The sequence below is a fragment of the Orbicella faveolata genome, unplaced genomic scaffold (assembly GCF_042242905.1).
Source record: "Orbicella faveolata isolate gen_17 unplaced genomic scaffold, um_ofav_v1 contig_24, whole genome shotgun sequence".
In the NCBI taxonomy this organism is placed as follows: Eukaryota; Metazoa; Cnidaria; class Anthozoa; order Scleractinia; family Merulinidae; genus Orbicella; species Orbicella faveolata.
In genome coordinates this window covers 5,857,868-6,000,282 of record NW_028301552.1, presented here as the reverse complement: position 1 = coordinate 6,000,282, position 142,415 = coordinate 5,857,868, and the positions used below count along the sequence as shown (strand labels likewise).

At 38.2% G+C, this 142,415-nt stretch overlaps 10 protein-coding genes across 17 annotated transcripts; 5 read left to right on the top strand and 5 right to left on the bottom strand.

Moving 5' to 3' along the window:
* The first annotated feature begins 3,718 nt into the window (after positions 1-3,718).
* On the top strand, positions 3,719-32,912 carry LOC110044678 (doublesex and mab-3 related transcription factor 3, truncated-like). Of its 6 annotated transcripts, none has more exons than XM_089291347.1 (3): positions 3,719-4,149; positions 24,263-24,698; positions 29,958-32,912. In XM_089291347.1, the coding sequence occupies exons 1-3, from the start codon at positions 4,081-4,083 to the stop codon at positions 30,761-30,763; spliced, it is 1,311 nt and encodes a 436-aa protein (XP_089147473.1). In that variant the 5' UTR covers positions 3,719-4,080; the 3' UTR covers positions 30,764-32,912. The 6 variants fall into 6 exon arrangements, with proteins under 6 accessions (XP_089147473.1, XP_089147476.1, XP_020605899.2 ...); XM_089291350.1 differs by lacking the exon at positions 3,719-4,149 and adding an exon at positions 4,168-4,271; XM_020750240.2 differs by lacking the exon at positions 3,719-4,149 and adding an exon at positions 13,095-13,586.
* A 743-nt stretch (positions 32,913-33,655) lies between these two features.
* On the top strand, positions 33,656-37,678 carry LOC149110101 (doublesex and mab-3 related transcription factor 3, truncated-like). Its single transcript, XM_089291351.1, has 2 exons — positions 33,656-34,400; positions 36,727-37,678. The coding sequence occupies exons 1-2, from the start codon at positions 33,992-33,994 to the stop codon at positions 37,452-37,454; spliced, it is 1,137 nt and encodes a 378-aa protein (XP_089147477.1). The 5' UTR covers positions 33,656-33,991; the 3' UTR covers positions 37,455-37,678.
* Positions 37,679-40,126: 2,448 nt separating this feature from the next.
* Positions 40,127-43,261, top strand: LOC149110100 (uncharacterized). Its single transcript, XM_089291973.1, has 3 exons — positions 40,127-40,412; positions 41,723-41,843; positions 42,566-43,261. Exons 1-3 carry the CDS (start codon positions 40,319-40,321, stop codon positions 42,822-42,824), a joined length of 474 nt encoding a protein of 157 aa, XP_089148099.1. The 5' UTR covers positions 40,127-40,318; the 3' UTR covers positions 42,825-43,261.
* A 2,086-nt stretch (positions 43,262-45,347) lies between these two features.
* LOC110044704 (uncharacterized) lies at positions 45,348-54,511 on the top strand. Of its 2 annotated transcripts, none has more exons than XM_089291972.1 (3): positions 45,348-45,890; positions 52,237-52,419; positions 53,522-54,511. In XM_089291972.1, the coding sequence occupies exons 1-3, from the start codon at positions 45,473-45,475 to the stop codon at positions 53,572-53,574; spliced, it is 654 nt and encodes a 217-aa protein (XP_089148098.1). In that variant the 5' UTR covers positions 45,348-45,472; the 3' UTR covers positions 53,575-54,511. The 2 variants fall into 2 exon arrangements, with proteins under 2 accessions (XP_089148098.1, XP_020605937.2); XM_020750278.2 differs by lacking the exon at positions 45,348-45,890 and adding an exon at positions 48,185-49,229.
* A 1,265-nt stretch (positions 54,512-55,776) lies between these two features.
* On the bottom strand, positions 55,777-66,140 carry LOC110044692 (adenylosuccinate synthetase isozyme 2-like). The gene is made up of 16 exons (XM_020750267.2): positions 65,907-66,140; positions 64,202-64,269; positions 63,403-63,437; positions 63,204-63,266; positions 62,472-62,522; positions 62,332-62,383; positions 61,451-61,496; positions 60,968-61,029; positions 60,826-60,858; positions 60,415-60,463; positions 60,096-60,222; positions 59,833-59,987; positions 58,692-58,816; positions 58,374-58,471; positions 57,920-58,069; positions 55,777-57,191 (listed from the first exon to the last, which is right to left on the bottom strand). The coding sequence occupies exons 1-16, from the start codon at positions 66,063-66,065 to the stop codon at positions 57,139-57,141; spliced, it is 1,326 nt and encodes a 441-aa protein (XP_020605926.2). The 5' UTR covers positions 66,066-66,140; the 3' UTR covers positions 55,777-57,138.
* Positions 66,141-70,197: 4,057 nt separating this feature from the next.
* On the bottom strand, positions 70,198-77,713 carry LOC110059765 (N-alpha-acetyltransferase 40-like). The gene is made up of 11 exons (XM_089291313.1): positions 77,554-77,713; positions 77,375-77,419; positions 76,754-76,804; positions 76,196-76,248; positions 75,674-75,769; positions 74,875-74,943; positions 74,381-74,470; positions 73,857-73,940; positions 73,549-73,586; positions 72,437-72,476; positions 70,198-72,176 (listed from the first exon to the last, which is right to left on the bottom strand). The coding sequence occupies exons 1-11, from the start codon at positions 77,557-77,559 to the stop codon at positions 72,047-72,049; spliced, it is 702 nt and encodes a 233-aa protein (XP_089147439.1). The 5' UTR covers positions 77,560-77,713; the 3' UTR covers positions 70,198-72,046.
* A 60-nt stretch (positions 77,714-77,773) lies between these two features.
* LOC110044690 (alpha-soluble NSF attachment protein-like) lies at positions 77,774-86,596 on the top strand. Its single transcript, XM_020750262.2, has 10 exons — positions 77,774-77,969; positions 78,090-78,169; positions 80,079-80,195; positions 80,769-80,815; positions 81,805-81,882; positions 82,247-82,302; positions 82,767-82,851; positions 83,776-83,949; positions 84,979-85,029; positions 85,484-86,596. The coding sequence occupies exons 1-10, from the start codon at positions 77,881-77,883 to the stop codon at positions 85,580-85,582; spliced, it is 876 nt and encodes a 291-aa protein (XP_020605921.1). The 5' UTR covers positions 77,774-77,880; the 3' UTR covers positions 85,583-86,596.
* A 4,023-nt stretch (positions 86,597-90,619) lies between these two features.
* LOC110044665 (sodium/calcium exchanger 1-like) lies at positions 90,620-103,514 on the bottom strand. Its single transcript, XM_020750226.2, has 4 exons — positions 101,231-103,514; positions 96,123-96,301; positions 95,246-95,665; positions 90,620-94,872 (listed from the first exon to the last, which is right to left on the bottom strand). Exons 1-4 carry the CDS (start codon positions 103,009-103,011, stop codon positions 94,493-94,495), a joined length of 2,760 nt encoding a protein of 919 aa, XP_020605885.2. The 5' UTR covers positions 103,012-103,514; the 3' UTR covers positions 90,620-94,492.
* A 2,491-nt stretch (positions 103,515-106,005) lies between these two features.
* LOC110044666 (golgin subfamily A member 5-like) lies at positions 106,006-119,398 on the bottom strand. Of its 2 annotated transcripts, none has more exons than XM_020750227.2 (17): positions 119,162-119,398; positions 117,957-118,197; positions 116,674-116,925; positions 115,589-115,840; positions 115,023-115,242; positions 114,338-114,461; positions 113,688-113,784; positions 113,262-113,368; positions 112,431-112,595; positions 111,994-112,122; positions 111,024-111,086; positions 110,898-110,933; positions 110,453-110,602; positions 109,887-109,980; positions 108,780-108,873; positions 107,645-107,708; positions 106,006-106,533 (listed from the first exon to the last, which is right to left on the bottom strand). In XM_020750227.2, the coding sequence occupies exons 2-17, from the start codon at positions 118,183-118,185 to the stop codon at positions 106,438-106,440; spliced, it is 2,172 nt and encodes a 723-aa protein (XP_020605886.2). In that variant the 5' UTR covers positions 118,186-118,197; positions 119,162-119,398; the 3' UTR covers positions 106,006-106,437. The 2 variants fall into 2 exon arrangements, with proteins under 2 accessions (XP_020605886.2, XP_089148361.1); XM_089292235.1 differs by having other exon boundaries at positions 119,183-119,398.
* Positions 119,399-122,776: 3,378 nt separating this feature from the next.
* On the bottom strand, positions 122,777-141,253 carry LOC110044701 (polyribonucleotide nucleotidyltransferase 1, mitochondrial-like). Its single transcript, XM_089292236.1, has 28 exons — positions 141,078-141,253; positions 140,889-140,949; positions 139,881-139,961; positions 139,004-139,109; positions 138,089-138,138; positions 137,697-137,760; positions 137,430-137,477; positions 136,681-136,791; positions 136,284-136,357; positions 135,922-136,031; positions 134,322-134,373; positions 133,742-133,799; positions 132,997-133,093; positions 132,400-132,502; positions 132,017-132,087; positions 131,156-131,192; positions 130,482-130,548; positions 129,519-129,608; positions 128,785-128,838; positions 128,481-128,596; positions 128,071-128,142; positions 127,896-127,959; positions 127,437-127,520; positions 126,940-127,023; positions 126,231-126,337; positions 124,764-124,822; positions 123,688-123,766; positions 122,777-123,448 (listed from the first exon to the last, which is right to left on the bottom strand). Exons 1-28 carry the CDS (start codon positions 141,236-141,238, stop codon positions 123,308-123,310), a joined length of 2,301 nt encoding a protein of 766 aa, XP_089148362.1. The 5' UTR covers positions 141,239-141,253; the 3' UTR covers positions 122,777-123,307.
* Between the last annotated feature and the right edge of the window lie 1,162 nt (positions 141,254-142,415).

Genomic DNA, 142,415 nt, shown 5'->3' with positions numbered 1-142,415 from the left:
CATACCAGAGAAACACCTCCCCCTTAAAACGCTTAAAAGCAAAGTCAAGCTAAACATCTTACAGTCTTACTGTTCATGAGTTTTCAACTGGTATTTGTTTATCTATTTATTTATTTATTTATTTATTTATTTTATCTCTCCATTTATTTATTTATTTATTTCTTCTTTTCGTCTCTTTTTATTGACTAATTAGTTGCTTTCATCAAGCTTTAGTGCCAACCTACCTCCTGTACTTGAACATTACTTAGTTTTACTCAGCTCGATTAGCTTTTTAGTTATTCTGAGTAAACATTACCTCTTTTTTGTATTAATATATTATATTGTAAAGTTTAACTTTTTTTTATTTGGTAATAAAGCTTGTTGTTGTTTGTTGTTGTTGTTACCACATAATGAATCTTATGTTCACTAACGAGAATGATCTGAGGACTTCAGTCAGAACCAGCAATCAGCTCCTGTCGTCTTAGAAGATCTCAGTCATTACTTAAGTTATTTTGCTTTGCGCAAAGTTTAGTTAGTTGTTTCATAGATAGCTATTGGCTGAAAACAGACAATTATCACAAACAGCCGTCAAGGTGACTGGTTTAACATCTTAAAAACACGATTAGGAGGCAATATTCATACGGTTTATCTGTTTAGATGAGAAGCGGTTGGTTCCATCACATGATCTGGCTCAAACATAAATAGAAAAATAAATAAGCTCACCATATTTAATGAGTGTTTTTAACTTGTATTTACATGGAAGCGGGAACATAAGCTTAAATTCAAAGCCTAACAGTTAAGACTGATGGAAATACCGTGTATAAATAAAAGATGTCGTATCATATTGTATCGTAATTGTCATTAGGGGACAATGGCAGGGGACTTCCGTATAAAAAGTACAGGGGTGCTCGTTGGAAGTTTTGTAAAAAGCCCCTTAGATGTACTAAGATGCTGTTTTGTCGGCGTGGTCTGAAATTGTTTTCACCCCTAAGAGCTTCCACTTCTAAAACAACAAATTGTCTCTTGTCATATTTTTCCGGCTCAATACCTGGAACCTAAAAAGTACCGCAAAAGCTCTCGCTGTGGACTTTTTGAGGTTGAACATCCTAAAACGTACCAAAAGCGCTTTTTTACCCCAACCCCCCCCCCCTTAAAAGGTCCTACGAGCACCCCATCCTCTTAATGTGGGAGTCCGCGGCCCCCGGGCATCCCACAGGGTGGCAGCGATCGAACAGTTTAGTGCGGTAATAATATTATCATCACTAAAGTAATGAAGTACCTTCAATCCACGTCATTTGTTACGGACGAACACGTAGTCGCACGTGTACTTTGTAACTTTGTAGAATATTTTGAATGAAGTTATAATTTAAGTTCAAAGATTGAACCTTCTACGCTTCCATACTGTGCCTCTTATCACACAAAGCCTTTAGAATTTACTCTTCTCTGTTTGATCTCGGATTAAGAAGAAGGACTGAAGATTTTAACGAAGGTTTGAGATCATCAAATCAGCCTTCCACGGAAACATCGCCCTCTACATCCTACATAAACGGACATTGAACAACTGAAAAAGAATTTCTTTCTCAGTTTGCACATTGTGGTCGTGACTAGTGGAGGATCACAGCTGCTTCTGAGACCTTCCTCAAACTAACTACAAAAACCTACAAATTAAACTAGTAATATACATATAACGGTATACGGGCGACCACTAGCCCTGTTCAGAAAATCGTCTGGGTAAAGGGCCCTCTTACAAGAATTATTTTGAGTAGGAATTAATTCGATAGGCTATACAGGTATAGAGACTGCCAGGTCACTTTAAGATCCTTTACCAGTTGGCTTTTTCAACCTTTGGTTTAACTTTCGCGTATTTCATAAAATTTACTGAGAGAGCCACCTTAAAACACGTACCCCTTATCAGAAAAGAACCGATGCATAATTAATCGACAATAGTGCATAAACGGGATCTTGCTTAATTTCTCAATATCCCTAAACCGTCAGTGTTAATAGAAATTTGACATTTACTACTGACCCATCAACGGTTGAATGAAATATTCACGGCATTCCTTTAATATCTCACAAAAAAAGAAAGATCTCTTAGAGATATACTTGTGACTGAGCAAACATCGCAAAACCCGCGTGGAAGAAACCGTGGGAGTCGCGGATAGCAGTGTGTCCACGCTTTTCAGTTTCACCAAAAGCTAATTTTGTGTGAACCTTACTGATTGCCCCGTTTTCCGTTACAGCCAGATACTTTGACGTACGATCAACCTTAAATAGTGTCGTTGTGTTTTGAAGATCGTACAGTTAGAGTCCATTTGTTTCTCCCAGTACTACTTGACACTGCTTCATGACACTATACTAATATGCAGTAGCGGCAAATTGGTGGGTTTTTTTATCCTTCAGTTTTCATGGACGATATTCAATGAGGGTGAGGGGCTGAGAATCAAGTGCGGTCATTTCGCTTGACGAGCAGTCGGTTTCACACCAACGAAATCACCAGAGGACCCCAGAGTTTCCTTCCTTCCGATAACACTTGTTACGAGTTTTGCAATACATAAAAGTGGGTCCTAAACTGTGTCTTGCACCAAGCGCGGTTTCGGCGCCGATTACGAAACGCGACCGAATGCCGCCAGTGATGACCATCTTGTATTAGTCTCGCTGACTTACTCGCCCACTCTGTTAAACAGTGCACAGTTTCCATGGAAACGAGAAAATCAATTTGACTTATCTGCGCCGGAAATCGGTTTTAAAAGCATTGCGTCCTATGGACCTCCGGTCCTCATTCTTCCACGGAAGTGATTTCATTCCTTAACTAAACGCCGATATGCGAAACAATTTGCAGTGATTAGCGACCGCTCTCGGACCTCAGGAAGTTGCCCTGTTGTGTAACATTTCTCGGATTTTACCCCATGGTAATTTTCCATTGTTGTTCGCGGTCAAGGTGACGGCGGCGACAAAACGACTTGAAAATGCCTTGTGTAATATATCAATGTCCTATCTTATCAACGTAGTGAAGTGAGGACAGAGTGAACTGATTTATATTAGACTTCCAAACCGGAAAATACTTAGCGCTGCCCTACATCTCTTTGTGATGAAAATGTTACTTTCTGCTAATGGCGAAGCCGATATATCCACGCCGCGTCGACCGATTGAGTTGAAGGCCAAATAGACCCCAAAGCGAACGTCTAAAATGCTAAATTTACTAGCAGTTAATTGATCTTCCACTCTTCTGAAGGACCCTGAAAAGACAAAAAGATAGGAGGGACTCTTTGCACTGATAAGGCGTTAAATTATACCACCCGGAAAATTCGCCATGAATTCGTCAATATGCACTTACAAGATAGATTATTCTAGACGTCGCTAAGTAGAACACAGAATATTCCAGTAGTGACGAGTCACGCTAACATAAAGCGAACAGGTTCTCTGCTAAAAACTAACAAAACTAAGCTATTATTGCGAGGGAGGTTTTGTTGAATTCAAAACGTGCGATCGCATTCTCAGGTTTTCGCTTAACCATTTGATCTTCAGCAATTAGAGAATACTTGGCAAAAATATTCGCTAGCGTGACTCGAATGACCCGACTGTTCCAGAACAATTTAGATATCTTGTATCGAAAACTAAGTAACTTTGTAACAAGTAAACAAATTAGTAACTTCTGGAATAGTGTTTATAAGCTGCCTAAGATTAAAATCGCTCTGGAGGGAATTAAAAGAGGCTTTCAAGGATAACTCTTATGTTAAGAAAACCTGCAAAATTTCTAGAAACAGCGCTCCACTATAAATTTAAAAAGTTTCACACGCGAAACAGTCATTAATAGAATCTTTGCAGTTCCGTGTGGGCGTTAGCAAGAACCGCCATCGTTCACTCAGTTTGGCGCACATTCAGTCACGGCTCCCAGCAGTTCGGAGAACACGTGCAAGAGTCAAAAAAACGTAGCGGCGTGGCGGTGCAGTTGGCGTATAATCAGGCCGATTTTTCAGAGCAAATTCATTGAACAAGAAGACAATATTCCATCATACAGCACTTATACTGGAGACGGGGCATTCGAGCCCAGCTTCGCTCGTCGCTGCTGTTCAGTCTACAGATGGGAGAGAAAGCGAAGCGATGGAGGTCACCGACGAACAGTCGACACACAAAGAAACCAAAGAGGGATCCGCAGATCAGTTTACTGTGGTAAGAATAAACAAACCCTTGTTTCGATTTTGAATTTATTGAGGTCACTGAACCGAGCTGCTCAGTCTCCACTTAGCGTGCGCGCGGATACCCGATAACAGTTCTTAGGCAAGGAACAGCAGGTAACAAAACTAATTTGTGCAGTTACCTAATCTAATACTACCGTAAATATTTTGGTTGCAAATTTATTCAGTTGTGCATCTGCAGCTTTGAGAGCAAAAAGCTTTAAGTTGCTATAAAATTTGTAAATACGATTATGTTGGGACTGCACGCCCGGTGATGTTCAAAATATTGAATTCAACCTTTGTGTCTCTCCGTGCCAAAATCATTCGCAGAATTTGTCTTGATATAGTGTGATATTTCAAGTATTTATCTAATTTAAATCAGAATTCTTCTTGTCTTAAATGCAAAACAATAACGGTACGAATGCTCAAAAATTAGAAAAAAGTTATCAAGTATATTTTAATAATCTCTCGCTAAATCTATAAAATGACTCAGTTAAGATTCAATGGAATTGGGCAGCAAGTCTGCTCCTTCAAAGGCAAATAAAAACAGGTTGCAATAGTATAATAAACAAGAGTTATTTTCCAAAAAAAGAGTGAATCGGCGCAAATCACGCCAGTGGAAATCACATTGAATGATAAAGCTATTCTTTATATTTCGTAAGCCGAATGCTAACTGCAACGGAGTCTGCAGCTATTTATGTCTAATGGCATTCGTTTAGAAATGGATACACCTTTGTTCCCGGCGACCAGCCGACAGTGAAAAGATTTCTTTTATTAGCACTATTAAAAGATCTGATTCAAAACATATGCTCGCGGAAACAGGACCTCACTGATTAGATAGCAGTTCGAGTGTATACTAATCTGTTACGATATTTCATTCACGAAAACCACAATGCATGTCTGACAGACTGTCAAATGACAGCTTTGTCGTATATTTTTCATGAGGCCTTTGAAAGGTTTTGTTCCCTCGAGCAGCGCAAACTGTAACATAATGGATGTCTTCGTAAAAATGTCAGTCATCGTTTCTACTCAAAGAGAAATTTGCTTTTACTATGGCCAGTTCTAAAGCCAGCAAGATCAGCAGACTTTACCAATCATGCGTACCGCGTATACGCGTATAGACACTCATTGCCTTTGACAACGGTCTTTCAGTTTTCGTTCCTTTTAATCTGAATGTGTGAAGAGATCTTTAGAGAGGCAATTATCAATTAAAGTGAAACCGTATTATCGATTTATTACTTCGCCGAGGATTTGTTGAACGAGGTAGATTGTGACCGAGGGGACCTGAATCCATCGAGTGCTATTGAATGCATGTTGGGTAGATTAAGTCCATGTTCATCCAATTTTGGTGTCAAGCTGTCCATAAAAGCAATCAGTTGCGGAATTGTGGTCCAATAGTAGCCTTATTATGTATACTTCACTTAAGTATAATTCTGTTATCGAACAGGTTTTGTGTTAACAGTTAATTATTGTTCCCTGATGAAGTAAAGTGTGGCCCTGAATCCTGAAAACACTGATCTTGGTGACATTTACAGGAGAAAGGAAACTACACTGATTTGTGCCAGTGTGTCAGTTGTGATTATGTTACTGAACTGAATACTGAGTCGTCACCATTTGCATTAGTTAGACGAGGTCCTTTTAATCGTTCTGCAAGTTAAGTTCCTGATCGATGTACTGAATTCAGCTCAGCTTATAGGCAGACACTGAAGACACTAGGTGATAAGTTCACAACGAGTGGACAACTCAACCCATCTTATTTGTTGAATGGCACATGCAGCTCCTTTTAATAGGAAGAGCGATGACTGTTTGCAATTTTGCACACAAGATTTCTGAAACAATATTTGCCATTAGTAGGTTCAAAAATCAATTTCTTCATAGGAGAAGTGCAAAACCAGATTGAACACATCGTTCGTCTGTGTATCATTGTCGTTTCGATTGGTGTATCTGCCAATTACGACTGTGTACAGTTCAGTTAGTGTAGCACATTACCCATCACATGGCATATAAGAACATGGTTCAATGGATTAAATAAACTAAAAATAACTGAAGTCTTATTCAATTGGCTTTTACAGTCGACATCTGACTAGTAAATCTTAAACTGAGCAGTCCTTGGACGAAAGACTTGGGAAAAAATGTAGCAGATTACACTTGGTCAGACCATTTGATAATCAAGCGAGAACTTCAAACAAATAGTGTACAGCCAGATAAATCTCCTCAAATTTATCTCCTCCACCGCTTGTTTATTTCTTCACAAGTTTATGATCTCAAGTTATAGTCAGTGCAATGAGAGCCGCAGGGTATGAAATATACAAAGAACTTAGTTGCGGGGTGTCCTCGTTCCGTTCTTTCCCAGCAGGCAGTGTCTTAATGGATACACTGAGAAATACATTTATCACAAGAGTCGAGTATCATCAAATTCAGCCATATAAGGTAATCAGAACGGTGTGCAGCTTTAGGTCTAAATTTTTCCACCCTGGCAATTGTAATAACGAAACAATTCAATGAGTTTAAGGCTCACCTGCATTAAATTAAGTTTAAAAATATCTCAGCCCTGAAAGGAGCGGTTTCTATAGCTTGCATATGTCCAAGTAGCAAGAGGCAGCATATGACAGACAACTGACCGACTGCTGATTAAAACATGGCCAAGTTAAGTCTCAAATCTTTGCGAAGCCGTGTCAGGTAACATCAAACCTTTCTGTTCTCGTGATAAAATGTAGCATTGACCGAGGAATGTTGTGAACTAAACCTCCTAAAATGTGACCTTGACGGATATCAATTTTACTGAGAGGTGGGCGCTGAGGAAATGAATACGCGGTATATATATTTATCAACATATCACTGATATCATATTTAGAGAAATCAGGAAGGAATTTTAGATGTATTTATTCTCTAATCGACTTTGCGACGGTTCTGTGTAAACTTATGGCATTGCTGATACACGGGCTTTCACCTGAGGCAACAACCTTTTAAGTCAGACCCCGTCGCGCTGTCTGTCAGGCCATACTTTATGAAAACCCTCTTAGACTTCAACAGCTAGACTGTACCTCAGTTGGGAATTAGAAGTATTTAAAAGACTTGGAAGCTGCGGGGATATTTTCGTGTATTACATCCAGTGATCGCACTTAAACTAAGTTGTGGTGAAAAAGCTTTGCGTCAACACTTAAATTAAATAACTGACGTCGCGTGGGCAGCTAACCAGCCGTACATGTATTGCCTGTCTACATTTAACCACAACCAGCAAAGCATACCATAAGTTTTTTTTTTTTTTTTTTTTTTTTTACCAAGAAATCGGTTCGGCCTTCTGCAATACCTAGTTGATATCGACCACACCTTCGAATACTATCTTTTCAAACACACGTTGTTAAAAATCCTTCAAGGTTTTAAATTCCCGTATCACCTCCTCTCAAGTTAGAACAGAAAGCGAAGGCGTTAAGTAATGCAGAAAGGAAAAGATTTTTTATGTGAGGTCAGAAGCTATATTTCCCGTTGGAAGAGTCTAAGCACGGAACGCAAAGTTTTGTACGCTACGCGGACCTGTATTTAACATCCGGATTTCTAAAGTTGAAGGTAAACAGATGTAGCAAGGCTACAACAAAGACAATCACGGTGATCTGTTAGATTTAACTTGCGTGTCATCACAGAAATTATTTCCCGTATCCTCAAAGTAAGAAACCCAAGGCTTTCAACAAGGTCATATGAACAGTTTCGTCACCCTATATCTAACGTTTCCATTGAATAACTCAATGCTGATATATCCTTTCACCACCCTAGCGAGTGTTAGTAACCTGAAGCCTTCATTATAGAGTCGAATTGTTCCTTTTACCGCTGTAAACACTGCTAAGCTACGAACATTGGGTGCGATTTCCTTCTTTCACACTATTAATTGCCGATTTTGAACGAAACAATTGGCCACAAGAGGGCGTGTCGAGTTTACCGTACCTTGATAATCTCTTGCCGATACTAAGCGTGGAAGCTAGAGACCAGAAATGAAGCGTTATTTCTATGTCAGTTTGAACCGTGTCTATATCAATCTATAGCTCGACACTTCTCGGTTCACAAATCGCAAATCGTAAATCGTGGGATCTTTTGACGACAAAATCATTTTGAATCATTGTTTCAAGAATAAGCTGGCGGAATATATCCGGCCGTGACTGTGGGAAGCGATAGGAACTGAACTGAACCCTTCTACGTTTATAATTGCACTTGTGAACCAATCAAGTTCCACCAACTCGAGAACTGAAAAATAACTCAACAATCTTGAAACAGATAAATCAAGTACTGCCAATTAAAACTGATTAGTCGTGTATAGTAAGTGCACTAAAGAAGAACTTCCGATTCGAATTCTCCCAGGACCGAGGAAACGAAACGAGTGTGGGGTTACATTTGTTTCTAAGCAACATTTTGTCTATGGACAATTGAAGATTTTGTTACCTTGCATGAATGTTCCGATGAGCCGCAGACCAATGGATCGTCAATATTGATCTGTGTGCGCACGAGGGCAAATAATTTGGACGTTGATCAGACACCTACTTGACTGAGGTGTCACATTTTACACGAAACTGCCTTCTTTTTCTTTGGTTTGATCTTTTCGGTCAGAAGTGAGCCAGTATGATTTATTTTCCATTTACAAAGACTGGAAATCATTTTCGTGGCTTTGGGTCATGCAATGACACACCACAGACGGACTAAGTTTGCACCTCGTGCACGCTCTCGTTTATCATATTAATTTTTAGGAGGTGAAGACTACTGACCTTGACTTTAATCACAGTACTTAAACTCACGTGTTTTGCTTTTTTTTTAAAAAAAAAAACCTCACGTGTTATTACTTCCTGAACTCACGTGTTACACGAGCATTTTAAACTCTTCCCCCGTTTTTTTTTTTTTTCCGCGAACCATGAAAATGGTGTCGGCGTCGTAGAGGCAAGGGTGATTTTGACATCATTAGCTAGATTTCTTGCGACAAACAGAGTGAGAGGAGAGAATCTGGTGTGAGCTTTACTCAAAATGACCTTCCCAAATTCCTTCCTTTCAATGAACACTTCCATTCACACGTATTAAACATGTGAACACGTATTAAACATGTGAATGAACGTTATGTAATCGCAGCTAGAGCGGTATATTCAGTAGCACCTTATGGAACCGTTTTATGGGTGAAATATGTAATTTAACTTCTTTACTTTGTTAAACAGTTAGTTTCCGATCACTTAAAAAGCAAACTTAACTGGAAAGTTCAAGCCCGTTCATCTTCATTATTATTTAACAGGATTTGTACTCAGCGTTACGAGCTCGGCACTCGGATTTTTACTTCTTCAACTATTTACGTTATACAGTAGCAATGAATCTAATAGTGTGACTTCTGGTTTGAAAGTATGCGCAGTTTGCCTGTTGTTAACTTAAGTTCACCCTGCGATGCTTACATTACGATAGCGAAGCGCTGTCCCGCAAAATACTGATCGGTCGGACAACGCAGTGATGACTACTCTGCAATAGGAGGTTCCCTTTTCTTTCTGCTCGGTGAGAGATGAATGGGAATCTCCTCGCAACCGCTCGATCGTTTGATCAGCCCCCGTCCACAACTAGTCGAACATCTGATTGGCTGTAAAATTACAACTGGAAACACTGCACTGACATGGGTTCGTCACTTACGCATCAAATTCAAAACTTTTGTCCGATAAATCTTTGATCTTTTGCTGTTTGCACAGTTCCAGAAACTATTGCTGTACAGTAGTTCACGTTAACAAGTTCTTCATTGTCAAAGCACTATTTCAGGGTCGATAGGCGGGCTATTGAGCTTATTCCAAAACAGTGTGTTGATCTCAGGCAGCAAGCTTGAAGTTTGCTGAAGCACGCGCTGGACAGTGTTGTCTTGAAGCTTGACGCTTGAAGTCTTAAAATAATATTCGCCGAAAAAAACAAAAAATTTATTTGCGTGCAAACCTTTCGCATGACGAAGCACGGCACATGCGAGAAAAGGAAATCACAAAGAGAAGGGAATCTGCCCAGCAGTGTAACTGATGACAAAGGAGTACAAAGGAAGAAACGAGGCGAGCCATAGTTTGTCATCTAAGTAACTTACTATCAAAACGCCGCAGAAAAAAGAAACGGTAGGTAAGGTAACTCTTGTTAACACAGCTGTTACTGCAAGTGTAACCAGCATGACTGAGACTGTTAGTAATGCAGCATTAGTTTGCTTAGGAATTAGTTTTGCAACGCTGAGTTTAATTTGAGCTTAACAGTTTTCCGTTTGCGAAGTTATTAAAATAGCTTTCCTTTTTGATGAAGTCCATCTTGATTTAACCATAACTGGATCTTGGGTGATGTTGCGAGTTCACATCTAGACATGTTTAGGTCCACTTGGCAATGGAGAAAGAGAGAGAGCGCGCGCCTTATATTTCTCCCCGGTGATTATAAACGGGACCCGTAGCGAGTTGCAAGGGTATAACCTTGATAAATTACCCAGTAATCCTTTCTCTTTTAATAATCGGACAAATGAACAGAAATTACACTATATCTTACTGGAGTAAGACGCACTGAATTGTGGGTATACCTTTGGGGGAGACATAATAACCAAGCTGCATGGCTGGCAACTTTTGAAACAATTTTTCTTTACTATGTAGTTACAGAAACTTATTCTCCAGCCTTCCTTTGCTCTCACGTGTTTTCACCTCATAAAATCTATCATGGAGGCTATATAATCTCTTCATTTAATTTATGCCTACTGGCCGACCAGTAACATGGTAAAAAGTTATACAATCCCAACAGTTATGTAAAACTGTGACATTAAATTTGATAGCAGTTTGTCAGCTGCTGAATATAGTTCACCTTGGGCTGTTAACAATCCGTAAAAAAGTGCCCCTACAAAACGATCGGTCAGCTAAATCAACGATGACAAAGGGAAGAACAACGCGAACCTTCTAGCCTCCTTATCTACGTAGTTGATCTTCAAAACGTAGCAGAAAAAAAGAAACAGTGAAACGCAGTAAGTAAGGTAACACTTCTTACACAGTTGCTAGAGCAAGTGCAACCAGCATGACTGAGACAGAATGTCTGCCAGATGGATAAAGACTTCCTCTGTTAGTATTGCATAAGTTTGATTAGCAAGTATTTTTGCAAGGTTGAACCGTTTAATTTCAGCTAACTGTTCCCCTTGTTTCCGGAGTTGTTTAAAATCGCTTCCTCTTTTTAATGAAGTCGATCATTAATCCGGGTTTTTGGGATTCGAGTTCGCGCCACAGCGTTCTTGTTCAGTTGGTGACAATGGAAATGGTGCTTATCTCTATCGAGGATCGTAAATGGTACCTGTGGCGGATTGGCAGAGTAAACTGACGAGGAAAAAAAAAACATTTTTTTTTTCTTTTTCAATAAACACGTGTTATCGATTTCAGGCGAATAGAAATGACGTAATCGGAGTGAGACGCATTTTAATTTTGGTATACCTCTACTGCATTGACGTACGTCGTGTGAGCCAAGTTAAAAAATATACATGTATCTCACTGTATTATAGAATTTACATAATCTCTCTTCTAGAGTTCATCATTAGCCCAGAAACAAATTAATGGATCGTAAAATTTATGTCAGTCTGACGGCACTGTTTCAGCGAAGGTGTTGTATTCGACTCGGGTCGTCACAATCCATAGGTTTTTTGAAAATAGTAAACAATGTTTGTTATTTTTCCATGGCGATGAAAATACAGTTAAAATCAAACAATTACTATAACGTAATTGCAATAAATGCACGTTTTGCAGATAAAGAAATTCTTAAGACTCATAATCGATGATAACGTCAAAGTTAAGTACTTTTAGCTAGAGGAATGTTAACGTCAGAAAATGTGCCCTTGGGCTGAACTGAAATGTGACGCCCAACTGATCTGAAACGACTCTCTCTGCCAATATTAACTTGATTAATTAGTTGGAAGAATTTTGAAGAAAAGAGGACATTAACTGAACGCACGCGATCTAGAAAAACCGGAAGTAGAGAATGTACCGGAGTGAATAACCATGGTTATTTAATAGACCCTTCCTCACCTTAAACAATTGCTGCATATGCTATAAACACCTGTGAGCGTTATGTCCAGGGTCCATCCACTATTATTCAAAATCATGATATAAAATAATATCAGTGTTAAGCTTTGAATGGTTCTATATCATTAGCAGCGGTGTCGATATGTGATTTACTTTTCGTGTGCCAGACATGCTTGAGGCTAAAACATGTCAACAATACTTTGTATAGATCATTATTACGTTTCCTAGACTTCAAACTTCCGAAAAACAAACCCTACCTAAACGTTAAATGGTTCTCGTTTCTATGGCAATCAGCTAAGCACGCTAAGAGTTTATAAATGTTGAAGACAAAGCTAAAAATGGCAAGATTTGAACACAACAAATGCAGACTTCGTGGGTCATGAAATTGTAAAATTGTGGCTTTAATATTAGCATCGCGTGCTTTCGCCCCATCACGTTATTTTGACTAAATCACGCGAGCGCCGGCGAGACAGAACATTCCACATGTTTCTAGCCGTCACGCTAACCCAAAGACGTAAATTTTTCTCCATGAAAAATAATAACAAAAGCCGCCCACACTGACGGCTCGAAAGATGCCTCTTGAAATCAAGCACTGTTCTAGCTGCCTCAAATATATTTAAGATCTGATGAAATATTTCAGCAGTAAAAAAGAGACTCAATTGTCGTGACTTCTATGTAGTGCAACGTTCAGAGGCTTAACCCGGGAGCCGGGCAGCCTTGCGACATGTCGCTAATATCATGTAGATTTCCTGTATCGAAAAAAAGTAACTCTGTAACAAGTAAAGAATGAAGTAACTGCTGGAACAGAACTTAGCTGCCAAGCAACTTATCAGTTTGAATTGTTTATCATTGCAAATATCTGAGCGTGTTAAATAATATTTTCTGGAAAGACTTCTGGCTTGTTTTAATACTTGGCCCGTTGAATGACTCATTCATCGAGCTCGCGTCATACCGTGGGTGGAGAGCGTTTTTTATTCACGCCCGGCCGGCTGTTAGGTCTTATGTCTCAGTCAGGTGCCATAAACAGTTCATGTACTGCGGTATTTAGCTCGCACCCGCACGCCACGACAAATACAGAAATGTTAGTCGTGAAACGGTTGACAAAAAGAAGGGCATGATTTAGGACCGCCTTTCTATTCCCAATATAGCAGCGACTTTATTTTTGTAAGGCTGTACGTGAAACAATAGAACAACGAAAAAACTACCACAGGAGTTCAGAAAACAATTTGATTTGAGCTTAAAATAGCTGTAAGTGACCTCAATGTAGCTAGGAGCTGACAGCGCGGTCGGGCGTGCAGTCAGCGTGTCCAAGGAGACGTCAGCAAGTTACAAACCGACTATGGCTGCTGAAGAGGGAACATCACAATCTGCTAATGAAGCCTCGGCTGACACAGCGACCAGTTCCGCAATGGTAAGGTTAATCTGATCTTATTTTTTATTCAGCTATTAAGATTACTCACTGCTCGCGCCAGAAGGCTCCCGAAGAAGAACTGATAGTCCTCCAATGAACTACTACAGTTCAATATTGCGGCTAATTAAACTTTAGAGCGTATTCATTCTTATTTCTTGGAGATGTAGTTTTGTTTCGTGGTCTGTGTTTTGCGCTGAGGTAGACAACACTTATTGGCAAGGCATGACGGCTTGCTATTGCTCACTTTGATCTCCTCGTGCCGCATGTTGTAGTGTCATCGACCTGATTATGACGGCAATTCTAGGACTGATTGAACTGTTTGATACCACATTTGTCTGAGATTTATCATTGTAATTAAAAAAAACAAGACAGAGTTTGTTTTAATTATTATGCAAAACCACACAAAACTAACGACCGACTGAAAACCGTGCATCATGTCGAAAAGAAATGTTTTCTTGTCGAGCACGCGTTATCGGCGGAAATCAAACAAAGTTCTGCCATCAACTTTCGGTTTCGAAAGGCTTTAGAATAGCAGATATTTTATGGAGGAAATATTTCATTGAATATTCGAACTTTGGCTTTAAGTTACCCCTCTTTCACGCCCAGAAACTTAAGAACCTTCTCCAGTCTCACCGCCTCCGCCGGTTTACAAAGAGCCGGCGAAAAGGAGATGTCATCTTCGAAACAACCTCACGAAAAGTCAAATTCCTAAAGGGACGTTTTGGGCATAATTCGCGAGTTACATGACATAACTTAAAGTATATGTTCCGCGGATTTAAGGTCAAACATTAAAGAAACAAATACAGGAAACCTCTTCATTTGTACTGGATAATAAACCAAAGAATTGAGTTTATTTATCAGGCGAAGAGAAGTATAGTCTTAATTCTGCCGACAAAATGACTTCTGAGATTGGAATTGCTAGAAAAATATCGCACCTTCGAATTATTTGATTTTACGTTGGGAATATTTCATTTGTTACGATCGAAACTGTACTCCCAGAGCTCAACCCTCAACTGACCTGGCTAATCCTGACTCCTCTGGTAACTCACTTGGTTGAAGACCACATCACAGATTTCAAAACTGATTGCACTTTCCTGGTCTTTTTTTTATATAAAACGAGAGACTCTATTTGGTGTAAGGTCGGCAGAGATTCAGTATGAAAAATATTCAAGCCTAATATCTCCGACACTAATGTGTTTTCCTTTTTTCGGAAACCCCAGGCAATTCATGTGGTTTAAACAGATGATCCGTAAAGATTGCGTGAAGATAAAGTAACATACACAAAACAAACTTATAAAAAAATAACTTCAGACGATTAATGGCCACAGACTTCAATGGAGCTCCCATGTGCTTTTTTTTATCAATAAGAATCAGCCACAGACAAATGTAGCGATATTATCATGTCAGTCTTTTAACATGTAACATTGTCTTTGATGTGATAAATTTGGTGCTATACTTGCGTTTGATCTTGAGCAACAACTCGAGGTCAAACCGAAAAAAAAAAATCTGCATTTTATGTCAATTGAGATTTGAACGTATTTGTTTGCCTGACATGTCAGTTTTGAGAACACTAGTTTTACAGAGAAGCATCCTGGAAGGAACATTAAGCGCCATTTCTTTGGCTTATTAAAGACTCGCAACTTACTGTTGTGGGCTACTTTGCTGAATAGAACATAAATTCAGTTGTGAGTAGGTCGAAAACAGCTTAGTTCAATCAATGTCACTTCAGTTCTGTGTCGATCTTTCTTTAAAACATTTTCCTTGAAAATAGACTGAACCTATCGTAAACAGGCTAAGATATTATATCTGATGAAGCGGTTACATGCAGACTAGATTAAGACACGCTAAGACGAGTAGATTCAAAACTGCGCCAGTTTCGTTGGTTGGATTTTGGTTTGAGCTGATTAATAAACCACCATGTTTACTCCGCAAATAACGCAACTGTTTTTATAACTTCCTGTTTGACTGCGATCCCTGCCAGTTCAAAGGAATGCGGTAAGAATTCACACCGAAAGTTCTGAGCGGTGTTTCAGTGCGTCGCCCACAAACATGAACAAACAATTATACAGCTAACTCTGAAGTACAGAAAGTTCCAGCTCTGGTTAGCCAGGAACGCAATTAACTGAGTTTTACTTCCCATATAGCCTTGTTACAGCATTTTGTTTTTCTTCAGAGATATTCATTAAAAGTTAAATCTGTTTTCATCTTCTTTCTTTCCGAGATGATTGTCTAATATTCCCATGCACAAGATCTCATAGACCCTGCGTTTCTCATTCTCATAAAACCTATCGAAAGCCTCTCTACACAGGAATGTGCATCTATATTTTTCTTTTGGGTTTTTGTTAAACTTATTTAGCTGTTGAATTTATTCTATCTTATCAGGGAAGTTTTACGTAGCCGGAGAGTGACCTTAGATTTTAATGTGATGAGGCTTGTACTGAAGTAATAATAGATTTAGGACTAAACCTTCAAAACACTGACTGATTATAACTTGCTGTTTGACTGCGATCCCTGCTAGTTAAAAGAAACGCGGTAATGATTTACACCGAAGGTTCTGAGCGGTGTTTCAGCGCGACGCCCACAAACAATTATACAGCTAGCTCTGAAGTACAGAAAGTTCAAGCAATAGTTTGCCAGGAACCCAATTAAGAGAGTTAAATTTCCCATATAACCTTGTTACAGCATTTTGTTTTCTTCAGTGATATTCATTAACAGTTAAATCTGATGTCACCTTCCTTCTTTCGAGAGGTGATTGTCCAATATTGCCATTCACAGCAACTGGATTACTGCATGTTAGCCCATAAACCATGTGATTCTCAATCTCATAAAACCTATCGAAAGCGTCTCTACACAGGAATGTGCATTTACATTTTTCTTTTGGGTTTTTGGTAAACTTATTTAGCTGTTGAATTCGTTCTATCTTATTTGGAAAGTTTTACGTAGGCGGAGAGTGACGTTAGATCTTAATGCGATGAGGCTCATATACACTGAAGTAATAGACTTAGGACTCAACCTTCAAAACACTGACTGATTACAGTCACATTCTCTCCCTCGTTTGTAAGAAGTCTATTGAAATACTGCTTAGACCAAGAAAACACGAAAGATGAGTTTACAGTTACTAAGTTCATTGAGTAAAAGAGCGTTGGAGAGATAAAAGAAACCTGTACTCACGCCATTCATGTAATGACTTAATGATAAGGTCCTGAAAAAACTTATCAGTTTTTTTTTTTCTTTTCCTGCTTTCACAATTTGAACTCTTTTTTTTTAATCTGTTCTGAGCTGTGTTGGTGCCATATTAGTTCACATCAGTATTCTTGGACTTGAAGCACTTGAGCTTCAAACATGCAAAGAGAAATAAATTGGTCATATTGGGTGTTTAATGATTTTTTTCTTCGTTACAGGTTGTTTCACTGATTCCTAAAGTTTTCTTAAAACACGACAAAGTGTTGTAAACCACACTACTGTTCGAACAATCGAGTGCAAGAGATGTGAGCATAGCTTATAGCTGACAAATTCGCTAAGAGAAGAGAAACAAACCTAGCGTGATAATATTTTATGCAGAAAATATGAGTCAAGCTTGGTAACAATGAATTTCCGGCGAGTGGGCCAGATTTGACAAGCTTGCTCGTGGGCGGTTTTTGTCCATTTCATGGATATGCGGACATAGTTCTGTTTGTCGCGCATTGCAAATTTAAAACTTCAACGAGTGACAGCTGTCCTAAGGTGGGTCTGTGATTAATTGTTGCAGGTCTTCAATGTTCCATACATGCTTATGTCCACACATCATCAGACAGGGTGTTACTGAACTGAGTCGTTCCGTATGGCTACATTCACTAAGCCGTACAATAATGTTGACCCGGGAAAGTTGCATTCCTTAGTAAGTAAATCGACTCGAGAATCTCAAATTTCCGTTTCCCCAGTTTTCAGTCCAATCTTCAATAAAATGTAAAGACGACTGGAAGATCCGATATTCAAGGCTTAGACATTATTTAAAAAACTTATATTTCTTTTAATTTTGGGGGTAAAGGAAGATAACTCTTTCAGATTCGTTTTATAGAGGGACGGATGACAAAAGCAAATATCAGACCGCTGTTTCCTTTCATTTAACCTGTTTGTCATCGTACCACGCCTTTTAGCGAAAAAAAATTGAATTATATTTCGTGTATTAAGTTTTCATGTTTTACTATAGATATTACTTACGCTAATTTGTATCTTGTTGAAGGGTTTAGCTGAAAGAAAGCAATACATGATTACGTAATTATAGTGAAACAAAATAAAAAATAAATAATGAGTGTGTGATGCGCAGTTAAAGCCGAAGGTAGAAAGAACTGGTGTTTTAATGCAATACATATAGCTTTTCATTTTAAACGCCCTACATCATCAACAAATTTCCGTTGCTGTTAACTCTGTCTCAGTAAGAATCATTTAACGTTCGTGTTTTAATCATTCATGACGATGAATTTATTTATAACAACGCGACTGAATTTGTTTTAAACTGTTTACCGATACAATGGAGTAAATTCTCGTTTATTTAGAAGTAAATTTTTATACGGATTATGCCTTTACAACCACGTTTTTAAAGTGCTATTTTCAGGCTCTTTCATGTTAAACACCTTAAATCATTTGCGAATACAATACAGCAAATTCTCGTTTATTTACGCTTTGTATCTTAAATGAGGATTATGCTCAGTAATTTATAGCTTCACGACTATATGTTTAAGGTAATATTTTGTTTTTTCACTTTAAACTGCCCAGATCACAATAGAGTAAATTCTGGTTTATTTGGACGTTGTTTTTAATAAGGATTACGTGGAGTGATTTGCCCGTCCGCAAATATTTGGAGCCCGCGTGTTGACTGGAGCGACACATTCAAGAACATTCCACTGTGGGAACTGACGTAACTTTCCATCGTTGCTATTATAGTATAAGTTTGCAGTTATATGTTATAAATGTAGCCAATATTCAGTTACGCCGTTAATTTAGCGGAAGATGTTTGTCGGCGAGGAAGCGTTTCCGCGGGTAGTGATACATTTAAAAATCATCTCAGCAAAGCTTGCCGTTCGACTTCAGCAAGGCTGAATCCGCACAGCATCGTAAGATATTCCGACGCTTATTGTCTGTTTACCGTACCTCATGGCTGATTCGGACGATTTTCCCATAGTAAGTAAATTAATTTACTTGCTAAATTACTCTATAGCTGAGTTTGGTGTCCTGTCTCGCGGCAAAACACGAGTGATAAACTATGGGCGAATTATCGCCGGCGTGGCAGACGAACTTAGAAGAGACAATTTACAATACGATAGCAACAGGTCAATAACAGTTATTGTTCTTGGAATTCCGGTCTGCGTCTTCAACTTATCGCCTAATCTGTCTGCTTTATCCAATTAGTATCTTTAAACTCATTTTCAGTTGTTTTAAGATCAAAAGGTCAACTTTTCGTGCTAGTGTCACATAACGTCAGTGATTGATTTGGGTGAGGGCGCGCACAGTTTCTAGAATTGCCTATATAATGGCGGGCTTATATTGCAAAGAGCTGGATGGTGAACAAAAATTTTACGACAGCGAAACTGAGAGGTTAAGATGCACCACCAGTCACCTAAACTTATTTAAGACCGATTGTCCTGCAGTTGAAGTAATAGTGTAATTACTCTGTTTTCATTATCTTGGATAAACTGTCGGCAAATCATTTTGAATAACTCTTGACATTCACGCGAGCAAGCATGTACCACATCTCTGGTGGCAAAGTAAGTACCCTTCTTTGAGCATGATTTTCACTCTCTTGTAGATTAATGAGGAAGGTAATTTTTAGTGTTGATTAAGCTTGTTGTTGTCTCTTCAATTCTGTAATGTTTCAGTATTTTAAACTTATAACTGGGAGAGCTCCTTTATGGTGAGCATTTAATTTCTCCGTCAGTGCATAGTACTGGACTGCATTAACTGTTTTAGTCGCCAGCTAGAAATATAAATTGCTTTTCTTGACTGCCGTACACAATGCACACTTATTCGCGATGCACATCTTCCAGCAATTCTGCTGGGTAACATGTCTGCTTGACAGCAAATGCATTTATATTGCAACAAATAAGCGCCTGATCAAAGCATGGGAGTTCAAGGTTTGTTCCTCAGGATTCAAGTACCGAAATATTTTAAGGTACAGACTTCATCAGCCTGGCTGTACACAAAAACTGGTAATCAACACCAGCGTCTGCATAATAAAGTGACTAGGAGTATGAGAGAACTGAACTAAGATAAAGAGGAATTTAATCTCTAGAGTAACATTCAGGGAAAAGTCGAGCTTACCATTCAAAAGCTGGACGTTTGTTGCAGTCAAGGAATTTTGAGCTACGACACCAAATTTAAAGTGACAGTGTGCGAGATTGAAACTCGTAGAAATACTAGTAGTATTTTATTTGCTCTAGATGCGATGCATGCTGGTCGATTGCAGGATATCTCTAGTTATTTCAGTAGTTAAGTTTCCTCCCTAACATAATTTATTCGTATATATCCTGGGCAAGCCTGAGAAACACTGTGGATGGTGTAAAATGAATTGATTTAGTAAAAAAGACGCACACGAGTGCGTAACATAACTAAGTCAGTCGCAACATAACTAAGATAATATAAAAGTACCGAACGGAGTTTGAGAATCTTTTTCCTATCCATGATGTTTCCTGGAATATTACATTTACTCCTGGCTGTTAAACTTAGAGAATGGACTTTAAACTGACCTGAGAGGACCAAGGTATCTTCTTATTAACAAGGAGTTGTGATTGCTAACTTCAACTACTTTCGTGTGGAGGTAAAAAAAAAAAAGCAGAAAAATAACTAGGAAGACTTAATAGCAAAAAATCGTGAGACCGGGTTGTTATAGATTGCTTTAAACCATAGAAATGTAACTGCAATATTTATAGATTGAAAACAAACTAAATAAACTGCAAAGCCGTGAACAAAACTGTTTGATTGAACATTGGATCTCACAGGAGATTTAATCAGCCAAACTTGGAAAGTAAAACGATGAGAAGTCAAAGACTACTGCATGGCTGACACAACGTAGTATATTTAAAACAAGATTTCGATTGTCCAGACCATCCTTATTCAGGTTTAGATGCCACTTCTTGATTTTTAGATGTTCAGATGTTATAGATCGATCATTTTTGTAGCTTTGTTGAGCAATGATTCTCACTACGACAGTCTGTCTATAACATGGTGACAGCCAATGTCTTCACATTTGGGCTTGACCTGAGCGAGTTTATTGCAATCCTAAAATAGATCACGATAATCTCTGAAATTAAACGCCTAAAGTCTATTTGTCAATTGATCAAATTTAGTCGAGGAGTAAGGGCCAAAGGCGGGTTAGAAAAATGTTTGTGCAGTGGTAGTTAAGCAGTTATATTTTAAGCAAGAAAAAAAAAAAAGAAGCGGAAACGGAAAGAGCTTGATAATTTGTTTTTCAGACACTTAATCCGAATCTCATCCGATTTTCCGAACAAATTACCCCGTCATTCCTTCAAGTTTCTGGAGTTTTCAATTCGGCAACAACTGTAGCTATAAATAGCAATGAATTCATACAATACGGCTGAATAGTTGAGATGACAATGCGAAGAAATGCTGTTGTAGCCTCCCTTTGTAACACTGCGGTGGTGGTCGTACAAGTGGATTCTTTGACTGAGTTGTGCCTTATCAACACAACTGGTCAATAATCTTAACTTATCAGACACCCGGTCCTAGAACAGAGTAAATACACTCAAGCAAGGATAAGCCTTAAATTAACAAACGAAACTAGCTATTGAATTCACGGCAACGCCGTGTCTTACGTCTCAATATAAATATTTTAACTAAGACTAGAAGCCTTGCTGTTGTTAGGCGGCCTCCATTGAAGATGGAGTTTAAACAATCTCAAGCCGTGCAGTGACGTAGGAAGAGCAATGTTCAGCTACCGCACACAGCTCCCACGAGAAACGAACTATAACTAAACGGTTAAATTTAGATTCTGTATAGTGTGTGATACCACAATACTGAGTAGAGGATACAAGTTTAGACTGAGATGCTAAAATTATACACGCTAGATAATCACCCGTCATGTGGTCGCACCAAAGAAAGGTCATCACTTAGTTACAGAGCGATAGGAGGTTTTTGTGGCGTTGGATAACTTCAAGAAGGACAAAGAATCTCTTGAACTTGAATAATGATGGCGATGTGATCCCAATCAAGTTAATCAGTTCGCATTTAGTTCACGCTGTGTTGATCCATTTGTTCAGGGTCCAAATGACGCACGGACTCACAGAGAACAACTGTGTTGAGGCCCGTAAAGGTGCGATTGCGAAATACCTATCATTGAGGAAACTCTGCCGGCCTCATTGCCAAGGCATTTGGAGTTTGGAGTTTTGACTTTAGCTAAATAGCTATGACAGACATGTCATGACATTAGTGACAGCTTTTAAAAAGACATGAAAGACATAAAAGATTGTTTTCTGAAACATAGAGCTCAATTGGAAATACACCACGTACAGACAGACTGTTTTCTTGTGTTAATTTCTGTTTCAAGTTAAAAACGTTTTCTATTTAAAACGTTCTTCGATACTAGTAATGCAGCTGGCTTTTTTCTTGATACAATGGATCCAACAAAAATACGACGGGGTAATCATAGCGTTTTCCTGAATATCATTGACGAAGTTAATAACGTTTTTCGGTCTGTAAAACAACAAACCGTTCATTGTTATTCGAACTCTTCAGGGGGGCCACGTGGAAATGTTTCAAAACTTTATGAAGGTAAACTAAGTTATCAATACCTTTCTATGTCCCGCAGAGCTACAAGAGGTTTATATAAGATATTCATTTATAACGTTCCTTTGTCGTTTACCTGTTGACCTTTGTTGAAGTATTATTTACACTTCACGGGCTTATAAATTTTGTATTATTTCGCCGCGGTAAAAAAATTGTTTCGAATAACTTGAGCAAACCCAGGTAAACCATGTTGTGAAAGGAAACTGAATTCTCGAGATTAACCAGTTTGTAATTTTTTTTTTTCTTAGTGTTTTTTTTCGCTCGGCATTCAGGCTAATGATCAATTAAACCTAGGTTCTCTACAACAGAATGAAATATTTCTTATGCCACCTTTTTTGCTGGTTTCGCTGAAGCGTTAAAACGTATTACAAAACACAATACGTAACTTTTAAATTGTTTCCTTCTGGAGAAAACGCACCGCCCCTTGTTTTGATTTACATGACCATGAGTTTAACATAGCTTTGGAGTTAGATAATATAACAGATTGTGCTAATCCGCCTATAAAAAATCGCGACTTTCTTTTGGCGAATTGTTTCACTTGTACCTTGACAGGTTATTTGTATTGCCATGACAACACCGAGCAGTAAACCTGTTTGTTTAGGCTGAGGAATGTGCTAGAAAAGATACCTACAACCTTGACCTCTGACGTCGGTATAGAATAGTGATTAGTAACAGTTAGTAGATTAATCTTTTGGTAAAACATAACGACGAAAGCTGTAAACCTCAGTGACGCTAAAGTAAGTAGATTTCTACCCGGTGGATTTGGTTAAGTGTATTTTGTTTCTGTAGATTTGATTTATTGTGTAAAATTCTGCTATTTTGTTGTTCTGCTCGAGTGCTCCTCTGTGTATCACAGTCTTTGGTGTTGTTTTAAAGAGGCAAGTTTCTTCTAAACGTTTGTCTTTCCTTATCAAACGAAGCTAAAACAAAGATTGCCAACGGAAGTAGGAAATCTAAACAGGATTTTTCTATTTTGTGTTCTGACTTTGTACATATAGTTTCCTTTCTGATAAAGTAATTCTTATCTGTCATTTTCTTTATTAATAAGTAATTGTAAATCACTAAGAGTTGTAACATTTAATATAGAGCCCAGGCTTTGTAAAACTTAACTGGGAAAGATCGTTCTTACTTTTTTTTTTTGCTCGTTGAATAATTTCATTTTCTTTTGTTTTCAAAAAATATCTCAGCTTAAAGAAATGATATGCTGATTTGAAAAGAAAGCCTAGACTGTCACGTTCATTGTATTACCAGAAATTTCCGTCAAGAGTCAAGATTAAATTACGTTTTCACGTTAGCGACGTAATCACCCTTGATAAGTTACTCCAGAAGTTTCTATTTTAATACTTCAACTATTAAATTAAGCCCAGACATTTTTGTCACAAATATGTTACGGACGGTGCCCGTGAACAATAATAGGCAAATTTCTCGCCAATTCAGCTTAATATATTCTATTGAGATTGCTAAATTTAGTCAGCCACTCGAACCGAAATAGCTCAGTTTGTTGTCTCACTTAAAAAGTGTCTTTGATGTATAGCAATTGACACCTCTGCTGTAGTTCTGCCTCTAGCTAGTTTTCCTTGGTTTGAAAAGCTTTCTCTAACGCTTAACAGTAATTTTGGCTCACGGACTTCACAGCAACGGGCCAAGGTAGATGGAAATTGTCTGACAAGTTTCGCAATCAATCACAATGCACATTTTGCGTTAAATTATCCGAACTCCTCTGAAGCTTTTGTGTTTGATTCTAGACATGCAAACTAAAGAGGCTCTTTAAAACTTTACTTGTGGTAAAATAAATGTCCGCTGAAGTCCTCGAGGTCGCTTCAACTCGACCCACTAGTACGGTGAGATTGACTCGGAATTTAACTGGGTAAGCTAACGTAATGTTATTTTTATTGCAGCCCTCTTCAACTGAAATCAAGTCATCGCCGATGCCTCCAATGGGGTCCATAACACAACGTTCACCAAAGTGCGCTCGTTGCAGAAACCACGGCGTCATCTCTATTCTCAAAGGACACAAACGATTTTGCAAATGGCGAGATTGTGCATGCTCTGATTGCAATCTTATAGCCGAGAGACAAAGAGTAATGGCCGCGCAAGTGGCGCTTAGAAGACAGCAAGAAAGCGACGAGGCGGCGAGCCATCTTTCTTATGGTTCGATGCAGTTGTGTTTTAATCCAAATATGCACAAGGCATCAAGAATAATCCCTCCTTCGCCAACATCTCCGCGAGAAGGTCAAATCACTCAGAGAAGCGCAAGTTTATCTTCGCGATCAAGTTCGCCAAACGACGAAGTCAGCAATGAGTTTGAATCTCCTACAAGTAGTGCAAACGAAGGTAAGCTTGATAAACTGCTTATTATTTTAGCCGCCTTTTCCTTCACGTCCCAAATAGGAAAAATCGTTCTTTTCGAATGGAATTTAAGTCAGGCCCAAGTTTCCAACTGGGTGGAAAACATTTGGAATGCTTAATGCTCTTGCAATCTTTTGATTGGCTCCGGGGTTCGTACGCGCGCACATTCGGCACGAAAACGGCACTAGTGAAGTCTTGGCTTGCCCTGGCTTTGTTTAAAGCGTTAATGGGAGGTTAGCTTCAATATGCCTGCGGCTAAGTTATAATAACATGTTGAACTGTTCTAGGCTGATTTGAGCCATGAGTCTCATGCGGAAGTCTATAATCTATACAATGTACATTGGTTTATTTCCGTGCTTCTATCGATCAGTGCTGCGTTTATGAATGGCTGAAAAACTACAGTTCACATTCACAAAAAATAGTACACTTTGGATGGTCAGTTGAGTTAATTTCTAAGAAAGCTTATCGCCGTCTTAGTAACGCAAGAATAGTACGAACATTCGTCAGCCTTCGGGCTGTAATTGATTTTAAGATAGTTAAACTGTCACCATACTTAGTCGTCTAAAGCAGTTGCTCTCTATTTGTTTATTTGTAAATAGAAAGCATGTGTAAACAAAACATTTCCAATCAAGTATCCTCATATGAGCAAAAGTGTTGGAGTTTGAAAAAATTGCCTGTCTGAGCATAGCCGAAATTTAGTATTCAAACTCAGTCAGCACAAAAACTAGGCACACAGTTAGAAATCGAGAAAATTTTAACAAAATGCACTGGTGTTACTTTTGATTGATTTTGTTGGAGAAGGAAAGCAATCATCTTTTTATATGAACATATTTGTTCAAATCTAACTGTAGCTTGTTAAAAATTGGAAAGTTCCAACTTAATTTTTGCTTTTTGTCGAAGCGCTCACATCAATATTCCTCAGTTAACTTATGTGAACAGATAGAGTACAACTAGTAAAGATGAAAAAATCACGGACAGAAATTTTAGTCCTAATAAAGCGTTTATTAATAACCGATGTATTTTGAAAAGAGCGAGTGATGTATACACAAACATAGTAGTCAAAGTACTGCGGTAAATGATTATCTGGACTAATATCTTAAAAATAATACGAAAACACTGATTTTTTTTTTCCCAAGACGTTCGAGTGAGACACTGAGCGAGGTAATCACAAATTTGAGAACTGTTTGTCTATAAAATAAAACACTGTATCGACATAGACATTTGCATTTATGGTTCTTGCGGCTATATAATATGTAAATTTATCTCCTTTCTTGGATAAGTAGTTCTGATTTCAGAAGGACATCGATAAGAAAGATTCGTTTGTCTGCATCTATGGAAGTACTTAGTTTAAAATACCTGTGCGTATTTCTGGTAAAACGTTTCAAAAACTGCAAACCAAAAACACGTGCCACATTTTGAAGACTAACAGAAACAACTGGTAACGTTCAGTGAAGTGCATTATGGGTTAAGAAGTGTTGCATGTTTATACTCTGATCCCCTGAAAATAGAAACCTGTGTTTATGTCTCAACCGCGATGTTTTTATTTCACAGTCTTTTATGGTTTTATTTATAAACCGTGGGAAGTTTTGTGTTTATTTTCTAAGCAGCTTCAGGTACTTAATCTATTTTTGGCTGTTGCTCTGTGAATACGTTCAGTTAGAAACCTGCTTTATGCTATTCAATCAGCCATTGATCATTTTCTCTAAAAGATACATCTTCAGTTGCACTCTCCATTTTTATCAATCTCTTAAAGATTTTAACGTGAATTAAAGTTCACATCACATTTTTTACCGGTAGGAATTTAGAGGTATTTTGTTTGTAAGATTTATATCATATCAAAAACAGGATTCCAAGATACATTTTGACATAGACTGTCTTTTAAATGTAACTGGGGGAAAGCTGCAAAAAGGAAAACATCTTTAATCTTCGATCTATATTTAAGAGTCAAACTGAAAAATTGTTAAACTTTTAACAATACACTGTGCAAACGGCCTTGTTTCCAACACGTGTTGCAAGTGTCTTATTTAAAACACGTTCCTAAAGTTTCTTTATAGCTGGTTAACGAACCTCTCGGAAAGTTTCAATTTATGACAGGCACATGTGATCTAAACCTCACTTTGACCTTTAATCGCGAGACAGCTGAAGCCCACAAAAAAGTTTAACCGCGACTGAGACTCAGTGAAGCCGACAGTGAAGCGGACAGTGAAGCCACGTTGTTCTTTATTTACAATTATAAGAAATTAATGCCGTTACATGCAGATGCTTCTGCGGAGCCAATCACGGGGCCGAAAATTTCAAGGGCATCATGTTTACTTGAAAACAATTGCCGGTGGTGAGAATGGTCCTACTGAGTTATTGTATTAAAGTGTAAAAAAAAAAAAAAAGAAAAAAACACTCGCAGAGATCGTGGTATTTCATGATTGTTATCAAGTTTATCTGGTACCGAGTTGAACTTGCTCTGCCAGACTGGAGCAGTCACCGCTCTGCTCGATCAGCCTCATTAAGCTGGATCGAGACATCATTTTAAGACCAGGAGTCGTCGTGTAACAGCCACAAAACCGTTTATTTGACCGCTGGTGAGTGTGAATTGTTAAATAGTTTTGATTTTAATACACCTCGTCGCCGTTTTCCATAGAGAGTTAACAATAAAATGTCAAAATAACTGACATAAGGCGAAATGGAAAATCAACAGCTTAATCTGGTTATTTCGAAGGGTTTCCTCGGTTTGAGCCATATACTTGGCGGGAGTACAACTAATATTTTAAAGGTCTATATCCATTTATAAGTTCTTATTGTCGAGAAGTTAAACTGAAGTAATTATAGCAAGATGTTGCCTGTAGTGAAGATTTGAACCCAGGGTGAAAAACAAAATGGTCGACTAATATATTGTTATTAAAGATTGTGCGATGTTTTCTCAATAAGGACACATGATATTGATTTTATGAGACTATATGAAGTTTGTCTGGAAGCCAACAGAATAATGTTCAGTAACTGTGCCAAAGTTGTTCGAAGCTGACTGTTAAAAATTAGAAAGCGAATTACTTTACAGAAAATTGTTGTTGTAGTTATTATTATCATCATTATAGTTTTTAAATATGTTAACCAGAGAACGCTTTAATGTATTTTTATTATTATTGTTATTATGTAGAACGGAATGTTGTTGACGTTTAGCACGGTACATCTGCACTCGTACTGACCACAAGGCAAAAGACAAAGCGACATTGAGCAAAATTTTAGATAATCTCGACTACAAAAGGATAAAGGTCAAACTATATGCGGTAGAAATTTGAGGGAAGAAATTCTTTGGTTTACGTTTTAATTTCTATTGCTATCACTTCCAATTTCCTCAAAACAGTGGGTCAGCATATTGAGCTTGGTTACCTGTAAGCGGTCGTCAGGGAATACGGTATGTTCCATTCGAGTATTTGCTCTGTCGTGCGGAAAATGAACCTTATTTTTGCATACGATATTCCTTCAAAAGAAAAACAACTTAGTCTGCATCAGGCTTTGCGGTGAACTCAGTCGTTGATTTAGTGAAAGCATTCATTCATGCGGAGGCTGAACCACAGAGCTTATAGTTGCTTCTTAGCCTTAAGGCCAGCTGCGATTTCTTTATCAATTTTATCGCTAATTACCTCATTACCTCAATAAGGCTACTAGTTTAAAGCTGGTTGATGTTTAAGCCATAGAAAGCCATTTGAGTGTTAAGCTATGGACGAATGACTGCCAGTTATAAGTTTGGACTTTGGAACAAGTTCCAATTTTATAATTCATATGAAAATTATCCTTTTTCAACCATTAAGTTAATAACCGATTTCCCCTCTTTCCACCATTTTTGTTGGTTATTACATTAACTCGACTGTTTAAATCTCATTTTTTTTTCCGCTGGGTTTTATCGAACTTGCACTGATTTCTTTTCGTCTCTAAACCAAAGGGAAGTGTTTTAAATTGACAGGCTTTTTGAATCAATGGCAGAAAAACACCGCTTGCAGTGTGTCAATCCTAATGAAAAAAATGTTCAGTTTTTGCATTGTTTATTGTAGACCGCCTTTTTGTAAACGCTGCCAGTGGTCTCCAAAATACTGCCTACTTTCACCGTGCATTCTGACAAAATGTCTTTAGAATCAGGAAGTTCTAGCTGAGCATTTACCCCAACAGTGCTTACAAAAGACTTAAACAGAATCTTGCCACACGTCAAGGCAGGTAATTTAAAGCTACCTTTTGTTTAGTTGGTTGGTTGCATGGGTGAAGCAAGTAAGGAGAAAAACCAGGTTCTATCTAACTTCTTGAAATTAAATGCTAGCATCTAGAATAGGCCAAAATTGTAATCTGTAAGAGTTTGAGTTATTTCCCAAAGGATTTAGACAAATTATTTTTTTGGAAATTGTATTCTGTGTCAAGCTGGCTCAAAATGGAGATGGACCGCAAGAGAGTTTAAACTTGAGAGAAAATTAATAGATCTCAAACTGTTCCATCTTAGTTCTCAAAGACATTTAAAACATAAATAATGGGACCGTGGATTTAGCCTTTTCTTGTAAGCCTATACTGGTCATTTGCATATATTAAAAAGGAAACTTAATCGTCATTTAACATCGGATCGCGTTCAGTCACGAAAGCAAAAGCGCCCTCCGCAAACTTGCACGAAACCAAAAAGAGCCAATCTTAGTGCACTGAAGGTAATCTTTCTGTAGTCCGATATTGCTCTGTATGTGAATGAGTTATTGGTCATTGTAGTCTAGTTTTGGATATTTTTTTATCCGGTATTATGAAGATCTTATCAGACGGTAAAAGATTAGAATTCAAATGGATGGCTTAATTCAAGCTTTTGCTTGCTTTAATTTAACACGTAGATTGGAAATCTTGTAAGCTGTATTTTTTTATTACCGTCATTTATCACAATCGTTTGAAGGAAGAACGTTCGACGCTTTTCTGCTCAATTTAGCTTTATTTTGCCAACCCATGCCATGTTCAGAGACAAACTGCGTTCAATCTCCGAGCAACCTGACAACTTCAAGGGTGGTCAGTTTTAAGCAACAGATACAACGTCTTGTTTTAAGTTAAACCTTGGCGTGTAACGTTTCAGAAATGTTGGATATTTTGAGAGGATGATATAAACTATATTTCGCAAATATGGCCATTTGTTAAAATTGATTCGATTATTGGTAATAGCCGAGAATATTTCGTTGTGTCTTCGCCAGTAGTTTCTGATAATAGCTCTCAAATAATCATCATTTTTCTTTTCAGAATTTCAAATGGAAAACAGCGGTGAAGCTTTGCCCAATAGGTGGAAACGTGAACGAGACGAAGAAGAGGACGAGCGACGGCCTAGAATGTCACCAGACACAAAACGGCAAAGAAATGAGAAGGTTTCTCTGAACAATGGCGAACACGGCAAAGTGATGTCAACTTCGGACCATTCAAGGTACATGAACATCTTAACACGGCTCTTCCCGGAGCAGAAACGAAACGTTCTGGAGCTGATATTAAAGGGGTGCGGAGGTGATGTGATTCAAACAATAGAGACCGTTCTTCCAAGTCATGAGGAAGCCCTCGCCCGAGGGCAAATACTTGCCAGTGTACCACGCGGCCTCTTCCCAGGCCCTCCGCCACCTTCTAGCTATTCGGCTTTCTCACCTCTCTCTCCCACAATTCCTCACAGCATACCATTAAGCGCTGTCGAGTACCATGCGGCATCTAAGTGTGCCAGTGGCCAATGCCCCGGATGTGTTTATTTTCCGGGAACTGGTCCCATGCCTGTACTGAAAGATCCCTCAAAGCGGCAAAACCCGGACCTGCCAACTCCGCTGATACCGTCCATCTCAGAGCACAACTCGCTACCGATGTCGACGATTCCAGCTTTGGCAAAAATACCCCACCTTGAAGACATGCGGTACAGTCAAAGTATGCGGTCGGCAACTGCCGCCTTAATGACCATGAGCACGCCTGGACGAGTCCTTTCCGGGGACCGGGTCCTACCAAGAAATGACCGCAGCCCACCGGCCCTCTCTCCCCGCGGTTCTCCAAAAAGTGAGGCTGACGAAAAAGCTTGAAGTTAGTTCTATCCAGACGATATGAAATTGAGATACGAAGATGCATTAGTTGAGGTACCCAGTAAGACTGGATAAAAATTAATAGAATAGATGCTATTAGAAACACGAATGTTATTTTTGATGTTACCCTCTAATGACGTAAGTATCATGAATAGCTAACGCTGAAACAGCATGGCATTGTAGACTGAAGACGTGTCAGTGCTGTAAGTTAGGAGTCTCATACGCTAAAATATGACTAAAACAATATACACTCGAGTGTATCAGAGCGACTTAAATTTGCCTTTCACTCGCGCTCCGATCCAGTTCCATCAGCCAAGCTGCCTAAAGATAGTACGAATTGTAGAACATGTAAATATCATTCTTCCCCATATGAAGTTCTCAAGTACCTTCTTCATAATGCTTCTTAGAGATATATTTCTACAACATTGTATTATAATTTTTAAGCTTTTTTTACTTCAGTCTTATGTGGCAAAGAAATGAAATCATAGCAATAGAGATGATATGATTAGCTATACCCTGTTCAGTGATGGTCTTCAGAATGCACGGTAGACTGCGTTAAATATTCAAGGCTTTCAAGACGTTGTAGTAAGAATAACGACCCTCCTACCCGTAATATGTCAGCTGAAGTACCTGACTGATGGGAGTAGAAAATGCTATGGAAAGAGAGCATTAGTGGTAGTCTTTTTTGAGATGTACATATAAATTGCAGTGGCTGATTTCATTTTTTGCCATTTAATTATATAAAATTAAATCTTTTCTTATGTTTTACGAAGCCAACATGTAAAAAAGCCTTTATGGAACGAACAGTAAAGTGCATGTAAATAACCCGAAACGTTAATTGGACAAAAATGCGAGCTTGTACCATAAAACTATTTTCTTACTCAACTAGAATAGTAAATAGCACCGTGGTAGTTAGCGTGCCTGTCTTAGAAATAGTTGATTAGGCCGAGCTATAGACAGGCCGGTCCAAGACATTGTAAGCTGCCTGTCTTAGAGAGCTATGGACAGGCCGACCAGAGACCTGCTTCTGTAAGATCTTGTAGCTTGATAGGTAATTAGCGTAGATGTAGTTTTTTTCTTTTGCCGTTGGGTAAAATTAACAGTAGTGAAAATAATTCGTGACACCATAAATGACTTTAAAAAGGCTTTGTAATATATTTAGTTTTGTGAAATATTTTTTTGGCGACATTCTGTCGTTTCTTTATTTTAATAAATATAAACCGTGAAATGAACCCGGGCATTCGCCTTGGAGTAAATTCATGATGTAATCTACTGATGAAGGTAATTCAGTATACAGTGTAGTGTAAAATCCCTGGGAAATGTTCTATTTCAAGGTAAATGTTCGAGTCTCTTAGGTTCACGTGTTAACTCTTGTAGTCATGAGATCAGAACTTCATTTCTCCCTCTGATTGCCAATTATTTCTTTCAATGACCGTGTTGGGAGAATTTGGTGACTACACCAAGACATCAGTTAATGAATTTATCTCATCACCTGCCTACCTGATAACATCTTGAAACAGTAAGGAGGAATTAAACATTGACTACTTGAGTCGGCACGTTAAAGGGTTAACATAAATATTGGTAAATAGATGAATATATAATAAAATAGCATAAAGTAATAATCATAAATTCGCATTAACTAATACAGATGAATCAGCTCAGGATCTCGAAAATGTAGTCCAGCCGATTTAATGCAGTTATTTGGTATAAAAAGGTATTGTTGTCAATGCTTTTCTTATCTCCTAAAACTGAATGGCTTGTTTAAAAGAGCTTTGTAAAACACGGTTGAGCAACGGTAAAATCAACAAAATAATGCAAGAGATAATTGAAAACTCTCTAATCTATACTGTAATATTGGACAATACCGGCGGCTATAACATAGACAAGCTGTTATGAGTTATGGACGTTTTCTAGCAATGGCATTCAGCGGAGCGCGCGTTTTACGATAAAAGCAACTTTCTCTTTCAGTTAATCTTGTAGACAGAAGTACATTAGTATTGTAGTCACGTCCTATCTTCAAGCAAACTAGTATTAGTATAGAAAGTATTCTAAAAAGAGTATTTATAGATTTTATTCGTCTAGATGAAAACTTGTATCGTCGTAGGTCTTCACTCTTCAAAAATAATGCAATAAAGATTGTAACTTCGAACCGCTGCACTATTTTTAACGCGTGTAAGACACGTTGTTCACGGCACAAGGGAGGGACTTTTACTGCAAACATCGTGGAAAAAAACAAACAAACAAACAACATTGCATGAGGTGTGCATAGTGTTTTTACCCGAACGAATTGAGTTGCTATCCTCAATTTTTGGTGTCAGCGCCAAAGAATACATCGAGGGATAAAAACTATCCGAAAACATAACGCCATGGACAAGATTTCAATATGGCTGTAAGTCCTTTGTTTTCCTTCAATGTTGCTCTTGTGACATGGCGCGTGATCTCCGAGTGAAGTTGAAGCTGAAGTAGGTCGTGTTCACTATTGAACGGAAATTAAACAAAGCCTAAGTGACAGCAACTAAGTGAAGTTCATTTACTATATATTGAAACACAAGTGGAAGGGAGTAAAGGTCTGCTGTCAGCAGCGAAATAATGCGAGTGGAAGAGACAAAAGGCAGACGGTCATTACTCTTTGCACAAAGACACCGTCTAAAAGCTGTCGCATTTTTTGAATAAAAATATCTTTCTGATATTTAAAAGCAATACCCAGAGGAAGCGCTATTTACATTCAAATTGAAAGAAAGCTTAAGGTAAACACAGAATGACAAGAAAATTAGGAGCAGTCGGTTTTAGATCTTCGTTTTATTCTGACCGACTGATCGTTACTCTGCTTGTGAAAGTTTTATCATCTATAGGTTAAACCTCGCCTCAAGACAACTATAAGTCGCAACATCCAGTTGGTCTAAAGAGAAAATAAAATGAAAGAATAACTTTATCGGGTTGTTCGCAAATTACCATAAAAATAGATTTGTTCTTACTAATACAAGCACCTAGCTAATGAAAAGCACCAAGCTATTGCTGAAAGAAAATGGCGCTAATCCGACTTCCTCCAATCACGAAGCGAATCAATTGCAACGCAAACAATAGAACTCATTTACAGTAGAAATACCAGAGGTGATATATCAACTGTTTGACGGTAATTAATTGGAAAAGCACAAATTGAAAAACTAACAGTTTTAGTCCAAGCTGTCGCAAGTGCCAAGAGAGGAAACCGAACTGTTTCGAACAACCATGTCCGATGAAAATACCGGTCGCTCTCAACCGAGACCGCGCTGTGCGAGATGCCGGAATCACGGTATAACGCAGAAATTGAAAGGACACAAGAACGAGTGTCCGTGGAAAGACTGTTCATGTTCAAAATGCAGCTTGATCATCGAACGGCAGCGGCTTATGGCGGCGCAAATAGCGCTCAAGCGAGAAGATGACGACGAACCGCCGAGAAGCCAGTTTGTAGATGATGTTAGCGTTGAACCCGCTTGTGTTGTTTACAGGTCACCGCATCCTTCGAGTGAGTCACTTTCAAACAGTATTTGTCCGGCAACGGTACAAGTTGATACAAATAATAACAACACGACTCCAGATAAACTGGATATCATGGTTGAAGCAAGGGCCAAACAAGCTTCACTTTCATCAGGCCAAGGTGAGAAAATTAAATAGTTCCTTAAAAAAATTCAGCTAACATGGCGACTTTTCGCTTGCTTTTATAAATGGGGTATAGGGTAGCTCGGCTATTCTCGGATCAGTTTGGGATGGGAACAATTTGTAAAGAAATTGGAAAGCAATATTTACTAAATGATTGCAGAGTTCTTTTTCTTTGATTCGCATCTTCACAATCTACCAAGTGTATATTCAAAGCGTATCTTTTTTAGTTCTCATAACAGCGTTGTTTTAGCTCTCAAGAAGAAAAGTGTGGAAGTCTAAGAAGTCTTAAGCTAGACTCAAACGGACACTGACTGAAAGCGCTGGGAAAACAAGCTATTGAACTTGCGTTTGAAAGGTGTTCTCGATTAGCAAACAAAAAATCTGCGGCATTCTAAAAAGTGTTTACTTTCCTAAATGTAAATCTATACAGTTACTAACAACATTTGTATCCATTGTGGTTAGCTGTCAGTTTTCTTGGAGTGTTTGGTTGGAAATTCTTGTTACATCAGGCTGCGCTATTGCAGACCGATTTAGAGTCGCTTATCCTTTTGCTTCGGCTCAGCAAACGTTTTTACCTCTTCGTACATTTCCTTAAGAGCTTTTTGATAGCTGTAATCATGCCAGCCGAACAGGGAATAGGGTCCAACAGTCGCGGCTTATCTAAACAGAACTTTATGTTACCCTCTTCATGATCATTATACAGCGGACTATTTAGGCCAGCCCGCAAGCCATTTAGGCTAACCGAAGTGCTTTTCAGGCTGATCGGGAACTATTTGCCACTTCTCGCAATGTTTGCGATCGCGTTTATTCGCTTTCGGGACAAACCTCGACCGGACCGGAGAAACTCGCTGATTTGCATCCTATTGGATAAGAACAGCAACCATTGTTTATCTTAGCCAATGGGATGCGAGCAAATACACGATCGAGTTGATCCATACTGAGTTTTGCCTCTTCCTATAATCGTAGTACACTACTCGCTATGCTGGTTTTCTAGACATGCCCAACCAAGAAAGTCTCTTATCCGAATACAATACAATATTCAACAATCTTCGGTTTTTGTTGGAATGAAAAAGTTATTTCATTTTATGACTCACAACCCCAGTTAAGGAAATTTTCTTAATTTTCTTTGATAGATTAAACATTTAGTAATTTCTGTTTCAACAGAAGACAAGGCAAGACAGCTCGAGTTTAGTTAGCAGCACCACAGTTCCTTTAGAAACTTACTCCCTCTATTCGATTTTAATTAGATTGACAGTTTTCACAAGTTCGTTTGAAAGCCATCAATCACCACAACTCTTTCAAAAAGAAATCAACAGCCCTGTAAAGACTTAACAGTATTAACAGTGTTAATACTATTTATACAATAAGTCAAATTAGTTCTCGCATTTTGATTGGTTCATCGTCTCTTGCTCTTACTCATGATCAACTGGAGGACAGACGCATACATGACGTCATTAAGTGTTTGTTTTGTTTCTTTCTTATATAAAACAAATAGATTCCACGTTGTTGTGGCACACGAGGTGATAGCCAAGTGTGTCACTCATGTTCATACCACATTTTGACGTCTTCTGTGATCAATTACTGAACAGACGCCCGGCAACATGGAATCTATTTGTTTTTCAGTGTTCTTTTCCAGCAAAGAAACGTTGATAGGCGATTTGCTTGATGGCGTCATTTGGCTATAATACCGGAATCCTTTCAGTTTTTCTGTTTCTCGTGCTAATTAGGGCAATTGTTATTTAAACCCATCTGGGAATTCAAATTTTAAATAATAAAGAAAAAACGAAAGGAATTCTGGTAGTTGTAGTCAAATGACGGTATCGTCAGGGGCGGGCCCCTGCGCTATCGTGCAAATCTGCTATTCAAGGTTTTTGAACCACCTCCCATGATTTTTTTTCTAAACTTGATAAAAGGTTGTTTTTTAAATTGCGTGCTACAATTCCATGATAAAAACAGGGATCAAAGGTTTTGTTTTTGAGTTATAAGCACTTAATGCAAAGTCAAATGGTGTTAAACGGGCTCTGCTGTTGTTATGGTTACTTTTTTGGGTCACGAGATTGACCATATTTAGTTTGTCAATGATCGGAAGATATTCACACTATACTAGAAAAGAGGGGGAACTGAAAAATGTTGGAAACCGTTGAGATCCACCCCAAACTGTTTCTAATTTTTCAGTCCTGCGTCAATCAGCTCGACATTCTCCAATTGATAATTTTCCTTATTCTCGTCACCTTACTGATGACTTGATTTTGTGAAAAGAAACTAATTTCGATTGCAATGATTTAGTAAACAATTGCATTATAACTTTGTATTTATCATTGTAGGATCAAAGCGCAAATTCTCAGAAGTGGGATCATCTTATCCTTCCCCTCCCGAGGCCGTAGATGATAGTGTGTTTTATGACAGTGACGAGACAAATGGCGAAACAAATGGTAGCATCTGCCAGATATATCAACAGCCGGTCGATCAAGATAAGCAAAGAGAAGATTCCCGCGCTTCTGCTGATGAAACCGCCGACGAGCAACTCAAGAGTCCTGGAAATCACATTCCCAGCTATCGTGCAAGACTGCATCCTCTAGACCTCCTCACCAGACTCTTTCCAACTCAGAAGCGAAGTGTACTGGAACTGATTTTAAAAGGTTGTCATGGGGACGTGTTAAGAGTTATAGAGTGCGTTCTACCTAGTCACGAAAAGGCCATGGCTTCTCTGAAATCTCCTGAAAGTCCTGTAGTGCACTATAACCCAGGCGTGCATCCAGGCTTTATTGCTCGCCAAACCCGACCGCCTTATCAGGGCCCCATGAGGTCTGGGCACTACCCTATCTACGGCTCGCCACCAGGCTTCTCTTACCCCATGGTCGAGTACATGCACCAACAAAACTGTAGCCTAAGACCAAACTGTACAGCAAGTGAAAAGGAGCATGTTTACAATGTTGCTCCAGGCACTGAACAAACAAATATTGTTGGGAAGGTTTGCTCGGAATGTTCAACGAAATGTTCGCCAACCAGCAACTTTTGTAGCTCGTGTGGAAAATTTTTCAAAGAGACATAATCAATAATAACTTTTAGACTGAAAGGTATTTTTAGCGTTACATGTATATCATATTTTAAATCCATTTCTTTTTTGCCTTTTGCTTTGTGCCAGTAGGAGTCCTGGTGGAAAAGTTTCCCAGTAGTGTTACGGCTGCATTCGCATCTATCATCATTTCCCGGGATATAAGTTTGATTATTTGGCAGAAAATAAACTATTTTCCAATAAATGGCTTAGTATCAGGACTCGTTTGACGTTTGAAAATGACGTGAAAGACAGAAAATTTGTGTTTTTACTGACCGTTTTAACTTTTGCGCCTGCTTGTCGGTTAACTAAACAACAGAAAAATCTGATGTAGTTTTCTCCGGAAAGCTTCATGAAAATGAAGTTAACAAAATCAAAGCTCGGCCTCAAAAAGATGATTGCTTTATCGAACTTTTTGTCCGGTCGCCCTAGCTTATCCCCTTCAAGTATTTGTGCGGTGTTTTGTACAAGGTAAAGTCTGCATACGAACAAGTGGCCCATCAGGCCGGAGCTCATCCCGGTTTTTGTAGCATGGAGCGACTTAGAGTATTCTACTCCCACCCTAAATGGGTTGCTAGTCCATCGCAGGGTTATCCCCGGCATTAAATTCGCCGGTACCCATTGAAGTCGCCGGTCTTGCCCAAGAACACAAAATTTTCTAACGCGGGCCGCGCAGCTTTGTATTTATTGTCGAGCTTCCATAAAATGGCCGTAATAATGTTTATTAAATGTCCTAAAGTCTCAGGTTAACATATAACACTAGGGCGCGAAGTTAATATTCTGCTACACAGATAACAACAGTTCAATAAAGAACTGACTACCCAAGTAAAAGCACAACACGTTCAGCTGTACTTAGCGCAAAGCGAATGATAATTCGCTTGATTGCGACACATGACAACAGTTCTCTACCGTACAGAACTCTCTCTTCTAGATCTGGTTTAGGGTTGATAATTACACAAATACGAAAGATGTTTGATTACAGTATATAAGACTTACCATTACAGTCTCCTCCTTGTTCCATGGCATCGTGTATCGGAGGATTGATGGTTATGTCTGCGGTTTTCGCAACCTCGTATTTCCCGCCAAAAATAATTTATTCCGACAGGAACATTGATCGCCGAGACACAAAAACAACCTCGCTTATTCCAAGACGTGGCTTTTACGATTCACGATCGTCTACACTTTCTATATAGCTAGGAAAACGTTGCAAGGTAAACTGCTCGCTAGACATCATTGCAAGATAACAATGTGCCTCAACTAAAAACATAGATTATACTCAAAGTCGTGTTCATTGGGGTTCATCGATCGAAAGCGCCATGCTCCATGACTGTATATCCTGATTTTGTTAGGTGAAAATTAACTCTAATGATCTAGTTATTACCGATTTCAATCTTGCTCGGCTGTCATCCTAGTATTTCTTACCACAGTAGATTTCTACACGCGGGTTCCGCCATAATTGTCATAATTCTTACAGCACAATACATACCGGCTTCCCCGGACGCGACGGTGTTGGTAGTGGTTCCATGCAGAAAACTCTCATGGAATCATAACCATCTCTTTTAGCCTCGCAGTGAGCTATTCTGGCGGTTTTGCACGGACAATATCGAAATAAAGATGCGACGAACGCATCACAGGCCTCAAGCATGATTACCAAGGCAAAACTGGTGAAAACTGCGTGACAAAGCACGAATTGGGTCCCGTTTCATGTTACGTTTCCTGGTATGCGATGACAAGTCGTGTACAAGATTAAAAGACTTCCTGGACAGAATTATTTCAGAGGGTAAAGCTCGTCATCAATGTCTATTTATCGTTCAGGAAACAGTTAAACTAATTTTGTACTGGTACCAGTTTTTGAAATGGATTCAACAATTGGTCTGTTTCAAATTCATCCTTGAGCGTTGATTGAGGGCTACACGGAGTTCAGATCAGACTCACACGCAGGAATCTATAGCATGTTAGCCTGCGAACAGGCTCCCGGTGAGCCCCGATAGCTTTGCTCTCCGAATTCTTCTGTTTCGCGCTCGCCAAAATTTTTTTCCTTCCTCGCCGGGAGCCTGTTCGCAGGCTAATAGCGTGTTGAAATCAGAGTGGTTTTTTTTTTTTTTTAATCCCATGTAAAAACGGCCAGTTGCCACTTGAAGAAACCTTTTTGAATTTTGACATGTACCCGACCGTCTTGTTAATATAGAGGATTTTTCACCCAATCACAGGCCAGGAAACCACGCGTGCTATCACTTGATATTTGACATCTTTCACTGGTCTGGTCTAAACTCGTACGTCAACAACCCTAGAAAATAGACGTTGCTATTCAGTCATGTTCGGTTGCACCCGGTGAAACTAAACAAGTAAACAGGAGAAGATCGAGGGAACTTGGCTAAGATCAGCATCTCACCCAATAAAAGAACCCACATTTAGTGATAATAAAACTGATCGATCCTTCAATTCTTCCTACTGATTTAGACAAATTTCTTTTAACATAAGTTGTGGGAATTTGATTTTGCATCAAGCGATTACCTAAACTGATGATTTTGAATATTCTCGTTGCCTTACTTGTGAATCATGTGTTGATTGTGTTAGGAGAAATACCACTTTGATCAGTTGACTTGTTCAGTCAGCACGTTGAAGTGTCAATCCACCTGCTGCCCGGGGTCAGCAGATCACGACAGAAAATTCCCGGAAATAATGTGACCGCTATTTTCGACAGCAAAATGGCGGCTGATTTAGCAGTAGCTGACAACTCCGGGGTGACAACAGACGGTGAAATCATCGTCGTACCCTTCAAAATCTACAATTTCCCCATACGATTGAGAAAGATTCATAGGAAGAAACGTTTAAAAGCCGGATTACTTCAATTGTGAGCCATGGTTGTTGTCAAAATAATTTTTATGCTCGTCGGCTTTGCTGGTGACATCAGTTTTCTCAGGGCAGGCTCCCTGAGTAGAAATAATCATAAAGGTAAGAAAAATCTACGCCTGTGATTTCTAGCGATTGTTTTCACAACCTGAACGTGGAAATTTGCACGAGATTTGTTACTAAGTCATGTCATAAAAAGTGTTGATCTCAAAGTTTTTGCCAAAGCTGTAAATAATGTTTTATCAAAGCGTCCTCGTTTATATTTGTTACAAGAAGTGAAATTTCTCCTCACAAATATAAAGAGACTTTGAAATGTAGGGTGGATCACAAAATGTGTTAAATATTAAAAAAAAAATGATTGTTACGTTGACGGGCATGTCAAACAGTGTCTATTGTCCCCTTTAATTTCTATGCGAAGGCACATGTTCAAAATGAAAACAACACCGGTTGCATTGACCTGTTTCCCCGCGTCCAAGTTTTGTCAGAACCGTTTATGGATATCGGTTATAGTCGAATTTTCAGAGACATTATCATTTGCTTGTTTCATGCTGTATTTCTTTCCAAATTATGAAAAAAGAGGAGCTGTTTTTCTTCCTTTATTTTAAACTTCTGTGGAGAATGCACGAAGAAATTAGAGCGTACGGCTCAAATTTTGAAGTCCCTCTGTCTCATTTTCCTTGCTCCAATCTCCAAAGATTTGTCAAGCCGCAAAGAACGATATGTACATTATCACAGTATTTTTCCGTAGTTCATTTCTCTTTTATTTCTGAAAATATGTCGATCATGCAAGGAATAATGAGATGTTGTCGGATCACATAGGAATGTCAAATGGGAAATTTAATCCCAGCGGAGAAAAGGGTGGATAATTTGGACGGGACAAGTTTACACCCGCTTTCAGTGTTATGTGCATAGGCGACATCTTTCGACATGCCATCTTTCGACCTGCTATGTAACCTGGCCTAGTTAAAAATGTAAGCACAACGGACTTCTCTACGAAATGAATGATGAAAGACTGAAAGGTTAGGAGTATCAAGAAGTCATTCTGGCAGAAATAAGTCGACTGTTTTGAATGTTCACACGTTGCGAATATTAAAAGCGGCAGCGGCCCAATTCTACCGGAAGTCACTCTTGAGAACCGATCGACTACACTAAATCGCTTGAATTATCCCGTAAATAGGGAAGCATGCAAAGTCCAAAATCTTCTTCAGCCATTTGAGGTAGGTAATTAGCATTTACTTGTCATTTCCTCCGCTAATAACCGGAAAAACTGCCAGTTTCACAGTTTAACGGTCTTTCATAGCATGTCGAAAGATAGCATGACGAAAGATGGTCGAAAGATGTCGCCTGTGCACGAACACTGAAAGCGGGTGTAAATACCAACTCCGAGAAGTTCTGACATTTTCTCTCCCCAGATCACGTCCGTGTGCGAAGAGGATTCCGCTCATACTTTTACAATTACTTGGATGAAATTGCCATGGCAACGTGTGCAGCCATTCCCAGCAACGGACCAGGCCTTATATACGCAGTCAGAAGGTAACTAATGTTCTAATAAGTTATAAAACAGGACTGACGACGACACGACTGGTAGGGAAATTTGATGCATAGTTATTCCTAAATAAAAAGTAAGGTCAAGAAATTTGATGGGGCTATTTATGGGCAAGTGACTGGGTAAAGTTTCCTGTCCGTTGCATTTGTTTTCGACGGAACAACCGCGTTCTAAGATATATTAGGGAGTTTAAGAAAACCACGACGGCAACGGCAACGGGAACGTCGCTGAACAAAAGATTTAATGAACAGGACATTGGCTGTGCAAGAGCGTGATAATAGGCCAATTACGATATATTAAAATTCAGCCTAACACAGACCTCAGCACGAGGCTCTGGGGAATAAACCCCACAAACTCTGCAGTTATTCCCCAGAGCCTTGTACTGAGCTTTATTGTTTTAGGCTGAATTTTAATATATCGAAATTGGTCTATTCTCAGTGCATTTTTTTTGCCGTCCTCTGCAAAACAACAACGTGAAATGATCAAATTCTATGTTGTCTGGAGAACGTGAAACACGACGGCTAATTTTGTAAATTTCTATTTCAAATTTATCGCTGTGTTCCAGATTTAGTTTATAATAGTTTTGACAGTGATAAGTCGACGTTGTCCTCGGCGTTGCCGTCGTGGCTACGTAAACTCCCTCCCATACACGCCCTTTCTTATGACCAGACTGTTTTATAATCGTTACCTGAGTCTTGTCTTCTTTTAGGACCTGTGGCGAGAAACCTGACTGCAAGCACATCTGTACAGAGAAAAGATTACGGCAGCAAGGACCAAAGGAAATACGAAACCTAACATGGGATTGTACTGAGTCTTTACATGTGTATAAAAGGCAACCTGCCCTGGCAGATAATTATGATGAATATACAGATTCTCACAAACTAGGCTTGGCTGTGTTTCGTCACCACTCGTGCACTGTGTCCAAATGTGGTCCAAACTACTGCTGTTGTAGAGCAGTTGCGTTGTAAGCTTACACTGACTACAAGCGAAATCTCTCCGCCAAAGGGCGCCACATTGCACAAAAGAAAGAACCCGTTTTGCAAATTATCGGACGAATAACGTGACTGCTTGATAGCTCTAACATAAATGGTCTTCTTACGGGTTAAAACTTGCTAGTTCGCTCGCATAAAAACAGTATCACTAAAAAGTAACATTTTCCATTTGAAAGGTCACTAACAAGTTTCCCGCCCATGGTCAAAAATAAGAACTGCCGCCTTGTACAATCACATAATAAACCAGAAGTACCATATTAAAGAACTTCAGACTAGCTTTCATTTGAATCTTCACAAACTAAGGTTTAAGTTCAAAACAGTATCGCATAAAAGTGCTGATTACAAATTTACTCGGTTTAGTTAGAGATAGGATGTTAAAATTAAAATAAATTGAATATATCATACAAAAAAAACTTTGGTTCTTTCATCTCAATCGTCTTCATTTTAAAGGGGCTCTGTCACGGTATTTTGAGTTATTTTGGTCACGTACAAAACTGATTACCTTTAAACGGTAGGAAACCTGAAAATAACAGTTTAATAAGATAGACAAACACCAACGACATAATGATAAACCATAAAGGAACAAGGATGGCTAAGGATGGAGAAGATTAACACGGATTGCAAACGACGAATTTGAAAAATTGAGGCTAAACTTTTCAATATGCGCAAACCGTGACTGGGCTCCTTTAATATAAACAGGATTTCTTACCAAATAACTAACAATTATTGGACGAGGATGAGCGAAATATCATGATTTGAATTGCCATTGGCGAGCAGCCGAAGGCTGAGACAAATAATTGATCAGCGAGACACTGGCAAATCACGATATTTTGCGATAACTGAGTTCAATGATTGTTTTATCATTCGAAAATCAAGTTTGTCTTCATATTTAAATCACTCTCTCACAGCTCAGGGAACCGATCTCCCATTTTTCACACATGAACGTGGTTACAATTACGTATGAGCAGAATATTATTCGTAGCAAAACACATTTGGACTGTAGCACGCGTGAGCAGACCATTAATAATAATGATAATAATATCATTTTATTTTATTTTATTTTATTTATTTATTTATTTTTTTTTTCATTTTAAACTATCTGGCCATGTCAGTGCTTCACGGTATTTGCATATCTGTATTATTACCGCAGACCGGTCACTTAGCTGCCTAATTGAAAACCGAGTAGACGGCAATTGTAAAATTGTACGTATAATACAATAACAAAGCTTAAGTTCTTAGTAAAAATGTCTCAAGTATTAACAAGAAATTAGAAGTCTTCCACGAATATAAACAGTACCGAGCACTAAAAAGCTGCGCGCTTAAGGTGGGACTAAAAACACACCATGTTTCAAACATTTTCTCGTGGCTATGAGTTAACTCCAAAAAAATATTTATGCACCCTATAACTGTATTGTAACCTGACACCGCCTGATTAAATCTGCCACCTGCTGGGGAATGCCAGGGCTTACTTGAGAAAAGATAACTCCTACAAGAACTGATCAAAAGGAATAATTTTTACATTTTACAAAAGAAGACAAACAGCTTGCTGGGATAAGCACAGTGATTTTTGGAAAGTTAAAAACACATGAAATGATGACCAGTTAAATCTGATACAGAAAATCTAGCGTACGTTTCAATACATAACTTTGACAGAATGCACTGGATGGAAAATTTCTATGCTTATCCCACAGAACGTACTCAGAACAACAAATCCTGAAAATTTTAGCTCAATTGAATAAATCCTTCTCAAGATATCTTTTCTAGAAGGCGAAAATAACTCGTTTTGAGAAAACGAGCTTTAAGCTTACAGTAACAGTACTTGTCAAAATATAACTTCAATACCTCAAGATTCGAGTTCCGTAAAAAACAAAACTTCGAATTTCTTTCAGAATTTTAGGTTAAGTCCCCCTTAACGGCGGTGAAAGGTTCGGTCTGGTCCTACCCAGGCCCCCGTTTCCATGGTTTCCTCTCGTTAGTCCAAACAAGATTTCTTTTATTTCCTTTAATTTATGCACTGTGCCTAATAAAGAAAATTTTCAGCGCGCAGAGCAAAGACCAAATCAAGACTTTCCTTCGATTACTTCGTTTTTTACGACGAATTATACCTTTACCAAGAAATTGATTCAAAGTAATGCCAAACGGAAAATTTAAGACCAAGCAGTGACACAAATTTCATGATATGCAAATATACTGACAAACGGGAAACAATTCTGACAATTATCCGTTTCATATTATGAAATACTATAGTTTTCACATGAATTTAACACTGAAAGAATTAAATTCAACATTTAAGAAAATATAATTTTTTAATCGTTGATATTTCGTTCTTAGATCAGTGGAAGAACCAAAACGTCAGCACTGCCGGAGCTATTGCGCGGCTTTTCTTTATAGCAAGTGTTATCAGATATGATGAAAAGCTAAAGCTCTCGACGACAAACAGCTTAAACAAACAGACTGCTGTCGCAGTGAAAAGAGTAATTACTTGTAAATGAAAATTTTTTTAAGAAGACATGGGACGAATGCAAATGTGACAAGGCTTTTTCTTACAGTCAGAATTGTGTTGCGCGTTCTTGAACCGGTTAAAACCAATGTTTCAACTTAGCTGAAGACGGTTACAGCGGAAAATGAAAAGCCAGAGTGATGAAGAGAATCGAAGTGAGCCAGCGAAGAAACACTTTGTGAAGCCACTGCTTCTTGCTCAAAACAGCTTTCATGTACCTAGTCATGTTCTATTACCAAGAGGGTCGCTTTTTGCTCATCCATACCCGGAGTCCGTACATCCATTTGAAACTCACGAGCAGTTAAGCCTCTCTGCACTAAGAGGTCAAACAATTGCTGAGAGAAATCATTTAAAATCTGATGCAAACAGCTCTCAACGCACAGGAGAATGCGGTAAACAAGGCGAAAACAATAATGTATACAAATCTCGTGGTCCTCGAGAAGAGAAGAACACAGCTGGTGATTTTGTTAAGAATATCCCTGTTTTACCTTTCAACGCTGCTGTGGTTTGTCTGATCCTTAACATCATTATACCTGGTAGTGGTAAGTGGATTCTTTGTGTTTTCATGGGATGTAGTATTTTGTCCTCATATGTACTCATATGGCAGCTTGAAATACCTCGCTTTCAGTTTAGTTCACCCTGGAAAACCGATCTCATTTAGAGGAACGGGTCCGGAAAGTACGGCAATACATGAAAGATATATAACGGATAGGACTTAAATCGTTCAGTTTGTTGGTATTATTTATACAATAGTTGGGGTATTTTAATATTTCTTTTTCGAAAAAAGTACACTGGAAATACATTTGTGGGTACAACAAAAAAAAACATGGCTGATCGTCCATGCAGACAGAGCTAAAGATCAGATCTGTTTTTCTTTGTACTCAATCGAAGATTTTAAAACATCAATCGGTTAATCACCGTTACAAAAACATTAGAAATACCATCGGTTAATCAACCTGAAGGCAAGTTAAACAATAAGTCGTCCATCCATACATCTGCTACATAGACTAACATCTGACTAGTAAACATAGCCCTTCCTGGCATTATTGAATTTGTTGAATCCAAACTTGACAAATTTTGGGACTACACGTGGCAAGTTAAACTTCAGTTGAGTTCAAGACTCTGGGGATGAGGCAAGCAAGACGATTATTAAAGAGAAAGAATGAATATTAAATAATGGCTTAACGAATTGATATCGGAACATCCATCAGAAAACAAAGACTCGATGCTCGGGAATAATAAATATTCAACTTCATCTTGTAAATAAGCTTGTGTCTTCGCTATCATGGTCAGCAGTCACCAAAACCACGTTGTCGTTAGAAAGATGGACCTCTTGCTGCAGCCAATCGGTTCTCAGTTTTCTCTTTCAAGTAGCAACGGGTTTAGAATTATCACACCGTCAAACCCGCTCTCGCCATAGGGGCAGGGCGAAGTGTCCATATATATTATTGAGACGCCTTTGGAGTTGTGTGTATTGTAGTTTTTCTTTCTGCATTATTATATAACTGTGTTTCACGAAGACTGGGTACTACCGAATTCACGAATTTGATTGGCTGAAATCGATATTGAACGCGGTCTAGATTACAACACCTAGACCGCTATTGTTTTGCGGCGAAAAAGTTGCAAACTAAGGGAGTCAAGTCACTATGTCACGAAATAGAATCTAAATATGGTCGTGTTCCACGTTTATAAAGCGTGTTCCAATCCAGGGGCAGAACGAGAGGTGCTCAAAAGGGGCGGCCGAAGAAAGAATGTGCCTTTCTCACTAGAAGAAAGGGACGACCCTTCAGATTACTCCATGTAGATTGGAGGGGGAAATTTTGTCACGTCATCGAGGGTTATATTTTCCTGCCGAAGGGAAGAGGATGGTGTTCTAACCCTAACCCGCAGGAATAGTACACCTCTGTAAGCAAGCTGATTCAGTAGAACTGAAACCAGTTATGACAAATCATCCAAGAACTGAATATGGTGCTCATAAATAAACGCAATAAACGACTACAACTGGGTGCTGAAGCTTGTTCAACGAGCTAAATATAAAATTGGGGTTTTTTTCCGTCGAAATATAATGTGCGTGTTCAGGGATTTACGAAAAATGAGTAAAACATATAGTGACTTTCAACGTGATTCTAAAACCTGACATGCAGAGTTTTTTGCCAGTCAGTGTGTCGTCACATACATCACGCTTGTTCACACTCCAGTTTTACAGCGAAATCAGTAAAACCTATCAGGTCGAATGTCACTTGCCACACAGAATGTATTCGAAAAACATGTCAGCTTCTCTTTGTTGAAATTTCCGTTTTCTATTTTAATTACAGAGTAAAAGTTCTGTCAAAACACGGCACCTTTTGAAGTAAGGACTGGCAGGATTTATTGTCTGAAACTTAAATTTCTCAGATTTAAAATCAATTTAACATATTTAAAAGCAAGTTTATCTTTCAGTTTTCCGCTTTTAAGTTTATTCTTGTATTGATTGGCAATTTTGACTGAGTGGCTATTGACAAAAATATCGCATAATATAAAGAAACTTTTTATACTTCACAGTTGTTTTGCACTTGACACAACAATTCATCAGGTCTCTCAATTTGTCACAATCAAAATCTTAGCTGTAGCGCCAGTCTACTGATGTCGATAGAAACATATCGTGTAAAAATACAAAAAGAACTCATCTAAAACGGATGACGAGTATAATTTATTGTGGCTCGCTTGTTAGCTTTTTTCTTTGCAATGCAAATATATTTAAGCCGTTTTAAACCACTAATCCTTGTCTACGAAATTGAACAGAGAACCTGTTAATTTTCCTTCTCAAAATGTACAATGAATGCATAAATTAGAATGTTCTTTTTTGTTGTTGTTATAACATGCAATCTCATCAATTGAGTTCAACTGAAACCAAGAGTACATCTCGATCGTACTATTGCTGTAACTGACAACCTTGTTGGTTTCGGAGACAGATCCAGCAAAACCAGAGTTTCTCTTCGGATCCACTTTATACCAGTGAAATAATTAGTGATTGCAATATTGTTTTGAGCCGCGTTTAATCCTACTAATAAGAGGAAAAGTTATTACGGTTTCAGCTTCCGAAAATTGAGATACACTTGAAAACTTGAATACTACCCGTCTAAGCCTATGGCTGGTTTAAAACAATTGGGTGTCGATGGATTTTGATGTAAATTGATCTGAGAATGGAGTTTCCATTGTCATGTCAAAGTGCCTAAACACCTCTGACTTGAGACATATTTACACTTCGATCTGTGTTTCACTTCTGACGTTCTGCTTCCTTCGTTAATGAATCATACAAGACAAGAAGCTTGCTGCGGAAAAGATAAGTGAAATTATTCTTCTGTTATTGCCAAACCAAATCGAAAACTTGACTTCCTCGCCGAGAAATTGGATCCAAATGAGTGGCTAAATGACGTCCCTTTATACTCTAAAGCAAAACGGGAGCGCTTCAACGCAATTCTTGATCACCGACGGAGAAAACGCAAATCAGGGCAAAAATACCAAAGAACATTTACCACCCTTGAGTTTAAATGCGCCAGTTTTCAATGGAGAATTCAATTCCCAAGCAGGAGAACTTACCCCTGGAATATCTCAAGCGAAATCCGTGGAAAATGGTAACTATCTTCAACGAAGCTTCAGTCTTGAGAGTTCAAGAGTTACTCCTCGTTCGGAGAGAATTTCATCTTCGTCAATAGCTACAGCCGGCCCATACACGCCATTTCCTGGATTCCAAATTCCAACTGAAACAATTATTCCAATAGAAGATTCTGCGACTACGGCCAAGCGAAAAAAAGGAATATCGGCACAAGAAGCGATTCCAGTATTACCGCGCGCGGCCGCCATAGTTTGTCTAATTTTGAACATTGTCATTCCAGGTTCAGGTAAGATTCTCTTTCTCGATCATTTCTTTCTTTGCCGATGTCAAACATGCGGTGTCACTAGTCACCTTAATTAGTATTTATTTATGATGAGCGCCCTCTCATAAACAGAAAACGTTCAGATGAATATTCACTTATAAAATTGCATTGCGACCAGTACCGGCCGGTAGAATTGTGATGGTAGAATTAGCTCGTTTAGACAAGATGAGTTTCAGTACAGACAATGCTTAACATCGCTCGAGACATGCCAGACGTATGAAAATTGTTTATTTACGCTTATAGACCTAGCTATTGCATACGAAATTAAACATTCTTGCCGAGCGACAAAAAGCGTTTATACATGGAATTCAGTTCGCCAGCTTTGTTGTTTAGAAGGAAGAAACGCCTCAAAAACCAAACTGAGTTTTGTTGTAAATATTATCGATGCACTAGAGTTTTTTCGTTTACTTGTTGGTCACAACATGCAGACGTGAGAGAAAAACGTAATGATATTTGGCTTTTTCCCGTTTTATGGTTTGTTTGTTTGAGAAGTACGTGGGCGATGCTTGAAGATTTCCTCAAGAGTGTTTCTTAATTCAGGCTAAACAGAGATAACAACGTCGTTATTGCCGACAAATAATTATTTGTAGCCCAGTTTTTGAAGAAACAATATTATCAATGTGCTATTTATTTGGCATATCCCTGGTAATTGTCTGAATTGTCGATAACAGGCTGTTCCAAAGTCTTAAAACAGTTCAGTAGCTGCTTATCGCCGAAGCGAAAGCCATTGAACACAAAAGACCGGAATTGTGTCACATTGTGACCCCTATCTACTGTTGTAATTGGAGATGACAGGCAATGAATCAAACATGACCTCTTTTAAAGTCTTAAAACACCACTGTATTCAACACTTTATTTTAATATATTATTTTGTGCTCTTTTGTAACTGGCACGATTTAGTGTTTCCTAATCATTTTCGTTTTCCTTGGTTCGGCCATTCTGTACATCTATACTCTCCTGTATCAAGTACAATTGTTCCTCAAAATATATACCTCCATTTCACAACGCCAGATCCGTCCGTGTTTTATTTTAACTTATTTTTTGTTCATCTAATTTCTAATTTCTAGCTGAGTACAAATAAAGTTGTTGTTGTTGTTTGAACGCCACATGACCTCCATGATCTATATTTTAACCAAAATGCAACCCTTAGGTTTTTTGTGTGATAATTATTACCGTGTCCGCGAGCGCTGTCTAACATAATCTAAAGAATTAATTACTCAAGGTCTTTGGAAAAGATACGATTGTAGTTATTTTTCAACTTGCTTTCACCTTCATGATCTCAAAATAATAATTACAAAGGTTTATCAGACGAGAATAGCTACCGGACAGTGAATAGCTTATAGTAACCATCCTTTTAGCACCGTGCCAAATCAGATTCTCATAAAACAAAAATAGTGTATAGCAAAAAGAATACGTTAAGAAAATACCCTAGGCTGAGATTTTGTAAAGAAAACTTTTTGTGTGTTGATGGAAATAAAATTAAGATCACATGATTTTAAATGAACTTTATTTTACCGTTGAAAGGTATGTTAAATTTTCTCCTTTTCGAACAAGACTAGCTAGCAAAGCAATAAAATCCAATACACGTAGTTTTTGGTAAAGCGATAAAGCACGTGCGTATTGTTACACGATTAACACACCATAGGGTTCTTTATGACTGAGTTCAGTTCCTGGTCACATCAAACCATATTCTGAAATCTAACAATGTGCAGAAGATTCAGCCGTAAGTCGGCTGGGCAGGAAAATGAGAATATCCAGTCTGGGCATTAAAAAGCTAAGATACTTGTACTTAGGTATAAAAAAGAGTGTAGCTTGTAGAGAGTTCCTGTTGAGTTACATACCCTTGGAGATTTCATGGTCTCAAAATGCTACATAGAAGCCCTCGAACCTCATTCTCGAGCTAATACTTGTTTAATTAATACTTTGTATTTTTAAAACTTAAAATTTCCGCGGCCTTCTTCAGAAACACGCTTGTTATTTAATGTTCAGAGCAGTGGCTGGAGGTCCTATCTAAAGTGGCGACGTTTTCTCGTTTTTTCGAAGTTTCGGAGAAATATGTCGAGACATTGCTGGATAATTAATTCTTGAGAAAACTAAACTTGAAGATGGAAATTCACTGTTACTTGACCTAATAAAAAACTCGACATTGTAGGGAAAAAACTGATGAGTTCCTGTAAACAACCGAAAGTTTTAAATGACAATTTTAAGTATGAAACTAAATACTACGTGTACAGAGATATAATTGAAAGACATTATTTGGAAGAAATTAGGTTGTATTATTCTAAAACAATTAGACTATTCGCTCTAGATTTCTATGAGTTGATAGTGGATTTGACTTTTCGGCCTCATCAACTATTACCTCATGGAAATCTCGAACCCATAATCGAATTATTTAAACTTGGTTTTCCGCTATTTTTGACGAAAACAATTATAGAAACAACGGAAAAGAAAAGTACTCTGTCGTCATCTGACTGAACTTAATGGACATTCGGAAGCTTTCATTCTTTTAGATTTGGTTTGGTTTAACTAAAGCAAGTTATAGGTGAAAATTTGCAGAGGGAGCTGGGCACAAAGCAGGACAAGAGACAAAAGATTGATACATTTAGTTTTCATTTATTCTTTAGTGTAAGTTGCCAAATCCTACTTAGCTAGGAAAAAAGATGATGACATTTACCCATAATTTTTAGCGCACGAAAATTGAACAACGTTCATAAAAACGTACAGAAAAGTTCTATCATCTGCAATCCTAGCATACACAACGTCGCTAGTACAGGGACAAATATTGCAAAAATATGGCTCAGTCATTGTGCTTTACGGGCTGTGTAAAGCTCTCAAGGTATTGTGGTAAAATGTACAGCCGCCATCTTTTTTCCTACGGAGGATTAACTCACGAATTCCCAGACCGTGATCGTCATGGAGAGAACACGAGTTAGGAAAGGTCTCATTTTACTGTTTGCATGTGTCTTTACAGGGACAGTTATATCTGGTCTGATAGCTTTCTTCCTCACTCGACGAGATATGTCACTTATGGACCGCACCTCCATTCTGTGCGTCAATTGTTTTGTGGGAATCATGCAGCTGTCAACCATTGTCTTTCTTATGATTGGTTGGATATGGAGTATAGCCTGGGGCTGTGCATTTGTAGGGCTTTCTGGTAAGTATCCAATTAATTAATCGGTTAATCAATCAATCAATCAATCAATCAATCAATCAATCAGCCAGTCAGTCAATCAGTCAATCAAGTGTAAAGAAAGTATTAAGTGGATTCAAACAATATAACCGCTGTCCACATACACTTGATATATTTTAAACTATTGCTTGGGTTTCAGTAGTCTTCAGTGGCGTTGTTTACTTATGCATTACCCTGCGAGCAGGCTTATCGCGTGGCAAGAATGAAGGAGAGGAAAGGGGAACCTTTTTCCTTTCCTGACTTTCTTTCTCTCCAAAAAGCCTGCTCGCAGGCTACTTAGGCATATGAGGGGAAGGCCTAAGTAGCATTTCACCTGTTAAAGCTCTCAATTAGCACTACCTTTCTTAATCCTATGGAGGAGTGATGACCAGTTGTTCCTGTTCTCTAGAGTTTGCATTCTAATGAAATAAGTTGGGTTAATGCTCTTTCTTTTCAAAAGATCAGGTCTTATTAGGAGGCAGCGTGGCCGAGTAGTTTGGACGCCGACTTGAAATCCAGCGGGGGTGGTGGGTTCAGCCGGGCACTTTAACTTAAGGGCCACTTCTTGGGGTTGTTTCATGGATGAACCGAGTTCAAATCCACGGCTGCTCTTGTAAATAGCCAACTAGTTCGCCTACTGTCACTTAGGTTTTTAACTGTTAGAGCGGTTTTCATTTGTGTGTCGAAAAGTAATTGGTTTTGCACTTTCTACGCCACACGATTGGCTTAAAAAACTCGCGCCACTTTTTTTTTTTTATCCAATCAGAAGTAAAACCAAAACCAATCGTGACTCGTTTGCACTCGTTTTCCCGCGCTTCGCGTCAGCTACATATAATTACTTTGAGTTTTGATTGGTTCACTTTATTGTCCGTCTGTTTTGGGATTGGCTAGAGTGATATCTTTGGTTTTGGTTTTACGACACTCAATTGAACCTCTATGATCAAATTCTAATCGTTTTTTTCTAACGCTCTTCCCCTTTAGCTGTTGTGTTAAATTTCTTAATGTGTTATTTTTTGCCCTTCGACGCAAATTTTATGAGTTGTTTCAGTGTAGTCATTTAGCAGCAACTATCTTATTCATTTTTCAGAGCGCTACGGAAAAGAAATTGAAAAGGTGGATGGAAGTGAATTTGTTGCGTGACCTGTGCGCGATTTTTATGGAGCTGAAACTGCTACGTTACCGCATGGTAGTGAATTTGTTGTATGGTTAGTCTCGAGTTAGACTTGCTGCTTTTTAAAACGGATGAAGGATTGGATAGTCTATCCTTGATGGTTTTGGTTTTTAATTATTTGCGCGACTGTCTTGTCACGCAATCAACTCACTATTCGCTGGTGACGCACAGTCGTCGCCGAGTTGAATCTGACGTCATAGTCCAGGGTTGGATCCTGATGTCAATTTCGTGTAGCGTGTTATGAAAGTCAGGCTATGTAGTGGACTGGTAACCAGTGAACAGACTGGACACACTTTCCTCACTCTAAGCCGTAGTAAAATGTCGTGCGCGTGCTCAGTAGGACACTGCTCAGTAGGACCCAGAGTCTTCGTTCCCCTTGACCAGCGGTCGAGAAACGAGCAAAGCCGGAAAGATTCGATTTGAAGTCCGAAAATATCGGACTTCCGGTTGAATCGCGGATACCTAGCTGACAAACACGAGGCTTAATCAAGCTACTAGTGTTTTACTTCCGCTTATTTCCATTGTTTTTGAAACCAATCAAAAGCGATCGTTTCTTCAAGCTTGCGAGGAACGAAGACTCGAGAAGATAACTTTCTCAGTGATGTCGCGTACTATAGAGTCTCCGATTGGTTATTAGTATATAAATATTTGTCTGACATGGAGATGTTGTTTTAGCCTACCAAACATAAGCATGTCTACCTACTACACTGAGGCAAAACCTTCACAATTTTTAACAAAACTGTACATATACACCCGAGTACTTTGTTGATGCCTTCTTATCATCAATGAAGACTCATTTCGTAAAACATTTTATTGCTAATAAGGTTGAAGCATTCCTTTGAAGATAGGAAGTTTGCTATGCCTCAAAACGGAAATAAAATTTGATGTTTTGTAGTGACAAGTAAACTTCTGTTTGTCTACCGAGCACTTTCCTCCAGACCCTAGCTGTTTAAAGGCTGGATAACGCTATCCACTGATAAATCACTAACCACTGAATAGGTGTTAACAAAACAAACCGCGCTATCCACTGGATAGTGATTTATCCGGTGGATAGCGTTATCCACCTTAAGAACAACCAGGGCTAGATGTTGATTTCAACATACACTTTATTTAAACACGGTAAAAAAGATGACTTACAAGATTGCGACTAAAAAATGAAAAATTGATTTACATGTCTGCCGTGCGGGGGACGAGGAGGATATCAGGTGATTGATCCCATTTTTAGATTGAAGGCTGTTTCACAAGTGCGCACCCCCCCCCCCCCCCCCCAGTCTAGCGGAAACTACGTCTTAAAAGAGCTAATTTGTTTAATATATTTCAAGTCTATAGTCCGTGCTGAAGGGTTTAAAAAGGCATTTCAAGTACTCGGGAGTCTGATCATTCATTTAATCAGCAACTTACGATCTTGGACAATTGAAATTAAAAATTAGGACCACCCCTATCCCCTAGTCAATGATGAAAAAAATGGCGCGTTCTGGGTTTAGCGCCAGTTCATCGTTATGTTGATTTGGGGAGAGGGGTGGTTATATTTCTTACTTCATTCTGTCCAAAATTGTAACTGCAAACTGCCCCAAGCTCAGAGAAGTCAACGGAACTATACACTGAACTATCAATCTGATCCTGGATAAATTTGTTGTCATGCAAATCAGTGATAACCGAGATAAGATTCTATTGTTTCAACTGAACCAGTCGATCCTCTACTAAAAGACACCTATATGACAGCCACCTCCCACTAGCCGGCCAGGAAATCCCTTCCCGTACATACGCCACTCTTACCGAATAAAGACTTGGATATTCAGTGATGTCATTTTTTCTCATCCTGGAGAGTTGAAACGAGATTTCAGCGAATTTTGATATATTTATTCTCCCGTAGGATAATTATATCAAAATTCGCTCAAATCTCGTTTTAACTCTCCAGGATCAGAAAAAGTGACATCATTGAACGTCCAACAGTCTTTATTCGGTAAATTAACCATACATTGAACGACTCCTGATCTCCATAAAAACTCTTACATTACGCTTGGGTGACCTCTGCTGGCAGCAGTAAATAGTGCCCCGGCAGCTCTGCCCTGGTAAAAATGACCGGTCAGTTAATTCTGCCCTGGCAATGCGGCCGTAGTACAGAAGTTCAGCTGCACTTTCATGCTAAGAAGAAGTACATTGCACTAAACGAGTGTTGAAATAAGTTTAATCAAAAATTCACATCTTAAGCAAGAAAAAAAGACCTTATTTACTTAGCCTGTTCACACAGAATTAAAATTCTAGAACCATATGTCTTGTGGCTTACTGACTTAAAAGATCCCACCAGCCGACCATAAGTTGACAAGTATTTTCCAAAAAATTACACTCTTAAATAATTCATATTTCATGTCACTTTTTGCACACTTTAAGCTCAATATGAAAATGTATGAATAAGTTAGAATTACACAGAGAGGACTTAAAAAGAAACTCGGTTGGCTTGAAAATGATAAGGCCTCCTAAAAACGAAAGGTTACTTTAATAATAATATACTAATACTACTCTTAGTATCTGTACCTTGGTTTGACTAAACGTGATAACTTAGTGTAACCAGGAGACATTTAACTGACTGGATACAACAGCAACGCTCAGCTTTACCACTGAAATGCTAAACTTGAGACATGTGTCAGGTAGAAGTAGCTATTTATTTTTTGTCTGCCAACAGAAAACCAAGCTGCTTTTGTAAGGGTAAATGACATAAGACAATATCATGGAAAATGATAAATGTAAATTAACCACTGGGCTTAATTTAAAGGGACAAGCCCTTAACCAGAAAGGTCTGTTGATTTACCTTTAAAAGATCATCTTCAGTCAATAAATAAGCCTCTACTTGCCTATTGGTGCAATAAACCTCTTCTTTAGAATACCTATTGTTTACTCAATTACACGCATTTTTTGTTGTCGTTAAAATACTACATTACCAACAACATTGAACAACCCAGCCATGTGTATTTCTCACAAGATCATTATTAGCCATTTTCCAAGCTCTGAAAAATATTACCACCTTTACTAAAAAATTTCTACAAATGGGATCAGAATACTCTTAGAGAGATGAGAATCTTCTTTGGCAAATCTTCGTCAAGGTACCTAGATTTCTTATTCTTGCCTAGAAAACATGTTGCGAAAATAGACTGTTTGCGATATATTGGTATATACAGCTAGGCAGCAAGACCTAAAGGATACAAACGATAGAAATTGAATGAGCAATTTTATTTATTTCTCTTGTTTGTGTCTCTAGGCTTTAAATATATCGATAGTAGTCTATTGTGACATCAGCTAAATCTACTTAAGAAATATCGTGTTACTCAGCAGCAGGGACGTGATGAAAACTACAAGATTTAGTTTTACTGGCAATGTTTTTAAACAGCACCCTATTGAAATAAGTTATTTGTCTTGTTCTCAAAAAACAAAGTTCATTCTTGATTACTTTCAGAGAATATAGTGATATGAAAACAATGATGCACAACAATGTCTATATTGTGGTGCTGACTGTCTTTCAATGAGGGCAAATTTTACTAAAACAAAGTGATCATGGCATCCCTGGATTGCCCAACTCCGACCCATTGCACTGCAAAGAAAAACAAAGAAATACCAAAATCAGAATTAGTCTACACTGTGAGAGGGCTCAATTTTTACAATACAGTCAACTCTCGCCTTGAGAACACTCCACTAAATATTACAGACACCCACTATTACAAGCAGGAGCTACATCCCCAGCCGCAAACTATAAAGAAATGCATGAAAACAACTCCTACTATTTCAGACTCTCACTATGACAGAATTGCAGATGCTTCAGGTGGTCCCAAATAAACATTTAAATTGTTCTTCCTTCGTCACAAAGGACAACTTACATGTATTGAATGACATCATTATTCTGCAGCCTTTGAATGTCTACTAGATTGTACACTATTTTGACCTACATTATATAATTATGAATCGAAGTAAATGTGTACTACAAATTAAAAGAAACTAAAAATCTTAATAGTATAAAGCCGTACACACTTTACAGACAAAAATTTGGTCATTTTCATCACACCCCAGTATTGCACACTCTTGCTATTACAGACACCAAATGCAGTTCTGAGGGTGTCCACTATAATGAGAGTTGACTGTACATCGTACCTTCGTGAGAAAATTTAAAATTTGATGTTTCAATGCTGTTCAACCTAATCTCACTGGTTTACTTGTGATGTGAGCTGGCATGTATTATCTATGCTACATGTTCAATGCGTTCAGGCACGCTACACTCCGTACACAGTATCAACTTGTACATCTAATCAGCAGTGGTAACTTCACCTGGTATTTGTGTTATTTCTTCAATCTTTCTAATGTACGCCTGAGCATTGGCTGGCAGTTCATGGAATGTTTTACAATGCTCAATACTGGTCATCCAGCCAGGGAGGGTGATGTAATCAACTTCAACTTCATCCAAAACTTCCACAGAAGCTGCAATCAAGAACAATATGAAATCATGAACTTGCTCTTTCATTTCCGTGCTCAGTCAAAAGGGATTTCATTAATTAATTGGCACTTGGCAAATTGACCAGCTGTGAAGATAATTTTACCTGGCTGGTTTAACCATCTAAAGCAAAGTTTTTCTTAGAAAGAAGTTCTGTTCAAATAGTTCTGCCTAACTGTGAAAACCAGTTGCCCTTCTGCTGAAAAGGTTAATAAAACCCCTTAGTCACACATACATGTCTCATTCTGTTGAGCTTGAATCTCATTAATGACTGGAAGTTAATGTTCTTACCAGGAAATGATTCCAAAACTGTTCCTTTATGCCTGTATGCGACTCCAATTTTCACTTCTTCAAATGTGTCCAAAATATCAAGCTTGGCAATCACAAGACTGCCAAAAAATCAAAATTATACATTAAATTTTCAGTGTCAACATTACCCAATAATAGTGATCACTCATCATTATTGTCAAGTGAACAATACAGTTCAGCTGCATCTCACTTAACCACCTTACAAGATCTTTTTTCAAGCTGGAAACGGGAGTGCCAGAAGACAGAGACTAGGTTTGCAGCTGTTAAAAATCTACTATTTTACAAGGTAAATCTATTTACCTTGTAAAATTATTAATCATGTGAGAGTACTTGATCATCACAAGATCAAGCCAGCCACACCGTCGCTTTCTGCCTGTTGTCACTCCAAACTCCTTTCCAATCTGCTGCATCTTTTCTCCAAGCTCCTAAATAAATAAATAAATAAATAAATAAATAAATAAATGTTTAAAAATCAATTTCCTATTTTGACGCTCAACAAATGAAAAGCTGATTATGAAGAGAAACTTTATACAGCATTTAAAGGGATGGTTTCACAGCTTGATTCATGTACTTCCCTTTGTATTAGCCCACTTTATTCAAGCACATTACTCCAGCACAATAGGTGTTCTTTTGTTACAATTTCATTTGTCTGTTACTCAGGCTAAATAATAAATTTGAAGTAATCCATCCTCTGCTAATCTGTTTACATCTTCCTTTAAATTCTGGCATTATATTCATTCTACAATGTACCTGTATGCGATTCAGTAAGAAAGCAAGAGAGGTAATTTATGGCTACGCTGTGGCTTGCACATGTGCTGAACCATGAACTGACTGAATTGTTTAAGAAAACTATGAAATGGACTAAACTGGGTTAATTGGACAGGGATATTCACCCTTGTTACAACACACCTACGGCACATTAATACAGAAGGAATATCAATTCATGTGTGACCATCCTAGTGAAGCCACTTTTTGCTGAGCTCCGGCAGCCCAAAGGGCCACCAGGTGGAACACCATACTTGTAGGAACCCATGAATAGCTTTTCTCATGATCATCATGGCTAGTGGTATTGCTCATCGGTGCATATGCACGACAGCCACGATGATGTCACGCAAATGGCAGCCATAGTTAACAAGACATGCAGACTTGGTTTATCTTGGTACATCTTTGATATTGGACATCCACATTATGGTCAATCGACACCTTTCAAAAAGAGGTATCTACTGACCAGCATTACATGACCACATAGCTGGCTCAAGTTTAGAGCTCATCGAGGTCTTATGTCTTTTTGAAGTCGACCACTGCCCAGGTACTGGTTTTTTATTGGATTGCAGGCTCAAGCACAGTTAACTTACTGTAATCAGGAACTCCGCTTTTAGGCCTGGCTAAATCTATATATTAGAAATTCTAAGCTATCTTGAATAAGAAACAAGTAACTTACATTTGTAAGTTCTGTTGGAAATCCTCCAAGACCAACCCTTGTTGTGTAGGCCTTAGTCACCCCATGCACATTACCAATTGCTGTTGGTGGAATGCCAAGCCCAGTGCACACTGCGCCAACGGCACAGTTAGAGGATGTTACATAAGGATATGTACCTGCAAATAAAAACAATTTTCAGTCTAAATGACAGGTTTCTTTGAATGGATTGCAATATTACTTGCAATAACAATGTCTTTATTAGAATTATTGTCATTGCAACTCACCAAAGTCAATATCTAGCATCAATGCATTTGCTCCCTCCACTACAATGTTTGCCGACTCATTCTGGAGTGCTTTGTTCATGTAGCTTACTGTGTCGCAAACCATTGGACGAATCTTCTCTGCATAGTGCTACAAACAAACAAACAAATGACAAAACTTAGACTTGAACAGAGGGATGACTGTTCACACCCTCGTCACGCAAGAAGGAGATCAAGGGAACCTGAACTGAAATTAGGGGAAGACTCATAAAAGCCCAATTTTGTCTTTATTTAGTGGTGCCAGTGGTGGTAGTCCAAAACAAATCATCCCTAGGCCTCATACCTTGTACTTTACAAGTTCCTCTTCAATGTTTGTACTGAGACCTGGATACCTATGTAAATTGAAAAGTTACATCATAATCCACCACGTACTTCTCTAGATAGTTCCTTCAGACCCCTTCCCCCCACCTCCCTTGAGCTATATTTATTACGCAGCTCTGCCTCAAACAGTGAAACATCAACAAACACATGCTTAAGTGTTTTAAATGAATAATTCTTCTCAAATCTAGTTTAACATACTTAGGTTTACATACATGGTGTATATACACAGCTCAAACAAATATTTAGCATATTGCTTTCTGGATGCAAATCTTAATGAAAATGGCCGCTGCTAAGAAAGTTGTCCTTTATAAACACAATAACTCAGATCTATTTAAAAATGAGAATTTCTGTCCTTATTATCTACAGTACTTACAGCCTCTGAAAGTGTGAAACCAGTCCTCGGAATCTAACAAAAGGAGTAACACATTTAATTACTTTTTTACAAAACATAACTAGGCTTAAAAAGTCTCATAGCTGCATCATAACATCAAGTTGTCTTCAACACTTCTACTAACCTTTTCTCAAACACTTCAAAGTCTCCTACCAAGTCACATATTCTAAGGCCTATCCTTTGTGCCTGCAAGACAGCAGTACAGCAAAATTGACTCTCAAAAAATTAAAAGAAGCATGCAAAGAAAGTTCAATGTCCAATAGTCCAGGGGTGAGTGGATTTTACAGACGCACGATTCCGTCCTTTTGCATTTAAATTAAATCAATAAACATAAATAATCATGCTAGTGGGGGCTAGTGGGGGGGGGGGGGGGGAGAGGAGGAGGGGGATCTAGTGAGAATGATTGACTAGTACATCACTGTTACAGCTTGCCCAAGGGGTAGGCTTGAAAATAACATTTGCACCCTACTCGATAGTTGTTTAATATTTCTAATATCAATGCATTATACATGTATATTAAACCAACGGGTTAGGGTTAGGGTTAGAAATAAGCAATTAAAAGAAAACAGACCATTTCCCAGAATAAATTAACTAATATAAACAATACCTTGGAAGCATAGGTAGGTCCAATTCCCTTCTTTGTGGTCCCCAACCTTAAAAACGTGCAAAGAAAAAAAAAAAAAAAATAACTTTTGACTTACCTACTGACTGTCTGACCAACTATCTGAATGTCTGTCTGTCTGTCTGTCTGCCTGACTCTGACTGACCAACTGTCTGTCTGTCTGTCTGTCTGACTGACTGACTGTCTAACTGACTGACTGTCTGTCCAACTGACTGGCTAATATGTACAGTGGATCCAGTTGTAGCATTCAATGCTTCAAGTTGTTGTATTTGTTGTTAGTAATAGTTCACTGATTGCATTGACAGGAAAAATGTCAGACATTCTTAGACAGACAGGAAGTGTTGGGTAAATGCATGTCACATCACATTATGAAATTGTAGGTTGTAGTTAAAACAAGACTGATCACTCTTGACTAATAATCTTCCAGGAAATCATTGATAAAAATATTGCAAGCAGTCACCAGGAAACAGTGATTTTTCCAGTTGATTTGTGGATTTCCTCCATGAGGGAAAACCTGCCTTTTTCCACACAAAATGAAGCCATTCCCACCTAGCAGTGTTTGTAACGTTTACCTTGCAGTTTAATCAATCAACTGTTACCACAAATTAAACCACTGAACTATCAACTTGAGTCCACTGTGAAAAAAAAAAAAAATTTTACAGTAAAGGGCTGTCATTAAGTTTTGAGTCACCGGTAGCCTTGTTCTCCATACCTGTAGCAAACTTGTTACTTTACGGGTGAATTCTGACTACCAATTAACAACAGGCAATTTTTCGCTTCAAGGGAAACTTAAGCAGACTCAGTTGTGACAGGTGTTACAAATAACCGCCCTTAATGACAGCCCTGCAGTATTACCATCAACTCACCCTCCTTTTCCACCCTCTCGTAATTTGTCAGATTCTTGGTGTAAATCAAACACTGAAAGGATAGAATCCATGAACTGCATTAGTTAGATAGTGCCACTGTAAGTCAAAATGTTTTTATTTCATACAAATCAATATCTCACCTATGTGAGCTCTATCAGAGACTAGAAGTCTTTTCTGCCAATCTGTGACCCCTGCAAACAAGTACATTCATTATGTTTCCAGTTTTAAAATATGGCATCAACGTACATTTATTTAGCATCATATTTAATGGTAGTGGTGTGCCAAACATTGATTATTACCGTTCATAATTTGATCTAAAAACCTTAAGCAATGGGATGTTTTTAATCTATTATGGAAAATGCTCAATTGATTATCACAGAAAAATAAAAATAAAACAGAAAAGAATATTAAAAATAGTTTGTGTGTTGTCTTGTTAATGGACTCATATTGCATCTATAATCCACTGATGACATTTTTCTGATATATTTTGTATATTATTTAATATTCTTTAGTCATGTTCTAAAACACAGCACAAAGTTCTGTGCTCAGAAAGGAAAGCAAACACTAGAATTGATAATTCTCATTTTCAAACCATAACTTTAACAAACATGGACTGAAGTCAAACATATTTTAATTAGAATTTATTTTATACATGTAACTTATTAAACATACTTGCTCTACGACATAGCCAAATCAAAATGAATCATTGCTTTGGGACAGACATTGTGGTGTTAATTTAATTGGAAAAAAAACTCTGAAACCTACTTGCAATCATTGTTTAGAACATGATTGTTTTTTAATTAACATTTCAGGTTCTTTCATTTTCATTAAATATGGAACAAGCAGAGAGGAAAGTTTGAAGGCATAATCACCTTTAGCTTCAAGTGCCTCTAACTCCTCAAAGAACTGCGGAATATGAATCACTACACCATTTCCTGTTGAATTTAAGATGAAATACCGGTATAAAAGGTGCCGCTAAAGATAACAAATAAGAGATTGTTCTACACTGCAGTATAATCTCAACAAATTCTTCATAATGAATCTACGCAGTGATTGTGTATAAACACTTACCAATAATGCTAACAGCCTTCGGTTGTATCAGTCCACTAAAACCAAAAGAACAAAGAGAAACATTGGGATGATGTTTCATTAGGGCTGAAAACTATTAAGAAATTAAAATCTTTTAAAAATCGGAATGATCGATATCATTTCAATCCCTTCAAAATAACAATATGAATCTGTATGTATAGATGCTGGATGAAAAGGATTTCCTGATCAAACATAGACATCAGGACAAACATTTTGTGGTCTATTGATTATTCATTGATTATTCATTGATCAATCAATTATTGAATTATAACTTATCAATTACCAATTGATTACCCACTGATTACTCATTGATTGCAATTATATAATTATGCTGCACATCTATTACAATTTTCCAGCACTGCTTTATATTTTTAACTCATCATAACTGACTTTTTCTATTATAGCACTCTTCAGAAATAATCAAGTCTGATGCTTCAGATGCTCCTCGCACTGCACCCAAATTAATAAACTGAAATCCTGAAAGACGCCATGTGTTTCTTGAACAAATTGTTTTCATTTCTTATTTTAGATTCGGTTTGGTTTGTGTAGTCACAAGATTTTATTGATTACTAATCATTCTGATTTCTTTAGTTTTATTCCCCTGAGGAATGTGCCCCACCCCCCCCACCACCACTGCCCCCCACAAACCATAGGACATGTGACAGTCTTGCCTCACAATAAAAATTCATTCCTGTATTGGCTAATTATCTTGGACCTGAGAGGGAAAAGAATCATTTGATAGATTTGTGAGATATCAAAACAATCTACTGTTACTTCTTACCTTGGAACCATGTGAAAGAAATATTTCTCTGAGTCAACAACCACTGTGTGACCAGCATTGTTCCCACCCTATATAACAATAAGAACAAATGGAACAATATCTTAGTGGCAGAAAAAGCTGTTAGCAGTTGTCTTACAACAAAAACATTTTTTGTTTTTTTCAGTAGAGAAAATAACATGAATATTGTGTAAATAATAAATCACTTAATGTATGACCAAATTTAATGTTAAATTATAAATAATGAAGGGAGCAATTGATTTGAATTTGCATCCCTCTACAGGCTGGCTTTTAGCCAGAATTTGTGAAGTGACCATCCAAATTGTGTTTTAGGGCCTGCTTAAATGAGCAATTTATAAGGCAACATATGAAAAATAAAACAATTTTTTTCAGCAAGTGGCCGTCCACAGGACACCTGGACACCTGGACACCCGGACACCCAACTGGCTAAAAGCCTGTCTACAGCATGGTCGATAACAAGAACAAGGAGGTTTCAAGCTTGACGACTTGTTTTGGCCTTTTGACTTTTGTTACCTGTATATTACTCTATATGAGATAGAACGCCCTATGAAATTATGCATTCAGGAGCAGGACGGTGACAAAGTTTATTAGACAACCAAGAGAAGTTAGTATACACTGTGTCACCATAATTATCATTATAACTTACAGTTAGTAGGCTTTGTGGAGCATACTATTCAGGCTATAACATGAATGGGCCAATCAGGTGCTATTCAGGCTTACTAATAATGCTTAACAAACTGATCAACAAACAGTATTTCAAATATCACAAAGATCCAAGCAAGACAGAATGCCATTTACTTTCATCGTCACATTCACACTTCCAAAATGCTCAATCAAAATCACAGATTGTTGGTTATTGTTTCAATAGTTTGCACATCATCCAATGTAATCTACAGTATAACTTCTGCAAAATGCTTTACATTGATGAGACAGCTAAAGACTAGGAGGTGGATTTCTAGAGCATCAAGGAATGTAAAAAATCATCAACAAAGAAGCCCCTAGATCTGTCTCTAAATAATGAATTCAATCTTCTCAGCCATTCTTTCAAAAACATAATGAATACAAGACAATATAACAACAAACAACACAACAGATTTAAATTCATGTGTTAATCTCCTGGAGCCTTCTAATTGGGAACACCCAAGACTTCATTTATACTCATATGAGCTTACTTCTCCATCAAAGCAACATCGACAAGGCAAATTCGTAAGATTACAGAACAGAAATTTATCTTTCAACTCAGTTCCTTGTCCCCCAACGGCATAAATTAGGGTCTTTCATTCAACTTATTTCCATGCTTCCTCTGACAGTAGCGTACATGTAACTTTGTTCTGTCGAAGGACTATCGCTCGATCCGGCGGTAATCGAATTATGGAATATGTCGGTGGGCAGTTCGTCACCCTTGTGGTGAGATGATAAGAGATATGGATTGAAATAAATGAACAGACAACGACAGCAAGCCATGGCAGATCAAACCATGAAATAAGCGTAAGAGCCACGTAAGTCAACATTCAAGCCGGTTCATGTTAAATGAAGCAAAGCAACTGAAATGCTGAGCTGCTGTTTACAAAACCTGCGAACTTGATTAATCATCTTCGCGTGTAGACCAAAGATCTTCCTTTACAGATCTATACAATACGAACATAAGCTACAATAGATTACAGTAATTCACTTTGTTTTTGCATACCTGACACCGGCAAACGAAATCAGCATTTGTGGACAAGATGTCGACGAGCTTTCCTTTCCCTTCATCACCCCATTGTGCTCCTAAAACAACGGTGACTTTCGCTGCAGGACCCACTGCCTTTCTGAGTGGTGTTCCTGGTCCATTAGCTAAGGATGACATGGTTAGGAAATGAAAATATTGTAAGAAAAGGTCAACATCTACTCCGCGCCAATTCGCTAATTCGTAATTAGGCACGTGTTTACAGCTTGGTAACCGCTGACAGGCAACGTCTCCCGCAGCCGGTCTCTAACGGAGGGGGCCCGGCGTAGGGTTTCTTCCTAGGGCCCGTGGTCTCTTGTTTCTAACCAAGATCTGTGACATCCCATACTCTATTTCGGTCCTGAGCGAAAAATCGATACCTCATTTCAGACCTAAAATTACTACATGGCTTTATGACTGAGATGCGCCTAACCAGAAATGGCTTCCATTTGCGCAAACATTCGAGAATTAAGGGCTACAAAATTGCCAATGTTGATGCGATACAAACAAATAGTTCCTTGTAAACAAAATACCCAATGCTAAGCCAGAGTGAAAAACATCCCCTACTTCAAACCAAAATGGTCAAAATCTATACCCTTTTTCAGACAAAAACCACTCAAAGCCATACATTTTGCCAGCCTCCACTACTCAGTCTACTCATCCAGACACACAACATGATTTAAAAATTGGCCGCGTTGGACAGCCAAGCCACCGTGCTATTTATTCAATGTCGACAGATGTTGCAAAGATTCGAAATACTAAGTGCACCAAAGCCGGATACGAAAACTCCGAAAAACCAGCAGGTGGAAAAAACAAGGGAACGTATTCCCCTGACCAATACAGTTAGGCTCTTACCGATAGTGCTCGTAAAAAAGCATTAAATGCTTAAAGCAGTGCTTGTTTTTTGCCAAAAAAGAGCTAAAATAATGCTAATTTTCTTAAAAAGTGCTCGTGGGTTACATAAAAATGCTCACTTTTTTCCGATTTTTTTAAACATAGAATATTACATTTTTCAGATTTTCAGTTACATTTTTCAACAACAAAATGTAACGATCAATGTTTTCTTTTTCCATTACTCCATTCTGGCTGACTTCCATTGTTCCTCGATGACAACGTGGATGACTCTATCTTGGAACGAGTGTGATGGACTGGGTTTCTAGAAGGCAACCGCTGACCTATCAAACCTATTCCCCAGGCCTCCTCGGCTCCTTTGACTAAAATGAGGGCAAAATGCATCTGGGAGGCTTTGGACGCCATAAATAAAGTCAGATTGTACTTTTTAACACAAAATTATACAAATAATCAGTCGAAAATCCAAGATAATGCTAGCAGTGCTTTTTGGGATAAAATGTAAAAAAAAAAAAATGCTCGCGAAGCCAAATAATGCCAAAAAAGTGCTAGCACTATCGGTAAGAGTCTAAATACAGTGGTGTCACCCTTGGTGTTTTAGGGTATCCTAATTAAACTTAGTGTACACAAATATAGTAAATTACAGTGATGTAATAAAATGACAGCACTAAAATGAGATATAAACCATCGGGAAGTAAAATTCATGCATAGCCAAGAAAAAGAATAACGAACTTTACAACTGTACACGGTAAAGGCTGACCGTAGAATGTCTCACCCTGCTAACGGCATCTAATAGACCAATTGCGATATATTAAAATTCAGCCTAACACAATAGACCTCAGCACGAGGCTCTGGGGAATAAACCCCACAAACTCTGTAGTTATTCCCCAGAGCCTCATACTGAGGTTGATTGTTTTAGGCTGAATTTATATGGCGAAATTGGTCTATTTTGAACTCTAATCCCGTTGAACACTGCGCACCTCAAACCCACCCCCAAACTCTAATCTGTGCCGGCAAAATAGTAATTTATGCTAATTTGGGATTATCATAGCCCATTGAAGGGAGTACCGCTTGGAGAAGGGGGGTAACCTGCGAACATACCCCTCTCCCTACATCTCATTCCTTCTCCTTTCCAAGAAATGAAAAAGACGCCTGATTGCAGGTCATGGATGGGGCGTCCCGGCCCTGCTGGGTCCCCTGGGCTTCTCTAAGCCCTTCTGATAATTACGAAGCTCTCCCGTGGGACGCAGTGATAAGTCATATTTTAACAGCAGCATCACTGAAAATTTTTGGCAACACCCAACTTTTGTCTGCAACCAAACATTGTCTATGATGATCATCTATACCAAATCCTAGTCGTAAGATTCCCTGTTATTGCTGGGGATAGTGACAAGGAAACCCTTTCGATATCACTCGGTCGAAAGTTCAGCTTTCCAATAACATTTGGCCGCTTACATAGAGATTCACTGCTTAATACGGTTTCGTCAGGAATTAGCCGGAGGCTTGGTAGAAATGTCAATTTCATTCAAATACAAACTTGTTTCAGTCGAGGTAAAATGGAAATCACGTGAAGACAATTAAATACGTGTTTGAAACTTATGATCAGTGGTCACTTTCAGTTTCGGACTCTAGTCTGTCATCGCCTTTTCAAAAACAAGAAGCTCTAGCAAGCCTAAAACCCGGACGTTTATTACTTACTTCTGTTTGTTAAAAACAAAATTAAATCTGCAATCTGCTTTTTGAACCAGAAACAGATTCTATATTAAAGAAACGTGACATTCCCCACGCTATGTGAATAGACCAATTTCGATATATTAAAATTCAGCCTATCACAATAGACCTCAGCACGAAGCTCCGGGGAATAAACCCCACAAACTCTGTAGTTATTCCACAGATCCTCGTGCTGAGATCTATTGTTTTAGGATGAATTTTAATATATCGAAATTGGTCTATTATACTTATAACTTGATTTTTATCAATTATTCAGGTTTCCTGAAGGGCGAGTGCATGCAAACATGCGAAATAAATTTCTATTTTTTAAACGATCTGTTTCTTAAAACTCAGAGAAATAATCATATACAAGTTTTCCTTTTTCCATCTTTCTGTTCCATTATCCCAGTCTCACTATCCAGATATGTGATTTACGGTACGACGCATCTTTTACATTACTATTTTTTTCGCTCTAACCAGCTGTACATTTGTCTTCATTCCGTGGAATAAAAATTCACGGAACTGAAAGTTTCCAACTTCCCGAAAGCTTTCCTCTAAGGACAACAGTTTCGGGACTTTGATAACTGGCCACTTAAGGGTAAGCCGCTCAACGGGTGGCCGCTGTAGTATAAGAACGACATAAAACAAGACTTACACATTTAAACTCGGGCTATATTTCTTTAAAAATTAAAAATGCGCCAGTTGAAAGAAAAGTTGAACTTAATATCAAACGACCTAAATTCCATTCATATCACAGATTAACACATGGGACCGTTCTTCTCTACTCATCAGGGGCGGAACCAGGATTTTTGTTAGAAGGGGATGGACCGGTGCACCACTAGAGAATGGCGTAATTGACTGGTGAGGTAAACAAATTTTAAAAGGGAATACGAAGAAAAAGGCTTCATCTCAGTGGCCGGGGGAGCGCACGCCCTCCACCCTTTCCCTAGTTCCTCCCCCTGCTTCTCTACCGTTCTATCATCTCTCAGATTTCTGGTACATGGCAGCGCCTTCTCTTTACTCCCTCCATATTTTGATCTCCAACACGGTCAGTCTTACAGTAGTAAGAGCGATAGCCCACAAAGCGATCAGCGGTCAGTTTTAAACTTAACAACGAAAGAAAACCGAAAAATGAAAGATTCGCTAAGGTAGTTTGAAGCATCTTACAGGAATGGCATAAATTCAGCATAAGGAACCAATCATTGCGAACCATTTGGCACAGTGATTAATTCAATGGAGTAAAAAATATCACCGTACAACGGGCGCATCAAAATGAGCCGGTTCTTTGTTATTGGGCGATAACTCGTGTTAGCTCATCCAGGGGACGATTCTCAAACGAATCAATACTATATTGAATCGATTTCCTTCAAGAGCAACTTTCCTATAACGCTCTAATTTTAGAAGAGGGCGGCATTTTCATTTTCACCGTTCTCTTGGCTACGCGCAACAGCACTTCTTTCGGGTCACGGTACCGACGAGTTACTTGTGTTACTTTTACTAGAGTTTTGAAAGTCAGGTTTCTCGTTTTTGTCTTATTTTATTTTTCTATATTTTGGGGGCGTTTCTAGTCAACTAAAAATCCCACTCGCGTTTTTTGGATACGAGATGATTCAACTCGGCCCTACGCGCTTCGTTGGATATTTACAGCTCATATCCAAAGCACGTTCGTGGAACATTGTGAAATCTACCTTGACTGGATGACAATACTCAAAAAGATGGTGATTTTCGAGGTTTATTTACAATACTTTTTTGCACAGTTTTTTAGTACAAAAAGTACACCAGATTAGTTTCGAAATTGTCTATGGAGTATGACACATTTGATTTGTAGACTGGTTCAATGATAACGAACAGCTGTACTTACTTATACTAAGTTTACATGTTGTAGTCAAACAGCAAACAGCCAATCTTAGTTTCTTTTCTGCTTGACGTTCAAGGATGCAAGAAATCTGCAATGTCAAAATCTCTCTACTTCAACCAGCTGTCACGACAGGTCATATCATTTTTCTGATACAAACAATTATCGTCAAAAAAGGTTGAAAAACACCAAATAAGCAATATTATTATCTCTCAGTTAGTACGCGCGCTGTGATTGGTCAATTTGGCGGGCCGGACTCTCCTGTACGGCCCGCTAAAATTTGAAGTTGCTTTTGCTGCCAAACTGTTTCGTGATTTTATCGCTAAGTGTTCTTAACTTTTATAGCAAGTGAAAGTTTCAAACTTTCTTATACTCTAAATTATGTAATAAAGCGTGCTAACGACTTAAAAGTTTCAAACTGACTCGTTTTGCTTTCGTGGTGCATCAGAAATTTGAAGCCTTTCCAAGTCCGCGTGAATAGAAATCGTTTCCGAACCCATCAGGCACACAGTAGAGATATAACAAATATCTTACTAACCTCGTCTTCTCGGTCCGTACTGTAAGTTACGGATCCTCGTTTTTTCCCCTTCGATTTAGGACCTGCGCGCTTCGCGCTTGGGCCATAAATCGAAGGGGAAAAAACTCGGTCCGTAACTTACAGTACGGACCGAGAAGACGAGGTTAGTAAGAGGTATATAGTAGACGGCACCTCACTTGGTCAAGTGAAAAGAACTATAATTTTTCACGCCGTTATTGTTAGATAGTTACGTGTCTGTATGTAGATCCGTTGGTATACAGGTTACGTAGGAAAAGCCACTTAACAGCCTATCCGTTTTTGATTTCAATCTCGGAATTTTATTATAGTAAATTTCCATGTTTTTAGATCATTTCTGGTAACAGCTATGCTAAGGACCGTATATGTCTGATTAATAAACGAGATGCCCAGTCCTATACAACTGATTTTCATACTTTTCCTAAGTTTGCAAATATTTTGCTGTCGTTTCACAGTAGAGGAGTGATTAGGACCACAAATGGGCATGTTTGTGACTAAGAAAGACTTTCAAATGTCTGGCTGGACTCTAAAGCTCGGTTGTTTATCAACTTAAAGACTAAGATAAATTAACCGCCCTACCTAATGAAGCTAGCGTATCGAGCATTAGACCTTCTTCAGAACAAAGTCACTTCGCTCTGACAAAGGGCTCTTGCTCTCAACATCAGCTTCAGTGACAAACCTTCTAGAGCAGTTAACTTACCTTTTATCAATTTCAAACAGATAGATAGCCGTGTTCCTCTTGCACGCTTACGCAGCCTAACAGTTTCTTTAGAAACTAATACCTCTAGATTTTAAAGACGAAACTGTTTGTTCGCATCCACACTGCGCACCCAATTACACGCCACATCATACATCCAGCATGTACTAGAGAAGTTTGAAAATTTGCCCACGCATTACCGGATTCTGCTCTTTGAGCTGTTCATTTGTACGACGGTTAAGTTTGAAAAGGACCACAACATTTGGAATCATTATCGCAACCGGCAGACCCACTTATACAAAAAAGAGACAAGATAGTTTCTAGCAAGCCATGTTCAGTTGACATTGAACAACGGCGGAAGGGAGGGGGAAATCAGGAAAATTGATGTAACTTGCTAGTTGTAAAATTGATGTTACTTGCTAGTGAAAGTCACTTGTGAATTTCTAGCTGTATCCTGTCTATTCCTTGCTGATTGTATCATTAGTTGCTTGTGTTTTTCTCATTAATGTTTTACTGAGGATGTCATAGCAATAATCCTCAGGGTTCATTGGATCCCAGATGGCCGGAGAAGTTTCATCTGTTTGGAACCTAGCACCAAAAAGGAAAGAAAAAGTCAAGCTGATGCATTTTTCAAAAGGAACAATTGACAAACCACCTAAAAATGAGAATACTAAAAACTAGTTTGTTGCTTTCCGAGTTTTTTGTCATAAATAATATTGGATTATATTTTTATCCCCTGCAGCACCCAAATTCTGCTTCAAACAAAAGTCAAAAAACTAATTATTTATCTGCCACTGTTTACAGCTAAAATTAAAACTTACAAATCAAGAAAATGAACATCAACTCACTTCATGATTTTGGTGAAGAAATTGATAGCTCTCTCATTATCTGAAAAAAAACCACATTCAAATGCAAATACTGAGACAAAAACTAATAACACACGTTGGTATTGTATCCTTTTGTCCCATTTCTCTGAACAAGCAAACAGGAATACAACTTTCCATGCTGGCAATTTCTTGGTTCACCACTCCATTTTCCAAAGATTGTGCATGGTAACATTTTACCCAACACATTAAGAAGAGAATAATACATGGCTGCGCATAGATATGGAATTTCTCTTTGAGTGTTCAACTCGATATCTCACTCATTCACTGCGCTCACTAGTGAGATATAAAGTTGAACATGAGAGAGAAATTCCATATCTTCAAGCAACCGTGTATTATTTTGCTTATTATATAAACATACTAATAAAGACGTTATGACAATTTTCCAAAGACTTCCGACCACTTTTGAAGATTTCAGAAAATTCTCCAATAGTTGTCCGAAGCCCACCTGAACATTTCTAAAAATTACCGAAGATTGCCAAAGACTTCCATGCAGGGCTTGACTTTCGGGAAAAAAACAGTACGGTGAAGGGGTCAAACATGATATCAAACATATCTTTACGTACGTCATCAATATCATCACAGTAAAATAATTTGACATAATTTTACACATTCAATAAATTGCAGCTTTTCTCAGGGCTGGAAATCCTTGTTAAACACTGCAGTTTATACAATGAAGGTCACTGTCATATTGTCACGGTCATATATATCATTCACAGAGCTGCAATTGATCAAAATAGCTTGCCGGTCACAGGACAGTCACTGAAGCAGATCTAAACCAAAAATATTACTTAGTACTTCATAAGTAGACTACAAGTAGTCCCTCTTTTGCTTGGTCTGTTGTGTGTGACACTGAAGAAAGCCACAAGAAAAAAATGGCCACACGAACTCTGTCCGGCACCCAGGATTTCGCGGGGCCATTTTTTTCTCGCGGTTTTCTTCCATGTCATGCACGACGGACTAAGCAAAAGAGGGACTACTTGTAGTGTACTTCATTAGAGAAGCTACTGTTAGTAACAACAACAACAACAACAAAAGCAATCTTCTGCAGGTTTTCCTATTCTTCTTCAATGTACCTTTCAACACAGTGAGCATGATCTTTTTCATCTCGGCTCTGAAATATAAGAGAACACCACAATTTTAAAACCAGCAACATAACTGAAATTCCAGCAAACTATATTTCGTTCTTATCGATATGGTAGCACAGACTTACTGGAGAATATTGCCCAAGGGCTTGAATGTACTTTAAGAAAATGATGACATTTTAAGATTTGCATGAATTAAAGACTGAAATCGTAAGCAAAACATGCTAATGTATGACAAATTTACTATGAGTTACACATTAACTTAAAAATTTTCCTGTTGATGTTAGGGTTTAACAAACCTGTGTGCCATCATCTCCAAAATCTGCATGAAGAACTTGCCAAGTCCTCTGGCTCGTGCTCCAGGTTCTACTTGAATTTCATAGCTGGCAAAAATAACAGAAAAAAATTAATGCAAAATTATAACTTGTTTGCTGAGTTACTGCCAATACAGTCTTCTACTGCAGGGCAAGCTAGACATAAAGAAACTTCATTGAATGAGTTGACACAAATGGAAATATCCAGGAATAAAATAACTTTACTTTATATTAAAAAAAAAATAAACAGGGAGAGGAGGGTGACTAAGATGGGCTACAAGAGACCACAAATGAGCTTTGAAACAACACTGAGCAAGAGATGACCTAGAAGAAACCTGACCCTGTTTCTTGAAGACGTGAACTGAACTAAGAGCTTTGGCAAAATCAAAACCATCAAATGCAGATGAATGAATTGCTCACTGACTAAAACCAATAAAAACTTTGTTTGCTGGTTAAAGTGTCAAGAAGTGAACTTAATTGATCAGCAATGGAAAAATGTCCAGACTTACCAGTAAAGTACTTCATCTCCCTCTTCCAAGTCAAACCTGAAATGTGAGAATGCAACTCCTTTTCCTGAATTGTCTTTAGCCATAAGATACCTGTGACAGATAGGAGAAAAACTCTTCAACTTCATTGACAAATATAGTACTTTGTGAAGAATGAGGGAAGGAACTTTTTTCAATAAAAGAAAGTACATTACTGACTATTATTTCAAACTAATGTGGAAATAATGGTCATTTACTGTTAATTATTTGATTCCTTGCAATAAAGACTTGGGTTGATTTGAAATCTGGAACTTCCTCAACCCAGCTTGATATGTAAAACCTTTCACTGCTAGTATTATTCCTTGCCACATAGATTTTGGTATATTACTTTGTGCAAAAAATACCAATTGCCTAGAATTTCTGATATATACATTGTAGTAATATAATTAATATAATTTTATCCACTGCATATCAGAAGTTTCCTCGTGATTTAAAGGACTCATTTTGATTATAACTACCAAGCTTTATCTTCTGTCATTTCATCTTTCTTCTTCTTGTCATTCCAGCCCCAAGAGCTTTTCTCATAACTGTTGATGGAAACAAGTAGTTTCAATAGATTTAAAGAGATAATGCAATAAGAACTGATTTAAACCTGTGATAAAATATGAAATGTTTGAATTTAAAAACTTGATGTAAGTTGTCCAAACACTATCATCCACTGTGCTGTTGGAAACTGGAATTTGAATGGTCTGACTATATTTTTCTCTCTCCTGTCTAATGCTAAAAGTTGAGCCAGAGATTGAAAACATACATTAACTTGAGTAAGCAACCTTTGTGGAGCAACAAACTACTTAACATGCTTTACTGGTTTTTAATAAATTGAGACTGACTTGAACTTACCATAATTTTACGTCTTCATTTCCTAATCCTATTTCTTTAATATCACAAATAAATAGTAATTATCCTAGCACTGACCATAATCTTTAGGCACAGGTAATCTTGAATGCTTGTGCAATATTAGGTATTTACACTTGTCTACAAGTCATATTTGAAAATTCTCTCAAAATCACAAAAGCCTTTAGGCAATTGCAGTTTGAAGGAATTTTCAAATATCATGAGTAGTGCAAATCATTAATCCTTTTAAAATTGCTGGTGCTTTCACTTGTTTACACAGTTATAAGATATAACTGAGAAAATTGTGATCTTGCCTGCATTAAATTCCACTGCAACACAAATTTATAATTTAGTGATAAATTGGCCTGCTCTCAACCAAGTAATTTTCTCAGTCATATAATTAAATTATGTTTATAGCCTTACAGCAATTGCATGTTGTGTTTTGTGAGATCAAAGGACCACTCAATATCCTCGGCACTCATGTCTGTTATTCGCTGACACTCCAGCTGAAGATCCAACCTGTCAACAAATAATAAGACATTTCTTTTCAAAAAATCGTCAGTTTAAGTATAGATTCATAAAGTCAAGGGTGCAAAGAGTGATATCAAGAAAATCATTTTAAAGTTAAATAATTGATGCAAAATGAAATGAATTCTAGCTTGACAAAACCAATGTCCTCCTGGCTTCAACATCAAAACTTGCTGAATGTTAACCACAGTTTTCATTTTTTTTTTCATAATCAACTCAGTGAAAACATCTTTTAATATGGGATAGAATAAGATAAAAAAAATAATATGCATTACCAAATTAAGACTTACAAATATCCCAAACAACCTTCAAATAAAATGTTCTTGCCATGTTGAACATGCTAGAATACTGCACCATACTAAAAGTGAATTACAAATAGGCATCTCAATGTACTCTACTGTTTGACATGACTCTTACCCATTTCTTTTGAAGCTTTTAAATGCTGTCAAAGCTGCTAAAGGATCTTTCACCTAAAAAGAAGCAAGGAATATTAAGAAGTAAACAACTACAGCTAAACTAAACATTCTTGAAAGATGAACTGTAGTTAAACAGTACATTCATCAGTTGTGCTGTTCACCCATGGTTTCTGTTATACATCAACAACTTACAATGTAAGCTGTCTGGGTTTTCAGGGAAGCGGGACCTTGGAAAGTCTTGTCAGGGGGCACCACAACAAGGGTGGATTTAAAGTTTGTGTTGGGATACCAAGTCAGCGGGAGTCTAGCACTGGAGCCTTGTGGCTTAAGCCGTTGATTATCCGCTGACTATAGTCTCTGTATTAAGCATAACATAGCTTAATGAGTATTTTTACCCTCCCCACCCTCCTCGCCATCTCTCTCTCCTCCCCTCTTCCATGTAGACAGGATGCTGGAAACTGGACTGCATGACCCAGTGTCTAGCACACTAACCATTAGGTTATCATGCCTCAGACAACAATCACTAACAATCTATATTTTACTAAGGGATGATTGTTACCTCATTAGCAACATCCACCACAGCTTGAGCAGCACTAACTCTGGCCATTTCCTTAAAAAGTGTTTTTTGATTATAGATACAAAATTAGTTATTCACTTACTGGTAATTACTAGCAATGGTGCATATTGGGGTGGAGGTATTGATGTGATGCATATAAATTTATTTTCATTTATAAGCTTACTCCATACTTAAAATGGTCAAAATACACAACAAAAATACATGATGAAAACACCAAAATAAAAAAGATGCATACAGACATTGGTATCTGAACGCACCCAGAGTACCTAGAGCTGTTCCTAATTTTTTCACTAATTTAATGTCCTAGTCTTTCACGTTTAGCCGCTAAAATCATAATCCTCTGTACCCAAATGCTAGATATCAACCAGTCGTCGCTGACATAAGAAATTACTGCAACTCTTTTCTGTCACGTGAGCTCAACAACTTTTACCAGGATCGACATTTAAACTTTCATACAACCAAGTTCGCATGAAGTTAACACGTAAAGCTGAAGCCAAGGCCAAGACTAGTCGGGTACTGTCACTGATCACATCAGGAATAAAGAGCCTAGTAAAGCTTATATTTTATGAGGTCGACTTGAGAATATTGGGAATTCTTACATACCTCCTTCCTCCTTAGTTTTTTCTCCTTTCCTTTGGCAGACTTTTTCTAAGATTAATGAATCGTATACAGTTAGGGATTAAGCTTATGTCTTCAAAACTCCATACCATAGCGCAAGGAAATTGGAGGTTCACACCAAAGACTTATTAAACGCACTTTACAAAGTACAAAAACTAGCTTACCCCCATCTTGGTAAGACGAGAAGAAGAACTTAACTTGCTTTCCTAAATATCACTTGAAATATTGTTACCCGAGGAAAAAGAAAACACAAAAAACCTTTCAATACAACTTTTCCCGCGCTGTCTCGTCCGCCATATTAGATTCAACGATGCTCCAAATGAATGTTGGGAGAATAGTCTTTCGTCCCAGTCTTCCCCGGTTTGAAAGGAATGTGACGTCAACATGAAAGAGGAGCAAGTCTCAGCGAAGTGTTGTAAGAAAACAGTAGATGCGGTATATAAATGACTTTACTGTACAACCGGCCGACTTAACAAGCAATCTAAGGCAGTATGTCTAACGAAGAGAAAGCAATCGAGCTGATTGCTCAGGCTGAGAAGAAAGTAAAGTCCTCCCAGGGTTTTTTAGGTGGACTATTTGGGTAGGTTACCGTATTCCACGTAAACTTTCTTTTCTATCATTTTGAATGAAGTTGAAAGATCTCTGGCAAGGATTTTGAATAGCAGTCAACAACAAGGGATAATTGCCTTCATGATTTCAGGGGTGCTTCAAAGCTCGAGGATGCGGCAGAGTTGTACATTAGTGCAGGCAACATGTTCAAGATGGCACAAAAATGGAGTGGTAAGCTGGTTGATTTCATTGATGTGAGCTTAAAACTAATTTAATTTTAAGGTCACTACAGCAGGGGTCAAACTTTGCCCGCCCTTCTCCTGTATAATTAAGTGTACGAAATTCCAGACCAATGAACCCTCAACGACCAATACCTTTGGGATTCCAGTCTATGCCCCCACCCCGTTTCTCCTTTGGAATTCCAGATGGTAAAAAGGTCATTCCGGTACACCAGATTCTGGTAGATACTCTGATTGGTCAATTTTGAAAGGTTTAATCAACACACTTAGTATGGTAACCATTGCTGGTATACAAGTGAATAAATGAAAGATCAATACATCGTCGTTCAAACTGCATTTTTATGCACAGCTTACTTTACATGTAAGCAGTTGTGAAATTAACGCCTGAAGAAAATTTAGGCTTGAACGGGATTCGAACCCATGACCTCTGCAATACTGGAGTGGTGCTCTACCAACTGAGCTATCAAGCCAACAGGGAGCTGGTCATGCTGTGAACAGGATTCAAACCCTTGACCTCTACGATAGTGGTGTAGTGTTCCACCAACTGAGCTATCAAGCCAACAGGGAGCTGGTCACACTGTGAGTTCATAACATACCAGTAGCCCGGGGGGCAGGGGGGGTACTCCCAGAAAAAATTGGTGGGGGTGTCTGGCCCGCTTCCCAAAACCCTTACCCTATTTATGACCAAAATCTGCGATATTTCCTACCCCATTTATGACCTGACCAAAAATTCTAAACCCTATTTATGACCTGACCCTTAAATGAAAACCCTGTTTCAGACCTGCATTGTAATAATTTTATGTTCCCTGGTTCAGACCAATGTTAAATTACTGTAAACATAATTTGTGAAGGGTTTTTGTTGATTTTCTTTTCCATAATGATGAAAAAGTGGCTTCTTCTTAAAAACATACCCATATCAAGACTAGAGTGCAAAAACCATACCCTGTTTATGACCAAAATGGCCAAAATCAGCTAAAATTGATATCCTATTTATGACCACAATTGGTGAAAAACCATACCCTTTGGGGCCGCACATACCTATATAACCCATATAAGGGAGTATCCCCCGCCCCCTGCCCCCCGCCCCCCGCCCCCAGGATCCGTAGATGGTTTTAATTTCACAGTTGTTTAAGTTGGGAAAATAACTGCCATGGTCATTCATGTCTTCTCATTCCTGGCATGTTACGTTGTACTTAACAATTGATTCATGCTTCCGCATGCATCATAAAGGTATGATGCACTCAGGAAGGAGGGGGAGGTATCTTTCTGGGCAATTGGGTGAGTGCATTTTGAGAGTCACTATCCCGAATGGCAATTGCTTTCAAAATTTAGTTTCCAACATTGTAAAATATTTTCAAAAACAAGAACCCAAAATATTATTCGACTTACATTTAGGTTATTTTGATCCTGAAATGTTGTTGCTCAAGCTGTCAAAATACATGAGTAAGAGGAGCAAGGCTGAAAACAAAGAAAAAAAGGAAAAGGAAATGCAGCTAAATGACTAGGATGTATTTTGAGCCTCCTTATTTACATGGGCCATGAGCAAAACAGATAAGGGTGGGAGTTGGGAGATAAAGGTACTGGAAGTGGAAGTGCAGGGTATGGGAAGCAGGAGGTTCTGACCCCCTGTCCCCCCTGATATGGGGTCATTAAATATTGGTAGCATTTCTATTTTCATTCATTATCTTTCTGTGTTCTGCTTTCCCCTCACCAGCTTGTGAAAGCAGCTTTTGCATTTGCTTTTGCGGTTTCTAATTAGACGTAACTGCTTAAAAGAAAAAAGGTCAACATATGGGCAGTATCAAACTTTTGTAGCTGCAATGATAATCATTAAGTTGCCACAGACAATACAAATGTTCTTTGTTAACATGTAGTCTTGTGCAATTTACTGTTAATTGTAGCGGCTGGTACAGCATTCATGGAAGCTGCTCAGTTACAACTCAATTTGCAGTCCAAACATGAGGCAGGGCAGCGATATGTGGATGCTGGAAACTGTTTTAAGAAAACAGATGTAGAAGGTATAATTATCTCACCATCTTTAACCTACTAACTGCCATTTAAAGAGAATAACTCTTTTTGAAGACAGATGGAGGGAATTATGGTTTAGTTAATAGCATAGTGGCGTAGTCTTGCTTTGTTTTTTGTTTTTTTCATCGCATTTTGCAATGCTCCTTTCCACTAATTTCTTTTTAAGGAACATTCCTTTTAAGGGGTAGAAACAGTCACATTTTTCTCTCTTTTGTTTTCTATGAATTAGAACTGATCTGAGGCAAATTTAGTCAAAGTTTGTGTCGTATCAGGAAGACATATAAGTTCTGGTGGTATGAGACATTTGGGTTTACTGACATAATCTATCTTCCTTATCTTACCTACCTCTTCTCTTAGTATAGCTGAATTCCTCTATTTCAAACCCTCAGGGGAAACAAAAAATAGTTTGAAATACCGGGAGTTTGAAAATAGCTGATAGTAAATGACTGAAGGGCAATTCTAAGGGAGTTTTAAATTATCAGGGTCCAACTTTATACAAGTTTAGTATTCTGTATCCAGATTTACTTCCAATTCTCATTGCTCACTAAATGTTTGTGTTACAGAGGCTGCAAGAGCTTTTGAAATGGCTATTGACATTTACACGGACATGGTAGGAGAGACTCTCATCATGCACAGAACGTGTTGAACTTTTTAATTAAACCTACATGTAGTTGAGTTTAATTTTATTTTGTCTCACATGCATTAAAGTTATCTAAAACAATAAAAATCAAAGTAGTTTACAAATGTTTTAAGCAAGAAAATTGCAATCTCATATCTAGTGCACATGCACAAAAAAACTGGAAAAAATTGGAGGCACCAGACTTAACTTGAAAAGTTCTCAACTTTTGTCAAATTGCAGTGTTGAGAGCACAGTATTGCAAAATGATCAATAAAATGCTTGCAGCAATCAGCAACCCTAATGTTGCAAATGTTTCAACAACTTAAACAATAACAACAACAACAACAACAACACCAACAACAAGAAAGTGAATACACTGAACATTGAATAATTTGAATTTGGGGAACAATATTATTTTATACATACGTTCATGGTTTAGTTTTGCAACTGCGAAATTTACCTTCATATAACAGAGCTGGCAAAGCCTACACTCTGTCAAATTCAGTATAAATTATGTACTGTAAAAGTTATTGTATAAGTCAGGTGTAGCTTATATATGGAGTTTTACGTTAAGACAGTGCACAATGTACATCACAACCAGTGATGCACACTCATGGCATGAGAAGTTTTTTTTAGTTCTAGCAGTACAGTGTTACAAAACAATTCATATATTGTTGATTCATGCTTTTCACTGTGTATCATCAAGTTATGATGCACTTGAGAAGTTTGGAGAAGGCTCAAGAAGCACCTCTGGCAACTCTTAACCTTCTTTTGTGCTCTCCAGACCTTTGCATGCATCATAACTTGATGATGCTTGCTACATGTAAAGGATGAATCAATTGTTAAATAGTTACCACTTGAATTATCAAAAAGGCATCTACTCCGTTTTTGCACTGAATAACATGTATCTCACTCAGTCCTGTGTGGTGATTTCTTACTAAAGTCTAACTTAGAGATCTCATTTCTTTTTTCTTCATAAGGGTCGCTTTACAATGGCTGCCAAGCATCACATTACAGTGGCAGAAATTCATGAAAACAATGCAGCTGATTTGGAAAAGGTGACCTTGAATTAAGAAGATAAATTTTGAAATTAATGTTAATACCGTTAGTATAAATTAAATCTTGCACTCAGCTGGGAGCCTGACTGTATACCTATTTACACAGTAAATTCCACAAAACAAACCCACCTAAGCAGACATGCAACTTCTCAGCGAAAAACAGGGCTAAACAATAAAAAAAAAACAATTGTGACAAGTTACAGTAAACCCTTTATTTCGATAAGAAAAGTTCTAACCTAGTGGGGACAGTTCTAATATGGTTGGTAGGTAAGAAGATAGCACTATAGCATAAAATCCCCCGACCTAAAGTGTACCCCTGTAAAACAATGGTGTAATTCCTTGTTGGTAAAATTTGTTTCCTTAGGCAATATTTCACTACAATCAAGCTGCTCAGTATTACAGAGGAGAAGAATCAAACAGGTGACTATAGATTATTATAGTTGTGAAAATGCCTTTCTTTGCAAGCATTTTGAGAACTGTTTTTGCTTGTTTACCATTTTAGACACTTTGTTATGCGCTGAAGTGAAAGCTCAAAACATGTTAATTACTATTGTGCCGAGGGGAGTATTTTGTGAATCACTATCAATTTGATGGAATGACTAAGGTTTCAGACAAAAGAAAAACCATTTTGCCTAAGGATTCATATTAATTGGACAAAGCTCAATCCTTGAAATAAGTGAACGTGTTAGCTTAGGACTCTAGCAGCGAGCCTAATATGTTAAATATACCAGTATATTTTTTTAGAAATCTCTGTTCACCTGATTAAGTGCATGAATGCCAAAAGTGATATATATTACTGCTGTGAAAGATTCTCAAATGTAAACTGTTGATTTTTCTTAGATATTTTTAAATTTTAAATTAGTCTTGAATTCTGTTATTTTCAGCTCAGCCAACAAGTGTTTATTGAAAGTTGCAATGTACTCGGCGCAGATGGAGGAGTATGCCAAGGCTCTTGAGATTTATGAACAGGTTGGAATTTTATTTAAAAACTTGAACTTGTATCCCACCAATACCATTTGTTGAACTGTAAGTTGGTAATGCTTGATTTACTGCATTAATTTATACCTAATAGTGATCAGAATCTGAGTTCTCCCTACAATGTCTTTCCAAGTAATTTTAAGATCAAATATGGCAATCTGTTCATATCTCAAGCCTGTTACTAAGCAGGCAGTTAAAAGCTTGTACCAAGGTTAAATATCATGTTGTTTGTTTACTTGCATGAGGCTGTGGATACCATGTCAGTTTATAGTGTAGTTTGTTTTGGTGATTTAATTTTGTGGCTTTACACTTAATGGGTTAGCACATTCAAGATGTCTAAGGTTAGATCTGAAGATAGTAAGTTTGGCTAACAAAAATCTCAGGTATACGCACTGTATGTTTGTAGGTCAATTTGTTCTTTTGGTGAGAATGATCTCAACCTAGGCTAGATTAATTTGTTCCAACCAAGGTTAAATGTTTTTTGCATTTTGGGGAATTCCTAAAAAGAATAACATGCACACCACCCAGTCCCCTCAGTTCCTAACCGAAACTAACCGCAAGCAAACAGTGCATTTGGCATTCTGCAAATTACCCCTGCCGATGCTGCCCTGCCGTGCCATGATCCCTGATATCCCCCCCTTCCTCTAACACAGACACTAACCCTAACCTAATAGAGTTTAACAACTGATCTCTGACTTTGTAGTCCACCCTCATCTCCACTAGGCCACACAAGAAATCATTGCAAATTTGCACAAATTTGTTGGACTCCTGCTTCCCCTTTGACACAAATTAATCTAGGTTGAAATCATTCTGACCTACAGAACAAATTGACCTACAAAAGGTACATGGGTAGCATTGTGTAATAATTGTGTAATATTCTGAGCTGCCGACACTCATTTTGGTTGTAATTTATAGGTTGCTGCTGACGCTATTGAAAGTTCATTACTCAAGTACAGTGCTAAAGAGTATTTCTTCAAGGCAGCTCTTTGTCATATGTGTATAGACATTGTGGAGGCACAGAGGGCAGTAGGAAAGTATTGTGATATGTACCCCGCATTCCAAGACACCAGGGAATGTAAACTGTTACAGGTATGAACTTGCTACAGGTATGAACTTGCTACAAATTCTCAAACATGTCTTGAACTTGTGAAGACCATTTCTTCCAACAACACTTCTTTATATGTAGGAATAAGACAGAAAAGCTGACTGATTAGAACACTAGAGATGCCCTGTGTTTTAGCCCTCCATTTTGTAAGCTGTTCAGCTACAAATTATAAAAACAGACAGTGAGTAAATGATGTTGCATTACCTCCAACCCAATTAGTTTTTTTATATATATATATTATTATAAAAAGGAATAGGTTAAACAATTTAAATATCCACACTACTAAAACCCAGCCTGTGAAGTGTCTAAAGGGGGATGTCTCTTCTATCTTCTTTCTTCCCGCTTTCTCTTCACCCCATCCTCTAGTAGAGAACCTGTTCACAGGCTAACAAAACAAAAATGCTGGGGGAGGTTAGGGAGAGTTACCTGGGATGGCCCAGCATGCCAACCTGTTGAGGGCTCACTGGTGAGGCTCACTGGTGAGCCCTCTGGTTCTTTGGATCTTTTGGATTGGAAATGATTGTAAGGGCCTCTTCGTATGAGCCCCGGCAACCGGGCTGGCTCAGTTACTGGGGCAAATTTTGTTGTCTGTTCATATGGGAAATTTCAGCCCGCTCAACCAGGATGAAATTCAGATAACAAAACCAAAATGGTGCAATGTTCGCGACTATCGTAGCCTTTTTGACTTTTCTAACTTTACTAATAAAGCTAATTCACATACCTCTGAAATGGAAGTACATACAAAATTAAAATTATGCCATTTTGCCGCTATGTTGCAAAAGCAAAGCCATTTTGTCAAGAAAGTTTCGTCCCAGTTGCCTGGCCTTGATTGTTCATATGGGAAAATTTTCATCCCAGTTGCCGAGATCTTGGTTGACTGGACTGGCCTGCCTTCTCATATGAACACATCGAAATTTTAACAAAGGAAATTGCAGTGAGGCGAGATCTCTGTAACCGGGCTCAGATGAAGAGGCCCTTGGTGACCTTAGTAACTTTTAGCCTTCTTGTTGCAGAATCTCCTCGCTGCTCAAGAAGAACAAAATGCAGAAGCTTTCACAGAGGCTGTAAGTTGTTCACATGTAAAATCTGACATAAAATTATCCTTTAAAAATCATGCATTACTGATACAAACTTATGTTTCTTTTAACTAAAGCTGTACTTCAATTGATGTTGAGATCTTCATTGTAGCTACAGTTGCTGGGATAACTTGTAGCGGCAGAACTAACATAACATCTGTAGACAGTACTGATGATAATACACTATTGTTATTACTACTCATTAGTTAGCCTGCATAGCAAGTGTCACGTACGAAGAGCCTTTTCCGCATTCTTGCTGCGCGCCAGTTAGAACGAGAGCAAAAATGAAATCGATAAAGGAGTGGTTATTGGTTTGTCGATTTTTTGCTGTCGCTCTAATTTGCGCGCACCAGAAGGTGGAACAAGCTATTCGTAAGAGAACGCTTGCCACTCAGGCTACTCACTAATGATCTCCCATTGCTTTATTTCTTTTGTTTTGTAGGTCAAAGAGTATGACAGTATATCGAGATTGGATCAGTGGCTAACCACCATTCTTTTACGAATCAAAAAAGGAATGAATGAAGAGCCAGATTTAACATAGATTGATTGTTCAGTCCACTGCCTAATGCTACAAATTAAGATTTTTTTTTTCTGCGGACAGACTGTAGAAGTAACTAAGGATGATAGTGATTTACTGTAATTAAAACGTAGAAAGCTTACGTGCTGACCAAATGCATCCAAGACAAACAGTGCAAGTATGTCTATCGCCTCATAGAAATTCTAATTATTTTAGTAGAATTCTAACTGAAAATTTGAGCATTCAAATAATGGTTTCCAGTTATTTCTAGTCTTAGTATTAAACTTCGCGCTTAAGAAAAATCGCGCGGACTTAGTTTTTAAAGGTTTTGCATTCAAGAAACCGTGAATATTCTTGTATAAGTCTTCTCATGAATTTCAATATCAGTCTGTTTCCAAATGTTCCTTCCAACTTCGGAGAAACGAGAAAACATTACCATTTTGTTCGCCACATAAAGGTACTGCAGACAAATGGCTGATAGTGTACGATGGCCCAGCCAATCAGATTGCAGCATTTTAGAATGTTGCTAAACTAACGAGTAGAATGTTACTTAACTGAGATAGAAGCTAATTGGCTGTTTTTGTATATTGGTCAAGGTAGGCTTAGTTGAGTTTAAAAAGATGCTGCGTTCTTATTTGTCGTAGTAATTGTCCTGAGGGCAACAATACCAAATCATTATTTCGCTTTTTGTCCGCTCTGCGAGTGATGTCAAAAGAGGGTTAAGTTATCTTAGCACGAAACAAGATAAAAGCCTAGATGTAATAAAAACGAAACTTTGACAATACTGCCAAATCGTTGTTCACTTAGCCTGACATGTATTTCGAAAAACTCATTCGACCGCGTGCTTACCTCGTACTTGCACTAAGGCAGTGACGTCACCAATAATGTTTTCAAACCAAGATCAATTTGCTGTGGAAACGAAGTTCTTATGAACAAATACCTCTTTAAGTATACATCTGGCATGCCGGGATGGCATCTGTCCTTTTGTAATCTTGATTTACGGTAAAAGTAAAAATACAACCATTACCAAAAGCAAAATTCTGGTCTGGAGTCGTTTTAACGTTGAGATACCTATTTAGCCTCTATATTGGACGAACGCAATTAGTTGAGGGCGTGGGACGTAAAAAACCAAACGTATTGGAGGAGGAGGGGTATCGTAGGACAAGTGCAGTCCTTGATTGTTTTCAAATGTGGACCCAAAATACTAACTTGGGTTCAAAGCTCTGGGGAATAAAAACTGACAAAAAAAGAAATTTTATTTTTCCTTCAACCTTGATAAATTCCCTTTATTTCCGCTAGCCTCAGAGCCAATTTTTCCCCTTCCCCGTTAGCCAAAATAAAAAAAGCCTGATCGCAGGTTCTATACATCGAAGGGACGATCCAGGGTTTTTCAAGGGACAGGGGTGAATGGGACGGCACTGGTATCTTGAGGTTACGGAATCAGTGGGGATTTGGAACCTCGCTAATTGAAAGCTGTTACATCAAATGCTGGCAATGTAATTACAATGAGGTACCTGTCTGGCGAGTTTGCCTTAATCTCTGCCGTAATATTCACAACCTTTTTCAATTGTTTTTTGCTTCTCCAAAAGGGGGGTGGCAAGCCACTCAATCTACCGTCTTAAATCCGCCTCTGATATCTTTTCTCCACTCTCTCTAGTCAGAGAGAATCCTTGCTGTACTGTGATTCAAGGGCTTATTTCCGAAGGGTTGGGGAAATGGACATGTTAAATTTACTTCGGCTGTCAGAACACACCATCGAATTGAAGCTCTCATAGGCGACCACCTCGGAATTCAAAATAGTGCTAGTGGTCACTCTCGAAAGCCACTCAGGTCGCTTGTCAAAAACGTTAGGCATTAACCGTTGTCCCTCAGTTTCAGCGTAACACCGCAGTCGTAAATCATCTTTAACTAGAGGTCTATCAACGAACATTATCTGACATTGAAATGTTGAGTGATCGCTCACGAGAGCATAAAAGCAAAGGAATAAACCAGTTGGATGTGCTTCGTGCCTCAGCCAAAGTGCAGGCGTAATTCGACTGGACACTCATACACATCTGCGGCATTAGTACCGAGGCCTCAAGCTTTTTCAAGTTGGAAAAGGCTTCATTCCCTTTTTTCATTTGCATTACATCAAAATTCAACCTGGATGCGAGGCAATTTTGGAAAGAAACTGCAAAATTATGCTCCTTTCATTCAAAACTCGAATCGCATGGCCTCCAGGTTGACCGCAACCGCAGGTTTTCCGAGCGTATTTTTCTTCTCCTGCAGTATTCAAGGCAACGTCCAAACTTTTCGGCTCACAGGGCTGCTCTGATGACAAAAACTGACTTGACTTTTCAGCATTTTCTTTAAGATTTGTAGATTTCACAGCTCAATTCTGCTTTCACTGTAAGTTTTCATTCCACGAGAAGCGACGCTCGAGTCAAGTTTGACAGTGGCGTGATTTTCCTGGACCAATCACAATTCTTTGCTACGCATAGCAACCAGAGATTGCTTCATTTTGTACAGACAATAGATTATGTCAAATGGCTTTTTTCGTGTTCGCCAAAGTGGGCAAAGGGCGGCTTCCGAGTTATGTTGAAAGATTTTCAAATAAAAAAAGCTTTATCCAGAGACTGGCACGATCGATATTGGCACGATAGTATTGCCGCATAATCCCTGCGGGTTAAGACTTTCATTTTCGCGCGTCCCACGTTTCTTCATCCATCTACTCATCTCTCGCTATCAATTCATGATCAAGCTTGTAGTTTATTACTGACGAGATATCACCTCTACTATGAGTACTTACTTAACTTCCAGGCATTGATCAACCAGACGTGCAGGAGTCTCTCTCAACCAATCACAGGGTGGCGGAAAAAGGCGGGAAGATGACACAAAACTGTGACCAATTTGGCAGTGCATGATATGAAGTGGAGCAAGAACGAAGGCTTAATATGAGTAAGTACAAACACGTTCTATCTGATTACTGGTACGTCCACTAATCAGCATTAACCGATAGGATGCTATTCGAAGATAATTAAGTGCTTAAAATATAAAAGACGCTCACAGCAAAGATTTATGATCGCTTACTCATGCTTACTCGTGCTTACTCATGTCTGTAATATTTGCATTGTAAGCTTAATTCAGGTAAGCTTTGGTCCAGTTGAATGGTATCGTACCCCTTGCAAGCAACACAGTACCCCGAGTTAATGCCTTCTGATCTCAAGCCATAACGTAACACGTTTGATCATGTTTCTGTCTATTAACTTGAAATTTCACGGGAGATTGCCCCATTTTGAATTGTGTAAAACGTGTTTGGCCCAGCTCAAAACTTCAAACTGGGAGTCAACTTCCTCGCGCGGTAAAATCTGCAGTTTCGATCCCACCCCTCTGACACGGCAAAATCTTTTTGAAATCCACAAGAAACCAATGAATGAATGACGCAACCTTAAATTAGTCAAGGTGTTAGTTTGTATAGGTAAATTATCAAATGATCTGTAGTGCAATTTGGACTAAATACGCACAAGTAAATTTTTCAAAGACTACGAAAAATCGTACGAGCCCGTGTTGGGCGTGTGCAATTTGTAGTCTTTGAATTATTTATGGAAAGTCCTGGAAACTGTTACCAACCACCTTAAAACCCATACATATATGCAATTGAACTTCAACTGAACTAGCTTCTTTGGTTGGTAGTGGAGAAATGTTGTTCAAGTGTTTTTTTCGTAAGTTTATAGACTGACCTGCAGGTGAGGTCCATGAACTTGGGAAAATAAAAAACAGAACGAGACCAATATTCTCTAACACAGATACGAAACAAGCTAGTTCAATAAAGTACTTATTATGACAGCTCTTTTTAATCTGCTGATAAACGGTGTTTGATTCCATTCTTTTGTCAGTTATGAAGTTAAGGTTACCGTAGACCTTCGAAACCGTGTGGGGGATTTGCGTTTTTCAAAATTGATCTCCTGCAATGGTCTTCGTCGTAAAACGAGTCGCTGTATTTTTGGACATCAAACTTTAAAACGTGTCGCTGTATTTTTGGACATCAGACTTGATAGAAATTTTCCAAAACAACCAATAGGAATATCGACAAACTCTCACACGGTTTTGATGATTGATGTCTCGTGAATGATATAATGCAGTAGCTTTGTTGATGCGGTCGAGTTTGATAAATTCGCTCAATGGAACGTCGGTCGTTTCGCGCTTTTAGGTCGTGCTCGCCTTATGATTAAAAAAAATTGAGGCAAAACAATTTTTATCAAATAGAGCATTCTATAACCTTTGCATTGATATATAATTTGTAGTGGTTGTCTTTAAGACAGCGCGGTAATATTTTTTTTCGCTAAGGACACCCGCGAAGGTTTACGGTAACCTTAAAACATTAATTCTGGTTTTGTATGCCGGAATAGAGGGGTTGGGGAACTCTCAAATTCTGGATTCTCACTACTTTCACTAATATTGTTTTACTGAGCTTGGCTCAAAAATGGAATCCTTCTCAATCCCACTATTGCACCATTGATGGATTGAAGGATGAAGTTGCACAGTTTTGGATTGAGTGATGCCTTTTTCTACAGTTGAAAGATTGTCTTGTTTGTGACAACTAGCTCATCTCTTAATAATAAGTGTTTTCATCTCAATTGAGTGAGCAACAGATTGAAAGCTTGTCAGCAACCTCACCCTCTAAATTTTGTGAATCATTATGTAGATTTTTGGGGAGGGGTAGCATATATCCTGGTGAGCGAAAATTACACCAGATGAGTGCATTTTGAGAGTCACTTGCCCAAAACGGCGAGTGCTGTTAAAATTTAGTTTCCAACACTGGTTTGCCAACAGGACCCTTGGAGGGAGACGGGTAGTAGAAGTAGGACTTTGTTGAAGTGTCATAGTAATTAACTTAAAACAAACTAATTGGGGACACTAATTAAGTAGCAAGTAAATACATACTTTGTATTTACAATTGTAGGGCAAAACAGAAAGACTTGCTGGCCTCCAATCAGCCTCAAACCAGAGACTGTTTGGTCCATAAGGAAACTCAATCAGTCTTGTTGGGCAGAAAATTAACCAAGTAAAGCAACAGCAAAATTTTCAACATATATATTTATTTTCAGCTCTTATATAATAGGTTCTAGGAACATTTAATAATGAAAGGCATTTTCAAAATTCATTTTTTCCTAAAACTACTCCCTAAAAAGTAACCTAATGTTGTAGCCCTAGCTTTAAGTTTAGGAATGCAGCAAGGACTTCAAATACTGCTGTAAAATGTCAGGGAGGGCTTAGATCTTTTAAAACGGTGTTCTTTGTCTACAACATGCAACTTAAATTAAATGAATAAATTATACTTTAAAATCCCTAATATCGTAGAAATCCTTGTACACGACCATACTCCTTCTCCCTACATAATACACCTGGTATATTCATAAAACCAAACTGCAGAATAATATTTATGTACACCTAAGTATGGGAATTTTCAACATTGTTTTCTTTTTCCCGGGCTTTTACAGTATAATTATGCAACATGCATCATTACACTTTGCTGATCCATGGATATTTCCTAACAGTTCACACATACTCTTTAAAATTGACTGAATAGAGATTTGTCTCAGTTGAAAAACACGTGTTGTAATTCTCGGATTTTCACATCTTTATTCATATTCACCATAAGTTTTTATGTTTGATCCAGCAGTAATGCTACTGCATGCAACATTTGATGGCTGGTTACCAGTAAAACTATAGCTGAGACAACTGTTTTGTCTTGTGGCTGAAATACCATGATACTTTATTTATTTTCAATTTTTTTTTCAACAATCACTGTAAAAGGAAAGCGCAGGACCAAGCTGCAAAGAGATGTATGTAACTTGCAATTCAACACAGCATGTACCAAAGCCAAAAAGAAACATTTGCTTCACACTTGTCACCATTACAATCATTTTCAAAAGATATCCAATGATTCAGCGAAAAAAATACAGTGATGACTTTGAGAAACAATTTTTCAGCATAAAATGTGTCACAACTAATGGGCATAAATATATGATTTAACACTTCCTCTGAATAAAGCTTATTTATTTCCTCCAAAACAATGTAACATTGTGGCACAAATTTCTCCCTATAAATACCATCTTCTGTACGTCACCACTTTCTCTCACAATTGACTGTTTTTTGACACATCACACTAAAAGTCGATCACTAGCCCAGATGAAAAATCACCTTTTACATAATTGTTTTGAAGATGTTCAAAAATTTGTCATATCCATACTCAGTAATGGACATGTGCTAGCCTGACTCAATACATGTAGCTACAGGTCTAGTGACTTTATAACTCACCTAGCTCACTTTTAAGCACATGCTTATCCAAGCCAAGTTGTGGCACAAGCCACCGCACTAAGCTTTTTAACCTCGCTGGTTCAATTTATATTTTTGAGAACTTGGGCGTCTTGTCTAGTAAAGATGTTAGCTGTTCACAGCAGTGGTGGAGAAATTGAACCAACATCTAACACAAACTAAGCACATTATTTCTTATCTTAACTTCATACTATCAATGTTATTTAATATACTAGACATGAGGCAAATTGTTTCCCCTTTTTCTCTGTGCTTTTGAGACCTATTGAAAGCAGTCAATAAAGCACAAATATTTTCCTAACGTTTTCAGTTTTTTTCGAATTTATCATAATACAAAATGCTCTAACTCAAAGTTAAATTTCATGGACTGATACATTAGCAGAATATTAAACTGGAAACTGTGTGTTAATGCCGCATACCACTATTACTGCATCCAAAGTAAATTGTTGTTTGTAGCTAATGTACAGATCAATACAGAAAAATACCTTGTTATGTCTTACAGTGTTGGCCAAGCAGCCTCGCACAGTATAACCAAGTCAGTTCATCAGCTTAACTAACAAATAATTTCTCTACTTTTGTAATCAATGCATACTATGTAAGTTTGGATGGATTTGATATTCATTACAAAATAACACCTCTGCAGGTGAAAAAGTTATAATCAAATTGTGTAGTTCCAGAAAATATCTATACCTCCCCTACAGAAGGGATTTTTTCTAACACCTCCCCACCCCTCTGGAAATTTCATTAAGCTTCATACATTTCTTTAAATTGTTTGGTCTCATAGAAACCCCCTACCCCCAGGAAATTCCAATCCCTTCTGTGGGGGGAGTATGGATATTTTCTGGAACCACACATTTCACATCACACTGGTATCCTATTTCCTGTCTTTCTAAGTCCTTCTGAAGACCATTTCTGGGATTCTAACAGACGATTGAAGAAAAGTTACAGTGGCTACAAAGGTGCTTGGGAAGACAGCAGAAGGACACCACATAAGCTTTTGGACTTTTCTGTAGCTTTTAGAAGGAAAGCGAGATGTTTTTGGTAATGAATAATGAAATCCATACAAACTACACAGTGCGTGTTGATTACCTGTGATCTGAAGTAACTGTTTTGTGCTGTTATGGGGTCCTTTACATTGTTTCTGGTACCTTGAAGAGCACATGACCAATTACTTCTAAACTAAATATTTTGGGGCCTGCCCTATTTTCTATTGTGAAATATAAACATTTTCTTGCTGCAGCTATTATACCAGATGGACAAAATCTGAGCAAATAGCATAAATATCAGTAAAGAAGTAGTGCCCAGATGCTTGCTTTTTGTCAATGGCTGTGGTTTAAGTGTCAATATTGCTTATAGGTCAGGGTTTTTCCCAAAGTTTCTTTGGGTGATATAGACACTTTAAGAAGTTGAGCAAGCTTACTCTATAGGCACTCCCAATGTATCAGTTTTATATGACACTTAGAGAAAAATAATAATGTAAAAAATTCCTCTTCATTCTTTGTTTCAATGTTCCACTTTTCAATAAACAGTTTAATGTTCATAGTGATGCACACCAGAGAGACAATTGATGGGCTCTAGGTTCACAGACTTTCGAACTCCCGTGTAAAATTCTCTGGAAATTCTCACATAGCTGTTGCACGAACTAAACCCAGCATTTTAGAGTGATTCCCATTCACTGTAACCCCCACATGACACTATTGGCTGAATGTTTTGCATTTTGCGGGGTAGAGTAGGAGATCTATTCTTCAATTCACACTACAATGAATATTAGACTCTTTGTTTGAAGAGTGGAAATTCAAAGATACATTACTATGGGAAAGGTTCATATCAAACCGTGAATTGCTCAAGTTGAGTGTAGACAGTGTTATTGTGAAGTTCCAAATTATTTACCTTGGAGAATTTAACTGTCAAAAAGAATAACTTCTAGAGAATAGCAAAACGGTGAAAACAAATAAAATTATGACAAATAAATAACTGATAATAAAATCTACGAAATAAAATTAAATCTTTTGTGACAGATATTAACACATGTACATTAGAAGAATCTATAAATATGACTTCTTCTAATCTTTAAAAAGAGTGATAAGATTTGTACAGCTACTGTCCAAAAATGAGTCATACTCCTACCACAGAAGGACACAACAAACAGACCAACTCTTCGAGGGTGACAGGGGTTCTGTAAAAGGATAAACTGTAACAAATGATGTTTTATCGGATGCTTTTTGTTGGCCACTCTGGTTTCTAAATTAAACCAGTGAAAGCACTGTTTCCCTCATTCCCTATTTAGGTAAGTCAGGTTGCTGACCTGTTTATCTATAGATGGCAATAGCCAATGAGAAGTACTAAGCTTATCTATCAAAAGCTCGATGAACCAGTGCCATAGTAGTGCTCCTCTGTACTGGGAGTATGACAGTATCCTATCACTTTCAGGCTAAGATTTCAAATAATAACAATATTGTTGTAAATGCTATTAAAAATGTCAATATTTTCAGAAGCATTCGTCATTATCATGAAAATATAAACTAAGATACTTGTATCAAAGATTTTGCCAGACACCCATACTATGAAATTTGTTATTCGTCTCCACAAAGAAAGATTTTTCCTTCAAAGAGACAAAGCCTAAAAAGATACGCTGATGTGGCAATATGTTTGTAAAGAGGATAATATAATATAGATACCCCAAAGGAAACAGAAAAAAAGTGATGTGGGAAGTTTGTAGGCCTTTGCACCTCCAAGCTCTCCCCCAACTGCTTTACTTCTACGTAACATCATTACTCCAATAGCAAGTACAGCTGTAACACAGAAAACTACCACAGAGAAACCAAGATTACCAGCTGGAACATCAAATTTTTCTCCTTTGGCAGCCTTGACTATTGCTGCTATAGACCATGCCACACCCAGCCCAAGGAACACATTGACGGAATTGCTACCAGTCACATTACCAATGGATGAGTCTGCATACTCATCACCAACTGCGGCAACTTTGCTGGCAAATGTATCTGTGGATATTATAAACAAAAGAATGTGAGATTTGTGGCTCAAAGCAAATGTTACAATAAGCTCTTTGATGTGAAAGAAATGTTTTTAGAGGTATTGCCAGCTGCAATTTTTTTTTTGGGGGGGGGGGGGGAGGTAACAGGTTTGGGGAAGGTGTTTCAGAGGTGAAAGCACATGTGAAGATGTCTTACTGCATAAACCACCGACTGTTTTTAATGGATTTTATCTTTTGCATGGCAGTAAATCACAACTTCTGTTTTTTGTGATTCAGAGTGTATGAGTATTGCCATGGGGTTCAAGAAGATCTTTCTGGTGAGCTGATGAGTACAGTAATGGCTTAAAAGGATGTGTAAGTATTGATTCTTTTGTCTTTACCTGGAAGACTTGTTCCAAGAGCTACAAATGTAATGGCAACCACGCTATCTGCTAAGCCAATAGTACAACCAAAGTGGGAAGCCACATCTCCTATGATCATCGTCAACAGACCAATCATTACAATAGAGGCAACAAAGCATGCCCAGCCACCCCAAATATCTGTGGGAGGGACAATCGCGAACACAAGCTTCCAAAACACTGTCAGGTAGTGCATCATGTAGTCTCCATACGTTGGTGTCGTTGGTTCGTCACTTTCGTCATCGTCACCACTTCCACTTACTGTCAGGGCGTCAACAAACTGCTCTTTCCAAGATGATGTACCAACAACTAGTGCTAAATTAGCCTTGACTAGCAATTTGTCAACTGTGTTCTTGAATTCTTTGCTCTCAATTATGGTGACTTCTGCTTTTGAAGTATCGCCTGATAAATGACAGGAAGATTTTAATTCAAAGGAAAATTCAACTAGTGCAGAGATGCCAACATGCACAGTCTAGAAAGATGATGCACCAAAGGATTTTTGGGACTGATCAAAAAGAGCTTTCATGGTTCTTATCAAATGGAATGGAACAACCACACCTATCTGCTAAAACCTTTTTGAGTTCATAATGGAAATTTAGGCTCATTTTGTTGTTACAAATGCTGATAATAAATAAGCATTTAACTTCAAAAACATCAACAAACTCCAATGTCAAAGATAACCAAAGCAGACAAAATTGGGAAATGAAAGAACAATAAATATACTACAGAGAACAGGAAGAAATTATTACATGGTAAATTGCTGTTTCAGTACCCATTGATTTTTGAACAAATTCTGATGTTTTATGACCTAGCTGGGTTTTTATGTTGTAAAGCACTTTGTAAAGATGTGTTACACTACCTAGTCTAGGCTTCCCCAGTTCCTCAAGACGTTCTTTTTCTGCATCGTAACTGATATCAGTACCAGCTCCACTGTCGTCATCTTCATCCTTGACAACTTTTGGTTCCCCAAGAACAACATAAAAGATCTCATTCTTCTCATATTCTTCATCGTCTATGACATTGATCTCAATGTTTTTCCTTAAATAATATAAAGACGTATGAGCAAAATTCAGTCAGGTAAGTAACAAATATGTGTATAATTCAATTGAGCTGGGTCTTCAATAGTGTAGTTACTGTAAAACCCAAACAAAAGTAATGACTCAAGCCAATCACAAATTACACAGAAAATATTATTATTGAACACTGAACCAATCAAAACTCAATGCCAATACATGTAGGTGTGAATCTAAGTGTAGGAAAGTGGGTGGGAGTGAGTCACAGTTCGTGTTGGTTTTAGTTTTGGTTAGATGGCAGAGCTGCACATTCAAGTTTTTAAAGCCAGTCACTTAATGTGGTCAGGCAAACCAAAGGAAATGCAGATCACTTTTTATGCTCAAATGAAAACCACTCTAACAGGAGATTACATTAATTATTAAATTGCTAATTGAAGGTAAACAAATTAAATATACACAATGGGTGTAATTACAAGAAAATATAGACTGAATGGAATTTTACTGTTAACTGCATGTATGCGTGACTAAGAACTGTATTCAAATGTTCAAACTTCGAACTGAGCTACAGGTACATTGTGACTGTGGTGAAGTTATAAGTGCTCACCAGCACTAATTAATTACAAATGCTGCTGTAATAACTATATTTTGGCAAAGTATGAAGGAAATAGGCACATTTGATTAGGAAACACAGTGGTTCATAGTAATTGTCCTCCATAAATCATTTCCCAACTGGTAAAAAAGGCAATACACATTTTGGACCAGATCAGTCCACACATTCAAATAGCTGGCACATATTTGTTTGAGAAATTAGGGTTAACAAAACTCAAATGTCAATTATGTCTATAGCTTAAACTTAACGAATTGGGTACTTTATTTTATTTAGTTGTGAGTGGAGACCATTTTATCAGAGGAGTTGATTTCTACATCTGAATTTCTTCAGCTTTTCTATTTTTCTGTGTTTATTTTCAGCTTTAAAACTATAAATGATTTCAAAAACCAATGAAATAAATTCTTCAATAATTTTGTTTCCAAAATCCCTCTCCCATGCTGTTCTGTGTGAAACAATATTGCATGATTAGAGAGAAAGAGAAAATACTATGACATTTATGACCAACCACAAATTAGCAAGCACTCATAACAATGAATTTGCATGAAGGAAGAATTGAAGACACCTTGCTACACCTGAGGTCTTGTCACTATTCAACACTGCATTTTAACTACCAAATAAAAGAATTTCCTTGGAAAAGAAAGCTTCTAATTGAATTTCTAGGGAGGACAAAGCCTTTAATTGGCAAATAAGTGTTTTATAAAAAAAGTAAAATGAGAATGGACTTAATTTACACCCTTTCTTGTTAAATATTTATGTAAACTGGCATTCACTTGGATTGATATATTCAAAACCATATAAAAACCTCTGGCAGAGACAAATATCTGCCATTTAACTGATTCAGGAATTCAACTAATTGAAACAAATATACTTCAGCTTAAAAACTGTCAGACAAGTTTCATACTCCAATGGTGATACTCTCTCGCTAACTGGACTATTACTGTGTAAGCCAGGGCTAAATATAACTACGAGTTGAAATTTTTATTGTTTCAAGGTTGGTTTTCCCTACTCATTTTAAGAAGCAGCAGAATTTATATAATGTATACCTATGATACAAAGTTGACAGTAAAACTGGAATAGTTTAATCTTGTCTAGCAGAGACTGGCCCAGAATACTGGTTTAACCCAAATAAAGTGTAAACATTAAGAGAACACTAAAATTTTGTCCAATGTGGAAATAGAGCTATTGTAAGCTTCCACTAACTGCATGAAGGTATTTCCTTTTGACTTAAAACAATTCATCAGATGAGCAAGAACCAAAATATTGATGTAACTGAATCTATTCATGGAGCTTATTTTAATACCTTTTAAGGAAGGTGTTGGTCATGTCCAAAATTACACAGCTGTCTGTGAGCAATTTTATTTAAGCAATGAGATGAAGCGACAGTAACAAAGCCATTGTTAAATATCTGTGCACTGTTGCTTCAATGAGTTCTCCTTTCACTTGCAAAACCTGAACTGAAAATTTTTAATTCTACAGTGATATGTCACTCACTATGAATACTTTTACATATTTTGATGTAGAAATATCTATATTTACAGGAAGCAAGGATAATATTCAAGATGTCAAAATAGCCTCACTGAGTTCCTTAAAAAAGGGTGCAAAAATAAGTCAGGAATTTGTTCCAGCAAACAAATAGCATGGAGTAGGTTGTTACCATATTAATAATATACATGAAAAAATTACTCGATTCTGATTGGCTGAGAGCAGTGCAATTCAAGTGTAACACCAGTGCAAAAAGTGTAACACCGGTGCAAAAAGTGTAACACCAGTGCAAATTACACATCGTAATTCTGGATTATGATTGGCTGAAAGACAATAGGAAATTTTCGAAGCCAAAGATATTACGTAAACTGATAAGGAAAATTTTGCGTGGAAACTTTGAAAAAAGTTTTCTCGAATGAGAAAAATGGCTTCAAGAAAGGTCTTCTGGCACTTCCTCCACGCAAATTTTTTCATGTTTATATTATTAATAAGTAATCATACAGTTTTTCTCGTTCAATATGGAATTAATTTGCACGAGTGAGTTTTTCAAAAAGCTGAAATTGCACGAGCCAAAGTGGCTCGTGCAATTTCAGCTTTTTGAAAAACTCACTCGTGCAAATTAATTCCAAATTGAACTCGAAACCGTATGATTACTTATACTTATCACATGACGGGTATTGTTGCTGACCCTGAGACAGAATGCTTTTTCTTTTCGACAACCACTGCTAGGGTTGCCAGAGGCCAGAAAAAAAATTTCTTTAAGGTCAAGGAAAAGTCAGAGAACATTATTTTGAGTCAAGGGAAATAGACATTTTGAAAAAATGTCACAGAAAATTGAAATTATAACATGGCTGATTTAACACCATTGAAGACTGGGTGCAAAAAACTGCTTTAAGGTCATTCTTCACATTTGCATCGCGCATCCTTACTGCGCATAATTTATGGCGTCATTAGCGCATGCTCGTGCACGCACATATTGAAAACATGATGGATTTGCCTTGATATTGAGCTCTGTCAGTTGAAAAAATGGCTATAGCTCACCAACGAGCACGGGCACCCCAATTTTTTTTCCAGTCATTGTAATCAACTAATCATAAGCTTTGCGTGAGAAAAGACTGATCTGATTTCTATTGCTGAAAATTGAATAAATAAGAAAAATAGCAGATACACTGTGGTCTTTTCTATTTTGCAGTTTGGTAACCACGTCAAGAAATTTAGTTCAAATTTTTAATCAAGGATTTAGCTTTGTCTGAATCAAACTTAAAATGTTTATTTGTGTCCAACACAATGTATTGACTGTAATTTAATGCGTGCTCTTATGAGTCTGGGCTCACAAAGATTTTACAATTACTGGGAATGCGTTCTTATAATAAGCATTAAATAATGCCAAAATGGGGCATTTTCAATGCCTCGCTGCTTCTTAATGAGCATGGGCACCCCCCTTTTTTATTTCAAAATTGAAGTTATCATATGACAAATATTCAGTGGGCAAAGTTTGAACAAAAATCTATTGTCACTTTTATTTCAGAGGAATTATCTTAAGTGGAGGCCAGAAACCACCTGTACATATCTGATATTTTGTGTTTACTTATTTGGTCAGAGAAATTTTATCTTTGCCAGGGAATAGTCAGGGAATTTTGAAAAGCGATATCTGTGGCAACCATGACTGTAATCAAGTTACTATCAGCAATATGCGTAATCATGACTCATACATAAGAAGTTTTGACACTCTTGATGGAAAGTTCTGTTGATGAGATTAGATTCCAGAGAAGTGTTCCTGATTGTTAAAACCGAAAATATACAGCAGGATCGAGAAATTCAACAGAGAAAAGGAACTGCCTGAAATCTCTTTCTACCACATCACCAGCCATGGGGTCCAGATATTCCTTTAAATGTTTCAGATGTTTAAAATTAAGACAAAGAAAGCCAAGTCAACTGTTGTGGCGTTGTTACTTAAACATATGAAATGTGTTTACTGCTAGCTAAATACGTGTTTAAGATTATCCTTTGTGCTCACAAATATCAAGATAAACACAAAACTCCGGCAGACTTACATTTGGTAACAAATTAATTCGCGGCTAATTATCTTTCTAAACGCAGAAAGAACAACGTAATTTACGTTTATGGAAATTTGTTCCCTCAATGAGGAAACTGTTTTGCCATTCAAGCGAAGAGCAAGTTTAATAGCAGCCAAATATCACTAGAGAAATCGATACCAGAAATTAGCAACGCACTTACATATCTGCCTGACTTTCTCTGAGAGATTTGAATTTTGATCACCTTAGCTGAACATGCAGTTTTTACAGGAGAAAAAGGACGGCTAAAGGGTCTGTTAAAGTCGAATAAATTATCAAATCGCTTGCATAAATCAACACTGGAACATCTGGAAAATAGAAGCTAGATGTAAACGAGCGAACGACTCATCATCAGCACAGGCTAAATTTTTGGTGAATTCACAGAGGGTAGCGAGAATGTTCACGGGTTGACGTGGCCGTCACGACAATAAGAGGTTGAGTCGATCTACCAGGCATATTGTAAACAAAGGCACCCGTTTGATCTTAGATCGATTCATAAAATGGCATTGGCGAAACTTTCAAAAACGCTCGACTGCCTCAATTGATTTGTATGTAAATATGCTCGGGGCAATAAAAACTGAGAAGAAAAATCTTAAGTTCTCGGATAAAATCGTAAATAAGTTTGTAAATAATGCCGCCTCTCTCCCTCTCTCTTTTTTTAAACATTTTTCCACTCCTAACATTAAGCGAACAGGCAGAAGGGAAAACAATTACCGCTCTTTGTTATATTACATGTATTTTAAATTTGTAATCTAAACTAAGACAACAGCAAGAAAGTAAACCTCACCATGTTTCGTCGTTCATGAATTCCAACTCGCCAACAGCATCTTCGTAATCCTCGCCTCCACCTTTAGCTGTTCCCTCTACGGTGTGGTAAGGAACACGGACGGTGCCCCGAGCCCCCGTGTGGCGAATCACTTTGAGTTTAATCACTCCATCTGCCTCTGTGACAGAGTTCTTTTCCTTTTCAAATGTGAAAATCCCGGGATAATCATCATCTAGGATGGTAACAGTAGCGACACCATCTTTACCAACCTTTCCAGCCGGGCCTCGGTACGTGTTGCGCACCAAGTCGCCGTCCGCTCCCGCAACACGAACATTGCCCAGGTGCACGTAGAAGTGCTCGTCTTCTTCAAATATATCGTCGTCAACGATCACGACGGAGAAGGTCTTGGAAGATTCTCCTGGCCTGAAACAGATGGTGCCCTCCGTCTTCTCATAGTCCTCACCGGCCTTGGCCGTGCCGTCCTCCGTTCGGAAGTCCACAAAAACCGTGTTACTCGGATCACCGCCAGTGCGTGAAATGTTCATAAACACGCTGCCACAATTTTCTTTGACAATGTAGTGGACAGGATCAAAATAAACCCTGACTACTTGCGGGTCTTCGTACACGATATCTTGCATCTCCATCTTTGCATCTGCTAAGGAGCTACTGGCCTTCTCAAGCTTTTCGTGCTTCATTTTGAGAACATTCCCGCTGCCAACCATCTTGCGAGTGGCTTCGATTCGATAAAACGCTCGACTTTTAGGTTGAAGCTTGAGATTTTCTTGCTCCAGGAGACGTTCAACGGTCTCTCGGTCGGCATCGGGATGTTTTTGGCGAATGTCTTTCAAGGCTTGAATAGCCTTTTCGCGTCGGTCCTCTGTGAGATCGTGAAGAAGCTCGTCATCGTCAAATTCTCCACCACCTTCGGTGGCGTTCGGCTCGTAACGGCCATCGGTGAGGTTACCATCGACAAACCCGTCCTTGACTTGAACTCCAACAACGTCGAAATCGCCGGTTTGGATGACGGTCAAGCCTCCGCGTATTTGCTTTCTTCGCTTTTTTCGCAGTGCTCTGTAGAACAACAGCTTGCGGTCTGCTATGTAGGCAGCCAATACCATTATGGGAAAGAAGGCTAGGGTAAGAACTGCTTCCCAGATGTCCACTACATCTTTGGATGACACTGCCAGTATGATGTACAACCACACGTAGGCGAGCACGGACGTCGATGCTGTGATGGCAAATACTCGTAGATGTTTGATACGGCGAACCTCTCCATCAGGAATAACGTAAACACACACTGCAATAATAATCAATAGGTTGAACGCTGCAGAACCGACAATTGTCGAGGGACCGAGCTCGCCAGCGTTGAAGTCATTACCGCAAATTTCAATGGCTGATAGCAGGATTTCGGGCGCAGATGAACCCAGCGCCATGAGAGTTAAATTTGACACAGTCTCGTTCCATATTTTCACAGTTAAAACGCGCTCCTTTCCAGTTTGCTTGTCTGTTATCCTTATTTCTTTTTCTTTCGACGTTATAATTTCTATGGCTGACATGAAGCGATCGGAGATGATCGAAACGCCCAAAAAGAAAAACAGTAAGGCAAGCAGGTAGACAAAGGCTCGCCCAACAATCTCGCCAGTAGAAGGATTGCCTCCCCAAACAGGCAAAACAATCCCCGGTTTACAATCTGTCCTTAATTCGCATGTTGGATCGGCTCCATAGACGGTCTGTTGTAGAAAAGCGCACCATAATGCACATATTATGCCCGTCTGAAGCGCGAGCCTTTTAACGTACGGCATCTTTAGTGCCACTCTACATCTATGAAAGATAAAAGTGCGAATTGAAAAAAAATTGTCAACTTCGAAGTCCTTCCGACCCTAGGATGTTGACCGGACGCCGCGAAATCGGCAGAGCCCAATGAATCGTCAGTAGACTTGCGTTCAAACAGCGATCTCTGGTGTGTAAAAAGCATAGAGATGTCTTTTCACATTCAAATTATCGTCAGCAAGATGCCAGCTGCTTCCATTCTTACTGGTTGGTGGAAGAAAAGGATACCTACCAAGCAACTGACGGCGCTCGCCAATTGAAAAGAAGTTGAATTTGGTATGTATATATTATGATTGGCTGCGCATGCGCTTAACAACAGATGTGTGTTTTGATAATATATTAACGCCGCGAAACGGAAATATTCCTCCGAGTGGCGACTTGTTTTGATTTAACATTACTAGCATAGTAAATAACTAAACTAGCCCTTGTTTGAAGCAACGCCAGGAAAGCACGTGAAATGAGAACTTAAAATAAATTTTCCGTTGAAAACACAAGTGTAAACATCATATAATCTGTATATTTAAATGCTGTTGAGCAATTGACAACCAAATACAATGGCTTAAAACATTAAAACCACTTTTGTATTTTAAAAATGAATTTGAAGTGTGGCCTTTCATTTCGGAATGGCATATCAGCATAGTTTGTCCAACTGCAAAAACAGACTTGACAAAGTTGGGGGGAAGAACATTCTGGACTTACGGCCTTACTGATAGCCCGATGCAATCAGCAACCTGTTTTGCTGCCATACCAATCTGCTATTATCTTATAACTTCAGACAGCGTCTGACTAAACACAGAACAATTTGTTTTGCGATTACAGCCATTTACACCCGTTATCTGTCACACTCTCAGAAGGCTTGGCTATTCAATCCTTGGGGGCTAGTGTGCAGTGTCGAGATACCGTGAGAGTACAAGCTCAGTTGTAGCCTCCTAGTGGTTTGAATAAAGCGCTCAAGTAGCTGCATAACAAGTGCCTTTCTATTTCATCCCTTGTAGAGCAGACGTTTATTCCGCAAGAAAGCGTTTTTGTCCTAGGAAACGCCCTTCAATTGTTTACGGAGTAACTCATATAACAAAACGACCAAATTAATTGACACATTCAAGGGTAAAATTATTCCCTAAAGAATTATAGCTAATTGATACTTGAATTGACCGCCGAACCTCCTTTTTTCGACTGAACAAAAGCATTATTTTCTATTCAGCTCATTTGCTTTCTCATTTGCTACGCTGCCGAGTAGCCGATGTTTGAACGCTCATTAACAAGTAGTTAGTGTGTGAACATAGCAAATCCGAGCAACAGACAACGGAGTGTGATATAACTGACCGCAGATTAGTGGCATCATCGGATTAGAACCATTTACAAATGGCATTACAAATGGTAACGCTTGTACTTGCCTAGGTTAGGGATAAACTCACTCGCACGTGTGCTTTCAATGGGATAACATACAAGTAACCAGCTAAAACACATGATAAGCGAGTAGTTCTTTACAAATATTTTCCAACAGTCAATCACTATATCGACAAAAAAGGATTCCAACACTCAATCACTGTATTGACACACCCGGCTTTATGATGGCTGTCATGACCTTATCGCAACACTGTTTTAACAGCTCATGTGTGTTCAAAACAAATACTACTCACTTATAAAATATACGATCTTGAAATATTACAAGCTGTTTACTTGGTCTTGCCCTCTTATAAGAGCTCTATCGCTGCAGGAGCCGATACACTTCGACAAATCTTTATATGGAAATGTGTCACGCCGTTAGTGCGAGATGCTGAAAGGGTTCTTTTCATCGGGAAACTTCTGGAACGCACACGGAATGCAACTAAAACTTCCATACATTTCATTTCGAGGTTGTGTTATTTTACAATCGAACTAAATATCGGGGTAAAACTTGTGCCAGCACACAAACATAGCAAAAATTTAGTGTAACATTTAAGAAGCCCTTATCGGAACAACATGGTGTCTAAGGTCGTCGGAGATCAGGTAATTGAATGGTTGTTTTGAGGTTTTTCACTCCTGCTGATTTTTTCAACGATGTGGTTTCGAAACTATCGATCAATTAAGCTGTAGTCGTGTTGCCGTGTTATTGCTGCAAATCAAGCGTGATGATGATTCCCTTGCCATTACTTGCGATTACTGCACGAGGTCTGTGCCAGCCGTAACGCTGTTGAACGCAGGCAAGCCTACGCTAGAGAAAACACAAGCTTGCATGCTTGTTACGTTACTAGACCATTCAGCCGTGACCGCTGTTGTATTGAAGCGCGCGCCTGTCAACAAGACAAGTGGTGACGCAAGACTGAACTGCGCTAGCTCTGTCCTCGAGTCTAAACGCATCTTAACACTGGACACAAGGGTGCAAAGCTTAAACATTCCACCAGCGACAGAGCCAAGCTACCATGCGCTTTAAAACGAACATTGCCTTTTAATAATGGCATTCTGGTAAACAGCGCTGTTCGGATCACACTGCTAGGTCAATGGGGGTACAAAAACTGATCAAGTGCTGTACTCGAGCTAATCACGACATGATTCTCACGCAATGCATGTTCCGTCACCAGGGGGTGCTCCTCGCCACAATTTGTCTCCCGTCAATCTATTTGAAGTTGAAGCAATGAACAAAATTCAAATTAATGAAAGTTGCGAATCCTGCAGCGAAGCCACGGTAGTCTGGATCAAACAGTTCCATGTAAAAACGGCTATTTTAAGGTTTAGCGGTGTTAATAGGTCAAGCTCAGCCCATCCTTCTGTTTTGTGACAAGTTCGTGTTTATCTCGTCAGCAGTGTGCGTTACGGTTATTAGCCCTTTTCTGCTCCGTCATGCATACGATCAACAACTCACTCAGTCGCGTTTATAATATCGAGAAGATATCAAAATAATATCAATATTCGTTACTGTATCACTAAAGGAGTCTTATTTTAAATGCTACAGGATCACTCGACGCAAAAGATTCGCATGAAAATAGTTTTGTTGATGATCAACTTTGCTTTATTTTAATTCAACACTATTGCCCTTGCTTGCTAAAATTATATTGCACTTTGATTTTATTTTGTGTCTCAGAGTTCTTTCAAAGCGCTTTACTGAGTATAAATATATCCGAGAATTTTATTTACAGTATTTTCAACAGACACTAATTGCCAGTGAAGTTTCAGTGACTTCTAACCCACTGTACGTCTACTGCTAGTTTCGATGGATCTCAGTCAACCATTACTGACCATTACTAAGCTTATCATTTTGTACTTGTCCATGATTCTTGAAATGTGACAAGCCCTCTGTGTTGTTTGTCAAGACTAAATTCACTGCGCGCCGGCTGCCTCGGATTGTTCGGACCTATTCGGCGCTCGATGTTTAGAATTGATTTTGTTCTAGTAGTCATTTGAAAACAGTTTTGCAGAAGCTAATTAGGAGGTCGTGGCAGGCGAGTTGAACTGGTTGTATGAACCTCGGGTTGGTACGTGAGGAGAACAATTAAGACCCATATGTGAAGCAATACCTAGACAGCAATAAATAATCAAAAAAATATTTATCAGTCACTTTGTCCTCAGGAAACAAAACTTCTGTTTAAATATATAGAGTAAAAAACACAACATTGATACAGCTAAGTAAAGTGAGAAATTTTAGCGTAATCTCCGTGGCACAATGGTTGATAACGACTCATTTGCGCCGTAATAAAAATAAACGTGCTTGGGGGATTCAACGTTGACATGGAACAGTCGATAACAAATTGACAAATCTTCACCATCAGAACAGCACGAGATACACATGATTTTTGTATCAGTCACATATGTATTTAAGTCAAGAGTTTTATAGTCACCTTGTGAAATTATCTTCAACTATACAGAAAAAACTCAGAAACCTGTTCTTTTAGTACATCACGACAGAAGTTAATAATTACGGATACGATTCTGATTCAAACCAGTAACGCCTGTAAAAATTCCCTTCAATCAACCCCCTAATATAAATATCAGTCTAGTTTGACACATTGAATCTCATACAACAAACTGTTCCAGGTAGTACATTAGACTTCACTCCATTTATGAGAAAAAGCGTAGGTGTTAAATGAAATGAGTTTTACCGCAGAAAATTGGCTCAGCCATTTTGATATGGAATGACAAAAGAGAACTGAAAACTCTATTTTTACTGTTTTGAAAAAAAAGTATTTATTCTGAAAAACTCCTAGTTTACCCCTCCAGGGTCAAAAGTGAAAAAAAACTTGAAACGTTCTTTGATATTTTACATTAAACCGAAAACGAACATCACGTTTGCCTTTGCCAAACAAAGTAAAGGGAAAAAAAAGTTATTGAATACCAAGGAGGATTTTTCACTATCATAAGTGTAAACAGAAAGATATTTTACTTAGTTTTTACTCGAGTGTTTTACGATATTTCAAACAGATAAACAACATAGATAACTTTCACATGGCGTTTATGAATTTGAATAATTTTCGTTACTGTATTGCAATCATTTTTAAGTAAAAACAGACGGGTCCGAAAAAGACCGCATTTGCATAACCAGGATATTAAGAAGACAAACCCTCCCACTGAAGCAGACAAGCTGAGTACACTGAATAAATAGGCAATACATGTAAGACAAGAGAACTTTACCATGTAAATAATGACAAACAGCCTCGCAACTGGATATCTCCTCAGAAATAGACCAAGTCTGATACTGAAACAGAAAAAATATCAAACGTGAGGAGAAAAAAACTCGCCACTTTCAACCCCTGACTAAAACAGGGTTAATAGGTGTAACAATGAGAGCTCAGCGACGCCATGTTAAAAAAAAGTCGACACTTACAGTACTGGGGTCGATTATCGGGTTTATTGGAAGCTACTAAGAGAAAAAGCGGCTTTACGATTGGAATTGCGATCTTGAAAACTATGTGTTTTCACTTTTATTATCATATTTCACCTCTCCTCGAAAGGAAATTGATGTCAGAAAAATGGATTTGCATTAGTAACCATTTCCTTAATGGCCGATCATAGAAGAAGTATCTGATTTTTATTAAAAACAGTGTCGTGCTAACAGGTTTTATAACACGTGCCTTCCTGACAGATATGAATCTGTTCCTTTACAAGTGTTGAATGGGTATATGTGTAGTTTGTGAAAAGGAACCGATCGTTCCATACATAACGACAACTTAGAATTCACTTTTACGCTTTGGCAAAAGTTGTGTCTATTAGACGTCTGCGAATTTTACGTTTTTGTTTCGTCTATTATTCTTCATTTGACAAAGGTCATACTAATTCTGCAGTTCAAAATTAGCAGTTAAAAAAAACGAAAACCGCTTTTCTCAGATTAGTACATGTTGGTCGGTTAGTAAACAAAGGTCTTGGGTTGTGAGCATTAACGTGTATCAAGGTCGTTTACATTGACCCACTCGAGGACAACGCCTAGTAAAAAATGAATTCATAATTTACCTTAGATCTGTTCAGTGCGCCTATTGGTCTCAGAACTTGCTCAGGTTTAATATGTAACGCTAGCGTTTAATTCCAAATGAAAATACGAAAAATTAGCCGGCATCGTTCGCGTTCTCCAAAATACGCAGAAGTAAGTCACTTCACGTTGTTGTTGTGCAGAGGACAGCAAAGAAATGTACAAAGATTTATAACGCACGTGCACAGATATTGTTCTGCTCATTGAACGTTTTGTTTGGTGGCTTTCTTGTCGCTGTTGCCGTCGTGGTTTACTTAAGCTCTCTACTATTCAATCTTCTCCCTGACAACATTCAATACTTGCCTGAATTTGTCGATTTCATTAACTGCTCTTTTGACTTTTCTGGAATCATTAAGTTGGGAGGGCATTATGGACGATATTGACCTCACGCGAGACACTGAAAGAGAGACAGCAGTCAATATCAATTTAAAAGACTCGGCAGCAGGGAAGAAAGAAATATTTTTGAAGACTAACATATTGCCATGCAACGTGATGAAAAGGAAACACCGCCTCCGCGGCGGCGCCGCCCAGTCGGGTCATATGTGACGTGCAATAAAGCTTGGATCAATTCTGCTCGGTGTTAGTAAAAATTGGTTCACCTACATGGACAGCTCTTCCACTCGGTAAAATAGTATTTTGTTTGTCTGTAGGTCGAATTTCAGTGTCAATCACCTTTTGTGTTGCATTCACTTCTGAATTTAATTTTTCATTTTAGAATTTAAGAGTTTTAATTGGTACATTTTATTGGTTGCCACAGACCCTACTTACCTGACTTTTCCCCAGTAAAAATAAACTTTCCCCCGGCCAAGTAAATACAAAATGTCAGATATAGTAGCTGCTTCTAGCCTCCCTCACAGCCGTCCTTTCCACCCATTCATTAAAAATGATAATTTTTAAACAAATTTTCATTTTCCATTAAGGAAAAACATCGTTGAGATCATAGTGGTCCCAACTGTTTTTTCCAACCTTCAATGGTTTTAAATCAGCCGCGTTAAATTATTTCAATTTTCCCTGACTTTTCTTCGAAACGTCAGTTTTCCCTGACTCAAAATAAAATATCGTGAGTTTACCCTGATCTTGAATTTTATTTTTCGGACTAATCTGTGGCAACCCTGCTTTTGCTCATTCGGCTCAAATTCTGCTTAAAACTCTCCTGTTCTGCCGGCGTAATGCTCGCTGCCACAAGCGGCTAAAAATGACCCATTTTGCTGGAATCTGCTGGCAGGATTTATTCAAGAATGCGTGCGATGATGCTTACCTTACATTGTGCCATTTTAATGAGGTAACAACCTTTCCACAGGGATCGGGAATAAATTTTCGAGTGTTTCATATTAAAAATACAAATAAAAATAAAACCCATGGCTTGTGAAGATAAAATACACGAGTGAAGGTAAGTCTCGCACTACTTACGGGTGTTTTCGTCCGTGTCGTCAAAACCGTCATAAGATGCTGAAGGTCCTGCCATCATTTTGGAGGTAGACGCCTGTACATCTCTGTACTGTTTCTAATTATTAAAAAAACAAAAAACAAATAAGAAATAAAAAAGGCTGCTTGAACAGTATTTTGTATTGTTGTACCCTTGCTCTATGCAAGTGCTTTTTAGTGCTGGTTAGCGAATCAGTCACGTGTTACATCCTCTCTTGTCAGAATCTACTATCTTTACAAATCAATAAGTGCTAAATGTCTGGCCTCACGGGAAACAGTGAGTTTAGTTTCCCCTTGACCCTCAATGTTCCCCGGGGCGAAATGGCGCGTCTCGGGGAAACAAAACTCACGGCCAGTTATTGAGTACTTACTGTTTCCCTGATCAGGTTAACAACATGCCTGTTCTAGAAGACGCTCATCATTATTCTCATGAAACTTTATTTCAGTGTTGGAATTGAACAATCCTGTACTGATGTGGAGACACTAATTAATTCCAGTTATTGAATAAGTAAAAAATATATAGGACTAAGATAAGTACAAGGTGCTCATACCTCTAATCTTTCCAGCTGTAACACCAGAGAGTTCTTTTCTGTACTAAGGGCCTCGATCAGTGTTTGCTTTTGGATGAGGTTCTCAGTTAATGCTCTAACTCGATTTCCCAATTCTTCTTCACTTGTAGATGTAAGCGCCTTGGTTGCAAGCTGTGGAGGATGAAACAAAATTGAAGGAATTAGCTGCTGCCTGTACAACGTAATAGCAATAGTTATAATGTGCAAGTTACAAAAAGAGCACAAAAACTAGCATTTCATTCAGCGTATAAAGTAAAATAAAACCCAGGCATACCATGTAGCACGAGGTTTAAATTTACGGATCAGGGATTTTTTTTTTGCGGGAACTAATTTTTGCGATTGTCAGAGATTGGTTTTTCGAGTTGGGTATCAATTTTTTAGATTTTCAGAAAGTTGAGTTTACTTGAAATACAACATTTTGAATTACCTGATTTCTCAGTTTCTGAATTTCACTCTCTCTCTCCTGTAGGAAAAGATCGAATGGTTTGTGAGCAGACAAACGTAGCAGACACGAAAGGAATTCACTGAAAAACAACCTGAAATAGAAATCTACCTGTATTTGCGCCATGAAGCTGGTTTTAGTCCCTCGTACTTCATCTTGTGCATGATGGAGGTCCTAACAAAACAAAAGATTTGTTAGTTGATGACTACAACGCAGAAATATTCGTATATATAACAAAATTCTCGATCGTGATTAGCTCTCCGCGCACTTATTTGTCGGGGAGTCGGTGCGCAATCACGTGGGTGTCCAATTGCAGGTATCCAATTTTAACTTTTTGCGGTCGGATACCTGTAATTGGATACGTACGCCACTTGCACGTCAATTTAATCAGCTTTAATGGCTTCCTTTTTAATGTTCCTCAGTTTTTGCAGCTTATGGAATAATCTCAAAATTTGTTATCTACAAGCTCGCCCGATTGCCTCCTAAATTGTATTCCACTCGGTCCAATTACCATTAATAATCACAAGAATTTAAGAAAGTCGAGAACTTTTGAAAGGACTAGACAAATTTGCTGTGAGTAATAATACACCATTCTTTGCCATGTCAGACTAAAGCTTTATCTATTGTGCTTCAAAAGTAATCATAGCTTACATTATGTTAACATTTGTGTAATGTACAGGCATGTATATCTGGTTAAGCATGCAAAGCAATACTGAAGCATGACAGTTTTGACAATTCAGCAATTCAGTCACACATTTAATATACACATTAGATAGATGGATGGATGGATGGATGGATGGATGGATGGATGGATGGATGGATGGATGGATGGATGGATGGATGGATGGATGGATGGATGGATGGATGGATGGATGGATGGATGGATGGATGGATGGATGGATGGATGGATGGATGGATGGATGGATGGATGGATGGATGGATGGATGGATGGATGGATGGATGGATGGATAGATAGATAGATATCTGAGTTACACACATAACATACTACAATATTTCCTGAATCATAAATATTGAAAGAGGCAAACAAGAAATAAACATTCCATAGTGTGACTGTTTCTACCTGAAGATGTTGTTGAATTTGCTGTTCGCAGGCCTCTCTTTTCCTCTTTTCATCTTCCAAGACACTTTCTAATTCCTCTACCTTCTCTTGGGCCAGATCTGCTTCTGATTGTTGTTGTTGTTCCAGGTCCTATAAGATTAATTTATAAGCTGCATCAAAAAGTCAAAGGTTCCAAACCAGTATTCTTTAACAGACAAGTAATTACTCCCTTGTAGTTTGCAACAATGGATAAACCAATTGACAATATTTATCCACAGTAATTGACGATGGGATACCTGTGACCAGCTGAAAGCAAATGCTAGGACTGGTTCAACTAATACCAATGCTTTAATTTTTGGAGACTATAGTGTATAAAAGCGTTCTCACATTTCAAGGAAAAACACCACAATGACAGAATGATGAAGGAAAGCAAGGGAAAAGGATTGACGATTGACTACCTGTAGATCAGCCTTGAGTTGCTCCATTTTGTACTTGATCTGGTTAACTTCATCTTTAAACATGTCTCTTTCATGGCAAACCTCCTCATATTCTGAACTACTGATACCACTGGTAACCTCTCCACTACTTCCATCACGGAGACTTGCTATGACTTTGTCTTTAGCCTAACAAGAAAATGTTATGTAAAACTTATCAGTTATTTTACCAGAACATAGATCTGACTAGGGGAATAGCTATTATGCCATGAACCAATGAATGGAATAAACTTTAAGCTGTATTCTTTTATTTGGGTTCATCTGCAAACCACTGTTATTTGACTCATTACCAAACATGAATCTCAATCTGTTTTCAGTGTTTTCAAAGTCAATCATGTCTGGTAGTAAACTAATTTGCTTAGTGTACCAAGTGTAAATCCCAGAATAGAATGCTGGACCATTTCAAGCCACTGCCCAAAAACGTTCCAGTGTATACCTGTAGTGTACACCTCTAGTGTAAGTGAAGGGAACTGTGGACTCAAGACTAGTCTTCTAGAACATAACAGCCACTGTTTGGATATTGGATTAGTAAAATGAAGTAACAATAGAGCAGCTTAGACACTAGTTATGTTGTACTCAAGTGCAACATAACGCGAAATTGAAGATCTACCATCTGGCCACTCCCACAACAATGGTCACAGCTTATTAAAAGTAGTCATGACTGAGAAGAATCAGACACACGCTGCACTTGTGCAGAATACAAATAATTTATCACACTGTGGATGTGACGTCTAGCACCACAGACACTATTACAAAATTCACAAGCTTATTCATGAATACATGTAAGTTGTTCACCTGAAGAATTCTGGCTGCTTTGTCCTTGTAGTCCCTCAGCTCTTGCTTTGCAGTTTCCATATTTGCTTTTGCGGTTTTAAGTGCTGCTGCATTGTCATTACTCTTATCTATGGTAAGGTTAAGGAGTGCAAGGTGCTACATGTAATCTGATGGCAATAACAGATTGACTATTGGAACTAAACTGTCCCAAAAAGGTCCACACAATGTGTCCAGTTTGATCAGGTATATTTTCCTGTATGATCACAAACTATGGGTCCAGAATCCATTTTATAATTTTCTCCTTTTGTCCTTAAAGTGAACCTGTAGCCAAATACTAAATTTGAACAATCAGTTTAAAGTAATAAAAAAACAATCACATTAAGCAATGATGACAATATCTGAAAACATCCACAACTTATAAGCAACTTGTCTTAAATAATCAGATACTCTTCTCTTCATTAATTTTCTTTTGCATATTTTTCAGTGACTCAACCATGGCTGCTTGTTCCTCTTGAAGTTTAGTTTGCCTCTCCATGGCCTCTTGCTAACAAAAAAAAAAATTAACAAAAAAAATTCCCATTAGCAATATTGTTTAACATTACCTGCTTACCTGTGTACCTAGAGGTTCAGGGGGGGGGGGGGGGGGAGAAGGGGAATTCCACAAAGTTTTTGGTGGGGGTGTGTGGCCTGAAACTACCTTACTTCAGGCAAAAATCTGTGATTTCCCATAACCTACTTCAGACCTGAGCCGAATATCCATACCCCATATAATTTCAGACCTCTAAAATTTTTATACAGCTCTAATATATGGCCATATTGACCACAGCTAACCAGAAATGGCTTCCATTTGTTGTGTAAAGGTTTGATGTTGAAAAATTAGCTCCTTGTAAACAAAATACCTAGGGCCACGCCAGAGTGAATTTAAACATATTGCACCTTATTTGAGACCAAAATGGTCAAAATCAGACCAAACCAGCTCACAACTGTACCCTTTGGGGCCACACATACCTATTGTATATAGCCCATACAAGGGAGCACCTCCCCCCCAAAAAACTAGGCTTCCGTAGTGTCAGCGCAGTGTTGTTATGATGACATACCTCCATTTTCTTTTGAGATTCCTGTTCAGACTTGAGTTTCTTCTCAGCTTCTTCCAGTTTAGCTTTTAGTGTATCTAAAGCATGACTGTGCACTCCAGTAGATGCTGAGTGATCTTGCAGTAGTCTAAAAGAACAACAGTAATAACAACAACTTGTTAGGTTCACTAACTACCCACCAACCTATTAATTGAAAACAATAACAATTGCTATATAGCTGGGAAGAATCTAACACACATTTTTATTTTATTTTTTATTACATTTTATTTATGACCACCTGGGAATTGCTACATGTAAATCTAGATGCTGCATGGCAGGCAACAATAATTATTTGTTAATTGTTGAAGAACTTCATAATAACCAGAGGTTATTTGCCTTAACATTATCTTTTAATTTTATTTATGTTTATTGGCATAAAAAACTCCAAAAATACACACCACTGACAATACATGTAAGTGCTCATAAATTTGGGATTTGACATATCCTCATATTTTACATGATACATCACATAACCCTTCTGAGGGTTAGCTTGATTCAGTCTATGACTTGAATTTGACAATTTACAGACATCTTTGATCTGAGTTGTTTACTGGGGATAACTCTTCTAGTCTCATAATTAATAGGTATGCTAAGGGAAAGATCACGACTCTTGGGAAAAACAAAACTATCTCTTTTAATATTGTCAGACCTTTCTCTTTCTAGCTGGTACTCTTCAATTTGTTGTCGTTTATTGTGCAGTTCCTGGTCTGACTCTTGTATCCTTACTCTTAACACAGCCAGCTGTGAGTCCTTGGCATTAAGTGCCTCCGTAAAATCCTCCTCCTTCATTCTCAACTGCCTTGCAATGTCCTCAGAAGTTGATAACTGGTCCTGGCTTCTTTGAAGCTGTTTCTCTGCTTCTTTTACTTCTGTGATAGAAAAACCAGAATTTCTTCTCCCAAACTTTTCCCATAAACCCTATTTCTAACTTCAATGTCATGGCAATATATCACATACAGTAAATTTTATTATTTGATGCATTTTTTCATTCTTTTCATAGGCCAAGAGCTAACCACATGACCTGTAAATAACTACCTACAAATGTATGTAATGGCCATTATGATCAGACAATCATGATATTATTAGAGGAAGGTGCCATGACGGTAGTTTTTATGTTGATGAAAAATCATGGCAGTCTCAATTTCTGTTTAGAGTGCTGTTTTTTTACAAGTTTAAAGCTACATACATCTAAACCACTTAAAAAGTTATGCTTACTTCTTTCAGCTTCCTTGGCCCTTTGCACTACAGAAACCATTTCTTCGTTGAGTGATGCAACTTCTTTCCTAAGTAGTGTGTTCTCTAGTTCAAGGTTGGACACACGGTCATCTGCTGGACGTTGGCTGGCAGCAGTAGTGTCATGTTGAGGCATGTCCTGTGATTGAGGCTCCTCTATGCTGGGCCCATTAGGCATGTCTGTAATGTCTGCCATTTTTTCATCTGCCTCTGCAGTGCTCTTGGCAACAATTCCTAGCCACAACAACAAAATATGCAGCACACAACATCACTTCATATCACTATGAGAAAGCTTGGCTGAGTGGTTTAGGGTGCTGGATTTGAAATCTGGAGGTCCCTGGTTCAAATCTTCCACCCTGCTGCTATATGGATTTGTTCTTGGTAGTCTCGAGTTTAACTCCTCAACCGTGTTGTGTAAATAGCCCACTGGTCAGCCTCCAACCAGTTGGAATTCTTAATAGTTTATGTTCTATTTGCAATACTTGTATATTTATTTACAGTGTCCCCAATTAGCATAACAGTGCTAAATACATTTGACACTTAAATAAAGTTATCTAATTATTTTATTTATTTATAGCAAAAATGACACTATCCCTTGTATGACATTTTTAATCACATAAAAAAACAAGATGAATTTTGATATGAACCAGGTATATGGTTCACAAGTGTTGAAATTGAAATTGTACATGTTTGGGTGGATTCTCATGCCGATGGATGTGATGAATACTATCAAAAGCGATCTTTGCACCCTGAAATAAACCTAGAAGTTAACTGATCTAGGCTTTTCCCTGTGAGTATAATGAATCATAGTGATAATATTAATCAATAATCATACAGTCTAACTCTCAAACTTTTATGGAGTGATCAAGTTGGAGGGTCATACTATCATTTTATGAATTCAAACCAAAAGTAACTAAAAATGATGAAAATAAAGGAATCCATTGTTTAGCAGATGTTGTCAGTCTTGGATGTACCTTTAAACTCTCAAAACTAACACAAACAGAAATGTAGAGCAATCAGTAAAGAGAATTTAAGTTTTGAACCCTAGGAATCAGCAGACACTTCACCTTCATTAATTTTTCCATCTGCAACATCACCTTGTAGCTTCTCTACAGAGTCACTGGGTTTGATTGCTGCTTCAGATGAACTGTCTGCCACTATCTTTGGCTTCACAGGCTTTCTTTCCTTAGAAGCAGGGAGGTTGCTGTTCAGGAACTCAAATAATTTATCATCATTTTTGTTTTCTGTTTTTGTCACCCTTGGAGGTGTTCTGGAACCAGATGGGGGAAACCGAGGCTTAATGGGAACTGTGGGACCACCTGTGGTAAGGAAACAAAGAAGTAAGGCTATCAACACTAAAGGAAACTTGAAACAATTCAGTTCATGGCAAAGCGGCCAACAGAAAACACAACAAAAGCAGTTTTGAAACAATCTGCCTGTTATTTTAAGTCTAAAGAGTTTATATGGACATTCTGATTAGTGATAGATGTAAGAAAGATCTTCTCAGTACTATCAGTAAGTATTATCATCTGCCCAAGCTCTGCCAGGTATTCTGTCAAGAATCTCCAGCTACACCATCAGCAGTTTTTTTAAACATTTGCTCTCTAGAAGAAGTTTTGAACCACTCTTATTGCTCTCTGATAGGTGCTACACTGGGACAGACACCTATTTCAAACCTCATTGAAAGCACTGGCTAACATCTGCGGGAAAGATAGCACTACACGTACAGTTGACTCTTGATAACTTGAACCTTTCCTGGCATGAATCTCACTCAAACCAAAATCGATTTCCCCTGGATTTCTGTCATACATTTACTGTAATTGTACCCTAACTAATTCAAAACCTTCAATAGCTTGAACCTCCTGCTGACTCAAAGCAACTTTTGTTTCCCATCGAGTCATTTTCTACATAATTTTCCCTGCATAACTTGAACCATGTTTATCAATATGTGACGACAGACAACAATCAGTACTGTAGTCCAAGACTGACACCATTTTCTCTTAAAAGTTAATTGCAAGAACTCAGTAGCAGTAGCCTGACAGTTTTCTTTTTTCTTTGAAACCTGCAAAGTTTGCAGTGCCTTGGCTTCTCCTGCTGCTTTGCCTTGGTTTCTTTTGTTTCTTATTATGCTTAAATATACATTCTAATTTGTACAGTAACTAAGAAATGTATTACTCCATTTTCACTTGACTTCTCTACAATTAAATTTGATTAAAATTTACACCGTAAACACTGTTTTTTCTTTATTTATTGTCACATTGTTCTCAACTCTTGATAACTCAAACCTTTTTCAATTCCTCTTTAAGGTTCAAGTTATCCAGAGTTGACAGTAAAAGAAAATCCTTCCCACCTAACAAACTGCTTTCACTTGGTGTTCTCAAACTATCAACTCCCTGGTTATTGAATGGCACAGCAGTTATTCTCTGAGTTGGTTCAGAGTTCACTGTCGTTGGTCCAGCTGCAATGAATCCAACAGGTTCCTGATTGACCTGTTCTTTGGTAAGCGCTGAGGCTGCGGCAGTGTCAACCTTCTCCAAAAGCGACTCCGCTTTGCCAGCAAGTTCAGTAAACCATGACATACTGAGTTATATCTACAAAAAAATGGAATAAAGTAAGCAAAGGCTAAGAGTTATGAACATGACTTTAGCTAGCCCGTGGCAAAATGCTGAGCTCTGATAGTCCCATTAAATGGTATCAGGACAGAGTGGAGTCCAGTTCATACAAGTGATTAACAAACTAAAAGAGGACAGCAGCGAAGGAGTCCAGTTTGTTATTTGTATGATTACAGACAGAACTTGATGATATAAAGATCTAAAGCAAGTGAATAAATAAAAGATCATATATTCGAACTGCAGAGAAAGATGTGAAGATATCAATGATCATTGCAGTCACCTACACAACTTCAGCAGCTGTGAAATTAAAGCCTGAAAAAAAAAAAAGCTGCTGAAGTTGGGTATATAACCATGGTAATCACTGATGTCTTCTTATGAAGATCTACTGCAGTTTAATAATAACCTGATAAGATATGCAGAAAAGTAATTGGTTATACTTTTACCGTGTGAATAACAAATTGCATAATTTCAACATTGTCCTTGAGATCCATTGTAAAAGGAATCCGTTCAATGGTAAAAGACATACCAGTACTACAGTGTGAACATGGGGGTAGAGAACTCCTATGGTCTTTAAACACAAAAACTCCTTTAAACTATAATTATAAGGCAATGGCTAGCAAGACAGAGCTTTGGGGCTAAGTTAAGATCACATATAACTTCTTTTATTTCAGACCAATAAGCTGAAGGGGGAAACTCGAAGCATTTATATTTGAGATATATGCTTCTGGACTCAAACAAACGCTTACAAATAACTTAGCTTTTACAGATATCGATCTTCTGAGGTTGTCATGTGTCAGTTGTAATACTTTCTGCAAAGACGGAAAACTGAACTGAAATATTCAGTTTTTGTCATATTTTGCTTCCACAATGATTGATGCTGGATGTTACATCATTTACAACATGTAAACCTTTCAAATAATTTTATACACGGAGTTTGGCTTACCTTGCCAAAAATGCAACGCACCTCGAAGAAAAACACCTTTTCGCTTAGGCAATCACAGCATCCACATTCCTAAATCTTTCTTTCTTTAAACAGAAATAAACTTATGACTCTTTTGTCTGAAATCGGACTATGCTGTTCCGCTACAGTTGCAAAACACAGAGAGAAAGAAAGGCATCAAATATTACAGCGCCGCCATGTTTACATCGTACGTGTCAGAGTGTCTGTGCGCATTCTCTCGTGGTGCATCCGCTGTCCTTTTTATTTCCTGTAGCTCGCGGTAGCTCGCTGATTACGTCAAATTACGTAACAATTCTTGAGCCATTTCAAGTCAAAAATTAAAATGCAAGTTTTTCAAAATAGATCAATAAAAGAGGAAATATTTTCTTGGTGTATTTGTAACTAATTCAATTGAATTTTGGCGTCTAAGTATCATTCTACAATTGGAGCCCTCTTAATAAGCCACCCATTCTAGAGATACTTTGATTCTTGCAAGATTGGCTATTGGTTTGGATTAGTTTGAGTGGTAATGATAAAGAATGTAAATTATAAGGATTGCAAAGAAGGATTATCAGAGAGGGGAGGTTTGCTAGTCTGTGCTTGGTGATTTTGGGAATGAACAATAAAATTTTATTTATTACTAAGGCAGAGATCAGACTGGAGTCATACTTGACTAATTCCAGAATATGTCATTGTAAAATTGTAGTACAAATCAATCCAGTTGATTCAAATCATTACATTTAATCATATATAAGGACTTAGCATCACCTGCAAATATTTTGCATGTCACCCATCTTTCAAATCTCCATCCATAGGGGGGATCAACACAATACCGTGGACCTATCACAAGTGGTTACTAACACTAAACAGCAATTGGCTATTTGTGCCTCGTTCAGTAAGCTTCGTTTTCCAAAGACAAACAGAAGGGCAACAACCATTGCTGTCTCGTCTTCAGGATAGAATTTTCAACTGAAGTGTTACACAATCACAAAACACTTAATTTTGTTTCAGTCAATGATTTCAATCAACAAGATAGAATACACCATTTTGACAATGCCACACAATATCAACAACTCTTTGCATGCTTTTTATTTGAACAATAAACACCTCCATAGATTAATCATGCCAAGTCTAGTAATTATGTGAAGTTTTGTAAGACTCATGAAAATATGGGACGCCAACATATAAATTTGCAAATTTTTTCAAAGAAATGCATGCCAGGGCACAAGTTTTTGGAAATTTGCTGTGGCATTGGAACAGCACCTCCCCACTGACTGTTTCATTGACTTTCTGTTCTATTCAATCTTGTTGCCAGAGATCCAGAACAGGTTTTCAGCTAGATAAGTGTCCTGGAATCCTGTGAACTTTCTAAAGAAAATTACTTTATTTCTCACAGTCATGTTGCCTTATAGATTGTTCATTTGAGCAGACCCATATCACATTTTGCATTGCCACTTTTCAAATCCTGGTGGCTAAAAGCCAGCTTTGGAATTTCTGGTTGCCAGAGAATTTCCAAACCAGTTGCTCCTGCTGCAAAATTCTTTTAATGATCCATTGGTCTTGAAAGTTGGTAGGGAGAATTTGAACATTGGCAAGTAGACAACTTTAACAAATTAAAGAGACAGTGGCCTTAGTTAGGGTGGACATTACAATGGGAAAAATCCAATGGTGGTAAATAATAATTTTCTGCACAATAGTTCTTAAAAAAAAAAACATCCTAGTTCTTCCTTGTCCCATAGGGTATGTGAGAGGTGTGCCTGTTTCTCGTTTAGGTATAAAGACAATGCTGCCTGAGAGAAAACGTACATTTTGATGTTACTCTTACAGCAGACATTCCAGAAATACACTTTTAAACTTTCATAACGAGAACTGTGGCTGATGGCCAGCTGGTAGCAAATGAGTCCGAGATCGTTTCTCAAAACAATGTAGCACTGATTATGTAAACGTGACAGATGAATCACATTTGGCCCAGAAAAACAAACAAGGGCCATGTGAGCGTTGGTCTACCAGTGTTGTTCCAAGCACCATCTGCCACGACGGCCAAATAATGAACTTGGAAGATGGACCTGAATACCCACGTATAAGATGCTCGTGTGTCAGTTTTCATACATTCTTGATTGCCCAAAAATTAGTCTTCAACGACCAGTTGTTTACGCCATGTTGATCATGGTCGTAGGATTTTAAAGGAAGTGCGTGGGATGTCTTTCTGATCAGTTTCCCAAACTGCCATTTGATATTCAATTGCCGTTAATTCTGTCCAGTCAGTTTATGATCCTCTCTGGCCTTGTTTCCCACAATTCAAGATTCAGTCGACTTCATGAATTCACGGATCAGTTTGAGGTAGTCCTTGTCTCCTCCGTTCAGCCTTCCTTTTGTTCCATGCCCTTTTACACTCCCTGTACGCTTCAAAATAAAACGTGCATTTGCTCTTGTCATAGCTATTTTCAACCAGACATTTCATGGAAGCCTCCGATTCCTCCATACAAGGATTCATCTTTCTGCCAGCATCTGTTAAACGTCGTCCGTCCGCCATTTTGTTGGGAATATTAGCACCATTCCCTCTCGTTTTCCATTGTCATGAAGTTACAGAACTTGCAGTGGTACTCGCAGCGCTCCGTGTACGTCGCGTGAACGCGCGCAAGAGAACACTTGACCAGTAGCCTGCGAAGCAGGCGTATAAAGGGGAGAGGGTGGGGGAGGAGGAAGAGAATTCGGGGCAAAAATTTACCACCCCCACCCCCTCCCCTTTATACGCCTGCTACGCAGGCTAGTGTATGTAGGTTTTACCTCAAGCTTGGATTTTATTATGCCACGTGCATCCTGAGTGGAAATCCAATATGCCGGCTCCAACTTATTTCTTTAGCTTTAGAAAGCTGCACATGCTAGAAAACATACATTTAAAAAAAAAAAAAAAAAAGAAATTGGAATTAATTTGGTAATTTCCAATGCAGTGACAGGATGATTGCCATTCGCTACAATTTACGCCAATCTAAATCGACTAACGTCCTAACGGCGCAGCTTTATTTCTACGGTCAGGCCTACCGTCCACACTAATCCGACACGAAAACGGAGCTTTCAAAAACGCTCTTCAAACCGGAGGAATTTGAAAACGCCGGCTTTGCGTTTCCGTGTGGACGGAAAACATTTTGAAAACGGAGCTTTTTGAAAATGATGACGTCACGATAATCATGTGATTTCGCCGCCCGAGTTTTCCTCAAACACAAATCCAAAATGACCGGTGATTGTTGCATTTCAAATTTCTCTGGCGTAGTGTGAACGCAAAACATTTCCCGTTTTCAAATTTCTCCGGCGTAATGTGAACCGGGCCAAAAATGGAAATATTTTCTCCAAAGCCCACAAACACTACATTTGAATTCGTGTCTAGTTTGGTAAGGAGAATGTTTTCAGTAACACAGCCTGCGGGTTTCTATTACTTTGGCTGTGAAAGCAATTGAAAATGGGAAAGATAAGAAAGCGTGGGTGGAGGGGGTAAGGGTTAAACAGAGGTGAGGGGAGTGGCTTATTTCAGATAGGAGGATCAATAAGGGATTCATGTCGGTTAAACGAACCACATAAACACACCAGTGATCTCTTAAAGAATGAAATAAATCATAGAGCTATGCAACGATATTTTAATTCAATTTTTATGCTGTACTTGAAAACATTGGGCTTTTATTACTCTGTTGCTAATTTCCATTGTTGAGTTGTTGTCAACGGACAACGCTAATAAGATGAGCCCCATTGTGCTAAAAGCTGACAAACGAAGAGGTGTGAGCACAAGCCGTTCAGGATTTGAAGAGTTTCACGCGATTATAAGAGCAAAGCTGCAAGTTGTGCCAGCCGTCATTCACAGCTTTGTCGGTTCCGCAAAACCTGTTTGAAACACAAACAAGAAGACCTGCTCAGGGGACGGCGGCATATGGTGCGACTAGTTCCCGCACGCGATTATCGGTACAACTGACTGCCGCGCCAGATGATGAAGAGTCCATCCCAGATATGTAACGTAAAGCTACAAAATCATCCGGAATGAATGAGTGGCTGTCGATAACTTAACTGTTCATCAGAGCGAACGTTTGGCCGTTTGTCGTGTTACAATGCCCTTCACGTCTTCTCACACCCTGTCCTGCTTTCTTTCAATTCAGCAACTACTTAAGGATAACTTGTGAGAATTTCGTTAAGAGTCTTGTCACGAGTTTTCGCTGAAAGCGATTTTGTTGAAATCCGTGGTCGCCCTGTGAGATCATCCTTTCCAATGTACACCACATCAACAGTGTCCCCTACATTAAATTTCTGAAAACAGAGATAAGAATATTTAGAAAGGCTGTGAAAGTGTAAACACAACATCACCATTGGAAAAAAGTACGTTTTCCCTGAAGTTGTCTTGGGCTCAGTAAAACACGACGTGACAGTTTTCTACGGTGAGACTATGACTGTCATTCTATTACGTTAAATCAACGTTGCTGTTTAACTAAAAAAAAAAAAACACAACTGATGAGAATAAACCCAGCTGGTAATTAAGTTTTTGTTACCTTGCCGCGAGACATCTCAGAGGAGTGTAAAAGCACACTGGGCGCATCTGGTAGGATTTCCACCATCACACCATAGTCCCTGATACAAAGTCAAGTTAGTAGGTCAAGGTATATTTTCAAATGGCTCACACTTACCGCTATCCCAAGTTTACGATCACTCAATTCATTATCACATCATGACTGAGAAAATTACTACAGTGTGGTTGGTTGAGAGCGGGCCAATTTATCGTTCATTTTTCACTTACACTGCAGTGCAAATTATTACAAGCGCGTTCGTAATTTTCCCAGTGATATAATGAATGAGTAATTGTATGATAGCACGAGCAATTTAAAGTGAAGCCTTGGAGCCGACTGGCTCATAGCTGCCGGAGCTTATCTCGATTACTGTAGCATGGAGCGGCTAGGAGTATTTCTACTCCCCTTGGACGGGATGCTAGTCCATCGCAGGTCACTCCTCCGCAATTTGTTAGGTTTCTACAACAATTCGCCGGGACCCATTTATCCTCCTGGGTGGAGAGAGGCACTGGCTGTGACAGTTAAGTGTCTTGCCCAAGAACACAACACTGTCATCCAGCCACGGCTCGAACCCGGACCGCTCGATCCGGGCACGAGCGCACTAACCATGAGGCCACCGCCTTTGAAAATTCTTTCAAATTACATTCACCGAAATACTCCTGCAATTTTGAGAGAATTTTCAAATATCACCGCTCGTAGTAAATCCTTAATTGTTTTCGCACTCGCACGATTCCCTCCTATACAAACTGTCAAATTTCTCGCAAACTCATTGGGTGTTTTCTCATAGCGGCATCACGCGTGGAACAATTTTACACATTTTGCCAAACCTTACTAGACTATGTAAGCGACAAATTATATCTAAAAGAAACTTCTTTAAAGAGAAAATCGTCAAAATAGTATAGAGTAACTTAATATTCAGACTGGATTGAATTAACAAACGAAAAATGCCTCCACTACTCCCTCGCCATTTTCGAGAAAGAAAAGGGCCTATCTTCACCTTGCACCCCTGGACCCACCAGCATTGTATCGAATAGTCTACAATATCAAACTTAATCACTCACCTGACGTCAACAACTTTTGTGGTGTATGTAGCCCCAACTTCAAGAGCATCTGCCCAGGACTATGAAACAAAAGGTAAATTAGATTTGCGCGTGACAAACTACACTATGACTGAGCCAACATTTATCATATTTGATTTATCATATTATGGCTTGTTTTGCTTTCCCGAAGTTCTATAAAGGAAGGGATATTCCGCTTAAGGTTTCAATTATTAGGAGAAAATTTTCCAGAGAGCGTAAACTTTAACAAAATTCTCTGAAGATTAGGAAATTCAGAATGTAAACAGTCTCGTTACCAATGAAGCTGTGCATATGCGAAAAGCCACGGAATTAGCGAGAAGGCGTCTTCATCCAAAAAACTCAAGCTAAACACGAGCTGTTTTGCGGTGCATGTTTGTATCAGTGCGGTGGCGCTAGATCAAGGAATTGCACGATAATTTTGACTGTCTAGCGTCCGACTTGATAGGCAAAAGCCACTTTGTGGCGTTAGTTTCCTCATTAATTGAAAGAAAAATTCTCCACGAAGGTGTTATTAACCAATGCAGGGTTGCCACTACTCACCGGAGTAAAAAAATTCCCTAACATTTCCCGCACTTAACATCGACTGTGAAGCAATTATCACTGACCCTGCAGGATGATCATTCCGGCCGTGAATCAAAAATAAAGATGGTTTATAGATAATTAAGAAAAATGCCCTGTCTATACGAAAAAATCTCATAAAACAATTTGCGGCAACCTTAAGATAAAATTTCCTTGAGTTTTCCCTGACCTTGAAAAACTGTGATTTTCCTTGATTTTTCCCTGGCCGTGGCAACACTGTTATGCCATGCCTTTCCCGGCAGATTTGCTTACCCCGCAAACCATGACATACCAAAGAAATAGGATCGGGTTTGCTTCGACCGCCAGATACTGGAAACTTATGCAGACGGCTAGAGACACATTTCCTGTAGAAAGTAGCCACTCCACTCCTTTTTTCTTATTCCGCGTGAAAGAACGAGTGAGAGGAAAACTCGTCGCACGTACTTTCCCGCTTTCGTTTGTGTCAGTCTTGATGGACTAAGAAAAAAGAGGGGCTGCTAGTAGTCTACTTGAGATCATGAGTTTGATCATTTCACCACCGCACATTACTATGAAACCGATTGGCAGTTAAGACTACGAGTAGTCCCTCTTTCGCTTAGTCCGTCGCGCGTGACGCGAAAGAAAACAGCGAGAAAAAAAAAATGCGAGAAATCCTCGCCTCCAGGATTTCGCGCGGCCATTTTTTTCTCGCGGTTTTCTTTCGCGTCACGCACTACGGACTAAGCGAAAGAGGGACTACTCGTAGTCTATTGGCAGTTCGGCAAGAAAGCTTTCCACTTGGTCCAGGTGATCGCTTTGTACCTTCCAGTCCCGCCAGACAGGGTCTTGTTAGAGCGACTAATAAAGACAATTTTTCGCATGAGCCCCATAGTAGAAGCCTAAGGTTTGTACCTTTATAGTTGTTATTTCATTGATCCTGTCCACCGCTTCTTTGAGAGCTTTAGCGTTTCGAGCAAAAACAGAAAACAGGTCTTCATCAATCCGAGTGATGTCTGTACCTAAAAACACAAATTAGGAAACATGTTACTGGCTTGGTGGGTGGACTTGTGATTGGTTCATGACGCCATTTGCTTAATTGTGATTGGCCAGATCTGCTACTCTGGTCTTTGTTTCGAAACATTTATTTAAAGCTGGAAGTTCTCTTTAAAACTCTCCCCAGTGATCATATTCATGTGTGTGTAAAGTATATTGCTGTTTAACCTCCTTCATTACATTATCGTTATTTCGTTCAATCAAATAAAGCTATGACTTCGGTAGTACTGTTTTGTGTTGGAAACTTTTGTCTTAGAAATGAATATCTGAAAAATATATTTGAACTGCGAGAGGAAGACGTTTGAGGCACGTACGCAAATCCAACAGTTGCGAAATAAAAGCCAAAAATAATTCAGGATTGAACGGACTTGTTTTCGCAACTGCTTGATAAAGTGCGATAACTGTTCAAGTGGAAATGTAAATGAAAATTTCAACTTGAACACTTACCATGTTAGTGCAGGTTAGGTTGACTGCGCGTGCCTTTTACGTGTTCAAAAGCTTTTGCTTGTTATTTCTTTCTTACTTTTTTCTGTCAATCCGACGCAAACTAGAACTGAAGGAACTCTACCTGTTTCTTCCTCCAAGTTCTTGAGAACCTTTGCTCCACCACTAAGCAACTTTTTGACGTGGTATCGAGGAACAGCTACGTTCACTAAGTGAAGGCACATGTACACTCAGTCAAAAGAACATTAAGACAAAATCGGATATAACGCCTGAATAACACCAAAAACAGTTTCCACTCAGTGGAACTCGACAAAATAAATTTCAAAGCTTAGAGAAATTGTGCAAACACAGGTAAAATTTGATCATCAGTTTCATTTCATCAATACTTTCAAGTGTCTCATATGAACTTCAAAATTTGTTTTCGACATTTGTTGTTGATAGAAATGATTTCTTTGGAGAATATATCTTTTCAGCAGTCCCATAGTAGATTGTAATACGGTGTAAACAAACTCGGTATGTAGTTTTTGTCCATTTGTTACTCGAACATCCAGTGTTTCTTTCTTAAAGACATTGAATTACACATTACACTTGTATCAGAGAATGAGGTAGCTGTATGCTTACCGACAGCTGGTGCATTTTCCTTGGGAGTTTTCCTAGCCTCGCTCTGACATTCTTCAATAATATCCAGAACTTTCATCCGATCATCTGTGCAATTTAACACACGAACAATTACCGTACAGGTTTGAACTGAGTGAGCCGCTTCCTTAGCTCATTTGTGTTCCAAATACCTTTTATCGTGGACTTCTTTTTAAAAAGCGGAGATTGAGGAGGCGGAGAAAAAAAAAGATTTAACAGAGAGAGTAGGACCATATTGAATTTATGATTGGAAAAGTAAACATTCTTTAGTGGACAAAAAACACACTTACATGATTTCATCTTTAAACTACGTGCCATGTTATGACCAGAAATAAACTAACATAATTGCTTCTCTATTTAGATATTTCATCATTTCACTGTCATCGCAATCGTGTATTGTTCGTCAAAAAGGCTTCCCCAGTCTCCCCTCTGTATGAAGATTACCTGTTGCTTTTGTTACTGCTTCTTCCACGATGTGTAGCGGGAGGCCTGGGACCTTGAAATCAGCCTGTCGCAATCAAACACACAACGGGTTAGTCAAGGGGGGTGGCTTATCTTCATTAGGACAGTCCTGGGGGAGGAAGTGTGTGTATCAGTGGGAGGGGGGAGATGGCATCACCTGAAGAGCTGTTATCCCTTGTCGGCTTCCAGCAAGTTTGAAGTCCATATCACCCATATAGTCCTCGATGCCCTGTGGATTTAGAAACAATAATCATTATTTCACAACCCAATCGAGGGCAAGAGGGGGAATTTTCCGGCACTTCATTGTAACCGAAGGTGATATTAAATCTTCCAGTTTCCTGTCACTTATTTTCGGTTAAAAAAATGTGTTTTGACTAAACATGTTTAACAAACGTGTTTAGCTGAATATTCTCAGGTTCTTGTACTTTGCCAGAGTCAGGATCTTACTTTCGTCAACAAAAAAGAAAGAAGCACATTCGAACGCTAGCTATTTCTGCAGAGACGAGAAGCTGTGACGAATCTATTTCAATGGAAAACCAGGCGTGATAAAGAACAAAGCGTTGTTACCAAGATATCTGTCAACAGACGGTACTGCTCGATGTCTTGTTTATCTGGATCCTCGGCGTCACTGCTTGTTATCAGACCACAGGCCACCCCTCCAACAAGACGAGTGATTGGCACCCCTGCAATAAGTGGCTAAATGACTCAGTAACACATTTGTAGGTCTATATCAATATTAGATGAAGATTCTCGATACTATTTTCAAGCTGGATCTGGCGTGACGAGGTTTAACGTTAATTCTGTTCAAAGCCTGATCAATGCTGGGTATGGAATGACAAGCACTTGCAATTGAACGGCTATCGTTATTTACCTGCATCCATCAGTGTCAAACTGCCTGCACAAACAGATGCTAACGATGAAGAGCCTGCCAACAGGAGTGCAACACAAGATTAGCCTGATGAACAAATGAAGAATGTAACTCGTGGCTAGCACATCTACAAACTCATTTTAACTGTTACAGTAATAGATCAAGTGCGCATGCGGAGTAACATGTAGCCACGAGATACAACTATAAGCATCCCCAGACAGGTAATGAGGTGCATGCTCTTTGTGATAAGCATCACAAAGTGTCCTCATTCGTAAAATGACACCAAAGCACACAAAATATGACGTACAGTGGTAATGGAGTGGGGGCAAACTTCATGATTGGTCTAAATTGAGTGACGTCTTAACAGATATAGATCTCAATTGTACTTTCTTTAATAAGAAACCAGAATGCAGATATAATTTTAAAAAGATTAAAACTTCAATCAGTACATACAATATTAACAGTGGAAAGATGGCCTTAACTGGTTTGAGCGGCCGTATAAACGGGGTAAAATGATAAAGGATTATACGGGTTGGGATTTTAGAATGTGGCCGTTGGCCGTGTTAACAGGGTGGTCGCCTTCCGTGGTTTTCTTGCAAGTATAACAGACTCTTTTGTCTGGTTATGGACGTAATGTACTAACTCGCCAGCCAAGAGGGTTGGGGTGAGGGGAGGGGTTGAACTCTCCCATGTAACCTATACAGATAATGTCACTAAAGGAATGGTGTTTGCCTTACCATTTGATTCTAACACCTGGGATGTAAGCCGAATGGCAAATGGGAAATCCTTAGGAACAACTGGTTCTAACGCCATTTCTGCTAAATTTCCTAAATGAAAAGAGTTGCAACATGAGTATTGCAATTGCAATGGTTTAGAAAACATACTTGCAAGCGTTAAGGCTTGGCTAAAGGTATGTACTGTAATGGTGATATCATCATCATCACCATCATCACCGTCATCATGTTTTATTTGCCACATTATTATTGACTGCTTAATTTTCGAGATGCTCCCCATTAAGGAGTTGAAACCTGTGCTAAACCATAGTTAATAGAGGGAAATGGTTAGGAAGGTCGGTAAACATCACAGAAGCAAACAAAAAGGCCAAGATTTATGTTGGAAGGTCCTTGACCCTGCACATCTTTTGTTTTATGCTCATTGAATATGCATGATTACATAATCGCAATGCTTCTATTGGTTGGTGGTATGTATGAGCAAACATAAGCACCTTTTGTATTTTGTCAGGTTTTGTGCAGAGTCAACCCCCAAAATAGCAAACAAATCCATGCAACAAAGAACTGCCAGGTTTCCTAACCATTTCCCTCTATTATTTATGGTTAAACACTCAAAAAGACTCTATTCGCGCCAAACATTTTACGCGACTGTGCAAACCAACATCTGATTACATCATCACCACATTTTTATTTCACTATTTCGTGTCTCTCAGGACTTCTTTTACATTTATATTCGCACACAATCATCTTTGACTTGATAACGCCACGTTAAGTGGACGTGGAAACGTCGTACCTTTTTTAAACTTTTTAATCTTCTAACCGAATTGTTTTACATGTAAGGTTCTCGACAATTTTTTCACAATGTTTTATTAAAAAACATATACAATAACAAAATTTCAATTGATAGGGGGAAGAGACGTCCAAAAATTCAATTAGTAGCAACAGGTCTACCATGACTAAAGAACCTACCATGACCAATCTCTCGTCTACTGTATCCACTAGAAAATCCAATTTCATTCACACAAAACGGTGGAAACTAATAAAACCAAAAACCAAAACAAAAGCAAACGGCATTACAGACTGGAATGAATGTAAGTTCACAGACTCCAAATCTTTACATTTTTTTTGTTTGCATATGACTGGGACCAAAACTAGTCTGTTAACAGGAAGTTTAATATAAGTTGGCGGAGATAAACTGTATTATCATACATATTACAAATACTTTCTAGTTTTTACTACAAATGATGCATAAGGTGTCCCTCTAGCCTGCGAGCAGTCTCAGTTGGAACACAAGCGCACTCGGCTGTGCCGCGTGCGTGGAATCGAGCGGCAAAGCCGCGAGACGAGATTTTCACCAGCCTTCACCTCGCCGGATCGCTTTACTCTTGGCCACTCGCACGTGACTCAAAGGAGCCTGCTCGCAGGCTTGTGTCCCTCAGGTAATTTTGCTCTAGTCACCTTGACTAAATATGTATAGCATGACATGAACACAACATTAAACAAGGAACTTGGCAAGCATTTTAATATATACTAAGATTATATTAAACAAGGAACGAGGAAGTTGGCAAGCATTTTAAAATATACTAAGATGTTTTCATAAAATTTTTTTACCACCAACTACCTGAAATTAATGAACAACATACCTCATAGTGGAGCATAAATGGTTTTTCTCTCACATCCCTACAAAAGATTGAGAAACAAGAAGAAAAAAAGGAAACAAAGCTTGACAACACTAAAACTTCAGCAAACCATCTATACAAAGGAAGTCTTCAACCAAAATTAATATCTCACAACAGCACGAGCCGAACTCTGGCTTCTGTAGCATGAATTAGCTAGTCCTCCTGGATGAGATTCTTATTCAATAGCATTGATTTCTGTCTGGTCACTGTAAGGGTTGACCAGAGCTATTTATATTCCTAGGTGGTGACAGGCACAATGAGAGAAAGAAGTGACTTGCTAAAGAACACAGCACAAAGATCAAACCAGGGTCCAAACCTGATCTGCTCCATTCATTATCCGAAGTGGTAAAACACACACACCTCACTTCCCAATAGTGTCCCATATTAGGTATATGTTTATAAATTTCTGAAGACTTTCTTTACTTTGTGTACAAGTTAGATCATTTTTATTTTCATGTACAAATGGAATTGAACTTTTGCCAAGCATAGCTTGATCTTGCCTTAAAACCACAACATTATACAGAAATAGTCAGAAGACTTCGACTATCATTTTGTCAAGGTTCAAAAGGTTTACCTCAAGTAAACCAAGTGAATTTATCCTTCATGTATTACTTCCAGCCAAATATCTCAATGGCAGCAATTGGTATTTCTTTTTGGAACAAACTAGTAGCAAAATTCTACTCAGAAATGACAAAACTTGAAGTGAGGAAAAAAAAAACTTTTAAACTAGGAAAAAAGCAACAAGAATGAAAAGCCACTTTTCTTTCAGATTAAAACCACATGTTCACTGTACCAGTAAAATAAGGATGCAAAAACAGTCCTTACCCCACAGCCATCTCTGCTACATCACGTTGTCTTGCTGAACGCAGAGAACCAAGTGTTGCTGTACAGAACACCTACAGTAGTTTGAAAGGAATGGAAACTCAAGATACTATGGAAACCCCCAAAATAGCAAATGTTGTTAGCATATTGAAAGGTAGCTGTACTGTAAATGATAAAATTAGTTTTGAAGTAGCTATACTCAAATAATAATAAAAGAAAAGCTGGCATATTTCTTGGAAAATTCCATGTGAAGTGTGATGTTTTCTAAACAAGGCATACTGTTCTGTTCCCTGCTTTTTAGTCATTTGATCCCTTCTTGTAATAACCCAAACTTTTCTTGGTTTCCCTCAAAGGTTTGATGATGATCGGCAGTCAACTGTACTAACCTGTGTTTCTCCTCTTTGAAATAACGATGACCCATGAAGACTTTTGAACAAATCAACCTCACATTTAATGGGTCGGAGGGCATCCAAGGGACGTCCATCGCATCTGAATAAATAATATATAAGAATTAAAAATTAATACAATGTCATGTGATGAAGAGAGAACAGAAATAGATTTATTTTCCCAGAGAAAATAGTCTGACACCCAGTTACACCTTCTGGGTGCAACATAGAAACTATAGTTAGTAATCAAATACCTCCAAGGTATAAACAATTATTTCTGAAAATGTTTTGAAGGAGACATCTAGCAGTAACATCCTGCAATGTAGATAGGATGTCTGTTGTCTACAAGTTTGGTTTGGTAGTCAAGTTATTGGCAACTAGCAAACTTAAGAAAATGGTGACAACAAATTATTTTTTAACTTTCAAGTTTGACAGTGCAGCTTCTGTTTAACACCAAGAAATTTCAAGAAATCACAAGAGATGAGAATAAAGACAATCACCACTGTCTTGATATGCTGTTAAAATTAAAACAACATTACAAAATGATAATACAAGTTTGCTTTAATAAGAGACAGTGAATGATTTGTTCATGATTACCTTTGAGCTTTTTCCAGAACATTTTGTCTAAAAACTGATCTGGTCACTTCATATATTGCATCATGAATCACATGGGCAGCAACATCTGGAAACTGCTCTGTTAAACACAATACCAGAAAACATTATATCCTGTCTATAGACAATAGACTGACATTCTTTTTGCTGATTGTCATTAACGTCAAAAATTTGACAGTATGATATAGTCACTGAAATCTGTATTTTAAGACTTGGGTAACACTCTTAATCAAAATGGAAGCAAAGATACATGTACTAAATAAGATACATGTATTTGGAAAAAGATATGTACAAAGACATGTTCAAAACTCAAACTTAAATAATGCACATGGGAACAAAAACAATAGTGTATCCATTCCCAACTTCTGAAACAAGAAGAAAACTGGGGCAAGTGTCATCTTGCAGTGGCTTGTAGGATCAGTACTGGGCACAGAACAAAAGACAAAAAGCAATAACAGCCCCAGGAATGATCTTATAAGCCAGTACGTCATGATTTCTAAACTGGCTTAGTAATACTTGTATGCACATGTAGAGCCTTGCACACTTTCTACCAACAGATAAGTATTATTTACTGGAGGACATTAAAAATTACTCAACATGTATGTAACAGGCACATCTTAATTTTACACCTGAAAGTTGTTCAGTCACAATGTCATAGAAAATATTTATTATTGACAAATCCCAAGATAAACTCTAAGTTTTGTTCGTCATTTTACAAAAAGTATGCCACCTTGAATGGCTGTGAAGCATGAGTCATTGACTGCAAACATTTCTCTGTCACGTTCCATCTAAGGAAAACAAAAATTACATCAATAACAGATATACCTACTCTATATTTACCTCTTCCACCTAAAATAACATAAAATGATTTGAGTTGTCTTGGTTTGACTGTTTTCTCATCAAAGTTTTGGAAATGCATAAAAGGTTTCTTTGCTATATTTGATAAAATACCATAACGCTAGATTACAGTTGCAGGTCTAAACAATGGCCAGCCTGGGGCCACGTGGAGCATTGGCAGTTATGGGGAGCTTTCAAAAACGAGTAAAATACATGGATTAGTGCATGACCCAAGGCAACATGGAGAGGAACAGCAGAGAGAGACAGAGAGAGCTGGAGAGAGGACCTGGAGCAAAGTGTACATTCCAGCAACCAACAGAGCTGGTTGGTGGCAGAGTGTGGAGGCCTTATGTGCCACTTGGCATAGGGAGGATAGGTGAAGGTGGTGGCATGGTGGAGATACATCATCAGTCAATAGTCAGCTGCTTTATGTTATAGGACAAAATTTAATGAATAGGCAAAAACTGTCACACCTTTGAAAAAGTGAAGTTTGAAAATATTTTATCAAGTGGCTCAACTGAATGTCTGTAGAAATGAAGCAAACAAGTGTGTTTAGTTGTTATTAACTTCAATGATACACAAGTCATATAATATATACCAGTCTAAGGTTACTTCAAACCTTCGCGGGTGTCCTCCAGAAAAAAATTTGTACGTGCACTGTTTTCAAGGAAACCCCCACAAACTGTATATCAACAGAAAGGTTATAAAATGTAGAATTCGATAAAATTATGTTTTGTTTTGTATTTTGCTTTCCAAAAGAGGCAGAGGCCGTCAGCTCCAAAATGACCGACTGACGTTCCAGCGAATTAATCGGGTATCAAATGTGATCGTTCATGGAAAATAACTGTGCAGTGTTTATCACAAAGCCTCAATCTCCAAAAACGTGTCAGCATTTTCTTTTATTTCTATTGGTTATCTTTTTATAGATCTGTCAAGTTTGACTATCAAAAAATTCACGTAACCTGTTGCGTTAAAGGCCGCCATGAGGAAAGTGTTTAAAATAAAGGAATTCGCCAACACCCTTTTGTTCCATATCTCTCAGTGAATGTTCTGACCAAATTTCATGGAAAACCATCAAATCTGCGTGCCCTATTAATTCATTTAAAGAGATGGGATTCTCGCGAAAAACGAGTGTGAGTTTTCACCTTCTAAAGATTTATAAACATATCACGCCTTCACAGAAGAATGTGTCAACCTGAAAAGCAGCGAGCCAATGAAATAACAGAACCTCTAGTGTTCACAGTATGCAAACTTGAGCTTCGCAGACTTTAATTTTCTTGACCAAAAAAAAAATCGACCAATGTAGCCACACGAAGGTTTGAAGTAACCTTAAATTGAAGACTACAAGCCCTCCATAACCTAACTTTTCCATACTACATGTACAAGTAACTTCCTAAAAGAACACTGTACTTCAATTTAAAATTCATGTAGCCAGTGAAAACCTTGCAAGTGGCATGCAGATCAAAACATTTCATCAGAGTGACTCACTCACAAATTATTTATTTCCTGTCAGTCTAGAGTTGTTTCTCGTCAGGTTGCTTCCAAACAGTATTCTTCTTGCAAATGCATACTATTGCTTTGGCTACTAAGTTTCCCATGTTATAAGACTACCTAAAACTCCTAGCAAAATTATGTAAACAGGGTGACACAAATTTTGAGATCAACACTGACAATACTTTAACAAATTCATCATCATCATCATCATCAATTTTCTTGTCAAAATTTAGCTGCAATTAACCACACACAGCACAAAAATTAAAGGTCTTGTTAAATGTAAAATGGCAGATTAACAGATGCTTAAAGGGAGGATGGGGAGGAAAAGCGAGCTCGCAACCCCTTCTCACTCAAAAAATGATGTGGATGAGGAGGGAGATTTTCGCCCTATTTTTGCTCAGTATGCAAAAAATGGAGCCATGTGTTGATTTGAACTTGGTTTTGGTAGTATGCATGATAGCAACCTTACAGCAGGGTGTCTGTTTGTTATTAGTTCAGTCTACAAACATCAGTGATTGTTTCCTTTATCAAGCTCAGCATTGTCTAATATCTTATTGTTGGATCCCCTTATTTACAAACCTCTTAACTGCATCCAACACCTCTACTGGAATGTCAAGAACTTGACATGTTCTCTTTACCTTACCAGCTTGGCTTTGCAAATCACGCAAGGCTTTGATTATGGGTTGACACTGTCATGAAGTCAGCAAACACAGTTAAACTCTTATTACTAATTGATTAATAATTAATATATTAAATTAATTCATTCTTAACTTCTATTTAAACTTGATCCTCAGGAACAATTAACATCTCTGAAAACCAAACTCAAACTAAGTAAAACATTTTAATAAGTTTAAATTTTTTGGGCCAGGCTTTTTGAAATTTGACTATGCTGGGTGCAAATTATATTGATATAGTGTACATGTACATTAACAAATGTTTACCTGTCCAAATCCAAATCTAAGAGCTTCACAAAACCTCTCAGAACTCACTTCTTGGGCAAACGCTTCCACCATCACTGAAAAGGTAACATGTACACTGCCTGAACTTGTAAATGTTATGAATAATCGCTCAACAAATCCAGTCCAAAATATACTAAATTAAATGTGATTTAACTACAGTCACATCAGTAAAATAAATTTTATAGTTAGAGGAATGTGACCTCTGCCATCAGTAGGTCTGTCATCACTTACTGTTCTCAGTAAAGCTATGAGTGGTTGACGTCGACCACACACAAGACAACTCTAAGAGTACATTTAGACTAAGTGACCTGAAAATTTTGTCATGCAGACACTTACTGTATATCAGAACTACAATTTAAAGATTGTTTTTGTAACTAACCAACTTTCCTTTCACTGCATGCAATAACAAGGTTCAGCTTGCTGCTGTCAAGTTCTGACCAGGTGGGATTCACGGCAAACTCTCCATCAATCTCACCAACTCTCACCGCACCTTCGATCATAAAATAATTTGTACAAAAAAATTTAATTATTAGTTGTAATTATGCCATGAATTGTTTTGCATAGTCTTGTCCCTAATACTAGCTGCTCTACAATTTTCGTCAAATTCTCCCTTAATCTGGTGCTGTTTTCCACTTTCATGAACCAAACAAAATTGAAAATATTTACACCCCTTTTGTGGAATACTCGTCATAAAAACGCAAGCATAAGCAGTAAATAAATCAGACCAAATGTAAGACCAAAACAAATAAAACTACAAAGGGGTGACCGGCACTGTTTACAAGGATCTTTATGATTGGTCAAACAAAATAATTGGTAAACAACACAAACAACACCCCTAGAGATGCAGAATCAAAAGAGAGGTTTTAGAGGGGTGCATGTCAACTGACTACAAAGAGGAATCAGTTATTGGTGAATATGAAATTATTAGGTGTGGGAATTCATATATCAGTCACACGTTATTAATTATTTGATTGAAGTGCAGTGTATACTAAGGGTTTTGAGAACTGCATGCCACCATCATCAAATAATAATTATTTATATTCCAAGGGGGAATTTCTCTCCCTCTCTCAGGGTTCAAAATATTTCTTGGCCTTTATTTCGACTTTTTTTAGAAGAAGCTTTACTTGCCAACAGGACCACTCCAAGGAATATCAGAAACTGCAAGAGCTGCAGACGCTAAAAGAAAGAAAATCAATAATGCAAATTTACATTTTTTTTACTAACTAACATTCTTATTTAAATGATTACTAGGGCTTATTCAATGATCAAGATTCAGGTCTTCAGGATTATTGCCTACATTCCCTTGACTGTTATTAATTTAAAAAAAAAAAATGGATGTTGGCACATAATTTTAATTTTGCATACCATAGTTGACTGACTATTACTAACACTGACCTCCATTTATAGCAGCAATATCAGGATCGTGGAGTCCATCAGCTGCCCATAAACTGCTCTTGACCTATACATTAAATAACACCATTGAGAATGGGACAGAGGCTTAACATAAAGTGGTTATCATAAAAATGATCATAGTGAATGACTTTTGGATAGTACCATAGCTGATTCTTAACAACAAGTGTTCAAACACAATTCATATTAAACATTTCAAACTGTTTGCTAGCATGTTGTACATGTACATGATGTAACAGCAGCTTGTTTAAAACCCCTTTTTTAAAGGTTAACATTTTTATGATACATGTACAGAACTAGTTAGTAGAGAGTTGGTCTATAATCAAAAGCATGAAACTGTAAACTACGTTTCTACAGAACTGGAATAGAAGTCTCACCTGAGTGTTATAAGAATAACCTTTAGGAAATAGCGATCTCAGTGATCTGTCTAAAATAGAAAAAAATGAAAAATAATTTAGCAAGAAATGTATTTAGAAATAATTAGTATCAGGGATATGCATTCAAAGTTGACAGTGTTTGACAATAACAATGAAATGTTACAAACAATGCTTATAGCAACTTTGAAAGACATTTCGACCAGTTGTCATTTAAAACAAAATTAAATGATTTCCAGGGATTCTTTTCTTATTCGACTGTGTACATACATGTATTTAATCTATCCTATCCTTTACCTTCTCATCTTCAGGTTTAACAGATGAAAAACAAGAGAGGCACAGAAATTTAAGCTAAGCTTTAGTAGTGGTTGTTATTTTTGTGCTCTTATGTTAACAGGTGTCATCCATGAATAAGCACGGCAGCAAACATAAAAATATTTGATAAGCATTGCAATGCTTTTTGGGTAACTATGGATTTACACATCCAGTTAAAAATAATATTATTATAAACAGTTCATGAAAAATAAAAAAATAAACTGACCAACAGAGGAATTCATATCATAATAAAATAATACTCCTGGGAGGTGAGGTGCCCTCATGGTTAGTGCGCTCATCTCCGGATCAAGCAGTCTGGGTTTGAGTCCTGGCTGGAGAAATTGTGTTTGGTTCTTGGGCAAGACACTTTACTTTCACAGCGTCTCTCTCCACCCAGGTGTATATATGGGTACTGGCAAACTCAATGCTAGGGGTAACCCTGCAATGGACTAGCATCCCATCCAGGGGGGAATAGAAATACTCCTAGTTGCTTCAAGCTACAGAGACCAGGATAAGCTCCAGCCTGATGAGCCACATGGCTCATATGCAGACCTCACCTTACCTACCTGACTAAAGTACTATTAGAAAGTATGTGAAACTTACCCATACGTCTGCTAACAAGAGTTTCCCTATCAGACATTCTTGCATCTTTCCTAAAGAAGTTTTTGGGAATCTGTCCCCCAGCAGCTGCCTTTTCTTTATAGTCAACCTGTACATGGGCAACATGAAAGAAAGAAATAAGGTGATGGTAGTGCATGACCTCCAGTTCATACTGCTAAACTAAAACAATTTTCACATTAAAGTTTAAACAATGGCATTTAGACTTCATATACTAGTTAATAATCTGGCTCATCATCGCAAGTATTTACAGTGTGTGCTCTTACTCCATCTAATTGAGATCCTACCATTACTACACAAAATACTTCTGTTGACACAAAAATTTAATAATGCATAAACGAACTGCAGATCTGCAGAAAAAAAAAAATTGAGTGGAGACATTTGTGGTTTGCTATTTAACTTATGAAAAATTGTACAAAGGAAACTAAAGGATCTAGGACAAAAGCCCTCGTGGGATTGAATTTTTGCTTCAAAATAGTCATTTCTCAGAATCTAGGTATAATTCTCAAATTAAGTTCCTGTAACATTTAGTTAGTGTGTTCTTCATAAGTCTAAGTCAGTTAGAAGTACTAATTTAAAATATGTCTCAGAAAGTATGTTATTTCTCCAATCACTTTTCACATGTTCTTAACATGAGTCTAAGACCCAATAGCGTCACAGCAAAACTGATCAATCAGCAAGCCTGACTTATAACACTGTTAACTGGCAAACCATCTTCACTGGAGTTGAAGACAATTTTTATTCAGGTTGTCAAAACATCAGTCACTGACAGCAGTACTCTTCAGAGCTACTCTCACTGAGGTGGACATTCGCACTTCGGGAACGCACACACTATACCGTATCAAATATGTTGTGATCTTACCAATAGAGGCAAACCTCTTCCATTGGTATCTGTGGATGTCATCTCACTTACAGCAGTAACCAAGGTCGAATTCTCTCCATGCTATATAAAATACAAAGAAAAGTACACATTGATCCAAAAGGTAGCATAAAGCAGCTAGGAGCATTGCCATTTCCCCTGGATGGGATGTTAGTTCATCGCAAGTCACTCCCCAGTTTTCAGTCAGGTTGCTCTAACAATGTGCCAGTATCCATTGTGCCAGTACCCCAATGTGCCAGTACCCCTAAATGGAGAGAAGTACTGTGAGAGTCAAGTGTCTTGGGGTCATGTGTATTAAAGGCATCTGCAGTCAAGTGTTGATTGATACCCTCTATCAACATTCTCTCAACACCTCGGTTGACACGCGGTTGACGCACGATCAGCATCTCGGTTGACAGTTAACTAATTTCTAATCAATGCATATGAATCGGTTGACACTCGGCTGATTATTCATTGACTGTTGATCAAGTGTCAATCAAGTGTCAATCGAGTGTCAATCGAGTGTCAATCGAGTGTTAATCAAGTGCCGATTGAGTGCTGATTGAGATGTGGATCAACGATATCCATCAAGGATATCTATCGACACTCGAGCGCAGATGCCTTTAGTACAGATGATCTGTGTCTTGCCTAGAACCTTGACAGAGAACTCCCTTATATGCGCTATATATAGGTATGTGTGGCCGTAAGTACTTTTGTCTGCATTTGCCTGCCTGTGAATTTGCATCAGGTATTTGGTAGCCTACGTGTAGCCATGAAATGTGATCACTTTGATTTCTGTGTGAATGCAAAAAAAAAGGATTATCATACTTACACTGCACTGTTTTCTTTTTGGAAAGATATCTCGAATATCCTGAAATCATTGTGGCCAGTGGAATGGGAACTGCATAAAAATACTGAACTTACAGAAATGGCGCGAGGAATCATGGTTTGTTTGACTGACAACACAGACTGGTCACTGAAGATCAAATTTTGTCACATGTATAGCTTTACCTCAGCAACGACGGATCCATTCGCCAACTTTGCCATTTTTCCCGTTGAAAATTTCATAGTTCTGTGGTGAATGGATTTAAAAGAAATAAGCTTAGATGAATTTTTTTATAAGCGGCGTAATACAGAAGTCACCATGAGAAATTCATTTGCATTGTTCCACTGCGCCACTCAGTTGACTAAGATACTCACCGGTCACCAATTTCAAATTCAACTGCACATTCTGTATTTTTACATCTTCTACATCTTTTTAGTGCACTCCGCAATGCAAAAAAATACCCCTTGTTCAAATTTGCGCGAGAGCTTGCCAGAGCCGCCATGTTGGTTATATAACTTGTTCCCAGTCTCGTCATTTTTTCCTTAGGTCGGGAAACGACGGGAAGACTGGTACAAAACAGCCCTTCGGTGATGTTGAGTAGTTTTCCTTCTGATCTGGAAATTAGCAAAACATGTTTGCATTATCTCTTTCTCTCTCCTCCCATCTTCCTTTGTATCTCCAAACAGAAACAGCAGTGGAGGAGAAAATTCAGTTCATATATACCTCTTACTAAACGAGTTCGAGGTCCGTACTGTAAGTTACGGACCGAGTTTTTTCCCCTTCGATTTGTGGCCCAAGCGCGAAGCGCGCGGGTCATGAATCGAAGGGAAAAAAACGAGGATCCGTAACTTACAGTACGGACCGAGAAGACCAGGTTAGTAAGATAGTTATTACATCTCTACTGTCTGCCTGACGGGTTCGGAAACGATTTCTATTCACGCCGACTCGGAAAGGGCCCAAATTTCTGACCTCGAAAGCAAAACGAGTCAGTTTGAAACGCTTTATTACATAATTTAGAGTATAAGAAAGTTTTAACCTTTCACTTGCTGTAAAAGTTAAGAACACTTATTGACAAATCACGAAACAGTTTGGCAACAAAACCAACTTTAAATTTCAGCGGACCGTACTGAGTACGGCCCGCTAAATTGACCAATCACAGCATGCGTATTACCTGAGAGATATAATATAATAATTATAAAATAAATGAGCTACTACACACACTCTCATTGCTTGAAAGGTGTATCTAGATGACAGTAAGTAACCATGGTTGTGAAGCTTTAGATTCGTGCATATTTTTAAGACATATTTTATAATTGCAATAGAGCACTTTTCCTGTGTTTACATAGCCTCATCTAAACACTCAGGGGCTGGGAGAATTCTCAGAAGTTACGCAAACCCTTGACTACATCTTGGGTTTGCATAACTGTCTCGAATTCTCCCAACCCTCCTCATGTTTAGATGAGGCCAATAAAAAACATTTCACTCTTGCTGGTCAGGCAATGGGTCAAGCAGCTTTCATAACTTCAGCAAGAAATAGTGAATAAGTTCTCCAATGGGCAGGTGTCCCATACAACCACTGGACCGTAACTGAGCTTCTGTTGCATTAACATGGTGGTAACCAGCTCAAGAGCCAATAGCTACACTGGTTACCACGCACATATTTTTTTATCTTTCCATAGCCATATGCAACATATATTTTTCTTCTCAGTTAT

Bases quoted from the DNA above. Each gene is read 5' to 3' on its own strand.
- LOC110044690 (XM_020750262.2), top strand. From the start codon at position 77,881: ATGTCTAACGAAGAGAAAGCAATCGAGCTGATTGCTCAGGCTGAGAAG. The intron at 80,196-80,768 runs GTATAATTATCT...TTTGTGTTACAG, and splicing joins TAAGAAAACAGATGTAGAAG to AGGCTGCAAGAGCTTTTGAA. The intron at 85,030-85,483 runs GTAAGTTGTTCA...TTTGTTTTGTAG, and splicing joins CAGAAGCTTTCACAGAGGCT to GTCAAAGAGTATGACAGTAT.
- LOC110044666 (XM_020750227.2), bottom strand. From the start codon at position 118,185: ATGTCATGGTTTACTGAACTTGCTGGCAAAGCGGAGTCGCTTTTGGAG. The intron at 112,596-113,261 runs GTGAACAACTTA...TTTTCTTGTTAG, and splicing joins AAGCAGCCAGAATTCTTCAG to GCTAAAGACAAAGTCATAGC. The intron at 108,874-109,886 runs GTAAGTAGTGCG...TCTCTCTTTCAG, and splicing joins CGACACGGACGAAAACACCC to TGTCTCGCGTGAGGTCAATA.
- LOC110044692 (XM_020750267.2), bottom strand. From the start codon at position 66,065: ATGTCATCCTTAGCTAATGGACCAGGAACACCACTCAGAAAGGCAGTG. The intron at 62,523-63,203 runs GTGATTATGCCT...ACTTGTTTGCAG, and splicing joins AGAGGCACTTGAAGCTAAAG to GGGTCACAGATTGGCAGAAA. The intron at 60,859-60,967 runs GTTAGTAGAAGT...TCCTTTTGTTAG, and splicing joins TTTGAAGTGTTTGAGAAAAG to ATTCCGAGGACTGGTTTCAC.
- LOC149110100 (XM_089291973.1), top strand. From the start codon at position 40,319: ATGGTTGTTGTCAAAATAATTTTTATGCTCGTCGGCTTTGCTGGTGAC. The intron at 40,413-41,722 runs GTAAGAAAAATC...TTCTCTCCCCAG, and splicing joins GAGTAGAAATAATCATAAAG to ATCACGTCCGTGTGCGAAGA. The intron at 41,844-42,565 runs GTAACTAATGTT...GTCTTCTTTTAG, and splicing joins CTTATATACGCAGTCAGAAG to GACCTGTGGCGAGAAACCTG.
- LOC110044701 (XM_089292236.1), bottom strand. From the start codon at position 141,238: ATGACGAGACTGGGAACAAGTTATATAACCAACATGGCGGCTCTGGCA. The intron at 139,110-139,880 runs GTAAGATCACAA...GCCCATGTACAG, and splicing joins GAAGAGGTTTGCCTCTATTG to GTTGACTATAAAGAAAAGGC. The intron at 127,960-128,070 runs GTGATGCCATCT...TGATTGCGACAG, and splicing joins AAGGGATAACAGCTCTTCAG to GCTGATTTCAAGGTCCCAGG.
- LOC110059765 (XM_089291313.1), bottom strand. The intron at 73,941-74,380 runs GTAAGTCTGGAC...TATTTTTGCCAG, and splicing joins GGAGATGAAGTACTTTACTG to CTATGAAATTCAAGTAGAAC. The intron at 73,587-73,856 runs GTTTGTTAAACC...CTTATATTTCAG, and splicing joins TTGGAGATGATGGCACACAG to AGCCGAGATGAAAAAGATCA.
- LOC110044704 (XM_020750278.2), top strand. From the start codon at position 48,758: ATGACGTCCCTTTATACTCTAAAGCAAAACGGGAGCGCTTCAACGCAA. The intron at 49,230-52,236 runs GTAAGATTCTCT...GTGTCTTTACAG, and splicing joins CATTGTCATTCCAGGTTCAG to GGACAGTTATATCTGGTCTG. The intron at 52,420-53,521 runs GTAAGTATCCAA...TTCATTTTTCAG, and splicing joins TGCATTTGTAGGGCTTTCTG to AGCGCTACGGAAAAGAAATT.
- LOC110044678 (XM_020750240.2), top strand. From the start codon at position 13,515: ATGGCTGCTGAAGAGGGAACATCACAATCTGCTAATGAAGCCTCGGCT. The intron at 13,587-24,262 runs GTAAGGTTAATC...TTTTTATTGCAG, and splicing joins CAGCGACCAGTTCCGCAATG to CCCTCTTCAACTGAAATCAA. The intron at 24,699-29,957 runs GTAAGCTTGATA...TTTTCTTTTCAG, and splicing joins TACAAGTAGTGCAAACGAAG to AATTTCAAATGGAAAACAGC.
- LOC149110101 (XM_089291351.1), top strand. From the start codon at position 33,992: ATGTCCGATGAAAATACCGGTCGCTCTCAACCGAGACCGCGCTGTGCG. The intron at 34,401-36,726 runs GTGAGAAAATTA...TTATCATTGTAG, and splicing joins TTCACTTTCATCAGGCCAAG to GATCAAAGCGCAAATTCTCA.
- LOC110044665 (XM_020750226.2), bottom strand. From the start codon at position 103,011: ATGCCGTACGTTAAAAGGCTCGCGCTTCAGACGGGCATAATATGTGCA. The intron at 96,302-101,230 runs GTGAGGTTTACT...ATATTATTTAAG, and splicing joins TTCATGAACGACGAAACATG to GAAAAACATTGAGATCAATG. The intron at 95,666-96,122 runs GTAGTGTAACAC...GTCATTTATCAG, and splicing joins ACTGGGGAAGCCTAGACTAG to GCGATACTTCAAAAGCAGAA.